The sequence below is a fragment of the Cetorhinus maximus genome, chromosome 21 (assembly GCF_964194155.1).
Source record: "Cetorhinus maximus chromosome 21, sCetMax3.hap1.1, whole genome shotgun sequence".
Classification (NCBI taxonomy): domain Eukaryota; kingdom Metazoa; phylum Chordata; class Chondrichthyes; order Lamniformes; family Cetorhinidae; genus Cetorhinus; species Cetorhinus maximus.
Window position 1 is genome coordinate 7293225 of NC_135899.1, and position 122817 is coordinate 7416041.

Genomic DNA, 122817 nt, shown 5'->3' on the forward strand with positions numbered 1-122817 from the left:
TTCTTTCTTAAATATATAGTTCATGATGCATTTTTTACTGGTTTAGCATTATTTTAACTCCACTAGGATCATTTAGTTTGGGTTTCCAAAACTGGATCTCTCCCAAACTAATTGGTTGCTCGGCAAAAATATCTATTTTGGCCACAAGAAGAACCTGACTGCGAAAATGGGTGTTCCCTGAGTAGTTATTTTTTCAGATTAACTGATTAACCGGTTTTGGTGTAAAGGAGACAGTTATGAGACAAAATAGAATGCATTTCAGTAACAGAAAAAGGAGCATCACTTAAAAACATGTTTTGTTACCACAGTTTGACACTGCCTCTGTGCATGTGCAGGAGGTGCTCCCAGAAGTGCTGCTGCACAAGTAAAATTGGGGTTTTCACCCAACTGGGTGTTCCTGCTTCTGGAATGTCCCTGACCCCATGTCCCCACTGTGATCCTGGCCGACTACAAGGATCCCCGTTGATCTCAATCTTCTTCAGTTCCCAATCCCCAGTGTTCTCCAGTCCCCTGTGTTCCCCAGTCCCCGGTGTTCCCCAGTCCCCTGTATTCCCCAGTCCCCGGTGTTCCCCAGTCCCCTGTGGTCCCCAGTCCCCTGTGTTCCCCAGTCCCCGGTGTTCTCCAGTCCCCTGTATTCCCCAGTCCCCGGTGTTCCCCAGTCCCCTGTGGTCCCCAGTCCCCTGTGTTCCCCAGTCCCCTGTGTTCCCCAGTCCCCGGTGTTCCCCAGTCCCCTGTGGTCCCCAGTCCCCTGTGTTCCCCAGTCCCCGGTGTTCCCCAGTCCCCTGTGTTCCCCAGTCCCCGGTGTTCCCCAGTCCCCTGTGGTCCCCAGTCCCCTGTGTTCTCCAGTCCCCTGTGTTCCCCAGTCCCCGGTGTTCCCCAGTCCCCTGTGTTCCCCAGTCCCCTGTTTTACGCAGTCCCCTGTGTTCCCCAGTCCCCTGTGTTCCCCAGTCTCTGGTGTTCCCCAGTCCCCTGTGTACCCCAGTCTCTGGTATTCCCCAGTCCCCGGTGTTCCCCAGTCCCCTGTGTTCCCCAGTCCCCTGTGTTCCCCAGTCCCCTGTGTTCCCCAGTCTCTGGTGTTCCCCAGTCCCCTGTGTTCCCCAGTCTCTGGTGTTTCCCAGTCCCCAGTGTTCCCCAGTCTCTGGTGTTCCCCAGTCCCCGGTGTTCCCCAGTCCCCTGTGTTCCCCAGTCCCCTGTGTTCCCCAGTTCCCGGTGTTCCCCAGTCCCCTGTGTTCCCCAGTCCCCTGTGTTCCCCAGTCTCTGGTGTTCCCCAGTCCCCTGTGTTCACCAGTCCCCTGTGTACCCCATTCTCTGGTATTCCCAAGTCTCTGGTGTTCCCCAGTCCCCTGTGTTCCCCAGTCTCTGGTATTCCCCAGTCCCCAGTGTTCCCCAGTCCCCAGTGTTCCCCAGTTTCTGGTACTCCCCAGTCTCTGGTGTTCCCCAGTCCCCTCTGTTCCCCAGTCTCTGGTATTCCCCAGTCCCCTGTGTTCCCCAGTCCCCTGTGTTCCCCAGTCCCCGGTGTTCCCCGGTTTCTGGTATTCCCCAGTCTCTGGTGTTCCCCAGTCTCTGGTGTTCCCCACTCTCTGGTGTTCACCAGTCTCTGGTGTTCCCCAGTCCCCTGAGTTCCCTAGTCTCTGGTATTCCCCAATCCCGTGTGTTCCCCAGTCCCCGGTGTTCCCCAGTCTCTGGTATTCCCCAGTCCCCTGTGTTCCCCAGTCTCTGGTCTTCCCCAGTCCCCGGTGTTCCCCAGTCCCCCGGGGTTCCCAATCTCCCACTGATCTTCAGTCCACTGTGGCTCTCTCTTCCAGCAGAGTGATTCCCAGGTCATTTAGGAATTACACAAGGAACCTGGACACAATGCAGCCTTGGAGACACAATTTCAGTCCCGGGGGCATCAGGCCAGAAAACCAATAACAACAATCATCAAGGTTGACGAGGGGAGAGGTGGAAAGGTACAGACACCGGTAGACTGAAAAAAGGGAAGATAAGCTTAAAAGACCAAAGCAAGAAAGGGAACTGCTGCAGAAGGGAAGAGAGAATCAAGAGAGTGGAGAGAAACTCAATTGAGAAAGAAACGGCTGAGGGATTGGAAACAAGTCCAGACACCAGAGAGGGAGGAAGGGAAAGAGCTGGCGCGGGGAAATGGTCAGGAAGGGGAGTAAATAAGGACTTTTATTCTAGTTAGGAGCTTTTATCCACCCCGTTCATAAAGGTGCTGTTTGACATAATCAGATCCGTTTGGCATAGAAATGAGAAATAATTCAGGGCAAAGGAATCTATCTGAGTCTTACTGGGGTTAATGGCATCGATCATTTCTCTCCACACTGTGTACTGTAAAGGGCCGGTGAATTTTTCAATCGACAGAGCGGCACCTGCATATGGCAGCACATAAACGGTGTGTTTCGTCCTGCAAATATCAAACAGTTAGTTATAAATTAACCACAATCACATTTCCCAAACCGTGTAGAATTACAGTATATTTCATGTTTTACCTCCTCTTCCGAAAGGCTTCCCCCTGAAATAAACAAAACACAAATATGAGTGGACAGGGACTGGCTGTCTATGTCCAGAGAGCAGGAATTAATAAATTCTAATAACAATAAAACTGGACCGACCACCCGGCGTCAACCTCGGCAACCGACAGGGACATGAAATCTGTTGCCCTTCAGTAGGCTGAGGTTCTGGTGACGCTCTGGCTTTACCTGCACTGCACAGACTGCAGCGGCTCAAGGAGGAGGCTCACCACCAGCTTCTCAAGAGCAACTAGGAATGGGCAATAAACACTGAGCTTGCTAAACGCTCCCAAATCCCTGAATTAATAAAACTGAGAGGGTATAGCTGTCAGCAAAGGCAGAACGGATTTGGATATTTTCTTCCAGAACAGCTAAGATTGAGAGGTGACTGGATAAAGGTTTTCCAAATTAACAGGTTTTTTTGATGGGTTAGACAGAGGGAACAGTTTCCAATTGTGGCGGAGTCCAAAGCTAGCGGCAACACGCACAGAGCAGTCACAGAGCAGTTCCCCTGCAAGCTGCTCATCATCCTGGCTTGGAAATGTTTCGCCGTTCCTTCACTGTCGCTGGGTCAAAAGTTGCGAACATACGAATTGGGAGCAGGAGTAGGCCACTTGGCCCCTAGAGCCTGCTCCGCCATTCTCCCCCCCACCTTCATTGGAGCTCCCTCTCTAACAGCATTGTGGATGTATATACACCACGTGGACTGTAGTGGTTCAAGAAGGCAGCTCATCACCACCTTCTTAGGGGTGAGTAATAAATGCTGGTCTAGCCAGCAACGCCCACATCCCATGAATCAATAAAAAAGCTAATAAATCCAATGGGAATTCAGGGAAAACTCCTTTGCTGACTGAAGAGCAAATGGAACTCTCTATGATAAGGAGCAGTTGAAGTTAGTAACACAGTGGAGTTAGAGAATATTATAATGAAGCTACATAAATCTATATTAGAGGAAGGAACAGTAGGTTATGTCAACAGGGTGGGAGACAATAAGGTGGGAGGAGAATCCTGTGGAACATAAACACCAGCATAGACTGATTGGGCTGAATGACTTGTCTCTGTGCCACAGAATTCTTCGTCATTCACAGAATCATAGAATAGTTTATCAAATATAGAGACATTCAACCTATCGCGTCTGTGTTCGTTCTTCTGAAGAGGAATCCAGTTCATCCCTTTCACCCTCTTTCCCCCATATCAGTACAACTTTTCTCCCTCAAGAATTTATCCAATTCCTGTTGGAAGGTTTCTATAGATCCTGGATCCATCACGCTTGAAGGTAGTGCATTCCAAAACCTATATACTGTTTGTATAGAATCATCGAACCATAGCAAAATGATTACAGCAGAGAATGAGGCTATTGGGCCGATCATGGCTGTGCGCACTCTCTGCAAGAGCATTTCACCCAGCGTGACTCCCTTCACCTTTTCTTCAGAGCCCTGCAAATTCTTGCTTTTCAGGTTAATGATCTAATTCCCTTTTGAAAGACATTATTGAATCTGCCTTCAGCACACTCTCAGGGAATGATTTGCAGATCCTAACCACTCGCTGCATAAATAAAGCTTTCCTCGTATCCTCATTGCTGCTTTCGGCTGTGACTTTAAATCTGTGCCCTCTGATTCTCGGCCCTTCCACCATTGGGAACAATTTCCCTCCATCCACTTTGTCCAGCCTCCTCGTGAATTTGAAAACTTCGTCCTCTCAATATTCTCATCTCCAAAGCGAACAGTCCCAGTGCCTCCAATCTATCCACATAACTGAAGTATAAAGAAGGCTTAACAAAAACAGAATTACCTGGAAAAACTCAGCAGGTCTGGCAGCATCGGTGGAGAAGAAATCAGTTAACGTTTTGAGCCTTCACGACCCTTCGGCAGAACTGAAGCATAGTTAGGAGAAAGGAGAAATATAAGCTGGTTTAAGGTTGGGGGGGTGGCGGGGGGGAGAGAGAAGTTGAGGGTGTGGTGATTGTGGAGATAAGCAAGCAGTGATAGGAGTAGATAATCAAAAGATGTCACAGACAAAAGGATCAAAGAGGTGTTGAAGGTGGTGATATTTGTCTAAGAAAAGTGCTAATTAAGAATGGAAGACAGGACACTCAAAGTACAGCTCTAGTTGGGGTGGGGTGGAAAGACTAACAAGGTTTTAGTTTTAGATTTAAAAATAATGGAAATAGGTGGGGCAAGAAGAATCTATATAAATTATTGAAAAAAAAGGGGAGGGGGGAGAAACGGGGTGGGGATGGGGGGAGGGGGAGTTTAAGATCTAAAATTGTTGAATTCAATATTCAGCCCGGAAGGCTGTAAAGTGCCTAGTTGGAAGATGAGGTGCTGTTCCTCCAGTTTGCGTTGGGCTTCACTGGAACAATGCAGCAAGCCAAGGACAGACATATGGGCAAGAGAACAGGGTGGAGTGTTAAAATGGCAAGCGACAGGGAGGTTTGGGTCTTTCTTGTGGACAGACCGCAGGTGTTCTGCAAAACGGTCGCCCAGTTTGCGTTTGGTCTCTCCAATGTAGAGGAGACCGCATTGGGAGCAATGAATGCAGTAGACTAAGTTAGGGGAAATGCAAGTGAAATGCTGCTTCACTTGAAAGGAGTGTTTGGGCCCTTGGACGGTGAGGAGAGAGGAAGTGAAGGGGCAGGTGTTGCATCTTCTGCGTGGGCATGGGGTGGTGCCATAGGTGGGGGTTGAGGAGTAGGGGGTGATGGAGGAGTGGACCAGGGTGTCCCGGAGGGAACGATCCCTACGGAATGCCATCAGGGGGGGTGAAGGGAAGATGTGTTTGGTGGTGGCATCATGCCGGAGTTGGCGGAAATGGCGGAGGATGATCCTTTGAATGCAGAGGCTGGTGGGGTGATAAGTGAGGACAAGGGGGACCCTATCATGTTTCTGGGAAGGAGGAGAAGGCGTGAGGGAGGATGCGCGGGATATGGGACGGACACGGTTGAGGGCCCTGTCAACGACCGTGGGTGGAAAACCTCGGTTAAGGAAGAAGGAGGACATGTCAGAGGAGCTGTTTTTGAAGGTGGCGTCATCAGAACAGATGCGACGGAGGCGAAGGAACTGAGAGAATGGGATGGAGTCTTTACAGGAAGCGGGGTGTGAGGAGCTGTAGTCGAGGTAGCTGTGGGAGTCGGTAGGCTTGTAATGGATATTGGTGGACAGTCTATCATCAGGAATTGAGACAGAGAGGTCAAGAAAGGGAAGAGAAGTGTCAGAGATGGACCATGTGAAAATGATGGAGGGGTGGAGATTGGAAGCAAAATTAATAAATTTTTCCAGGTCCCGACGAGAGCATGAAGCAGCACCGAAGTAATCATCGATGTACCGGAGAAAGAGTTGTGGGAGGGGGCCGGAGTAGGACTGGAACAAGGAATGTTCCACATACCCCATAAAGAGACAGGCATAGCTGGGGCCCATGCAGGTACCCATAGCCACACCTTTTATTTGGAGGAAGTGAGAGGAGTTAAAGGAGAAATTGTTCAGTGTGAGAACAAGTTCAGCCAGATGGAGGAGAGTAGTGGTGGATGGGGATTGTTGGGGCCTCTGTTCAAGGAAGAAGCTAAGGGCCCTCAGACCATCCTGGTGGGGGATGGAGGTGTAGAGGGATTGGACATCCATGGTGAAGAGGAAGCGGTTGGGGCCAGGGAACTGGAAATTGTTGATGTGACATAAGGTGTCAGAGGAATATAAAGAAGGCTTCCCTCATCGACCCTGGTTCTTTTGCCATTCATCTTAAATCTGTGCCCTCTGCTTATCGGCCCTTCAGTCAGTCCCATTGAAAAGGCTTCTCTTCATTTACTCCATCTTAACGTGTCAATATTTCAAACACCTCTGCTCTAAGGAGAATAAGCCCAGCTTCCCCAGCCTATTGATATAACAGTAACCCTTCATTCCTGAAATCACTTTAACAAGTCACTTCTGTACCGTGTCCAAAACCTTCAGCTCTCTCTTAAAATTGAGTGCGCAGAATGGGAAATAATCCTCCAGCTCTGGCCAAACTAGTATTTTATACCAGTTTAGTATAACCTCGTGGCTTTTCTACACTGTGCCTCTTTTTATAAAGACCAGAATTCCATATTCTTTATTAACTGCAATGTTAACCTGTCCTGCCCTCTTCAAAGGTATGTGCACAAACACACCCGGGTCTCTCCGTTCGTGTGTTCCCCTTTAAAATTGTCCCACTTAGCTTGTACTGTCTCTTCTTATTCTTGCTAACAAACTGCATCGTCTCACAAATTCCTGTGTTGAATTTCAGCTTCCATGTGTTCGCCTATTCCAACAACCTGTGTGTTGTCCTCTACAAGTCTGTTACTAGCTTCTCCACGGTTTAAAATTAACCTTCCAAATTTCGTGCCAGCTGCAAATTTTGAAATTGCGATGTGTACCCCCAAGTCCTTAATGTGTATCATGATATGGGTACGAGTGCCTAACCTTGGGGAACACCACTGTAGACCGAATACAAAAGGAAAGTGCCGCGGATGCTGGAAATCTGAAATAAAAACGAAAACTGCTGGAAACACTCAGCCGCTCTGACAGCATCTGTGGAGAGGAAAACAGAACTAATGATCAAGGTCACGATCTGAAACTTTAACTCTGTTCCTCGCTCCGGAGATTCTGCCAGACCTGCTGAGGATTTGCAGCATTTACTGGCTTTGTCCCACTGTAAACATCCACGGAGCCTGAAAAACAGCCATTCCACACAGCTCTGTTTTCTCTCCCTTGGTCAATGCTGTACCTTTGCTGTTACAGCCCCTATTTTATTTTACGAGCTTCAATTTTGCTAACACGCCTTAATATGATCCGCCTTTTGAAAATCCAGGTGGCAACAGCAACTGCACTTCCCTGATCCAGCCTCTCTCTTATCTCACCAAAATGCTCAAAGAAGTTAGCCAATCATTGTACAGATAGTATCTCAAAACAGGCAGCAGGTATATCAGCAGAAATATTGTAAATGCATCTGACAGAAACAGGATATAGCTGAAAAATTCGACTGGTGAATCAGGTTCGAGAAATGAGCATCAGTCCCACCCACAGGCACAGTCACCCTCACACTCAGCGTACCGGGCACACCCACACCATGTCATTGTAATCGGATTGCAATGTCAGTTTCAGAAGGATGTTAAACTTGGGCAACACAGAGAGAGAAAGAAAAGCTGCGAATGAAGATCATTCCCGGGATGTGGCAGTTATTCCCCTGGTTCTGTAGATATTGTGGGTTCAGTGATAATAATAGCTTTGCCCCGGAATAGACAACACAACCTATTTTTTTCAATCAATTCCAAGTTATTGAGAAAAGTTTCATTTATTTCAAAACCATCACCCATCGTATTGTGACTTCGTTCTTACTGAACTAAATTGAAATACAATAACCCGCCGTAAGAAATGTCACTCCGTCTTCTTGTTCCATTTGTTTCTGCAACTTTGAGAGCTTCTCCTCAATAGAATTTACATTCTCCTGAATCTCTCGAAGGTTTTTCTCCATTGGTTCCAGAACCCTCTCCTCTTCTTCCCTGAGATCTAGGATTAAACGCTGCTCTTTCTCAGTGAGAATCTGGTGCATTTTAGTGAACTCGGATGTGATGTGGGTCTGCAGACTGCTCGACTGTTCCTACCAAATGAAATGTGAAACATAATTAATGTCCCGCGATAAAAGGAACAAAACTAACAGAGATCCCAGAAAATCAGCACAGGGAGACTTTACCCTAATCTGGGAAATCTTCTGTTTCTGCTGCTGCTCCATTTCCAGAACCGCCGATTTCTTCTCTGTGAGAGAATCGAAGGAAGATTTCACCCGATCCTGGGATTTGGGAGAGAAAATCAGAAAATAAGTGATCGACCATGAAAATGTGATCAAATAATCAGGATCAAAACTGTTCCCTTTTACCTTGTACATTCCAACAGCTTCTTTAATCGGCAGGAAGCGGTGCTCTCTGTGTTCCTGCGAATCTCTACAAATCACACAGATCAATTTCTTGTCAGTTTCACAAAACAGCTTCAGTTCTTCCTCATGTTCCTCACAGTGAAGTTTACTTTCCTCCTCTTTCGGATCCAGCTTTAATTTTCGAGCTTTCTCAGCCAGATTCGCTAAGACCCGACTGCCTCTGAGGTTTCTTTCCCGAAACTTCTGTCTACATTCAGGACAGGAGTTTATCTTCTTTTCCCAACACTGGGTGATACAGGAGCGGCAGAAGTTGTGTTCACACTCCAGTGAAACCGGATCGGTGAAGGATTCAAGACAAATGAGACAAATTAAATCTTCCACGAAACTCTCGCCCGGCTGTCTGGAAGCCATATTCACAATCAGTACTTCCTGATTCAAACCGCTTTCAGTTGAACTATAACAAAAACAGAATTACCTGGAAAAACTCAGCAGGTCTGGCAGCATCGGCGGAGAAGAAAAGAGTTGACGTTTCGAGTCCAACATGACCCTTCAACAGAACAGGGTCATGTTGGACTCGAAACGTCAACTCTTTTCTTCTCCGCCGATGCTGCCAGACCTGCTGAGTTTTTCCAGGTAATTCTGTTTTTGTTTTGGATTTCCAGCATCCGCAGTAGCTTTTTGTTTTAATCAGTTGAACTATGCTTGTTTGTGGTGTCGAACACCTGCTGTTCAGCGATTTCAGATGAAGTTCGCAGTAATACTCATGGAATTCTTATATGTGTCCTTTGGATATTTAAACGGAGTGACCAAAGCGAGAGCACTGTAGAGGATAAACAGGGTTAGAGGATGGCAGGGGAACAATTGAACCCAGACAGGGAGAGTAAGTTTCCTGGACGGTTAGCGATTGCGGGGAAGAAATAGGGGCTGGAGTGATGAAGGGAGGAGGCGGAGATGGACGGGGTCGAGATCTCTCATTCGAATCTCAAATCTTGATGATCACATGGTCTAATTGAAATGCGAAGGGCCGAATGGCCTACTACTGCTCCAACGTTCCTATAAACTTACCATAGAGGAGACCATTCAACCTGTCGAGTCAGTGTTGGCTCTTGGAAGGCTCTGTTCAATTTACTCTCCACACTTCGGACTTTCCCTCATAACCCTGTCAATTATCTCCCTTCAAGTACATGCCCAATTAGCTTTTGGAAGTTCCCGAGGATCTTTTTCCACAGACAAGCAGGCGATTACAGATCACAAGATATTTTTAAAATATCTTGGAACATTTCTCTTCACTCCACCATCCCCACCCCCAACCAAACTTCACCCACCCCCCACCCCCCCCACCCCACTCCAACCTTCTGCTCTCAGCCCCAATTCCGCCAATGATATTCAATACCTGACCTTCATTTATGGGCTCATTTTACGGAGGAAAGTTTCTCGCTATTTGCTCCGTCAAAACACCTCATGATTTTCAATCCCTGTATTAGGTTCCCCTTAGCCTTCTCTGCTTTAAGGAGATCAATCCCAGCTTTTCCAATCTCTTCACATGCCTGAAATCCTCATCCCTGGCATCATCCTGGTAAACCTCCCCTGTGCCCTCTCCAAGTCCTTCCTAAAGTGTGATGGCCTCGGGTGTGTAAAATAATCTTTGCTCCAGACCCAATTTGCTGTCAGCTACGATTCCTCTGGAGAATCGTGGGTTAAAATCCAGGTCCATGGCCTGAATCGTCGTATTAATTGTAGCCGCTCACAGTAAAAGACAAAGTGCTGTAAGTACCAGGGAGCTGCCTGGAAGCTCTGATCAGCTTCAGTGGTTCCTGATTGAATCTGCTGCTGCTATGTCTCTATGGATGGATTCAGCCCCGGTTACCAGGCACAGGTCGCACCTGTTTCTGGAACCGTTGTTCACATCTGGATTAAGTAGCATTATTTTTACAAGGAGCTTTGCACCCAGCATCAGGCTGAGACGAATATGCATTATATCAAGGTTACTAAAACGGTGAGAACAAAAGGAGGTGGGTGGAGGAAGGATCATGATTGGAAATCAGCACTGCTGAGATTTTGTGTGCACCATTGCTGAGATTTTGTGCGCACCGCTGCTGAGATTTTATGTGCACCATTGTTGAGATTTTGTGTGCACCATTGCTGAGATTTTGTGTGCACCATTGCTGAGATTTTGTGTGCACCATTGCTGAGATTTTGTGTGCACCATTGCTGAGATTTTGTGTGCACTGCTGCTGAGATTTTGTGTGCATCATTGCTGAGATTTTGTGTGCACCATTGCTGAGATTTTGTGTGCACTGCTGCTGAGATTTTGTGTGCATCATTGCTGAGATTTTGTGTGCACCATTGCTGAGATTTTGTGTGCACTGCTGCTGAGATTTTGTGTGCATCATTGCTGAGATTTTGTGTGCACCATTGCTGAGATTTTGTGTGCATCATTGCTGAGATTTTGTGTGCACCATTGCTGAGATTTTGTGTGCACTGCTGCTGAGATTTTGTGTGCATCATTGCTGAGATTTTGTGTGCACCATTGCTGAGATTTTGTGTGCACCATTGTTGAGATTTTGTGTGCACCGCTGCTGAGATTTTGTGTGCACCATTGCTGAGATTTTGTGTGCATCATTGCTGAGATTTTGTGTGCATCATTGCTGAGATTTTGTGTGCACCGCTTCTGAGATTTTGTGTGCATCATTGCTGAGATTTTGTGTGCACTATTGCTAAGATTTTGTGTGCACCATTGTTGAGATTTTGTGTGCACCATTGCTGAGATTTTGTGTGCACCATTGCTGAGATTTTGTGTGCATCATTGCTGAGATTTTGTGTGCACCATTGTTGAGATTTTGTGTGCACCACTGCTGAGATTTTGTGTGCACCATTGTTGAGATTTTGTGGGCACCATTGTTGAGATTTTATGTGCACCATTGTTGAGATTTTGTTTGCACCGCTGCTGAGATTTTGTGTGCATCATTGCTGAGATTTTTTGTGCAATTCCTCGTGTAAAATGATCCTCCTCCGTCATCATAATTCACCATTGGGTAGATTTTAGTGTTTACCAAATGGTATTAGGCATCACCTGGGCGGGGAACACGAAGGAAGCAACAATGTCAGCCGTGAGTCATTTGGTCACTCTATTGGCTTCGAGACAGAAGGTTGCGACTTCAAACCACTCCAGAGTTTGAAGCACACAGGTCCCGCCAATATGGCAGTGCACTGTTGGAGGTATAGACTTTCAGATTGAACCAAGGTTCTGTCTGTCCACTTAGGGTGTAAAATATTCCATGGTCTTATTTCAGAGAAGAACTGTGCAACTATCCCTGCCCAAAACGTATCCCTCGATTAATATCACACAAAACTGACTAGCTGGTCATTGTCATAAAGTGGGAGATTTATGTGCACAAACTGGCTGCTGTTTTTTTTACATGACAACAGTGACTGCAATTAAACTGTAACTCACCCACAATAAAGCACACTGGGAAGTCCTGTGGTGACGTAAGATGATGTTTAAATGCAAGTCTCTCAATGTTTCTCTGTTTAGGGCATGGGGCATACACTATTAACAGAACTCTCAGCATTGCTATGATCCGGTTAGGGACCTTGACATTTAAAAAGAAATCTTAAAAAGAATGCTTCGTTTTAAGCTACAGAACTATGCAAAAAGATTTCACTTTTTTTTTACAAAACAAACTTTATTGTACGTAAAAGAATTTGGCTAATGTGACTGACTCTTAACTTACCTCTGAAATGGCCTAGTAAGCCCTCAGTTCCAAGGCAATTAGGATTGGGCAACAAATGCAGGTCTTGCTAGCCTCACACACATCCTATGAAAAAATAAAAACAATAAAACGAATATGATTTATGCAATGCTATAATTTATAACTACATTTTATGTAGTCAGGTTTACTTCATACTTCCCCCAAGAATATTCTTATAAGTCACATCAATCTTAAAGTTACTTATTTCTGTAAGGACCACCCATAAGTGTGCCACAGTCCTCTGGAGAATTTTCTCCAGCTCCAGCTATTTTCAGAGGGAAAACTTTCATTTACCATCTCGTGCCTGTGGATGCCTCTGTCCCTTGTTCTGGTTGCTTTTCAATACTTACAAGCTAATTCAGTTGATTACTTTCTTTCTCTGCAATAAACGCTGTGAGGACCACTGTATGTTCTTCTACTAGCTTCAAACTAGGCAATCTTCCATCTTCTGTTCCCTCACAAGATTCAGACTGAGGTTAAACCTCACCTGCATTCCACATGGTCAATGATGATGCTGGTTCTTTACTCTGCATACAGTGCAGGTCTATCGAGCTGTCATTTACATTTGTTATATTGTCTCAAAGACAAAAGGACAAAGAGGTGTTTGTGACTTCTTTTGGTTATCTCCACCTATTACTGGCTGCTTGTCCCAACAACCCCCACCCCACCCCCAACCCCCTTAAACCAGCTTATATTTCACCCCTTTCCTATTTTTTACCTAGTTCTGTTGAAGGGTCATGAGGACGCAAAACGTCAACTGTGCTCTCCTCCGCCGATGCTGCCAGACCTGCTGAGTTTTTCCAGGTATTTCTGTTTCTGTTTTATGATGGGTGAAAAGTTTGAAATAAATGCAGATGTTCCAGATGGCTCTGACCCGATTTAAATCAATTGGTTACGTTGTCTATTCCAGGGCAAAGCTGTTATTATCACTGAACTCGTCGGCCCCCAACAATTTTGAGAGAATCCCGGGAATAACTGCCACATCCCAGGAACGAGTTAGCGTGACCTCCACGCAGAGCCTTTATCTCTATGTTTCCCAAGTTGAATATCCCCCTAAAACTAACATTACAAGCCGGTTACAATTGCATGGTGCGTGTGTGTCTGGTGTGTTGAGTATGAGAGTGACTGTGTCTCTGGGTGGGGCCAATTCTGATTTCTAGAACCTGATTCACAAATCAATTTTTTTTAGTTATCTACGATCTCAGTCCAATAAGTTTACAAATTTATTTGACGAAATATCTGCTGCCTGTTTTGAAATATATTCTACATCGAATAACTAATTTGTCTGAGTGGTTTTTTTTGGAAAAATATACTTTATTCATAAAATATCTGAAAGAACATTACAAAACATTTCAAAATGGCCATCACAAAAAGTGCAATCATATTCAATTTTTCTACATAGATCATGAGGTGCGTCAATACAATCAATGAATATTACAGACATTTCAATATGGTCATTACAGGCAGTCAGTGCGATGGTATTCGAGTTATCTACCATAGATCATGTTGCACTCTGAGGTGCTTCAATACAATTATAATACAATTGGTATTCAATGCAGACATTCATTGTGAGCTGTACAGTCCAAGGGGTATACATTTCCCAGTCCCTCAGTACACTATGGCAGAAAGGTCTTAGACTGTGATCTTTCCCCACTGCACCTTTGCGGCGGCTGCCCCAAGCTTTAGTGCATCCCTCAGCACATAGTCCTGGACCTTGGAATGTGCCAGTCTGCAACACTCGGCCAGGGACAACTCTTTGTGCCGGAAGACCAACAAGTTTCGGGCAGACCAAAGAGTGTCTTTCACTGAGTTGATGATCCTCCTCCAGCAGCAGTTGATGTTTGTCTCGGTGTATGTCCCTGGGAACAGCCCGTAGAGCAGAGTCCTGTGTCACAGAACTGCTTGGGATGATCCTCGGCAGAAACCACTGCATGTCTCTCCAAACCTTCTTTACAAAGGGACATTCCACAAGTAGGTGAACAACGGTCTCTTCCCCTTCACAGCCACCTCGAGGGCTGCAATGAGGTATCAGAGGGTGCATTAGGGCAGAGCAGTTGATGGTGTCATGTGGACTTTCAAAAGGCGGATCATGTCGTGACGCATATTAATTGTGTTAGCAAAACTGAAGCTGAAAAAGAAAACGAGGTATCGCAACACAGATACAAAATTGGCTAAGGGAGAGAAACCATGGAGGTGTGTTGAACGGCTGTTTTCAGAATCAAGCAATGATTACACGTGGTATAAACTGAGAAAATGGTGGAAATCCTCAGCAGGTCTAGCAGCATCTGTGGAGAGAGAAACAGAGTTAACGTTTCAGGTCTTGACCCTGTTTCCCTCGCCACAGATGCTGCCAGACCTGCTGAGTATTTCCAGCACTTTCTGAATACTACGTCAGTCGTACTTTTTCTTTTGTATTAGCTTTGCAGTGGTACTTCCCAAGGTTTAGCACTGGAACATGATTGAAGATTTGGAGGTACAGAGCAAAATTTCAAAAGTTCCACGTGAAACAAAACATGAAGTTTACCAAACAGTGAAGAAGATAGTAATTGACGTTAAGAGGGTATAGACATGTTGGTGTAACAGGAGGACACATGGCAGACAAAATTCAATGTTGAAAATTGTGAGATGGTAAGTTTGTTAGGGAGAATGAGAAGATAGAGTGAAAGCTAAATGGGACAGTGTTAAAGGGAAAGGGAGATTTGTTTGTGCACAATCTGTGAAGATGAGAGGACAGGCTAACCAAGCAGGTAATAAAGAATAAGGGATTATAACGAGAGGTAAAATATAGAAAAGCCAGAAAATTAAACTAAACTGATACTGACATTAGTTTGACCACAGCTGTCGGAATTTTTCCCATTCTGGGCATCACATTTAGGAAAGGCGTGAATGTTTTGGACAGAGTACCGAAATGACTTATTGGAAAGGTTCCAGGGATGAAGAGTTACAGTTAAGTCGATGGGCTGGAGAAGATGGGGTTGTTCTCCTTCGAGCAGAGGAAATTTGAGAGAGTGGTTAAAATCATGATGTGTTCACATGGCGTGAATGAAGAGAAACGTCATCAATTAGAATGATTGAAGGGCTGATAACTAGAGGGAACAGATTTAAGTTCTTATGAGGAAACGCTTCTTTATACTTCCGTTACGTCGATTGAGAAAGCTGGGAATGTTCTCCCTGGAGAGGGGAAAGCTGATCAGAGATTTGATAGAGGTATGAAAATTCAGAGCAGATGGAAGGAAACTGTTCCCATTGGTGGAAGGTCAAGAACCAGAAGGCTCTGATTTAAAGTAATTGGCAAAAGAAGCAATGACGACAAGAGGAAAAACCTTTCTTTAACAGCAAGCGTGTGGTGGAGGTTGAATCAATCACCGCTTTCAAAAGAGAACTGCATCGTTAACTGAAAAAATGAAGTACTGTAGAAAAAAGGAGGCGTGTGCCCCTAGGTGAATTGTTCTTACAGAGAAACAGTGCGGACATGATGGGCTGAATGGCCTCATTCCCTGCTGTAACCATTCTATAGCGGTACACAACCAGTGGATAAGCCCTGGAATGCACTAGCTGCTCACGGGGTGGGTATAGAATCTATTGAAGCCTTCGAAAAGGAATTGCATAAATAATTGCGGGAGAAAATGCACCAAATCTGGGAAAAGGCGCTGATGGGACGAACTGGATTCATCTTCATAAGCGACAGCACGGACACGACAGGCTGAATGGCCTTCCTCTGTGCAATAGTATTCTATGATTCTGTGAATGACGCAGGAGTTTGGAGCCCAGAGACAGGTCGTTCAGCCCAACATACCTATGCTTGTGTTTATGATCCACATGGGTCTCCTCCCACTTTAATGCATGTCCGCCCAACTGAGATAATCTCCCGTCTCTTTCTCCCACTTCGGGTTATATAACTTCATTATGTTATTCACTAACTCCACTGCGTTACTAACCTCAACTATATCATAGTGAGTTCCATATTCTCTTCACTTCAGTAAAGAAGTTTCTCCTAAATTTCCATTGGATTTATTAGTGACTATCACATACTTATCTCCACCAGCTTTGGACTCTACCACAAGTGGAACCATCTTCCCTATTTCTAACCCATCAAACCCTCTTAGTAACCCATCAAACCCTCTTAGTATTGAAAGACTTTGATCAGGTCGCCTCTCAACCCGTTCTTTCCTGGGGGAAAGTGCCACAGGCTGTTCATTCATTCTTGATAATTGTGCCTTTTCAGATTTTCTTTTCATACATGGAATGTGGGTGTCACTGGAAGGACAGCATTTATTGTCGATCCCGAGTTGCTCTTGAGAAGCCACCTTTTTGAGCCGCTGCTCTCTGTGCAGAGCAGGTGAACCCAGAGTGCCGTTAAACAGGAGCTGCCGGCCTCAACCTACTGACACTAAAGGAAGGGCAATAGCTTCTATGTTCCCTCTCTGTTGCCGAAGTTGATGCCGGATGGTCCGTCCAATTTCATTGTTACTGGACTTTATTAATTTCTGCTTTCTGGATGTAAGATATAAGATTTGTTTTATTTATTTTAGGAGTAATCTTGTCGGAAAAGGAGGTAAGTCATACTATTTACTAAAATTCTGCATAGTTTCGTGAAGTAAATCAGAAAAGTGATGATGGTGAATTTATAATGAACTGTTTAATATTTGCAGGATTCGCGATGACGCTGATAAACTGATATTAGCAAGCCCGGCTCTGTCGATTGGAAAATTCACCGGCCCTTTACAGTACACAGTGTAGAGAGAAATGATCGATGTCATTAATCCCGGTAAAACTCGGATAGATTCCTTTGTCCTGAATTATATCTCATTTATATGTCAAACGGATCTGATTATATCAAACAGCACTTTTATGAACGAGGTGGATAAACGCTTCTAAATAGAATAAAAGTCTTTATTTTCTTCCCTTTCTGACCATTTCCCCGCGCCAGCTCTTTTCCTTCCTCCCTCTCTAGGGTCTCTTGTTTCCAAATCCTCGGCGGATTTTTTTCAAAGGGTAGTTTCTCTCCGCCCTTGGCTCTCTCTTCATTCTGCAGCAGTTCGCCTTTCTTTCTTTGTTCTTTTAGTCGGATTGTGTCAGGAACTTTCCCCCTCTCCCCTCGTCAATCGTGTCGCGGGTTTTCCGGACTGATGCCACCGGGACTGAAATTGTGTTTCTAATTTGCATCATGCGCCGGCTTCCATATGTAATTCCTGAATGATCCGGGGGTCAGTCATACGAATATATGAATTACATTTAGGGGAGGCCGAGTGATATTGTCACTGGGCGAGTAATCCAGAGACCCAGGGTAATGCTCTGGGGAACATTTGGCGAAATTTGAATTTAATAAAAACAAATCTGGTTCACCTATGCCCTTTGGGGAAGGAAATCTGCTGCCCTTACCTGGTCTGGCCTACATGTTACTCCAAACCCACATCAACCCCTCTGAAATGACCTCGCAAGATACCCAGTTCTTAAGGACAATAGGGGTGGGTGGTGCACCCAATGATGCCCCCATCCCATTTGGCCGCTCGAGCCTGCTCTACCATTCAATAGCATCATGGCGAATTTTATTGTGGCCTCAACTCCACATTCCTACTCCCGATAACCTTTGACTCCCTTGTTAGTCAAGAATCTATCTACCTCTGCCTTAAAAATATTCATTGACCCTGCCTATACCACTGCCTGGGGAAGAGAAATCCAAAGATTCACGACCCCCTGAGAGAAAAAAGTTTCTTCTCATCTCCATCTTAAATGGAAGGCCCCCTATTTTTAAACTGCATATTTTTTAATTAGTCTCTCCCATAAGGGGAAACATCCTTTCATAATGCCCCCTGTCAAGTCCCCACAGGGCCTTATATATTTCAGTAAGGTCATCGCTTAATCTTTTAAACTCCAATGAATACAGTCCCAGCCTGTCCAACCTTTCCTCATAAGACAGTAACCCCCATCCCAGGTATCAGCCGAGTGAACCTTCTCTGAATTGCTTCTAATGCATTTATATCCTTTCTTAAATAAGGAGACCAAAATTGTATTTAGTGCTCCAGATGTGGCCTCACCAGGCCTTGTACAACTGTAGCAAAATATCCCCACTTTTATACTCCATTGCCCTTGCAATAAACAACAACATTCCATTTGCCTTCCTAATCACTTGCTGTACCTGCATAGTAACATTTTCAGTATTCATGTACCAGGACACCCAGATCCTTCTGTATTTCAGAGTTCTGCAATCTCTCAATTTAAATAACAAGCTGCTTTTCTATTCTTCCTGTCAAAGTGGACAAGTTCATATTTTCCTGCATTATACTCCATTTACCAATTTTTTGCCCACTCAATTAACCTATCTATGTCCCTTTGCAGACTTCTTATGTCCTCTTCACAACTTACTTTCCTAACTATCTTTGTGTCATCAGCAAAGTTAGCAACCATACATTCAGTCTCTTCATCCAAGTCATTGATATAAATTGTAAATAGTTGAGGTCCAGCACTGATCCCTGTGGAATTCCACTCATCACATCTTGCCAACCTAAAAATGACTCATTTATGCCTACTCTGTTTCCTCTGTTAGCTAACCAAGCTTGTGTCCATGCAAATATGTTAACTCCTATACTATGAGCTCTTATTTTGCATGGTAAATTTTGATGTGGCACCTTATCAAATTCCTTCTGGAAACCTAAGTACAGCACATCCACAGGTCCCCCTCTATCCATGTTGTTTGTTACTTCCTCAAAGAACTCCAATAAATTAGGCAAATGTCTTTCACAAAACCATGTTGACTCTGCCCGATTGCATTCAGATTTTCTGAGTGCCCGAATATAACCTCCTTAACCATTTAAGCCAGCAATTTCCCTGCAATTGATGTTAAGCTAACTGACCCACAGTTTCTTGCTTTCTGTCTCCCTCCTTTCTTCAATAGAGGAGTCATTTTTTGCTATTTTCCAATCTTATGGGGCCTTTCCAGAATCTATGGAAATTTGGAAAACTAAAACAAATGCATCTGCTGTCTCAGCAGTCACATAAGAACATGAGAAATAGGAACAGGAGTAGACCATTTGGCCCCTTGAGCCTGCTCCGTCATTCAATAAGATTATGGCTGATCTTCTGTTTTGATTTCCACTTTCCCACCTAACCCTAATAACCTTTGATTCCCTTGCCTAACAAGAATCTATCTACCTCTGCTTTAAAAAAAAATCTTTTAAGACTCTAGTACAAAGTCCATCAGGACTTGGGGGCTTGTCAGTTTTTAGTTCTAATAATTTTCTTAGTACCCTTTTCCTGGTGATTGTAATTGTTTTTAAGTTCCTCCCTCCCTTTCACCTCTTGATTCACAATTAATTCTGGGCTGTTATTTGTATCCTCTACAATAACGACAGACATAAAATATCTGTTCAATTTATTTGCCATTTCCTTATTTTCCATGATTAATTTTCCATTCTCGGTCTCTAGAGGACCAACACTCACTTTACTTACTCGTTTCCTTTTGAAATACTGTAGAAACTCTTACTATCTGTTTTTTTTTATTTCTAGATAGCTTTCTCTCCCACTCTAATCCACCCCCACCCCCCCCCACACCCACCCCCGCCCCCTTATTAATCTTTTAGTCATTTTTGCTGTTCTTTATATTCTGTCAAAACATCTGACCTGCCACTCATCTATGTGGAATTATATGCTTTTTATTTTAATTTGATACTATCTCTAACATCCTTTGTTAGCCACGGATGATGCATCTTTCCCTTAGAGTCTTTATTTCTCACTGGAATGTATCTTTTCTGAGTGTTTTGAAATATCTCCTTAAATGTTTGTCATTATATCTCTACTGACCTATCCATTGACTAATTTTCCAGTTCACTTTAGCCAGCTCTGTCTTTGTGCCCTCATAATTGACCTCATTTAAGTTTGAAACTCTCATCTTAGGACCACTCCTCTCTCCCTCAAACGGAATGTGAAATTCAATCATCTTATGATCACTACCTAGGGATGCCTTATCTATGAGGTCATTAATTAATCTTGTCTCATTGCACATTACCAGATCTAGTATAGCCTGCTATCTGGTTGGTGTTAGAATGTGCTGCTCTCAGAAACTGTCCTGAAAATATATTATGAACACATCACCCAGGCTGCCTTTGACAATCTGAATTGTCCAATCTATATGAAGATTAAAATCACCCATGATTATTACTGTATTCTCACAAGTTACCATTATTTCTTTCTATATACCCCATCCTACAGTGTGATTGCTGTGAGGATGTTTATAAACTACTGTCACAAGTGATTTCTTATCTTTACTATTTCTCATCTCTACCTAGCTGATTCTACATCTTGATCTCCAGAACTAAGGTCATCTCTGTCTATTGTACCAGTATCATCCTTAATTAACAGAGCTACAGCTTCACATTTTCATAGCTTCCTGTCCTTCCAAAATGTCATGCACCCTTGAATATTGAAACCCCAGTCTTTGTCATCCTGCAGCCATGTGTCTGCAATGGCTATTGTGAGAATGATTTTTTATATATATTTTGGGGGCATATTGTATTATTCTGCAAGGAAGGCTGTGTGTGTGTGTTGTGTACGTGTGTGATTTAATTAATCTGGGCACAGATTGATAGGAGTCAGGTTGTCTGAGGGATCTGAAACATAAAAAAGGTAGAGGTGTTAAGTTTGAGGTACAAGTAAATACGTTAGATCTAACATTAGCATTTTTAGATAAGTTGAGAGCTTGTTTGAATATTAAAGGGGAGTCAGAGGTAAAAAGAAACATGTTTGTATCTTGCAAGTGTTCCATAGGTAAATAGTAGTGGGGTTATTATATTTTATTGACCTGAAAGCAAAGACAAGATAGAGGCATACATTATTTTATATTTGGAAGGATTTGAGTTTCAAAGAGGTGTGAGAACAATGGAACTGGAGATGAAAGAGGGGGGGAAAGGTATTTTAGAGTTACCATTGGAGAGCTTAGGTTAGAGATAGCTGGACTTGAGCTATAGCTGGAGCTCTGGGCTGGGAGAGGATGCCATTTGAACCAACCATCCAGTCAAAGCAGGAAAGTCTTGGGCTGTAACAAGCAGCTTTATTCAGAAGTGGATTCCACTACAGAGTGTAAAAGGCTAGAGATCATGTGGTATGTCTTTATTGAAGCTACAGTAGTTTGCCTTTTTAACATCTATAAGGGAGTATTGCCTGGAGGTGTTTACTTGTGGGTCTGACCAAGTAGAGCATCTTTTTGGGGAATGTTTTGTAAGACTAACCCTAATTATGTAACTGTAATCTGTGTGCTTAAGTGTTCCTTTATTCTTGTTAAGAAATTTTTAAAATCCAAAAAGTGTTACTGGACCTCATACTGCTGAGATCAGTCCATCTTCTTCTAGGTTTCAGAATACAAAGAAAGGGTGTGGCCGATAAGCCAAGTTTCCCTCTGGGATTTGGTTTGTGCAGCAATTAACACCAGCTGTGGTCATAACACTATCAAATCATACAGATTTATTTCTATCTGCGTTGTCAATTCATCTCCTTTGTTATTAATGCTATGTGCATTCAGATACAGAACCTTTAGTTCTGTCTTTTTATAACTTTTGTAACTTCTAGCCTTATCTGTGGGTGCACTCTGTCCCTCCCTGCCATGTTCTGATCATTTTTATTCCTACCTTGCTCTCTTGCCTTGTCTTCTCTAATTAATTCATCACATCTTCCCAAACTTGATCCTTTACCTCTATTTATTCAGTGTAAAGCTTCCTCTACTGCTCTCATTATATTACTCACCAGAACACTCATCTGAACATAGTTCAAGTGAAGACCATCTCGATGATACAGCTCCCACTTCCCCCAGTACTGGTGCCAGTGCCCCATCAATCAAAACCCATTTCTCCCACACCAATCTATGAGCCTCACAGTTAATCTCTGATCTGAATTACCCCATGCCAATTGTGGTTCAGGTAGTAATCCAGAGATTATTACCTTTGAGATTCCGCTTTTTAATTTAGCCCCCAGTGGCTCACTCTCATTCAGCAGATCCTCTTTCCTGGTTCTACCTATGTCATTGGTACCTACATGGGCCACAGCCACTGGATTCTCCCCCTTTCACTGTAAATTCTATTCAGCCCAGGGCTGATGGCCCAAACCCTGGCACTGGCCAGGCAACACAGCGATCTGGGCTCCTGCTCTCGACGGCAGAGAACTGTGTCTATCCCCCTGACAATACTTTCCCCACTACCACTATATTCCTATTAACACCCCTACTTGAATGGCTCCCTGTACCATGCTCAGTTTGTTAATCCATCCATACAGGCTGAGAGACCCTCAAGCCTCTTGGACAATTACAAAGGCTGAGGCTCCTCCACTTCTACCTTCTTGGTCCCCAACCCTGCTTCAATGGTTAAAGTTTCAGTGTTAAACTGGCCTTTTCACTCTATGGCTATATTTTCACTTGGTTTCTTGTTTCTTAATTTATTTCAGTAGCTAATCCAATATTACAATTGACAGTCTTCTAGTGCAATATCACATCTTTAAGTACTTATCCTTGTATAAAACGAAATCATCTCATTCTTATGATTTGAGGTTGTCCCAAGGTAACCAGTAGTTAGTGAAATCTTTGTGGAATACGCTGACAGCCCTGGAAGAGAATGTGCCAGCGGCTGCAGTGCGGCCCGAGTGCGGATCCGCAACTAATTCCAGAACCCGTCTGAGGACCGGACCAGTGTGAGACTCGGAGACAAACCGCAGCCTCTCCCTGACACCCCGGAGAGATTTGACCACTGGCTCTGTGTGCTGGGATCCGAGGGTTTCACAGCAGGGAGATATTACTGGGAGGTGGAGGTGGGGAACAAGACTGAGTGGGGTTTGGGAGTGACCCGAAAGTCTGCCGAGAGGAAAGAGGGAATTGATCTGAGACCTGAGGCCGGAAACTGGACTTTGTGGCTGCGACCCGCCCGGGGCTATGCTGCTGGAACCAGTCCACTGACCCCGAGTGTGAATCCCCGGAAGATCGGGGTTTTCCTGGACTATGAGGGTGGACAGGTGTCATTTTACAATGCGGACAACATGTCCCATCTCCACACTTTCACCCACACTTTCACTGGGAGAATCTTCCCCATCTTCCAACCGGGGCCAAAGGACGGCGGAAGAAATTCCGCACCACTGACAATCCATAGGATTAAAGGTCACTAACAGACCCATCCCATAATTTCACATCCCCTCCCTGCCTCCTGCCAGCTGTTAACTGCTCAGTTACAGGTGTTGCTGATGGTTCGAATGTTACCTGAGGTCAGGGCGGGTACAGCCGAGTGACAATGTCTTGTTGGGGATATTTGTTTTGTTTAATGGGTGCTGATGAACAAACTCATCGGAATATAGGAACAGGGGGAGGTCATGGATCCGGCAATTCCCCCTTTCTTCGGCAGACTCTACAGCCACGCCCAACCTCCAAACCAGGTTATAGTGTTATTCAATTAGAGGATGGTTGATTTGTATCTTATTTCATTCACTTGCATCTGTGTCTTTTTTGACAATGTCTTGTTGGGGATATTTGTTTTGTTTGATGGGTGCTGAGGAACAAACTCATCAGAATAAAGGAAGAGGGGGAGGCCATTCAGCCCCTCGAGGCTATTCTGCCTTTCAATCAGATCCTGTATTTTAATTCCACACATATTTTGGTTCTGTATCTCTGAATTCCCTCACCAAACCAACCTATCCATCTATGTTTAGACAGTTTCAATTGACCGGGAAAAGAGTTCCAGTTTTCCACCAGCCTTTGTGTGAAGAAATGTTTTCTCACATCCATGGAACAGCCTGGCTCTAATTTGCAGATTGTGTCCGCTGTTCTGGACTCCCCCTCCTCTCCCCCACAACACCACCACCCGCCCCCCATTAGTGGAAACAATTTCTCTTCATCTACCCTATCAAAAACTGAATAATTCTAGTCCAGCCTCTGCAAACCATCCTAATCATTTAAACCTTACAGCCACGGTATCATCCTGGCGAATTTTCACTGTACCCTCTCATCATATACTTCCAGAGATGCGGTGCCCAGACCAAATGCACTATTCCAGCTGGGTAAAGCTGGAATATAACTTCCACCTATTTGTGTTCCAGCTCTCTTGTGGTAAAGAACACACTCCATTAGGCTTTACTTATTTATTGTCTGATCAGTGTTTTGATCACTGCACTTATCTGCTCATCCACAGTTCCCAGTGTCTCTTCAATCAGAAATTATTCTGCGCTGGCTTCCTTAAATCCAAAGTGGATGACTTCACACTTCACCACATTGAACTGCATCTGCCACAGTTTTATCATCTCGCTTAACCTATCAATGTTCTTGGAACATTTTGCTCCCATCTACATTATTTACTGCACCGCTTTACTTAGTGCAGCCAGCAAACTTGGATACACGACTCTCTCCAACTTCATCCAAGCGTTTGTAAATATTGTAGAACACTGTTTCGCTGACATCTCTGGATGTGCTTAGTTCTCCTGTAATTAACCTTTCAAAAATTTTACCATTTCGAATGATGCATATCTGGAATTTTAACAACATTATAATTTCATAATTACCGTCTTCATTAACCCTGAACACGCAAGTTTACATCAGCTTTCTCCATTATAATAAAAACATCACATTTTTAAAAATCATGTATTTTCGAGTTTGTTTATCTTTACTTCAGTTTCTATATGAAAACAATCATAATGATTTGTTTCACTATCTAGGAATGTTATTTAACAGTGAGCAAGACAGAAATTTTAACATTTGATTTGCAGTCTGTAAACATGTGATGTGCTACTTCCCCTGCTTGCTACTGCTTACCAGGAGATTCCCTTGACTTGTCACCAGATTTAAACTGCTGTCAGAAAAGGGGAAATCCATGCCTCAGAGATCACTGGATCTTTGTGGACAGTATTCTGCAAAGTCAGCAGTATATACTGTTGCTTCGCCACTGACCATAAAATTAGAGCCATTGTAGTGACTGTTGGCTCGATGTTTCCATACCATTAGTCAGGCTCTTTATTCGTTTTTAAGTCTAAGATGACGTGATGTTGTTGGTTCAGCAACATATTGTTCCAGAAAACCATCTCGAACGTAATCAAGAAGCTCGCTGTCTTTGGCACTTGAGATGTTTTGCTTCTCCCAGACACCCATAATCTGTTTTTGCAACAAGTTCCCTTGATCCCATTTTACATGTTGCCCGTTACTTTATCAATGTTGCTGGAGGTCGATAAACAACTTCGATTCCTCAATACTGCCCAGAACGATCCAACTGCCTGTTCGCCCTTCCTCTTATCCCCTCTTTTGACTGCAACAGTAATGATTCTTAACAGCATGGCTACAACTTCACGAATTTCCCATATCACTGTTATTACCAAAGGCTTTATAATGTGGAGAGGATATCTCCCAGTCATGTCCAGCTTGTAAGCAGATCTCAATGATGGCCAATACTTTATATCTTTTTAGCTGAATTTGATGTCTCGGTCATTTGTTTTGTTTCTTATGCCACATGCATTTGTGATTAGAAATTTTAATTTCGCCATAGCCCACCTACTGCCTTTAAGCCCTGATATTGCTTGGCACCTGTTTCAACTAAATCGCATTCCGTGTTCATGTTTTTTTCACCGGTGATGTCTTGATCAGTTATTTTGCCATGCGCTGGAGAATGTAGCAGGAAAGCCAGTGTTGCGGGGCGGGCTGGAGAATGTAGGAGGAAAGTCAAGGTTGCAGGGCGCACTGGAGAATGTAGGTGGAAAGTCAGTACTGCAGGGAGCGCTGGAGAATGTAGGAGGAAAGTCAGTACTGCAGGGAGCGCTGGAGAATGTAGGAGGAGAGTCAGGGCTGCAGGGCGCGCTGGAGAATGCAGGAGGAAAGTCAGTGCTGCAGGGTGCGCTGGAGAATGTAGGAGGAAAGTCAGTGCTGCAGGGCGTGCTGGAGAATGTAGGAGGAAAGTCAGTGCTGCAGGGCGCGCTGGAGAATGTAGGAGGAAAGTCAGTGCTGCAGGGCGTGCTGGAGAATGTAGGAGGAAAGTCAGTGCTGCAGGGCGCGTTGGAGAATGTAGGAGGAAAGTCAGTGCTGCTGGGTGCACTGGAGAATGTAGGAGGAAAGTCAGTGCTGCAGGGCGCACTGGAGAATGTAGGAGGAAAGTCAGTGCTGCAGGGCGCACTGGAGAATGTAGGAGGAACGTCAGTGCTGCAGGGCGCGCTGGAGAATGTAGGAGGAACGTCAGTGCTGCAGGGCGTGCTGGAGAATGTAAGAGTAAAGTCAGTGCTGCAGGGCGCACTGGAGAATGTAGGAGGAAAGTCAGTGCTGCAGGGCGCACTGGAGAATGTAGGAGGAAAGTCAGTGCTGCAGGGCGCACTGGAGAATGTAAGGGTAAAGTCAGTGCTGCAGGGCGTGCTGGAAAATGTAGGAGGAAAGTCAGTGCTGCAGTGCGCGCTGGAGAATCACTGAATAACAGAATCTCACAGCGCCGTATAGGCCGTTCGGCCCATCGAGTCTGCGCTGACACGTGAGAAACATCTGGCCTACCTACCTAACCTCCTTTACCAGCACTTGGCCCATAGCCTTAAATGTTGTGATGTGCCCAGTCCCATCCAGGTACTTTTTAATGTATGTGAAGCATCCCGCCTCCACCACCCTCACCGGCAGCGCATTCGATACCATCACCACCCTCTGGGTAGAAAAGTTTTTCCTCACATCCCCCCTAAACCTCCTGCCCCTCACCTTGAACATATGCCCTCTTGTGACTGACCCTTCAACTAAGGTGAACACCTGATCCCTATCCACCCTGTCCTTGCCCCTCATAATCTTGTACACCTCGATCAGGTCACCCCTCAGTCTTCTCTGCTCCAACGAAAACAACCCAAGTCTATCCAACTTCTCTTCATAACTTAAATGTTTCATCCCAGGCAACATCCTGGTGAATCTCCTCTGCACCCCCTCCAGTGCAATCACATCCTCCCTATAATGTGGCGACCAGAACTGCACACAGTACTCCAGCTGTGGCCTTACCAAGGTTCTATACAACTCCGACATGACCTCCCTACTTTTGTAATCTGTGCCTCGATTGATAAAGACAAGTGTCCCATATGCCTTTTTCACCACCCCACTAACATGCCCCTCCGCCTTCAGAGATTTATGGACACACATGCCAAGATCCCTTTGTTCCTCAGAACTTCCTAGTGTCATGCCGTTCATTGAATATTCCCTTGTCAAATTACTCCTTCCAAAGTTTATCACCTTACACTTTTCAGCGCTAAATTCCATCTGCCATTTATCTGCCCGTTTGACCATCCCGTCTATATCTTCTTGTAGCCCAAGACAAATCAACCTCACTGTTAACCATCCAGCCAATCTTTGTGCCATCTGCAAACTTACTAATCCTATCCCCCACATAGTCATCTATGTCGTTTATATAAATGACAAATAATAGGGGACCAAGCACAGATTCCTGTGGTTCGCCACTGGACACTAGCTTCCAGTCACTAAAGCATCCTTCTGTCATCTCCCTCTGTCTCCTACAACTAAGCCAATTTTGAATCCACCTTATCAAATTACCCTGTATCTCATGTGCATTTGCCTTCTTTATAAGTCTCCCGTGTGGGACCTTGTCAAAGGCTTTGCTGAAATCCATATAAACTACATCAACTACACTACCCTCATCTACACACCTGGTAACCTCCTCAAAAAATTCAATCAAATTTGTTAGGCATGACCTCCCTCTGACAAAGCCATGCTGACTATTGCTGATCAATACTTGCCTCTCCAAGTGGAGATAGATTCTCTCCTTCAGAATTTTCTCCAATAGTTTCCCTACCACTGACGTGAGACTCACTGGCCTGTAGTTCCCTGGCTTATCTCTACAACCCTTATTAAATAGCAGAGGAAAGTCAGTTTGGCTGGTCTCTTACACATCTTGTTAGGAGAAGTGGTTTCTCAATGGCAATCTCTCTCTCTCACTTTTTAGCCCTTGGAGGAGGCCAGGAACAAGTTATAGCACTCTGCAGCCGAGAAATGGCCTCTAACTCGTATGATTTTAAAATTGATCATCTGCTTATTCAACTAAGCATTGCCAGCAGTTATTGACCTATTTATTGCTAAACTGAGACTCAGTGCTCAGCAGCTAGCTTTTAAACCCACCCTACTAGCTTCCCCTTAAAAAATACTTGAAGCACACATGGCGTGAATCGTACTCTAAAGGTGTATTATAGTGATCACACCGTATTATGGCAGTCAACTGGGTTATTAACGACATTAAATACACTATTAATTGACATTTACTTAATGCGGATGGGGTTCCAACTTTTAAGACCACTGTATTATACAAAACTGGCTTGATGATGTCGGAAACACTGCCTGATGTCATCATAAAATCACAATCAGCATCACAGAATTTTACTGACACAGAAGAAGGCCATTCGGCCCATTGTGTGTGCACTAGTTCTACGAACAAGCATTATGACCTAGTGCCATTGCCCTGCCTTTTCCCCGTATCCCTGCACATTGGTTCTATTCAAATAATCATCTAATGCCCTCTTGAATGCCTCATTTGAACCTGCCTCCACCACACTTCCAGACAGTGCATTCCAGGCCCTAAACACTCATTGTGTGAAAACGTTTTTCTCATGTCACATTTGCTTCTTTTGCAAATCACTTTAAATCTATGCCCTCTTGTTCTTGATCCTTGTACGAGTGGGAATAGCTCCCTATCTACTCTATCCAGCTCCCTCATGATTCTGAACATCTCTATCAAATCTCCTCTTAGCCTCCTTCTTCCCAAGGAGAACAGTCCCAACCTCTCCAATCTATTCTCATAGCTGAAGTCTCTCATCCATGGAACCATTCTTGTAAACCTCTTCTGCACTGTCTCCAACATCCTTCCTATAATGTGGCACCCAGAACTGTACACAATTCTGCAGCTGAGGTCTAAAGAGTGTCTTATATTAATTCAGCATAACCTCCTTGCTCTTGTACTCTATGCCCCTATTAATAAAGCCCAGGATACTATATGCTTCATTAACTGTTCTCTCCACCTCTCCTGCCACCTTCAATGGTCTATGCACATATACACACAGGTCTTTCTGCTCCTGCACCCCCTTCAAAATTTCACCCTTATTTTATGTATGTTTCCAGATGCAGGGAACGCTCCTGATTTGGGAGTGCATTATTCTGCTCCATTTTTTACATACAGAACACACTCCATGTGAGCAAAGGTCTGTATTCATTAGATTAAAAAAAGGCCCATCATGTCAGAAGTTAATTCATTGTCAGATATTTGTTGTAACCTCACTAATTTTCCAACATGGTTAGCTGCCATAATAGAAAGAGAAAATATGTTAAATTAATAAAGGTAGTGGCCATAATTATAGGTTGTCAAGTACTGTCCATAGTTAGTCAATGTTGCAATTTGACCAGAACCCAATAATTGGGCTTGCACTTATAAATGTCTGCTGTGATATTGCAGTGAAACTCAACAAGCAAGGCTCATGGATTGTCTCTCCCACGCCTGTAACCTGTTCTCCCTTACTATAAGCATCAAGAAAACATCGTTTTGGGACAGAATTTCACATTTCCATCCGCTTTAAACAACACGTCACTGGAAGCGTTTAGCAAATTGTGCTACCTTGAGTCCATGTTGAGAGACAATCTATCTCCTGATGCGGAACACAATACATGCATAAAGAAAGCAGCCACTACATTTGGCTGACTCACGAAAACTGCATGGAACAACATCAACAGCCAAGAGACCTATATTCTCAGCACCTTGTACAGCAGTGAATCATGGATGACTCACAGCTATCAAGAAAGGAAGCTCAACCATTTTCATCTTCACTGTTTGCGATGCATTTTGGGCATCTCATGAAAGGACAAAATCATAAATGCAGCAGTCCTCTCAAAGACAAATATCCCAGGTATGTAAGCGTTCATCAAGCAGAGGCAACTTCACTGGCTCTGGTACATTTGCAGGATCGAAGATGAGCACATTCTCAAGAATTTTTCATATAGTCATTTGGTAGCACAGAACTTGAGTATTGCTGAAAGAAGGCATTTTGTCAAAGCTTTTTGTCTTGCGCTCATCAGGACAATTGCAAGAATACCCATGTCAGGGAAAACAACAACTTTATGTTGTTATTTTTTCATTTGGAAAGATAGCGGGAGCTAGAAGACCAGCAGAATGCCCAAAGCACCACTTCAAGGATGCTTACAGGTGCCACATGAAGTCCCTAAACATCAATTTTCACACCTGGGAGATACCAATGACAGAGGAAAATGGCGACATCATCTGTGGCCTGGCTTGCATCACCATGACGATCAGTGTCTACAATAGCTTGGGAACAGGTGCCAACACTGAAAGAGACAACCCACAATGACACCTGATAACTGGCTCATATGTGGCCCTTGTGGCGGAACCTACCTCTGATGCATTGGTCTCTTCAACCATAAGCAAAAGTGCACCATATACATCCATTGCATCCCCAATGGATTTACTGCTTGTCCATCATCTTATGTAGATGAAAGGATGCTGACAATAAGTGACAAAGTTATTGAGAGACTGGTAACCAGTACTTGGATTTCTGGCCTTAGTGTTTTTGCTTGACAAGAATTTGTTTATTCTCATTTCCTTTATTTTAATTGTTAGATTAATGGGAGTAATAAAGATGATGGGACCACATAAACCCTGGTTAGAAGAAAATTCATTAAGAACAAAAAAAAAATGAATAAAGGTATTGTGATGGTAATGAAAACTACATGAAAATTGTGTGGCCTATTCACTGTCACTTGATTTATGCTGATGTCAATTTCACACTGTTCAGCTTGGCTACCTGGGAGCAATCTCAGTTTGAGGTGACATATCTGAGGTGCCTCTCACCAATAGTTGGATAATTGTTAATTTTGTCCTATTTTATCTTTTATAAAAGCTTTTCCATTGCTGATGTTCAACTTTCTGGCCAATAACTGTGGGGCTTATCCTTACATTCTTTTTTAGACCAAAGGTGCAACATTTGGAATTCTGCAGTCCTCTAACACCACCACTGTATCTAAAGAGGATTGGAAGATCATGGCCAATGCCTCCATAATTCCCACCCTTACTTTCATCAGCATCCTCCAATGCATCTCACCAGGTTCTGGTGGCTTATCAATTTTAAATATAGCCAGTCTATCTATTACCTCCTCTTTGTCATCTTTTTTAGCCCATCCAGTGTCTCAAATGCCTCATCTTTCACTGTAACTTTGACAATGGGTAGGAATTTCTGGCCCTACCTGCCACCAGGATCGTCCAGTCCCGCAAAAGTCAGTGGATTTTGGCTGGGCTGCACGATCTCCCATGGCAGGTCTGGCCCTAACAGGGCCAGAAAATCTCTGCCAGTATCTTCTACCTTGGTAAAGATAGAAGCAAAGTACTCATTTATTACCTCAGCCATGCCCTCTGCCTCCATGCATAAATCCCTTTTTTGATCCCTAATTGGTCCCACCCTCCTTTTATTTTTCTTCATTCATTCACGGGATGTGGGCATCGCAGACTAGGCCAGCATTTATTGCCCATCCCTAATTGCCCTTGAGAAGGTGGTGCTGAGCTGCCTTCTTGAACTGATGCCATCCATGTGTGTAGGTCCACCCACAGTGCTGTTAGGGAAGGAGTTCCAGGATTCTGATCCAGTGGCAGTGAAGGAACAGCGACATATTTCCAAGTCAGGATGGTGTGTGACTTGGAGGAGAACTTCCAGGTGGTAGTGTTCCCATGTACCAGCTGCCTTTGTCCTGCTAGATGGTAGCAGTCGTGGGTTTGGAAGGTACTGTCTAAGGAGCCTTGGTGAGTTCCTGCAGTGCATCTTGTACACACTGCTGCCACTGTGTTTCGGTGGTTGAGGGATTGAATGTTTATGGATGTGGTGCCAGCCAAGCGGGCTGCTTTGTCCTGGATGGCGTCAAGCTTCTTGAGTGTTGTGGGAGCTGCACTCATCCAGGCAAGTGGAGAGTATTCCATCACACTCCTGACCTGTGCCTTGTAGATTGTGGACAGGCTTTGGGGAGGAAGGCGAGTTACTCACCGCAGGATTCCCAGCCTCTGACCTGCTCTTGTAGCCACAGTATTTATATGGCTAGTCCAGTTCAGATCCTGGTCAATGGTAACCTCCAGGATGTTGATAGTGGTGGGGATTCAGTGATGGTAATGTCATTGAATGTTAAGGGATTATAGTTAGATTCTCTCCTGGTGGAGATGGTCATTGCCTAGAACATGTGTGGCGCAAATATTACTTACCACTTGTCAGCCCAAGCCTGGATATTGTCCAGGTATATTGACATGGACTGCTTCAGTATCTGAGGAGTTGCGAATGGTGCTGAACATTGTGCAATCATCTACGAACATCCTTACTTCTGGCCTTATGATGGAAGGAAGGTCATTGATGAGGCAGCTGAAGATTGTTGGGCCTAGGATACTACCCTGAGGAACTCCTGCAGTGATGTCCTGGAGCTGAGACAATTAGCCTCCAACAACAACAAACATTTTCCTTTGTGCTAGGTATGACTCCAACCAGTGGAGAGTTTTCCCCCTGATTCCCATTGACTTCAGTTTTGCTAGGGCTCCCTGATGACACACTCAGTCAGATGCTGCCTTGATGTAAAGGGCAGTCACTCTCACCTCATTTCGGGAGTTTAGCTCTTTTGTCCATATCTGAACCAAAGCTGAGATGAGGTCAGAAGCTGAGTGATGCTGGCGGAACCCAAGTTGATTGTCAGTAAGCAGGTTATTGTTACAGTAATAGCACTGTTGATTACACCTTCCATCACTTTACTGGTGATCCAGAGTAGACTGATGGGGCGTTAGTTGGCTGGGTTGGATTTGTCCTGCTTTTTGTGTACCTGGGCAATTTTCCATATTGGCCAGTAAATGCCAGTGTTCTAGCTGTACTGGAACAGCATGGCTAGGGGCGTGGCAAGTTCTGGAGCACAAGTCTTCAGTACTATTGCCGGAATATTGTCAGGGCCCATAGACTTTGCAGTATCCAGTACCTTCAGCTGTTTCTTGATATCACGTGGAGTGAATCGAATTGGCTGAAGACTGGCATATGTAATGCTGGGGACCTCCGGAGTAGGCCAAGATGGATCATCCACTTGGCACTTCTGGCTGAAGATTGTCACACATGCTTCAGCCTTATCTTTTGCACTGATGTGCTGAGCTCCCCCATCATTGGGGATGGGCACATTTGTCCACCACCATTTATGACTGGATGTGACATGACTGCAGAGCTTAGATCTGATCCGGTGGTTGTGGAATCTCTTAGCTTTGTCTATCACTTGCTGCTTATGCTATTAGGTGCACAAATATTCCTGTGTTGTAGGTTCACCAGGTTGACACCTCATTTTAACATATGCATGGTGCTGCTCCTGGTATGCTCTTCTGCACTTTTCATTGAACCAGGATTGATCCCCTGGCTTGGTGGCAATTGTACAGTGGGGAATATGCTGGGCCATGAGGTTACAGGTTGTGGTTGAGTGCAATTCTGCTGCTGCTGATGGCCCGCAGTTGCCTAGTCTTGATGGTGCCTAGTCTTGAGTTGCTAGATCTGTTCGAAATCTATCCCATCTAGCATGGTGGTAGAGCCACAAAACACGATGGAGGGTATCTTCTATGTGAAGAAGAGACTTCGTCTCCACAAGGACTGTGCGGTGGTCACTCCTACCAATACTGTCATGGATAGATGCCTCTGCGGCAGGCAGGTTGGCGAGGATGAGGTCAAGTATGTTTTTCCCTCTTGTTGGTTCCCTCACCATCTGCCACAGACCCAATCTCGTAGTTATGTCCTTTAGGACTTGGCCAGCTTGGTCTTTAGTGGTGCTACCGAGTCACTTTTGGTAATGGACATTGAAATCCCCCAACCAAAGGTACATTCTGCGCCCTTGCCACCTTCAGTGCTTCCTCCAAGTGGTGTTCAGCACGGACGAGTATTGATTCATCAGCTGAGCAGGGGTACAGTACGTGGTAATCAGCAGGTTTCCTTGCCCATGCTTGACCTGGTGCTATGGGACTTCCTGGGGTCCAGAGTCGATGTTGAGGACTCCAGAGGAAACTCCCTCTGTATACCACTGTGCCGCCACCTTTGCTGGATCTGTCCTGCCAGTGGGACAGGACATATCCAGGGATGGTGATGGTGGTGTCTGGGACATTATCTGTAAGGTATGATTTTGAGTGACTATGTCAGGCTGTTGATTGGCTAGTCTGTGAGACAGTGCACCCAGTTTTGGCACAAGTCCTCAGATGTTAGTAAGGAGGACTTTGCAGGGTAGGTGGGGCTGATATTGCTATTATCGCTTCCGGTGCCGGGTGGTCCTTATTGACTTGTTTTTAGCAGTTTGATACAACTGAGTGCCTTGCTAGACCATTTCAGAGGGCATTTTCACAATCAGCAGCATTGCTGTGGGTCTGGAGTCAAATGTAGGCCAGACCAGGTAAGTGCAGCAGTGAACCAGATGGGTTTTTACAACAATCAACATGGTTTCATGGTCATCTTAAGGTTTATTTTGAAGTTGTGAGCATTTATGGGGTTTTGTTGAGATTTATCTTTGCTGTTGATCAGCATTTGCTAGTTTTCTGGCTCAGCACATACAGTATTTGGGTAAAGAACTGGAACCTTTATTTGAAGGTACCCAGCATACCCACCTTGTCCTTCAGCTTTCTGAACCAATGACACCGTCAGAAAAGGTCAGTTCTAATGTTGGGGAATTTAAACAGGAGAGGAAGGCAAGCAATGTTTCATAATTATTTTAAATCATGGAAATGAACTCACTTTTCCAAGCAGCAGAAATCATTGAAAAATTTGTTATCAACTTTCTGCATGTTTACATCCCATGTGTTTGGCCCAATGGTTTCTCATGCAGAAACACGATGTGAACAGATGGTGGCGCCATTGCTTTTTTTGCCCAGATGAACTACAGCCTCAAATTTTGAGCAGATTTGATGTACTTATATTAAACAGGAAGTGTTAGTTAATGAATATTTTAGTAGTTTCATTGTCTATGGAAGAACAAAGTTGATTTCATGAATAGTGTATTTTTCCTATAAATGTCGCAACTTTTGGACACACTAATTATTTCCTGAGCACAGGTTAGAGGTAAAGACTTGCATTTATATAGCACCTTTCATGACTCAGGGTGTGCTAAAGTGCTTTACAACAAATGAAGTTCCTTTGAAGTGTGGGCACTGTTACGGCTTAGGGAAACACAGCAGCCAATTTTCACAAAGTACACAGCAAGTTCCTACAATCAGCATAATATAATGACTAGGTAATCTGTTTTAGTGATGTTGATTGAGGGACGAATAATGGCCAGGGCAACAAGGAAAGCTCCCCTGTTCTTCATTAGATTGTACAAGGGATTATTTTCCACATCCAAAGAAGAGAGCAGACAGGGGTCTCAGTTTAATATCTCATCTGAAAGGCAGCACATCTGACAGTGCAGCACTCCACTAGCATGTTAGTTCAGATCATGTGCTCAAGTCTCTGGAGTGTGACTTGAACCCATAACCTTCTGATTCAGATGTCAGATACCATCACTGACACCAGTGTTTAGTCTCACTTTTCATTTGATTTTCCATGGGCTGCTTCAGATTTATCGAGGTTTAATCAATGATTTTTAAATAGCATCGAAATTCAAATAACCATTGAATAAAAACAAAGGGAAATACTACAGATGCTGGACAAATGAAATAAAAGCACAAATGCCGTCTGACAGGATAAATGTTAAAAGAGCTGTGATGCAAGGTGAAAGAGAATGGTAATGGGATAGGTTTACGAAACAAAAGATGAACAAACTCCTTCCAAAATCAAAAGCAGAAGAAAAACGTAACAAAATGGAGTGTAGAGGTTAGGGTCTAAAATTATTGAACTCTCAATGTTGAGTCTAGTAGGTTGCAAAGTGCTTAATAGAAAGATGCAGAGGGATCTGGGTGTCTTAGTGCATGAATTGCAAAAGGCTAGTATGCAGGTACAGCAAGTAATTAGGAAAGCTAATAGAATGTTATCATTTATTGTGAGAGGAATTTAATACAAACGTAGGGGCATTATGCTTCAGTTATATAGAGCATTAGTGAGACTATATCTGCAGCGCTGTGTACAGATTGGTCACCTCATTTGAGGAAGGATGTAAATGTGTTGGAAGGGGTCTTAGCAAGGTGGATGTGGAGAGGATGTTTCCTCTTGTGGGAGAATCTAGAACTAGGGGCCACTGTTTAAAAATAAGGGGTTGCCCATTTAAAACGGAGATGAGGCAAAATTTTTTCACTCAGGGGGTCATGAGTCTTTGGAACTCTCTTCCTGAAAAGGCGGCAGAAGCTGAGTCTTGAATACTTTTAAGGCAGAGGTGGATAGGTTCTTGGGAAGCAAGGGGGTGATAGGTTATCGGGGATTGGCGGGTTGCAGATTTGAGGTTACTATCAGATCAGCCATGATCTTATTAAATGGCGGAGCAGGCTCGAGGAGTCGAATGGCCTACTCCTGCTCCTTGTTTGTATGTTCATATGAGATGCTGTTCCTTGAACTTGCGATGAGCTTCATTGAAACATTGTAGGAGGCCTAGGATGAGAGGTCAGAAAGAGTAAGGTGGGGAATTAAAATGACAAGCACTTGGAAACTTGAGGTCATGCTTGCGACTGAATGGAGGTGTTCTACAAAGTGAGCACCCAGTCTGCATTTGGTCTCCCCAGGGATCAAATTTGGGAAGATGTGGTAAACCAAAGAGTAGAGACAAGGCAAGAGAGACAGCTATTAATATGGGAAATGATAAACAGCACATGACAGGAAGGGACAGAGAGTACAATTCTAAGAGTAAATCAGCAGACAAGGTTAGATACTACAAAAATAATAAAAGGGCAAAACTAAAGGCTCTGTATCTAAACAGACGTGGCATTCAAAACAAAACAGATGAACTGATAGTGAAGATAGAAATAAATAAGTATGATCTGATAGCCATTACAGAGACATGGCTACAGGATGACATAGATTGGGACCTGAATATTTAAAGGTATGTGACATTTAGGAAGGAGAGGAAGTTAGGGAAAGTTGGAGGGGTGGCTCTGTTAATTAATGATGGTATCAGCACATTAGGGAGGGATGACTTAAATTCAGGAAACCAGGATGTAGAAGTGGTTGGTGCTGTGATGAGGAATGATAAAGACAAGAAATCACTTGTAGGAGTGGTGGACAAGCCTCCTAATTGTAAGTACACAGTAGGACAGAGAATAAAAGAAGAGATAATGGGAGCTTGCCAGAAAACTACAGCAATAGTCATAGGGAAGTTTAATCCACATATAGACTGGAAAAATCAGTTGAACAAAGGTAGCGTAGATGAGGAGTTCATAGAATGTTTTCGGGATAGTTTCTGAGAACAACACGTTCTGGAGCCAACCAGAGAGCAGGCTATACTAGACCTGGTATTTAGCAACGAGATAGGATTAATTGATAACCTCATAGTGAAGGCACCCCTAGGTAGCAGTGACACAATATGATTAAATTTTACATTCATTTTGAGGGAGAAACAGTGCGTCCAAGACTAGTATTTTAAACTTCAATAAGGACAATTATGAGGGCATGAAAGCAGAGTTAGCTAAAGTGAAGTGGCAAATGAGGTTAAGGGGTAGGTCAATAGAGGTTCAGAGACAGACATTTAAAGGGATAGTTCAGAATACACAGAATATATACATTCCAATGAGAAAGAAAAATTTAAACGGGAGGGCCCACCATCCGTGGTTAACTAAAAAAGTTAAAGACAGTATCAAACTTAAAGGGAAAGCATATAATTATGCAAGGACGGGTGGCAGGACAGAAGATTGGAAAGAATGACAAAAGAATGAATAAGGAGGAAAAAATAGAGTATGAGGGAAAGCTAGCTAGTAATATAAAGATGGATAGTAAGATTTTCTATAGATATTTAAATAAGAAAAGTGTTAACAAAGTGAGTGTTGGTCCTGTAGAGAGTGCGTATGGGGAATTGATAATGGAAAATAAGGAGATGGCAGACAAATTAAACAGGTATTTTGCTTGGTCTTCACTATACAGGACACAAGTAACATCCCAGAAATAGCTGTAAATCAGGGAATGGAAGGGAGGGAGGAACTCGGGAAAACTACAATCACCAGGGAAGTGGTATTGAGCAAACTTTTGGGGCTGTGGGCTGACAAATCCCCAGGTCTGGATGGACTTCACCCTGAGGTCTTGAAAGAAGTGATTAGTGAGATAGTTATGCACTGGTTTTAATCTTCCATAATTCCCTTGATTCAAGGAAGGTTCCATTAGATTGCAATAAAGCAAATATAACCCCTTTATTCAAAAAGGGAGGAAAACAGAAATCAGGAAACCACAGGCCAATTAGTCTAACATCTGTCATAGGGGAAATGTTAGAAGCTATTATTAAAGGTGTTATAGCAGGGCACTTAGAAAAAATTCAAGGTAATCAGGCAGAGTCAACACGCTGGGGACCAGGAACATGCTCAGTCAGTGGCTGATGATGTGCCTCTGGGGTCGTCCCTAAGGTCGCAGATGCTGGAAGTCCAGCAGGGTGTACGAGAGGACCTGGCGGAGATATGTGAGGGAATACGTGCCATGGCCTCCATTGTGGAGGAGTCCATGCAGACCATGAGCAATGCAATGACCCTCATGGCCGAGCGCACTGCCTCCCCCATGGAGAGAGTGGCGACTCTCATGGAGAGGCTCCTCCAGGAGCTCAATCAGGGGTTCCTGAGAATGCACTCGGACCTGCAAGCCCTCACACCAGTAATGACCTCAGGTGGTCACTGTCAGTGTGGGAGATGGATTGGGCACCCAGTATCCCAGCTAGGTGCCCATCCATCAATGGTGAGCAGGGAGGTCCAAAGTGACCTGATGTTGGCGCTCGAACTGCTTGTCATCTCTGCGGGCTCATCTCAGGGCACTCCGGATGTTGGCAGCAGCTCCTCCGCCCCTCTGCCAGTGACTGTGGCATCCAATGAGGCTGCGGCGACTGGGAGATGCCAGCCGTGGCACTGGCCGCTCCCTCCCAGGCGGGGCCATCACAGGCTCCACAGGCCAGAGGACGCCCGCCAAGATCACCAAGGCCAACAGGACAGCAGAATGAGCAGGCTGTCTCCAATGTCAGTGCCAGTGAGGGGGGAGCACCTAAACATAGCACCCGTAAATGAAAACTTAACACACCTTAAGCACAACATGGGCTTATCACTGGTGATATTTTTTTCCCCCGCTTTATGTTAATTATTAGTAGGTGTGATGGATAACACCTTTCCATTTAATTTGTTTTACGTATGCCAGGCACCACACCATTAAATGTGTTTGTGTTCAACAAGCCTCAGGGTGCTTCATTAGTTCTGCAGGTGCAGGGTAACCCATGATGTTATGAGCGACTTGTTTGTCATTGAACTTTATTGAAATGATACATAGTGAATGTTGCGCATCAAGCAAATGTTCCTGTCATGGAGTATGGAGCCTGCAGCCCTGGCATGTGGTGGTGGTTCATCTTTGGTGGCTAGCTGAAGGAGCGCTGGATCAAAGCCTCCCAGGTGTCCCTGCCTCCCTGGAAGTTGCCCAGGTCAGCGTCTATCCCCTCAGCATTCTCCTGACCGTGCTCGTCCTTGGTCTCATTGTCTGCTGCCAGATCAGCTGCGTGAACATCTTCTTCCTCTACTGCCCTTTCCAGTGCCAGATTGTGGAGATCACAGCATGCGACCACTATCAGAGAGACGCGATCTGGAGGGTATTGGAGTGCGCCCCCTAGCATCAGAAGCGCATCTTGAGAAGACAAATGGTTCTCTCTACCACCGCCCTTGGGAGGCATGGCTCCTATTGTACCATTGCTCGGCCTCTGTTCCTGGATGGCGGAGAGGTGTCATGAGCCACCTTTTGAGGGGATAGCCCTTGTCACCCAGCAGCCATCCATCTAGCCGGGCTGGATCACTGAAGAGCCCCGGCACCTAGGATTGTCTGAGGATGTAGGCGTCGTGGGAGCTGCCTGGGTACCTTGCACAGACTTGCAGAATCTGCATCCTATGGTCACACACTATCTGCACATTCATGGAGTGGAAGCCCTTCCTGTTGACGAAGGCACCGAGCTCACCTGCTGGCACCTTGATGGCCACATTTGTGCAGTTGATTGCACCCTGGACACGGGGGGGAGCCAGCAATGGCCGCAAAGCCTCTGGCTCAATGTGTCTGGCTGGCCTCGTCTGTGCGGTAGTGGATGAAAGTCAATGCACACCTGAACAGAGTGTCTGTCACCAGCTTGACACAACTGTGGACAGCTGATTGGGAGACTCCACAAAGATCACCCATCAGCATCACTGGCATGGGGTGTCCACCCACACTGTTAGAGCTAATCTCAGGGCCAATCATGTGACTGATGGAGGTCACCATCTCCCTTGAGAGGCGGCGCCTTCTTCGGCATTGCACCTCGGACATATTGAGGTAGCTCAATATCGCCGCCTGTAAACCCTGGCACCAGAATTCTGCCCATGGTGTAGGGGTAACATATTGGCATTGATAGAAGATTGGTTAGTTATTAGGAAGCAGAATAGTGCCACCTTCTGCAGCCCCTTCTGCCTTGGACTTCCTGTTGGCCCTGTGCCCCTTGTGCCTGTACCTGGCCTCCCAAAGGTGGCTCCCCTTGAGGCTGAATAGGGACAGCTGGCCTCCTCCCCCTTCTGGCCTTCTCTTCCTCAGAGGAGGAGGTGCCTCCAGCAGAGACCACAATCCCCATTCCCAGGGTAAGGGAAGGTTGTTTGATACCTGGAAGGCCCAGGCCTGAACTGAAGCCTGTTATTTCTGTCAAAGCAGCTCTGAAGCGAAATGAAGTTGCCCTGTTCACATAAGCATGCAGCAGAAACTTACAAGCTAAAGTACTAACAACTCGCATTAGCGAGCCCGCTCACCCCTCTTATCCCACCCTTGGATGAGGTTTTTAAAAATGTGGCCTGCCCGTTGTGCCCATGTGACGCCCTGAAAATCGTACGGGCTGCGAAAAATCAAAAACAATTGGCGTCTCAAGGGCCTTAACTGGCCCGTTAATTAATGGCGGGCAAACTCCGTCCTCATCACCCGCCCGCCTAGCGAAATATCACAACGGTGCGCAATGACTTCAGGACACACGCCCGACATCATTGCGCGTCATTTTACGTTCCAGCGTGTTGGGCCTGCGCCCACACGCCGAATGTAAAGTTCTGCCCATGGTGTAGGGGTAACATATTGGCATTGATAGAAGATTGGTTAGTTATCAGGAAGCAGAGAGTTAGCATAAATGGGTCTTTTTCTGGTTGGCAGGATGTGACAAGTGGTGTGCCACAGGGATCAGTGCTGGGGCCTCAACTTTTTACAATTTATATAAATGACTTGGATGGAGGGACTGAAGGAATGGTGGCTAAATTTGCTGATGACACAAAGATAGGTAGGAAAGTAAATTATGAAGATTAGGATTCTACAAAGTGACATAGATAGGTTAAGTGAGTGGGCAAAGAACTGGCAAATGGACTATAATGTGGGCAAATGTGAAATCGTTCACTTTGGCAGGAACAATAAAAAAGAAGCTTATTATCTAAATGGTGAGAGATTGCAGAGCTCTGAGATTCAGAGGGATCTAGTGCATGAATCACAAAAGATTAGTATGCAGGTCCAGCAGGTAATTCAGAAAGCTAATAGAATGTTATCATTTATTGTGAGGGGAATTGAATACAAAAGTAGGGAGGTTATGCTTCAACTGTACAGGGCATTGGTGAGACCACATCTGGTGTATTGTGAACAGTGCAGATCTCCTTATTTAAGGAAGGGTATAAATGTGTTAGAAGCAGCTCAGAGAAGGTTTACCAGACTAATACCAGGAATGGGCTCATTGTCTTATGAGGAAAGGTTGGACAGGCTGGGCTTGTATCCACTGGAATTTAGAAGAGTAAGAGGCTGCTTAATTGAAACTTTTAAGATCCTGAGGGGTCTTGACAGGATGGATGTGGAGAGGATGTTTACTCCTGTGGGAGAATCTAGAACTAGGGGTCACTGTTTAAAAATAAAGGGTTGCTCATTTAAGACAGAGATGAGGAGAACATTTTTCCCACAGAGGGTTGTGAGTCTTCAGAACTGTCTTCCTGAAAAGGTGGTAGAAGCAGAGTCTTTGAGTATTTTTAAGGCAGAGCTAGATAGATTCTTGATTAACAAGGGGGCAAAAGGTTTTCGGGGATAGGCAGGAATGTGGGGTTGAGGTTACATTCAGATCAGCCATGATCTTATTGAATGGTGGAGCAGACTCGCGGGGCCGATGGCCTACTCCTGCTCCTAATTCATATGTTCGAATGTGTAGGGGGGACAACATTGTGAGCAGCAAATACAGTGTACTAAATTAAAAGAAGTGCAAATAAATCACTGGAAGGGGTGTTTGTGGCCTTGGACAGTGAGGTAAAAGAGCAGGTTCTACATCTCCCCATGCATGGAAAGGTGCCGTAAGAAAGGGGAGTGGGTATTGAGGAGTGGACCAGAATGTCATGGAGGAAATGGTCACTTCAGAATGCTGAAAGGGAAGGAGAGGATATGTTTGGAACCACACTGGAGCTGGTGAAAATAGTGGAGGATGATCCATTGAATATGGAGGCTTGTGGGTTGGAAGGTGAGGACATTGGGAACCCTATCATGGTTTTGGGAGGGAGTGAAAGGGGCGAGAATTGGAAATTGGACAGTAATGGTCCAGGGCCCTGTAATCCATGGTGGGGCGGAGTCCTTGGTTGAGGAAGAAGGAAGACCTATCAGATGTGCTGGTATGGAAGGTTTCATCATCAGGTCAGATGCAATAGAAGTGGAGAGACTGGAGAATGGAATACAGTCCTTATAGGAAGCAGAATGTGAAGAATTGTAGTTGAGGTAGCTGTGAGTGGACTTATAGTGAGGTCAAGGAAGGGAAAGGAACAGTCGGAGATAGACCATGTGAAGGTGAGAGAAGGGTGAAAGTGAAAAGTAAATTCAATGAAATTTTTCAGCTCAGGGCAAGAGCAGGAAGTGGCATTAATAGTCGTCGACGTCCTCAAAAAAGAGGTGAGGGAGGAGACAAAGAGCTTTCTACATATCCTTCAAAAATGCAGGCATAGCTAGGACCCATGCAGGAACTCATAGCAACTCCTTTTATTTGGAGGAATTGAGTCATGTTGAAGGTGTAAGTTGTTCAATGTGCGCCTCTGTTCAAGGAAGAAATGGAGAGATCTTAGATTGTACTGGTGGGGGATAGAGTATAGAGGGATTGGGCATCCATAGTGAAAAGGAGATGGTTAGGGTCAGGAAACTGGCAACTGCTAAAGTGACAGAGGGCATCTGAAGAGTCATGGATGTAGGTGGGGAGAGATTGGACAAAGGGTGAAAAAAAAAATTTGAAATAGCAAGAAATCAGTTTAGTGGGGCAAGAACTGACAGAAACCATTGAATAAAGTTCATTATCAACTATTTTATACAATACATGTCAGCCATAGCCAAAACCAAGAGCGTGATTACACATCCCAGACAGAATGCTGTGGGAGTGGCATCCAATCGCACCATCCACTCCCCTGCATTTTCTGTACACCTGTACAACTAGCGGACATATTGCCAACAAAGGTGGCCTCATAGAAAAGTGAATGCAGGAACCAGTTTACGGGTATTACCTTCTTGGAACCGACACAACAGAAATGCTGAATGCAGTCTTTGGGGGCAAAAATGCATCTTCAGCAAAAACGCAAAATAACTGACTGAAAATCAGGAGCCTGATTTACACCCTGCCTGATTTTATTTCCTGCTGAAGTCAACAAAAAATAAAAATTGGGAATAATGCAAAATAGGTTTGCATTTGTTATTACCCATTTTCTTTATTCACCTCATTAGAATTTCACAGTGCTGAAGGAAGTTATTCAGGCCCAATACGCTGTGCCTTCTCTGAAAGAACTCTCAATATTCAAACCCCCATACCTTTTCCTATACACTTTTACATTTCTCTCTTTTATAAATATTTGTCCACCTTCATTTACAAATTTATTCTGGATTCTGCTTCCATCACAGTTTTTGGGTGGATGTTCCATGTCTGAATGCATGCACATGGATAAGGGTAGTCGACATCCCTCCACCTCTCTAAGATGATGGACATCCAGCAAATCAAATCCATTGGGGACGGGGTAGCTGCATATGGAGAGTATTTGCTGACGGAATCCATGAGAGGCAGGTTCTACAACAATTGCCGCACTGAAGCGGTTGGTGCCTGTTGCCAAGCACTGTAGCCACTAATTGTCTAGATGGAGCATGCCAGCCCACAGGTGATGTGGCCATTCTCCTCTGTCACCAGCTGGTTTTTCCCGGGTGTGAAATCAATGTTTAGGGCCTTCATGTCCTCCTTGCAAGCATCTATGAAGCAGAGCTCTGTGCATCCTACTGGCCATCTAGCTCCAGCTACCTCACCATACAGAAAATCCTTGGGTGTTGTTATGACACAGCAGTTGGTAAAGGCTAAGGTGTTGAACAACTGTCATAACCTAATTTATCAATTGGTATGTTTGAGATGGAGCTCTGAATTCAGGAATAAAACCACGAAGCTTCAAGAGATTTTTTATATAAAACTAAATTAAACATTTATTAATTTAACAACAAATTTAAACACATACACATGCCTACAAATTGCTATCATAATAACTTTTAAACAAATCCCCAAATTAATCACTCCCTGGTAAATCTTCACCAAGACAACAGTAACCCATAGACTTTAAACAGTCACCAGGCAAAGCATATTTGACCTTATGAATTCAAAATAAGGTTCCTTTCAATTTGTTTTCTTTGCAGACACAGTCCTAGGCTTACAGGCTGGTTAGATCTTAAATGCCTCTGACCTGCAGACACAAAACTCCTTTCTGTTTATACCTAGCTTCTTCTATGAATGTAAATTTTCCATCGTATTACTAGGTTTTTTAAAAATTTTACCTCTCCTAACAATAATCATTTCATTCCACCAATGTTATTAGTAATATAAACACATTGCTTGGCATCTCCCAGCTAGGTGCAAGACTTTACCCATTCTTTTGAATGGCTTATTCAACAAATGCAAATTGCACTTTATCTTTCAACTTATGTTTATCTAATTAACATCTCAAACCATGATACATCAAAGCACCCACACTATCTGCCTTTAATCCAATTAAGACATACACATAGACACTACTACAAGTCCAATTTAAAAATAATTTCAAATAACATTATACACATTAATATCTCTTCATGACAGTGTGCGACCATCTTCCATCCTGTGAACATGCCCAAGCCAGTGAAGTTGCCTGTGCTTGATGGGTGTCAACATACTTGAGAGCTTTGCCTTTGAGGAAGCTGCGTTCGTGAGTTTGTCTTTCCATGAGCTACCCAGGATATGCTGCAAACAGCAAATATGATAATTACATGGATAAGAGTGTTAACATATTGTAAGTTTCATTTCGTTTTGTGATTCAATTTCTGTATTAGTTGAAGTTCTGATGAAGAGTCATACGGACTCGAAACGTTAACTCCGTCTTCCTCTCCACAGATGCAGTCAGACCTGCTGAGCTATTCCAGCTATTTTTGTTTTTGTTTCTGTACTGGTTGTGCCCGTTCGATAGAATTTTGAGTTTCCTTTCTGCTTTAAAAGAGCAGGAGCTTGGCGTGAAAGGAACCCATTCTCCACCCCTCAGTAGGCGGTCATACGACGTAATAATCCGGCCCCAGCACCAGTGTGGGGTGGAGCGAGTGACGGAATCGCAGCAACTTAAAGACGGTCGACTCTGAGTGACCTGTGATCGGTTCATGGGCTCGGAGGAACCGTGACAGGGCAGCCGAGGGAAAGGAGGAGGCTGACGATGGCCCCGCCGGCTTCCTCTTGCTTCCACAGGGACAGCTCGGCGCCGAAAGCGGCCGGCGCCCTGCAACTGCTGCTCACTGGCCTGTTCTTCTTTCTCTTGATCCTGCTACGCGGCACTGCGCTACCGGCTCAGGTAAACCCACACTTATCCTGGGCTGGGGTATAATGATCTGGGAGACTGGGACTGAGGGATAGGGCCTTATGTGACGGGGCTTGAATTTAGGGGAGGTGGTCACGCCCTGAGGGCTTGGGGTACAGGATCTGTGGTGTCTGACCCACAGAGAGGTCTCAGGGACTGGGGAAATCTGGGACTGAGGGGAGGCTGTGGATAGGGACTGGAGGACAGGGATGGCGGGGATTGTTCTGGGGACAGAAACTGTAGGGGTTGAACTGGGGACAGGAATTAGGAGCCTGGGGACTCAGAGTCTGGGGGAGGGCAGTGGTTGAGAAAATTGGACACTGGAGCTGGGGGATAGGGTCTGGGGCTTGGGAACATTAGATGACTGACTTGCCTGTGGAGGTTTCCCAGTTTGAATTGGCTGAAAACTTGAGCAGTGCTAAGGCTGTATCCAGAGTGTTTACCATTACTGCTAGATGAAAAATGTGGCATTAATGGCTTATGCCTTTTGTGAACCTGGACATCCTAATATTACTGAGGTTTGTGCACTGCTGCAGAAACCTGTGACGAAACGTTCAGTGCCTCATGATCATTGGTCCACCAGACCCGTTAAAATCAATGGCGAGATGTAGTTTGCTGAATTGACACCTCTGTGTCTGCAATAGGGCATTGATGAGACCACATCTGGAGGACTGTGTATATTTTTGGTCTCCTTTATTTAAGAAAGGATATAAATGTGTTAGAAGCAGTTCAGGGAAGGTTTGCTTGACTGACAACCTTCCCCACATTCCAGGTATCTTATGAGCAAAGGTTGAACAGGCTGGGCCTGTATCCATTGGAGTTTAGAAGAATGAGAGGTTATCTAATTGAAACATATAAGATCCTGAGAGGACTTGACAGGGTAGATGCTGGAAGGATGTTTTCCCTTGGGGAGAGACTGGAACTAGGAGTGACTGTTTAAAAATAAGGGGTCTCCCCTTTTAAGACTGAGATGAGGAGAGATTTTTCTGAGGGTCGTTGGTCTTCGGAACTCTCTTCCCCAAAGAGTGGTGGAGGCAGGGTCATTGAATATTTTTAAGGCAGAGATAGATTCTTGACTAACAAGGGAGTCAAAGGATATCAGGGGGTAGGTGGGTATATGGAGTTGAGGTCACAATCAGATCATCCATGAACTTATTGAATGGCGCATCAGACTCAAGGGGCTGATGGTCTGCTCCTGCTTCGTATGTATGTTCGTACAACCACTTAGTGCAGAATGGCTCTGGAGGGCTTTGAATCAGGGAAGTATTCAATTGCCAAAACGAGTTACACGTGGGTTGGACTTATTCTAGCAACTTCATTTCAACCTTAAACCTCATTTGTACAGACACCCACCAAAGTTGCTGGGAAAATATTTACAAATTAAAGGCTCACACCGTTTTCAGTGTGTAAGCACAAACAACAATTTGTGGCGAGGGCAAGACTTGCTGATCGATGCAAATTGGCATGTTACTCAACAATTTGCATGACTCCACCTTTAGCTTCATGAGCACCAGAACTCACTGTTGACCTCCCCAGAGTTTCAGGATATTGTTGCATTTGCAATATGAATTAAACATGCCGCAGAAAGTTATATTTAGTAGTTAATTATGTGAGGACACTTAATGACAGGATTTATGTACTTGCATTTGCACTAGTTGGACACCCAGAAAAGGGAACAATTGAAACTGCAGTCTCATTTCTGCAGGTAGTAAATTGGTCCTGGGGGCTATTAAATTTAAAATGTTTCAATTCTTTTTCTGTCTCTCCTCTCTCCTTTATCCAATTTTTTGTTTCCTCTTTTTATTTCACTCTGTACCTACTTTGGCTCTAATTCAGCTGACTCCCTTCTCTGTCATTCATTCTATTTCTTCCGTCTTTAAGTTTAACTGTTTTAAGGAGATAGACGGTTGTCTCTCTGTTCACTGGGGTCCCAGGTGTCCTGTTGCCCTCGTCATGCTGCAATTGGCTCATACTTCAGCAAGAGTAAATTCCCTACTCCAGCAAGATCTGAGCCATTACTGACCTGGATTTTGCAGTCAGCATCAAGCAAAGGTGCTCGCCGCTGACTTCGAAGAAAGCTTCCTTGAGAGATCTAGTGATCTTTGTCATGAAAACTTTACCTCTCGACATGTAATTGATTATAGCGATGTTTAATAGGGATTTCCAGCATTTAGTTGCATTGATGTTATTCAGCAGCGAAAGACATTAAAGAATTCTCATAGACAACCAACCAGGAATGAAAAGACTTAATAATCAAGTCACTTTTTAAAAATTTTACAGAGCAAAATAAAGATTGCAACATACACGTGGGGTTAAGGTAGAAGCTGGAATATCACAAAAACTTACCAGATTTTTATTTTTTTTAAATCAAAAGGGAAATGTTTAACAACATTCCACAAGTATTTTTCCCAATGCTTGATCGGCTGTTCAGCACTAGCTACTCAGATCACTGTTTAAAAACCCAGTATCCCTCATTGAACAAGGTTTTGCTTTTCCTGAGGTTTCTAACAGTGATATGAGAGTGGAAAACGCTGTGAATTTATTACAAATTCTGGTGTGTATTATGAAAACAACTGCTGATAGAACTTGTCTGTGCTGTTTTCAGTGAGTGGGCTGGAGAGGTTGGGGTGAGGTCTATAGCACAGCCTGTGACAGAGCAGTGAGTGTCAGCCTCCAGGAGTTTCACTTCAAGCTGTGCTTATGCTAAATCCTAATGCTGCCGCCAGATTCAGAGGGGTAATGATGGCAATCGTTGACAGTTTGCCATCAACAACCTCAAATTTTAGGCAATGTGTTTTCAGCTCATCATAAGTGTGGATTGCAACATGTAATGAAATATAGCTAGAGACCATAGAGTTCCTGAGGGTCTCCTCTTAATGCTTATTTATGTATTTTAAACTAATGGAAGATCTTAGAAATACTGAAATGTTACAAATGGGAGAAAATGGATTTTCCAGGAAATCTGATGGATTCATACAAACTCATCAATCATTCTGTCTATGCAATGTGACCTGTCCACCACACATTATCAGATTTAGTCAGGAGCCATTGCTCCTAACATCTCCCTGTTAAGCAACCTGTTGTTTCATTACAAAAATCTGATACTATTTTAACCAGATTAAAACCTCTCCTCTTATCAATAATGCTGATTGAAGCTCCTGTAGAAATGGGAGTTAGGCAGGGCTGTAGGTACAGCTATGAGCCAGAATGAACATAGAGGGGACCTGGGTATAATGTCTTATCTGAAAGGCGCACCACTGCCAGTGCAGCACTCCCTCAGGGAGTCTCAGCCTAGATTATGTACTCAAGTTTCTGGTGTGTGTCTTGAACCAACAACTTCTGAGTCAGAGGCTACAGAAGTGTGACACTAAGCCAAAGTATGGCTTGTAACTTGCTCAGTGCAGCATATTTTTGGGGAGGGGGAAATATGGGGTTTTTAAATTTCATGAAACCTCTTGGAATTATCCCTGTGCTCATTTAAACACAGAGTCCATACCCCTGACATATTAACTCCTCTGTTATTACCACAGGTGCTGCCTGACTTGCTGAGTGTTTCTGGTATTGTCTGTTTTTTTTGTTATTGGTTTCTTTGTACCTTCGCTAACACTGGAGAGAATCTGTGGGACTATAAAATGGTCTCAGACTGTAAAACCACTGTGTACTTCTGCAAGAGTTATGATCCGTTGTTATAGAATCTACCCTGAAGCATTAATAGGAAATAGTCCACATTACTGGGAGATTCTGGTAGTTTGCAATGCTGCACGCTAAAGCATTTGTAACCAGTTAGACAAGTAGAATAATTTTTTGTAAGGTGCGACACTTTTTTAAATGTTGATATTCAGAAAGACTTGTCTGTACTTATACAAGAAACATAGAAAGTTAGCATGAAATTAGGAAGGCACATAGCATTTTGGCTTTAATTGCAAAGAGATTGGTGTACAAAAATAAGAAAGTCTTGCTACAGTTGCTGACCTTTGCTGAGACTAAACCTGGAATACTGTGTGCAGTTTTGGCCTCCGTGTCTAAGGAATGATATACTTGCCTTGGAGGCGGTACAGCGAAGGTTCACTAGATTGATGTCTGGGATGAAATGGTTGTCCTATGATGAGGGGCTGAGTAAATTGGGCCTATGCTCTCTGGAGTTTAAAAAATGAGAAGTCATCTCTTTGAAACACACAGATTCTAAAGGGTTTTGGTGGGGTAGACAGAGGTTGTTTCCCCCTGGGTGGGGAATATAGAATACAGCCTTGGGAGAAGGGGATAATTATTTAGGACTGAGATGAGGAAAAATTTCTTCACTCAAAGGGTTATGAATCTTTGGAATTGTCTGTTCACTCCAGAGGTTTGTGGATGCTCCATCATTGAGTATATTCAAGACTGAAATCAAAAATCTAGGGATATGGGGAGCAGGCAGGCAAGTGGAGTTGAGGTACAAGATGATCAGCCACCATATCAAATGGCAGAGCAGGTTCAAGGGGTGAATGGTCTGCTGCTGCTATTTCTTATGTCCTTATATCGTTACTAACATCTGCTTTTTGCATTTTGAGTTTAAAACTCAGTAAAACAGGGGTAATAATTCTGCTGGTGAAGTACCCTGGAATAGCTGTGTGATATCCAGTTGGTTAAGCACATCCCAGTCAAAAAAAGCCTCAATTTTAAAATTCTCGTGTTCAAATCCATGCATGGCCTCGCCCCTTCTCTCTCTAATCTTCTCCAGCCCCACAACCCTCTGAAATCCCTGCATTCCTCCAATTTTGACCTGTTGTGCATCCTACATTTCCTTCACCCCACCATTGGTGGCTACACCTTCAGCTGATTAGCCCTTAAGCTCTGGAATTTCTACAAAAGCCTCTTGTACCTCCCCCCTTTTTAAGTGCTATTCAAACCAAATATATCACTGTTCCTTCGCTGTCGCTGGGTCAAAATCCTGGAACTTGCTCCCTAACAGCACTGCGGGTGTACCTACACCACATGGACTGCAGTGGTGAAGAAGGTAGCTCACCAGCACCTTCTCAAGGGCGGTTAGGTATGGGCAATAAATGCTGGACAAGCAAGCGACACCCATATTCCATGAATGAATAAAAAAAAGCTTAAAAGTTTGCTTCTTTGGCTCATGTCAATTTTTTTTGTCTGATTACACCCCAGTGAAGGGTCTTGTAGGTGTTTTAGAAACCATATAAATGCAAGTTGCTATCATTTTGACAGGATCAAGTTTGGTTTCAAAGTACAGTGGCAATAGGAGCTTCTCTCTAGTTCTCCAATTACCACATCCTAGCAGGAAATTAGCTAAGTGTTGAGCATTGGAGAATGTTAAGGACACACACACAGCCTCCTTACCAGGACAAGCAGGACACCACAGGCAGGTTATATACCACTACTGTAAATATTTTTTTCTTCTGACATTTCACCACAGTTACAGATAGAGTTGACTGAGGTAATCTTACAAAAAGCTCCCAGGACCCCAAGAGCTATAATAATTGGAAATTTACAAAGGGAGCCTAGCAATTCCCTTCACTCTTGTACAATTATCCCTGCTGAGAAGTTTCTCATAGAATGATGATTTTAACAACATACTCTTCCTTGGGGAAGCAGTTCAATTTGGTTACATTAATAGAGTTGTGACTTTCAGCTTACTAATGAGTCAGATGTGATATAGATACAGCCAATTTCCACAGATCTATCTCCCCTTCAAATTCGTATTTGTCTGCTTATTTCACACAATTTGTAATTATATCTTCTTTTCTAGTTTGGGTTGGCGCATGTTTTGTTCACCAACTTGCAGCTAGGATCCATCAGTGTCCTTTTTTTAACATGGGTAATGATGTTCTGGGATTTAGCTGAGATAGTTAATCTCCTCCATCTGTCTCCTCATTTGGCTTAGATAGATAGTAAAAACTGTGTGATACTATTTGAAGTGCAGAGAGTTGCCCCAGTGTTCCAGACAACATTACTTCAATGTTGACTTTGATGTGCAAAATGGTTTTTGTATTTGTCGGTGAGGGAATTACTGAATTTTAAAATAATGGCACTTTAAAATGCTTTGAGACATTTGAAAGACGTATCTAGGTGTAATACAAAATCTTGATTTTTTTTTTGAGCATAAATCACTTCTAAGCTGAGGAAGAGAAACAGTTTCTTTTTTAAGTTGTTTCTGATAGCAGAATCTCTAGAAAATATTTGTTCCCCTTTCATTTTGTTGCTGTATGGCTATAAAAAGTAGTTTAATTACAGCCAAAGAAAACATAAATAGGACTTGGAGTGGACTATTTGGCCCTCAAGCCTACTCTGCCATTCAACAAGATCATGGCTGATCTTTAACCTCAACTTCACCTTCCTGCACTATTTCCATGCCCTTAATTCCTCAAAAACCCGAAAATCTATCAACCTCTATCTTAAATCTACTTAATGACTAAACATCCATAGCTCTGTGGGGTAGAAAATTCTAAAACAAAAAATGCTGGAAAAACTCAGCAGGTCTGACAATGCTGTGGAGAAAAAGACAGTTAACGTTTAGAGTCCGTATGACTCATCTTCAGAGCTAAGAGAAGTAAAAATGTGGTGAAATTTATACCGTTTAAGGGGGGGAGGTGGAGCAGGTGAAGCTGGTTAGAAGGCCAGCGATAGGTGGAGGCAAAGGAGAGATTGCTAAAGATGTCATGGACAAAAGGTCAAAGGGGTGTTGATGGTGATGGTACTGGCTAAAGGAGGTGCTAATGGTGACATTATGGGTAGAAAGTAGAATGTAATAATAGCCAGACAAGGGTAAGCACTCTGGGAAGAACAACATGAGGAAGTGACAGATGGCCCTAGTGGGGAGAGGGGACAGTGGTGGGAAAAAAGTTTGAAAATAGGGTAAAAGGTGGGGATAAAACAATGAATGAAAATGAGTTTTTAAAAAATAAAAAAAAAGTGGGAAAAAATTCTTTAATTAAAAAAAACAATATTGAGAAAAGGGTATTTTTAAAAAAGGGTGAGGATGGAGGAGAGAGTTCATGGTCTGAAGTTGTTGAACTCAATGTTAAGTCCGGAAGGGTGTAAAGTGCCTAGTTGGAAGATGAGGTGCTGTTCCTCCAGTTTGCATTGATTTTCACTGGAGCATTGCAGCGGGCCAAGGACGGACATGTGGGCATGAGAGCAGGATGGTGTGTTGAAATGGCAAGTGACAGGAAGGCCTGGGTCATGCTTGCAGACAGACCAAAGGTGTTCTGCAAAGCAGTCACCCAGTCTGCGTTTGATGTCTCCGATGTAGAGGAGACCACTTTGGGAGCAGCGAATGCAGTAGCGCTGCTTCACTTGAAAGGAATGTTTGGGCACCTGGACGGTGAGGAGGGGGAAGGTAAAGTGGCTGTATCTATATCATATCTGACTCATTAGTAAGCTGAAAGTCACAACCTTATTAATGTAACCAAATTGAACTGCTTCCCCACGGAAGTGACAGTTGTTAAATCATAATTCTTAAAGGAACTTCTCAGCGATAACTGTGGTGAAATATCAGAAGAAAAAAAAATATTTACAGCAGTGGTGCACAACCTGCCAGTGGTGTCCTGCTTGTCCTGGTAAGAAAGCATGAGGCCTTGTGTCCTTAACATTCTCCAGTGCTCAACACTAACATCCTAGCTAATTTCCTGCTAGGATGTGGTAAATGGAGAAGTAGAGAGAAGCTCCTACTGCCACTGTACTTCGAAACCAAACTTGCTCCTATCAAAATGCACTACTGGACAACACAATAGCAACTTGCATTTATATGGTAAAAGCAAAATACTGCGGATGCTGGAAATCTGAAACAAAAACAAAAATTGCTGGAAAAATTCAGCAGGTCTGACAGCATCTACGGAGAGAAAGAGTTACCGTTTCAAGTCCAGATGTTGAGTCATCTGGACTCAAAACGTTAACTCTTTCTCCCCATAGATGCTGTCAGACCTGCTGAGTTTTTCCAGCAATTTTTGTTTTTGTTGCATTTCTATGGTGTCTAAAACATCCACAAGACCCTTCACTGGGGGTGTAACCAGACAAATCTTTTTCCCCACCTCTGTCCCTCCCCACCCCACCCCCCAGTAGGGCCATTGTCACTTGTTGTTCTTTCCAGAGTGCTTACCCTTGTCCTGCTGTTATCACATCATGTATTCTTACCCTTAATGTCACCATTAGCACCTCCTTTAGCCAGTACTACCACCATCAACACCCCTTTGACCTTTTGTCCATGACATCTTTCGCAATCTCTCCTTTGCCTCCACCTATCGCTGGCCTTCTATCCAGCTTCACCTGCTCCACCCCCCCTTAACAGTATAAATTTCACCTCATTTTTGCTTAGCTCTGAAGAAGAGTCATATGGACTTGAAATGTAAACTCTGACCTTCTCTCCACAGATGCTGTCAGATCTGCTGAGTTTTTTCCAGCATTTTTTGTTTTTGTTTCAGATTTCCAGCCCCCGCAGTATTTTGCTTTTATTAAAGAAAATTCAAAAGATTCATAACTGAATAAAGAAATTTCCTCATCTTAGTCCTAAATGGGCAGCTCCTTTTATTCGGAGAACGTGACCCTACGTTTAAATCTTTTTTTTTGGCATCCATCCCATCAAACCCCTGTCAATGTATGACAATGCAAGATCTCTCAAAGAGTGATGGGATAATTTGTTTCTAGCAATGATGGTTAAGGCTTTAAATATTGGTCAGGACACTGTGGAATATATCCCTGCTGTTTTTCAAAATAGTGCTATGGGATCTTTTATATCCAGCTGAAAGGGTAGACATGACCCTAGCTTAACATCTCATCTCATCCAAAAAAGGGTGCCTCAGACAGTGCAGCAATTCCATCAGTTCTACACTGACATAGGTGATGATAATTGTGTATGGAGAAATGAATGCATGCAATGTGCGTTGGGTGGAGAAAAAGGGGTTACCTGATTTTTAGACAAAATCCAACATTTGTTTAGTTAATGCATGAAAACTACCTGAAATTCACTTAGAAGTATTGATTATTACCTTATAATTGATCATTAACTTATAATTCTTTTTTTTAAAAATTAACACAAATTTCTCTCCTCCTATTTTGAATATGACAAATCTTTCTGGATTTCAGTTTCACAATTACCAGCTCTCCTTTCGATACCTACTCAAGCAATCATTACCCCTGTGCTTACTACATTTGCTGCCATTCAGTTAACACCGTGATTTTAAAAAAAATCATCCTTGTTTTCAAATCTCTCGATGGTCTCACCTCTCCCAAACTCTGCAATCAGCTCCAGCCCTGCAATAACTATCGGAGCTCATCTCTGCTCTGATGCTGATCTCATCATAGAAAAGTTTGGTTCCAATCTTGTGGGATTAACAATTGAAGCATTGAGAAATATTTGTTGCCAGGTAGATCACATCGACAGATGTAAGATTCAATCACAGTGGAGCAGCATTTGCCAGTAAATCCATGCACCACATAACTCATTATAGATAAGGATCTGTGCAAGTAATTGCGTCATTGCCAACCTATGGCAATTAACCCAACACATGACTTGAGATAATCTTCAAAACATGAGTCTTTTGAGAAATCAAATGATGATCATCTTTACAGTATCTGATTCTTGATCGATAATATCTTTGTTCTACTCTGATGACTCTTGGAGGTAGATCATGTTGACTAACCTTCACGTTAGAGGTAAAACTGCTTTTGTCAATTTTGTAAAATGCCATGAGCAAGATTGGTTGAAATAACGAGGAATTTTTTTTGCCCAGCCGTCCACCTTGGGATCCAAGTACAATAATGGTTTCACGCTCTGCCAAATTTTATTGTTCATTAATGTTCACTGAGTATTTTTGGATGGGAGTATAAAACCAGCATTGCGCCTGATCCCATGGGATTTCTATCTGGCAAGTTAAGTTAAAATTACCCACCCGTTGGACCGAAATGCTGGCTGTTTTCATGTTATGCAAGTAGAAAATGCTGTAAATGTTCAGCAGGTCAGGGAGCATCTGAGAAACAGATTTAAGGTATCAGCAGTGTGTACATCCAAATCAGATGTAGTACATGTTAAATGACGAATGAAAGTCCCTGGACTCAGTCTCTGTCTTATGTCTTATCCCAACTCTCTGATAAAGAACCATCTCAGGATGATGTTTTCTGGTCCCACCTCCACCACCATTGTAAGATCAAAATAGAGTTACAATCAAAATAGAGTTTTAACAATTTTTGGTCATGTCTGCCCATGTACCTTTTTGAACTGATTTCATTGGGAAATATTGTTTCTTAGATACAAAGTTTTTTTTAAAATTCTTATCCAGATTGGAACAGGAATTTGTCATTCAGCCCATAGAGACTGTTCTGCCATTCCATTAAATCATGGTTTATCTGTATCTAAACTCCTTTTTCCTTGCCTTGATTCTGTATCACTTGCTACGCTTGCCAAACAAAAATCTATTAAACTGCATTTTGAAATTTACAATTGACTCCCAGCCTCAACAACTTTTTGGGACAGAGAGTTTCCAGATTTCCAGGACCCTTTTTGAAAAGAAATGCTTCTTATTCTGGATTCTCCCACAAGTGGAAATAGCGTGTCTCAATCTACCCTATCAAATCCTTCAATCAGCTTAAACACCTCAGTGAGATCACCCCTTAATCTTCTATACTCAAGGGAATAAAAGCCCAGTCTGTGCAACATGTCCTCACAATTTAACCATTAGGCTTGGCCCATTGAAGGAGGTCATGCGGATGATTGAAAACTAGCACTTTGTATAATACATTCCATCATTTTCTTCTCTTTCCAGATCAAGCCGTTAGTTGTAAGTGAACAGTTGCTGTGGATAAGTGGCATCGTTGGCCATGTTGACACCTTCAGGATCCCCCTCATTGCAGTCACCCCCCACAATAACCTCATTGCTGTGGCAGAGGCCAGAAAGCATTCACCGGAGGATATTGGTGCTAAGTTCATTGCTGTCCGCACGTCTAGTGATAAAGGTGATTGATTAACTTTAGCTTCAGTAAAGAATTAGTCTTGGATTTCTGACAACAAGGGAGCTCCTCAATTATGCTTCACAATTCCATGGTCAGTTTTTTGTTCTGACAGTTGAACTATTCAAACGCTGAAGAAAATTGGCATAAAATTATATTTAAAGCCGGAGATGTGGTTGACTCAACAAACTGGGTGAAATTTTCAGTCCTGTACCTTACAGAATTATTTCCCACAGTAGCACAAACAAATGCTCTTGCCTTTTGAGAACAGGCCACTCATAAAGCAACTGTTGTCTGATCTGAAACAAAAACAGAATTACCTGGAAAAACTCAGCAGGTCTGGCAGCATCGGTGGAGAAGAAAAGAGTCGACGTTTCGAGTCCACATGACCCTTCAACAGAACAGTTCTGTTGAAGGGTCATGTGGACTCGAAGCTTCGACTCTTTTCTTCTCCACCGATGCTGCCATACCTGCTGAGTTTTTCCAGGTAATTCTGTTTTTGTTTTGGATTTCCAGCATCCGCAGTAGCTTTTTGTTTTTATCTCTGTTGTCTGATCTGATCCTGGTTTACAGTCAAACTATTGGGTTTGTGCTCAGGGAATACAAAAGGGATTCAAAACTCTGGATCACAAACTCCCCAGTGAATCTGAATTTTTAAGTGATGTGGTATTGAAGCAAGTTGCTGATCAAGGCACTTCAAACCAGAGCATAGTAGGGGCAATAGAACAAACTGTGAAAATCCAACCTTTGCACTGACCAAGGGTTGTACTATTGTAAATACTGGCTGCTGTAAGCTCTCCTATCTTGTGTGGGGGAAGGGATAAGTTTGTTTTTTCTCCCCCAATTTGCTTAAACAGCAGGTAAACTGCCAATTAAAAAATAGTGCAGATTGAGCCTTGATACCCTGCAAAGGTAAAAGTGCATTTTCACTTAAACAGATTCCAGTTGTAGAGCTAAATGTGGCCATATTAATCTATCTTCTCCTTTCCCTACAAGGCCTACATGATATTCATTAGGTTTACAATTTGTGCACTCACTTTGTTCACATAAAGATGTTTGGATGTGGTTCATATATGCTGATTATGAACAAACCTGTTGGTGCTCTCTGGGTTATATATAGGAGATATGCAGTGCTCTGGTGTGAGATGCCAAATTATTGTTTTTTTAAACTCATGAGGGTTAAACTCTTCAAGTTTCCACAACTTTCCATGATTCATAATCTCAAGTCTTTTCTGGTGCCTACTTTAAAGAAAGAATGACCCTGCATTTACCTGGTGCCTTTCACAAACTCAGGATGTCCTAAGTGCTTTACAGCCAAAAAAGTATTTTTGAAGTGTAATCACTGTGTTGTCATATAGGAAATGTGGCAACCAATTTGCACACAGAAAGCTCCCACAAACAGTAGCGATGTTTAGTTGAGGTGTAAATATGGGCAAGGACACCAGGAAGGACTTCCTGACTCCTCTTAAATAGTGTCACGGAATCTTCTATGTCCACGTGAGAGGACAGATGTCTCAAAAAAGCTACAGAATCGGCAAACAACAATTACGTATGTACCTCACTGCTTGCATGCAATAGAATGTCTTTCCTAACTTTACAAATTGTTTCTTCCTCTGGCTGTGCTGAACATAATTCTACAGTCACCATTCGTGACTGTAATCTGGTTAATACCACAGTTTAGATCTCTTCTCTGGTAACCAATTGTCTTTGATAAAGTCAGATGCTCTTAAATCAATTTAGCACCATAGAAAGAATCAGTAACTTAATTGACACGGGCTTCCAGTGCTCAATTGCTAAACGGTTCAGTGTGGAACTGAGCCAAGCAGACTAGGACGATCCCAAGTTCAGACAGCACCCCAATTCCCAGCACCCCCCCCCCTGCCAATTGTGCTGCAACAGCAGTGGCTAAGGACTGTTTGTTGCCAATCACCAGACTTTGACCTCACACTCCCGACACTACTCCTTTGCAAGAATCTTCATGTTAGGATGGTTATGGATTAAGGTTTCCTCTGCTGTGCTTTGTAAAGCAAAGTCAAAGACCGGTTTGCAAATTAATTGCAAATAGTGTCCTGAGGGAATCTCCTTCATCCCGTGCACACCACCACCCCTGCCAACCACTTTTTAAAAATTCTTTCACGGGATGTGAGCATCACTGGATAAGCCTGTATTGCCCGTCCCTAATTCCCCTTGAGAAGATGGTGGTGAGTCATCTCCTTGAACCACTGCAGGCCACGTGCTGTAGATACACCCATAGTGCTATTAGGAAGGGAGTTCCAGGATTTTGACCCAGCATCTGTTGCCCTTTTCCTAGGTGATAGAGGTTCATCTTGTATATGATACACACTGCAGCCACTGTGCATTGATGATGGAGGGAGTGAATGTTGAAGGTGATGGATGGGGTGCCAATCAAGTGGGCTGCCTTGTCCTTGATGGTGTCAAGCTTCTTGTGTGTTGTTGGGGCTGCACTCATCCAGGCAAGTGGGGAGTATTCTATCACACTCCTGACTTGAGAGTTGTAGATAGTGGACAGGGTTTGGAGTGTCAGGAGATGTTACTCACTGCAGAATTCCCAGCCTCTGACCTGCTCATTTATTAATTGTTGAAACTTGGTGATTCATTAACCTTTGAAGTCCCTAAATTCCTTTGCTGACTTGTAGTCTGTGCCCACCTAATTCCACATTTTGAATAATTTACTAATTTAACCAGAATCACTTGCAGTAGAGCATGCATCCTGCATCTCCAATGATTTTCCCTTCTTTCAGGATTCCGAACAGACGAGGATGGAAACCAAGGTCTTGTCGGGCAATCATAGAATCATGCAACACAGAATGATGCCATTTGGCCCATCATACCAGTGTCAGCACGTTATAAGAATTACCAAATTATTCCCATCCCTCCTACTTTTTCTACTTGGCCCTGCAAAACTTTCTCTGTTAATATTTATCTAATTCCTTTTTGAAAGGTATTATTGAATCTGCTTCCACTGTTCTTTCAAACAGTCCATGCCAGATATGGCTTACAGACGAGAATCTTTGTTTCTAAGTCATGGGGTGTTCAATTGGACAAGCTTAATCAAAATCATCTGTTCAGATGTAGCTCTTCAAACTATTTTAATTTCCCATATTTGTGAATAAACATACTGCAGCATGTAATGGGTGATGAGAAAATAATGAGTAAACATTCCACAATCTTTAAAGTCACCTTGGTCGAGTGGTATTTCGATTCATGATGAGGCAGTGAGTTTTCTCATCCATCTACTGGGTTAGTTCAGCAGGTGAGATACCATACATGGTTATAGCCAGTGACTGGACAATTGAAAAGTAAAATTAACTGTTGTAAATAAATGTGATCAAGAGCCTGAAGTTGAACTCCGCAGTTATTAATGAGGCCTGCTGTGACTGTCTTGGGACCTCAGTGGGTACAGGCTTATTACACACAATTCCCACACCACAGCATAAGTGACCAGTTCATGCAAGTACCTAGTAACAGTTGCTAATGTGGAGAGTGGAAATGTCACCTTGGTGCAGAAGAAGGCCCAAGGTTAAGGTATTGTATTAAAGTCAAGTCCATGGCTTGGGAATAGAAAATGTGATGCCGTATGCTTGGAGTGAGTGTATTTCAATCCCTAACACCAACATTTACCAGCTTGCTTCATAATTGTCATCTTTCAGGTGAAACCTGGAGCCCCACCACCTTCATTGAGAATGATGGTTCAAAGATTGATGGCCTGAATTTGGGGGTAATATTGGTCGATGAAGAGAAGGATCTGATTTTTATCATGTACACAACATGTGCCCATCACTATCATTGTAATGTTTCCAGCACGCTCCTGATTGAGAGCCAGGATGACGGAAGGACCTGGAGCCAACCGAGAAACCTGTCCAAAATGACTGGTACCAAGATGTTCGCACCTGGCCCTGGATCTGGAATCCAGGTGAGAGAAATAGGAGGAGGAGAAATGTAGAGCCTTCAAATACTTTGAATCAGAACGAGAATCAGTAGACCTTGGATAAGCACATGAAGTAAAAATTTCACTGAGCTCAATCATGAAATTCACACTGACAATACAGTTGAAATTGCACTAGTTAAGTTACATTTCAAACCTCAACTAAAATGTATTTGCATAATCACAAAAGTAAAATCTTCCATGAGCCAATGCAACCTGGCAGTGTAATAAAATGTAATCTCTAATTTTCTTTCTGTTAAATTCCTAATGCACTTAAGAGTGGTAACCTAGTGTAGTTTTATTGATGCAGCTAAAAATGGGGTTTAGCAGTAAAAATAAGCATTTTTCTTTACAGAGACATCCAGTCCTCCACCTGTGAGCAACTTGATTTTAAAATCACTGAAAACGTTATTAAAAAGCTATACTGAACCATTCATTAGTTCAATGCTTACTGGTCAGTTTGTTAGTTAATTAAATTTTTCTGAGATGAGAGAGCTTTTAAAATATGCCCAAATGCCTAAGCAATGAGTGCAATTTGAAGAGATGTCACCTAAGAGGTTATTAGAGCTCACAGGATTGGGGTAATATATCAGCAATAATTGAGAATTGGTTAAAGGATAGTAAACAGATTTGGAATAAACAGGTCTTTTTCAGGTTGGCAGGCTCCAATTAGTGGGGTACTGCAAAGCTAAGTGCTTAAGACTTAGCTATTTATAATCTGTGTTAATCTATATGGGATATTAATTGGAGTGAGTGTATTTCAATCCCTAATACTATTAATTTATAATCAATATTGATGGTTTAGATTTGGAGACAGACTGTAATATATCTAAGTTTGCAGATGACAGAAAGTTAGGAAAATAAAGTGTGAGGAGGACACACAGATGCTGAAAAGGGGTATGGATTGATTGAGTGGGTAGGAACATGATGGATGGAATATAATAAGGAAATGTTAAATTTGGAAGAAAAAAACATTTTTTTTCAATGGTGAGAGACTAGGAAATGTTGGTATTCCTTGTGCATGAATCACAAAGTTAACATGTAGGTACAGCAAGCAATTAAGCAAACGGTTTGTTGGCCTTTTAAGAGTTTGGAGTATAAGAGGGAAGAAGACTTATTGAAGTTTTTTAGGGCCTCGGTAAGACCACACCTGGTCTACTGTGCATAATTTTGGATTCCTTACCTAAGGAAGGATATTCCTGCCTTGGAGTGCAACAAAAGCATACTATACTGATTCATGGGATGAGGGGTTTTATCTTATGAAGAGAGATTGAGTGGATTCTATTCACTGGAATTTGGAAAAATTATAGGTGATTTAATTGAAATGTCTAAAATTTTTAAGGGGCTTGATGGGATAGATGCTGGGTGGATTATTCCTCTGCCAGAGGAATCAAGAATTAAGGATCACAGCTTAGAATTTAGGACTGAGATAAGAAATGTCTTCACTCAATGTTGTGGATCTCTGATACCCCAGAGATCTGTAGGTACTCAAGTCATTGAGTTATAATCATGACAGAGATTGACAGGTTTTTGGATACTAAGAGAATTGAGGAATATGGGGATAGTGGAGTTGAGGAGAAGGTCACCATCTCACATTGAATAATAGATATGTTCAAAGAGCCGAATGGCCTATGCCTGCTGTTATGCCTTGTATTACTTCCTGAACCAGCGCAATTGGTGGAATTGTGCAATTTTTGACCTGATGCCCAGTTTTGTGGGCAAATTGAATCTTGAACTAGTGTCAAACATTGCAAAAAACATGAGTGCAAGTGGTTTTGGGTGTAACTTGCTCAATGGTTAAAATTTGTCAAAGCCTTTGCACTGGTTCAGTCAATCCTGTCCTGGTTGGTCTCTGATATAACTAGCAGGGATAAGCGGAAACTCAGCCAGACTTTCCTTTAATCTTAACTCTATTAGAATCTGATGCTGAATGTCTGCTAACTGTAAAGATACTAAATAATTGAACCCAAATCTTAATAGGTACACTTCTGTGCAAATTGGCAATAAATTAACGATTTACACCCAAGATTAGTAAGGGGTCTAGTACTGGAAATGAAAACTTTCATTTAACTGCTCACCCATGTGAACATTAGATAAGAGCAGAGAGAATTGTTTAGGCCCATAACGTGCCAAACTTTGAAAGGTGGTCCTTTGCACACTACTCACATCCCTCAACTAATGAACACAAAAATTCATCAATGAAAAGAAATTCTCAAAAATGCTGCAGTACTCACTGTGAAAAGCGTAACGATCTGATCAAACAATCACCTGGAAGATGAGTTAAGGTGCAACTACAGCGTAGAAATAATAAAACACCTCAGTGATGATAGTAGACAAAGAAACATCCAAATGAATTGTGTTCATTTACCAATATTCCCAGCAGCAATTGCTAGACTGTGCTAAAACTTGTGGGCTAGAAGTTCATCTTGGGGTGGGGGGGGGCGGGGGTGGCTAGTCAGGTGATATGGTATCAACTAACAGTTTGCAAGCTGCTTGACATTTGGTTTCATTACAGCCTTTTCATAGAATTCCATGCCTTTTGTGCTATTGCCCAGGACTGATTTCTATCCCAGTAAGCAAAGCTTGCATATCCCTAAAGTTCTGGTAACTTTCCATAGAAAAAGTACAATCCAAAGAAAGGCCGTTTGATTGCCTGTGGGCATGGGACGATTGAGGAAGATGGGATATTCTGTCTTTTCAGCGACGACCACGGCAAGACCTGGAGGAATGGAGGGAGTCTGAAAGGAATTCCGTACAGTCAACCAAAAAAATTCTTTGACTTCAATCCAGATGAAAACCAGGTAATAACCTTCTTTCAGTTGGTCTGAGGGTTTCTCATAAAGATAGAGTGGGAAATACTGAGAGTGAGGGAAGGGATCAATGCATGTGGCCTTCCCTGGAAAATACAACATTAAAATATTGAGCTGAGAGTAAAGCAGAATCTAGAACTAGAGGGCTTTTTCAGAATAAGGGGTCACCCATTTAAGATGGAGACGAGGCGGAATTTCTTCTCTCAGAAGTTCATTAACCTTTGGAATTCTCTATCCCAGAGAGCAGGGGCATCATTGAGTATATTCAAGGCTGAATTCAACAAATTTTTGATCTACAAGAGAATCAGGGGTTATGGGGGGCAGGCAGGTAAAATGGAGTTGAAGCCAAGATCAGATTAGCCATAACTGTATTGAATTACAGAGCAGGCACAAGGGTTGCACAGACTACTGTTCATATTTCTTCTGATTGACAATTACTCAGTTTCTCAACATAGGGTTAATTGGATACTGCTCTCCTTCCAATGGTGATCCTTTGTTTTTTTTTTACTTTAATCAAATATCATGTGCATGTGCTCTTTTTAAAGCCCTATGAATTGTCGGATGGTTCTGTGGTGATTAACGCAAGGAATCAGAATTTCTACCACTGTCGCTGCAGGATAATAGTTAAGAGCTATGATGCATGTGAGTCCCTGCCAATAGAAAACGTGACCTTTGACGAGACTCTGATAGACCCAGCTGTAGCCGCAGGAGCTTTAGCCAAAGACAACATTGTTTTCTTCAGTAATCCTGCAAACCCATCCAAACGTGAGTTCCATACTTCTGACACTGGGGATATTGATGTTGTGGATGCAGTTCCATTTGTATGTTCTCATGGGGATAAGTGCATCCTACTATACATGGAAAGCACACAGATCCAGCCCAGATGAATGGGATAAAGGATCCCATATTGATTGAAATTAAACTGAATGATCTTTCTCTTGTGATATACATGTTTCTTGCTTGTGTCCCTGTGCAATTCTCCAACCTTCTGAAAGTGGATCAAGGAAACATCTGTCAAAGTGAAGCCACATGTGAATCATTGAGCTGCTCCAATTCATAGCGTGAACTTAAGAGCCACAGTTGCAATTAGATTCACTTAATCCAATCGGTACAACTTATCATGTAACCATACAAAATAATGAACGTCTTGCTTCCCTACATCAATGCAAAGGAAAGAACTTGCATTTCTAGAGCGTCTTTTATGATTTCAGGACATCCCAAAGCACCTTACAACCAATGATGCACTGTTGAAAAAGAATCACTGCTGTAATGTAGGAAGCACAGTAGCCAATTTGCACACAGCGAGGTCCAACAGACAATGAGAATCTATTTTTAGTGATGCTGGTTGAGGGGGAACTAATCTTAAATAGTGGAGTATCATTCCTCTAGATGGTGAATTGTTGACTTTTTTTTAGTTTAAAGTGAGTTTCTTGCCCCACTTTTCTATCTCCCTTCTCTCACATTGTCAATCCAACCTTTCCTTTTTTTGTACTTGATTTAACTCTAATTTACACTATTTCCTCTGTTTGTTTCTCTTTATCTTTTAAGTCTAATTTGTATGGAGATAGTCTGTTGGTCCCATCGTTCAACAAGGTTCCCATGCCTTCGCTTCACCATTAGTCACTCACACTTCCAGCAATTTACAAAGAAAATATTTTTTGAGAAAAGATTCACCAAAGCATGCTGTTCCAGCAAAATCTGGGAAATAGTCACCAATATTGTACCTCAGTTGTAATTATAGAATGCACAACTTTTGAATTCATTTTACATTTCCCCCCGTCTTTTAATTCCTAGGTATAGATCTGACATTTAGATGGAGTTATGATGATGGAAAATCATGGGTAAAGGACAAAATGATGATCTGGCATGGCCCGAGTGGTTATTCCTCCATGACTATCTCCAACAACACAAACAACGAACAATACATCTACTTGGTTTATGAGAAGGGGCGTATAGCCATAACAGAATCCATATCGTTTGTGAAGATTCGTATCAAATAAGAGCCTGATTCCGTTTCTCATTGCCTTAAAACATCCATGAATAATGGGTGTGTGATCCAACCAAGTCTTAGTGAAACACAGGCTCCAATGTATTGGGAAAAAGAAACACTTTTTTATGACACTACACAATTTCATTGTTTTCCATTACTTAAAATATTTTAAGTTGAAATTAACATGTTAAAACTCCAAATTTCTTTACCATCCTCTCACTGTGCAACAAGTATTTATTCCTCAACTTAGTGGTGAGCATGAGACGTAGACTTGTCACCGTCTGCAATGGATTTGCAGCATGAAATGTTTGCACTTGTGGCCAGCCCTAATCTCTATCAGGTTTCGAAAACCTGCCCTTTTTTGTACATCATCATGTGGACTGTATTGAAGCTGCTGCTAAACCTGCACTTTTTAAAATATTTTTAAAAGTAAAATTTGTAAGAATTTGTTCAGTTGAGCTGGGTGAACATGTCAGTATGTCGAAATCTGAGGCGAGAGAGAGAGAACCATTGTGGCCTCTGACTTAATGAGAATGAGGTTCCCTACTTGGTGTTTGGTCTTTTCTACTGAAGGTGAGGCCAGGTTGAGTCATGAGTGAAAGCCCAGTAGGAGAGCTCTTTTAGGAAGAACATGTTTGGATCATCTGGTCTCAAGACAATCCTTTTGAGTTATGTAGGAGAAAGATCAAAGTGGAAGGTTACATTTTACAGCTTAAATAACAGCTGGTTGGATCAGGTGACTTTTTCTCATTTCCCAATTGTTGTGGTCTACAGACATGAGGCTGGGCTCCTTAGGTGAAGGTCTGCTGAGCAGGCTGACTCTTCAGAATAAATATTTGTATATTTTAAATCTCCGACTCTGGCTAGTGCCTGTCCTCTTAGCTCTATGTGGGGAGGGGTATTTGGCAGAGAGTTGGGGTGTATTTTTGCACATACAGTACTGTATATATGATGGAGAAAATACTTGAACAAAATGAGCTTCAGGGCAATGGTTAGAGGTTCTGGGCTGCAGTGCGTCCAGGCTAGCAAGAGATACAAATTATCAGCCATGGTTTCTGCTCCTAACTGTAGGCCGATTAGTTCTTGCCTAGATGTGTACAGCGGCCAAATGATAGCGCGGTGAGTTTCAGGCTGCATTTACCTCCATTTTGTATATCTTCTGACATTGCTGTCTCAGCTTGCATGTGGTGAGTACCCATTTTGGTATCAGGATGTTGCCAGTGCCTGAAGTACCATACACCCCCCCCCCCCCCCGCCCCCCAATGTCGATGCATTCAGCAAAAATCTGTCTCAGGGCAAGAGGGGAGAAAGAAAACATAACCCATAAGGAAAAGTGACATTTTATTTGACTAGGCTGTTCAGATTTTTATAATTAATCAGAGGGCAATATTTTTAACATGTCCACTGAAAAAATTTATATTATTGTTCCAGATATATTGTTCAAATGGGGATAATATCCTTATCAATATTGGGATAGGGAATGGGTCCCACTTAAAAGATAGAGGATCCTGTCCAAATCTAAGCTCAGATACCCTCTTCAATGATGCAAATATAAATGAGTTTCAATACACATTTTACTTCTGCGTTCTGTTTACTGTAGCCAGCAATTGTTCTTGGTTATCTCAGTGCAATCAATGTCGAAACTGTAAATAAAGAACTAAAACTGGACAAATGCGAATTAATGTTTTTGGACTTTTACCGTTTGCCAAGCAATCCAATTATCTGTACAATAAAATTTCATAACTTTCCTATACTGTGTCCTGTCCTTGCTTGTAGTCTGTGCTCTAACAGTTTTTTCATTTTCTTAGTGATAATGTTGCTAAGCATACCGAAAGGTACAGCTGTACTTTGACTGAGCTTCTGCTCTCCTGTCCTAATAACCAATTAGGTGGTTCCATGTCCCATTTCTGTTGAAGCACCTTGAGAGTTTGTTACATTGAAGGAGCTATATAAATGCTGAGTTGTTGTTAAAATCCATCTCTTGGACTAAATCCAACTGGGAATAGGCAATAAGTGCCAGCTTTGCTAGGCATGCCCAACTCCAGGAATATGATATTAAAGATAGTTACAGATACGAAATGGGAAGTTGCACAAGGCTGCGAAAGTTATAATGTGCGCTGCCATATTGCAGCTATGATCCAGTTTGTATCTCAATAAAATACCTGTTTAGAAACAGGAGAGAAGGCAAGGGAATGGCACTTGGTACATTGTTCATTCAGAGAGCTGGTGCAGATATGATGGGCCAAATGGCTGCCTGTGGTGTAGCAGTTCTGTGATTATTGTTATGACACAGAAGTTGCTAAAGGCTGAGTTGCTTAAATCACAGAGGGAAACTTGAACAACTGTCACAACCTATATTTTCAATTGATATGTTTGAGATGCAGCTCTGAAGTCAGGAATAATACTACCAAACCTCGAGGTTTTTTAATATAAAACTAAATTAAACATTTATTAATTTAACAACAAATTAAACACATACATATGCCTACAAATTACTACCATAATAACTTTTAAACAAATCCCCAAATTAATCACTCCCAGGTAAATCTTCACCCAGGCAACAATAACCTATAGACTTTAAACACACCAGGCAAAGCAAATTTGACATGACAAATTTAAAATGAGGCTCTTTGCACTTTGGTTTCTTTGCAGACACTGTTCTAGGCTTACAGGCTGGTTAGAATTTAAATGCCTCTGATACACACACAAACTCTTTTCTGTTTATACCTTGGTTTCCCATTGTATCCTAGGCTTTTAATGTTACCTCTCCTAACAATAATATCCTTTCCACCAATTTGATTACTAATATAAACATGTTGCTTGGCGTCTCCCAGCTAGGTGCAAGATTTTATCCATTCTTTTGAATGGTTTATTCAACAAATGTAATTTGCGCTTTACCTTCTACTCCTTACGTTTATCTAATTAACATCTCAAACTACTATACATCAAAGCACTCCCAGACTAGCTGGCTTTAATCCAACTAAGCCACACATAGACAAACACAGACCCCGCTACAATTTCAATTTAAAAATAATTTCCAATAACATTATAGACATTAATATCTCTTCATGACATTATAGAAACAATGTAACTCATACCTAAATGATTACCACAATATGAAATACAAGAATGAACGGTAATTGCCATTGTATAATATGCATTTTATTTCTTTCTGGGGTATTTTAAAGGGTCCTAAATTGATTTTATGGTTTCTAAATGGCAGATTATGCCTAACTCATTTAATTAAAATCTTGAGGAAATGAAGGTACGTAGATAAAAGGAACAGAATAGACGTACATATGGATTTTTAGGGACTGGTGGATTAACCCAACCAAATATGGGGTCTTGGGATCTGATGGTCTCCTTGAACAGTGCTGAGAGAGGGAAGCAAAATACTGGAAATAAGAAACCCAGGGCCAAGAAGGGGAAACAAAACCTAGAAAATCCCTTTCATTCAGGTATTAGAAAGCAGCCGGAAATTCTATTGACCATGCTTATGTTAACTGTTAAATCACTACACTTTATAAGATGTGATCTCTTCCTCAGCCTAGTTCCCTTTTGAAGGTATGCAGAGAGTCAGCATGATGCACAAGTTAGCCATGTATTCCAGTAGAATATAGAAATAGCAGGAGGCTATTCAGTCCCTCAAGTTTGGTCCACCATTCAATAAAATCATGGCTGATCTATATATTAACCCCATTTACCCTCCTTGGTTTCGAAGCCCTCAATATCTTTAGCTCACAAAAATCTATCAATTTCAGCATTGAAATTTATAGTTGACCCCCAGCACCAACAGCTTTTTGGAAGAGAGTTTCAAATCTCCATTGTCCTTTGCATGAAGAAGTGGTTCCTGACATCACTTATAAAGAACCTTTCTCTATTAAGATTTATCACTTTGTTTTGGACTCTCACATGCACACTTCCTACCCACCAGAAAAAGCAGGGATTTTACAGTCCTGCTGAGTCAATGGACTTTTGAATGGCTTGCTGCATTTTACAGCCCCGCTTCACCGCCATGATGGGGCTGTAAAATTACCTCCACAGTTTCTCTCTAGCTACCCTATCAAATCCTTTAATCACCTTGAACAGTTCAATTAGCTCTGACAATCCTTTTACAAAGGAATATACAACTACTAATTTGGCAAACTGGATCCATAATTGGCTGGTTGGCAGGAAGCAGAGGGTGATGGTCGAGGGGTGTTTTTGTGACTGGATGCCTGTGTTCAGTGGGGTTGCACAGGGATCAGTGTTGGGTCCCTTGCTGTTTGTGGTATATATAAACGATTTAGACTTGAATGTAGGAGGATTGATCAGAAAGTTCACGGATGACATGAAATTGGTGGGGTGGTAAATAGTGGGGAGGATAGCCTTAGATTACAGGAGGATATAGGCAGGCTGGTTAGATGGGCTGATCAGTGGCAAATGGAATTTAATCCGGATAAGTGTGAGGTGATGCACTTGGGTAGGATAAACAAGGCACGATGAATGGTAGGACCGTGGGAAGTACCAAGGATGAGAGGGACCTTGGTGTGCATGTCCACCGGTCCCTTAAGATAGCGGGACAGGTAGATAAGGTGGTTAAGAAGACATATGGGATGCTTGCCTTTATTAGCCGAGGCATAGAATATAAGAGCAGGGAGGTCATGATGGAACTGTACAAAACGCTGGTTAGGCCACAGCTATAGTATTGCGTGCAGTTCTGGAATCCGCATTATAGGAAGGATGTGATTGCACGAGAGAGAGAGCAGAGGAGATTTACCAGGATGTTGCCTGAGCTGGAGAGTTTTAGTTATGAGGAGAGATTGGATAGACTGGGGTTATTTTTCCTGGAGCAGAGGAGATTGAGGGGGGACATGATTGAGGTGTGTAAAGTTATGAGGGGCATAGATAGGGTAGACAGGAAGGAACTTTTCCCCTTGGTGGAGGGATCAATAACCAGGGGGCATAGATTTAAGGTAAGGGGCAGGAGGTTTAGAGGAGGATTTTTTTCACCCAGAGGACGGTGGGTATCTGGAACTCACTGCCTGAAAGGGTGGTCAAGGCAGAAACCCTCATAACATTTAAGAATGTGCACTTGCGATGCCATGGCATGCAAAGCTATGGGCCTAGTGCTGGAAAATGGGATTAGAATAGTTCGGTACTTGTTCGACCGGCACAGACTTGATGGGCTGAAAGGCCTTTTTCTGTGCTGTGGACCTCTAATGACTATATGACTCTACATTGTTAGATTGATTAAATGGTGACATCAAAGTTATTAATATTCCATTGCATACTACAGTACTACAGCCTTAAGTGTCTAATCAGCTTTTCACTGGGAAAAACAGCATATGGTCTGCCTTTTGAAATCTGTGGCAATCAAACTGGCTTGCAAGCACTAGGACCCCACGGAATCTTTCCTTCAACCTCATCTGGTACCTGATCTAGAAGGAGAGGCTGAGAGCAGAGAGAAAATAAAATGGCCAGCCAGTCACAAGGAATACAGCAGCTTCTCCATGCTGAGAAACGAGCTGCAGAGAAGGTTGCTGAGGCCAGGAAACGTAAGATCTTTTTGATTATTCTATCTAGTTCTTTGAGGTACAAGACAATTTTAAAATGGCACCTGTTTTGTGTTTTCCTAATGGCTTCTTAAGGTCTTATCCAAGGATGTCTGCTCCTATCTCTCATCACACCATGAAAGACTAATATTTAGGGTTTTTTAGCATTTGGCATAAGTCGGATTAATAATTCAAACAAGATTAAAAGTTAAATTGATTTAATTTTCCATATGAAATAATATGAATTTATTGAAGCTGACCAGCTTATATTTCTCAGATACAGTATCCTCTAGCACATAAGCCAGGATTTATGAAGTATATTTTACGGATGAAAATGAACCCTAGAAAACTGTGCAATCTGTCCCTTAATGATATCATGATATGATATTTTCAGTGTCAAGCTTCCATCCAGAAAATAAAAAGATTAAAAGATTTACGCTCTTCCAGAGATCTGCCAGAAATGTGAACTGATATACTGTCAAGATAACATGAGAAGATGTTGAACTTGCTTTGTTTTTTTTAACTTATCTACCATATATATATATATATACACAGATAGATATATTTAATTTGTTATTTCTTCCCATTGCTTTAGATTTCCTCAACCCTACATGTATATAGAGGCCAAAGTGGCAGGCAGGCAGGCAGGCAAACCTCTTGGCCTATATTACTCTGTAATTAGCAAGCAGACCGTGTCCATAGGCTTTGAGTCCACTTGGAATTCCTTCTGAGAAAAATAACTGCTCCAGCCTTTGTCATCCTTCCTGAGTTTGTGACCTTTGCCTATCATTCCAACATTCCCAAATTACAACAGTACTTAGTTGAGCGTAAAGCACTTTGGTTCATCCTGAGGACATGAAAATGTATAAATGCAAGTCTTAATTTCTTTTAATGCTAATGTTCAACGAAGAGCACAGGAGTTATCACCAATGTCTTATCCCAATATTTAACCAGCTATTAATATCACAAATGACAGATAATCTGGGTAATTACTACGCTGCTTATAGGAGCTTGCTGTGCACAAATTGACTGCTGCATTTCCTACAATACAACCATGACCACTTCAAAAGTATTTAGTTGGCTGTAGAGCACTTTGAGACACCTAGTGGTCATGAAAAGCACTATGCAAAAAAAATCTTTCTTCTTATTACAAGATATATATTACTCATTTTTGATATGAACTAATCAGAAATGTTATTCTGCACATCTGGCTTCCCGATTCACCACACTTGATATAGTTGTCAACATTGTTATGGTGCTGCCTCAGTTGCTCAGACCACACCCTCCAATGAAATAGGTGCGTTCAACTGACACCTGATATTTACAACCCATGGTTTGGTGGCTCTGTACCGTGAGGTTCTGTACAGCCAACAGAATTTTGTTAAAATAATCCGTCTTGGCAAATCTACGTGGAGCAACTGAGAGGCTCAAAAAGCTGGGACTGTATTCACTGGAGTGCACTTGCATTGGGGAACTAAAAGAACGCTCTAATTTTTGAGAGTGAGCGGTTTCCACTGGTCAATAGGTCAGTAAAAAAGAGGTATAACAACATAGTATTTGTACTAGAGGCATATAGAAAGAGACTTTTCAAGCAACGGATCAGTGTGCTGGCACACGAGCAGGGAAGAGACCTCATCCTGAGTGAGACACAGCCAGAGTGAGTGTGGGTATTGGCAATTTGGTGTACAGTGGGAATTCGGTGCAGAAGGGAAGAGATGCTCTTTGCATTTTTTCTTTGCTATCCAACTTCTTAAATCTTCAGAGAGTGGCCTTGCCCTGCTGCAGCAGTAGAGGCTACAAGGAAGAGAAATGACTGGTAATTAGTGGGTAAGGTCGGGTAAGTACCTGGATGAGCACTTGGCACGTCATAACATTCAAGGCTATGGGCCAAGTGCTGGTAAATGGGATTAGGTAGGTAAGTCAGGTGTTTCTCAGACTCTGTGGGATTTTGTGAACGGGTTATTAGAATAATAAATACATTATGTAACTGCAAATGGCTCCTATACTCATGTCAATCATGATATGTAAGAGTAGAGGTATTAGAGTATTAAAGAGTAGAGTATTAAAAGGTAGAGGTAAAAAGTGGAGAAATTGAATTAGAACCAAGTAAGTGAGAAGTTTAGCTGCATTCCCGAAAAATGAACCCTAGTGACTACTTGTGGAGCAGTGTGTAGCATCCCTGTCCCTGAAGCTCCAGGTTTCAGTCCCACCTCAGGACTTGGTAGCCAAGGAAGGTGCATCCAAAACGGGATCAAACGTGTTGAGTATCAATCTGCAAATCCCTCCAACATGCCAATGCAGGCGGTAAGAGCGGGAGGGATTCCTGGTCAGCCATATGATAGAAAGAACGTTGGAGCCTCTACCATCATTATTCATAGTTCAGCCTACAACATAGATGTAAAAACTACCGCAACTCAAACTCCCTGAATGAACTGTAACACACCACCACAGTGGTTACTGAAGTCTAGAATCAGATAAAGGAGAAATCACTTTTTCCAAGAATTAGACCATTTCATAAGTTACTGTATAGAGAATAAAGTAAATGGCAGGTTACTATACTCAGTCCACTGCAAATAAGAGGTTACTGCCTTTGAATATCAGTTGAATAACAGCTTGCACATTTAAAACTTATGTGAATGAGAGATTACTGCATTTCAGATTCATGTAAATGAAAGGTTAGTGAGATTTAAACCAGTGAGCAGCTACTATTCTTGTTTTAGGGAAGGCCCGGAGGCTGAGGCAAGCTAAGGAGGAAGCGCAGGGTGAGATTGAACAGTACCGTCTGGAGAGAGAAAAGGACTTCAGACATAAGCAAGAAGCGGTAAGTGATGTGAAAAAAATGCCTGGTAATCCACAGAAGGTATGCTCTAATTCCACCATGGTAGTTTGACAAATTGAATTCAGTTTTATGAAAATCTTGAGCTAAAATGCTGGTGCCTGCAAAAATGATCATGAAGCTTTCAGATTATTCGAAAAACCCATCTGGCCCATGAATGTCCTTACAGAGGGAAATCTGACATTCTTACTCGGTCTGGCCTATCTGACTCCAGACCCACATGGCCAAGCAAGCCACTCAGCTGTATAAAACCAGTACACACACAGTCATTAAGAAGGTGGTCCATCACCTGCTCAGGGCAACAGAGTAATGAAGGTAGCCATGCCCAGATATCCAGAATGATTAAAAGAAAGACACACCTATTGTCACAATGCATACTGAAGCATGAATGCGTTGCACTTGACCGCACAGGTTTAAGTGAAATGATTCAAGCAGCCCTGGAGTTCAATGAGTTCATTGAGTAAGTGACTTATGCACCGGCTTTATCCCCAGTTTGTGCGAAGTTACCAGCTCTCACCTAGAACTGCAATAAAGATACTGCAATTGACTGGAGTGTCCTTGGGTTAAGGAGGCAGCTGTTATCTTCTTCTCCTTGATCACAGTTCAGTGATGCTGTTGGAACTACCCTCGTGAATGTCAGGTGACAAAAGGTTTGGTAAGAAACAAAACAAAAACCAAAAATGCTGAAAACAAACATTTGGTCAGTCTGCATCTGTGGAGAGAACAGACAAGTTAACACTCTGGGCGTAACTCTTGAAAGGAAACAACTTTATTCTCAGTTCTGACAAAGGGTTACACTTGAAACTTGCCTCTTCTTTCCACATTTGTGATTGACTCAAGGAGGCAATTGATTTTCATTGTGATGCCTCACCAGCCAAATAGCCTGCCATACTGAGTTGCAAGACTCATACATGAGTAATGACCTCTCGGTTGTGGTATTTGAGAGCACTTGGAAGTGCACAAGGCAGGAAGGCAATACCTCCAATTAAGAAGGGCATAAAATTAGCATGAATTATTTTTGTAATGAGGCAGATTTGAAGTTTGAGCATTTGAAAGCACCAAGAAAATTGAACTTTTGATAATTTGAACTTCAACTACCCTTCAGGAATCCCACCCCAGATCCGGTCCTAATTGTTCCTTTTCCCTTTTATTTTGACAAAGGTTATGGGGTCCCAAGGTAACTTGGCAACGGAAGTCGAGCAACAGACACGTCAGAAGATCCAGGCAATGCAGGCCAACCATCATCGCAACAAAGAGAAGGTTCTTCGCCAACTGTTGATGCTAGTGTGTGACATCAAGCCTGAAATTCACCACAATTATCGTATTAAGATGTAGGCGAGCATCTAACGTGACAACCACCACTGCACCATCACCAGGACCTCACCAATAACAGCTACCCGCTCATCAAATAAATCAAACTCCTTCTGGGCTAAGTCGTGGTCAACGTGAGCATTACTTCCCCTCATTTATCCTGTATCCCTTGTATGTTATAAATCATTGTGTCCCTTCCAGTTTCCCATGGTAACAATTAGAATATATAAAGTTATGTAAAATGTGCTGCATGTTCAGAGCCAGAAAAACATTTGTCACCACTGTTAGATCCAACATTATGTAAGTTCATTCAGTTTCTTATGTCCAATTTTTGAGAATTATGGAAGATTGTTGCTAAATTGCGGAATTTTCCCCTCATATCTTGCAGAGAAATTGCAGATACCGATCCTCCAGCACCAAATAACATTATTACATTATTTTTAAATCGCTTATTATCACCCTCTTCTCAATTTACAGAGCTATTCCTCATTCTCTCACCCGCATATCACACTGTCACTCTTAAAGTCATAGAGACCATTTGGCCCATTGAGTCCATGCCTAGGTCCTGCTGGTACCATTCTTCCCTGTCCCAGTTCATAGTGGCACATTTCCCACAATCCCATCTGGTTTATATTGCAACTTTTCTCTTTGATCGATGACCTGAAGCCTACCTTCAGACTTTCCCTTCTCTCCCGAGGCACCGCTGAGGTTAATAACTCAGCATGTGAAGTATTGCAGCTGCAATAACGTTCTGTGGTGCAGTTCCATACAGCTACGCAGTACAAACCTGTTCTAATAATTCGACTATTTGATGATTTTAAACCATGAATATGATTTCATATTAGACTCCATAAATACCAATATAACTGCAGGTGGCCAAGATCATTCAATTTTGCCTCACCACAAAATCCAATCAACTTACTATATATACTTACAAACCCAAAACTAACAAGAAATCTCCACATTTGTTATAATTAATTCCTTACATTCATGATTAATATACTTACAAGATAATTTTTCCCACCAACTTGAGCCTCTATATTTAGTTTGAGTTGGCCACCTAGGATGTCAGTAATAAGCAATGGTCAACTTGTGATATGCAAAGGCTGTCAGGAAAGTATATTAAAAGGAATATTATCAGCATGTGGTGTATGCAAGAACAAGTATTACACTTTTGTGAAATATAAGAAAATAAAATACTTTGTATATAATGCATTTGAAAGGAAGGAGATGGTATGATATATGAACAGTAAAACCTTGATTATTACATATTTAATCAGTAGTTCCATTAGTAACACAAAGAATAGCAAATGATTTGGCAACACATTCAAGGTTGTAACAAGGTTGACAATATCAGAAACTGCAAGAACTAAATATCTTTTAAATTCCCAAGGGAGCAAGAGGGTCATGTTTTATTCCTAAATGAATTAATCTTCTATTGCTTTCCACTAATAAACATTCATTTTTGGCACTGACATCATAGTTTCCATTACTAATTTCCCTTGCCACTATCAACTGCTGCAGTTTTAGTTCTCAACTTTTGCAGTATGACTTAAGACATTTTGGCAGGAAGAACATTTTTTTAAAAATATCAAGGTATATTTTGTTCGCCAAACAAAAATAATAAAGCTCTCTTTCATCGTGTTTCTTGTAAGTAATGGCATGTTACTTCTTTTACAATTAGTGTTACTTTGTGAAATTTATAATGTTACAACAATGTTTTACATATAAGATGCTCTTTAAGCGGTTCTTTCGCCAGTGTAGATGCAGTTGTAGTCATTTTTGTGTACAGTGTGTTAATATGGAGAGTATTGTATTTGGTTAATTCCTCAACTAATCTTCCAGTCTCTTGATACGCCAATTACTGTGAATAAACATAAATGAATGCCAACTATTCGAGTGGTTTCTGAATGCAAAGCAGCTTTGGAATACTTTATGTAAGGTGATTTTACTGTATGTTTCTGTTTGTCTCTCTTTTGAGAAGCGACCTCCTTGCACTTCTCTGCCCCAGGGTGGCATGTGCTGGGACCCACCGCACGTTCCCAAGCCTTGGCTGGGTGCCATGTACAGAGTGGGAAATGGTCAATATTTTCATGAGGTTCTCTGAACTGGAGAATCAACAAGTACGGCTGAATACAAGTAGCCATACTGCTACTTCAATAGTCATAAGGAGGCCCTAGGTCAGTGCTGTCCAATAGGATTTCGATGCTCACCAAACTTGTGGTGATTCGGTCACCACGTTGCAGGGTATATGCAACAAATGGGATGAATCTTACCACAATCTAAAAGAGATGAGCTTAGACTGTGGGACAGGACTAAAGGTGAACAATAGTGCAATGATAGCAGCTGTATCAAAAAATATTTTTAGTAACATCAGCTAGTCATGACAGAAGGTACAGTTTTGGCATAGCAACCAAAATATTTCAACATACTTTCAATTCCTTCAATGAGTGTCTCTTTATCACATACTTTCATAGAGCTAGGCGACAGTTTTTTCTTGTTCAGAACTGTTCTTTTCTTGCAGGATTTTCTATTTATTGCTGACATGGATTAAATCATACAGAGCCTGGAACCATGGGCTCAGTTGAATAGGCTGCTGTAGGGACTGAATGTCCAACTGATTAAAATCTCATAGGTGATGAAAAGCCTGAATTTGCCCGATGTGGTTACTGGCGAGTGCACTGGACCCGAGGTTGGGCAGGTGCAGTGAACGGAATGGGAGTTTTCTCATGTATCCATATTAATACCTGTGACTACACCAATTATAGCTCCGCTCTCAGCCATAGCACATCGCGTCTCCATTATTCAAATAAACATCCAACTGTGCTGGAACCATTCTGTGATTTTATGATCCTCCCTCTGACCCCGAAAATCAGACCCTCCATCTTCAATCACTCATGTAAAATAAAATATAATGGCCATATTGAATCAATTATAGAATGCTCAGCTCATTCTTATTCAAGCTCTGATGAAAGCCCATCAGTCTGTGACATTAGTCCTGTTTCTCTCTCCCCAAATGCTACCTATTGCCAACATTTTCTGCTCAATTTTCTCTCCCTTTTCGTCGAGTCTCGAGTAAAAACCGTTGATTGCGGCCGGCAGCCCCGCCTCTCCACCTTGACTGACATCTCTCTCAGCCAAACGGATGCCGAGGTGAGCTGTCAGTCACGCATGGTGTCCCACCCTCAGCAAATCCGCGACCGTCTCCCCGCTCCCGCCCCCGCCGCCGCAGCTGCGGCCCCTCTGATCTGGCTCCGACTCAACCCCTCCCCCTCCACTTCGCCTCGGCCGCCACAGCCACACCCACTCCGTCCGCTCCCTCTCACCCGAACCCATCTTGCAATACTTGATTGACGTGACGATCGACCAATCGGACGCACGAATGGCCCGTCAATCCATTCGAGCACCGCCCTAACCTGGGGCGGGCGCACCAATGGCGTGCGTTTGTAGCGGAGGGGAGGCGGGCACTGTCATTGTGTTGGGATTGCGACTCTCAGCTGTTTCGGACTGAAGGAAATAGGGAGGCTTTGAGCAAAATGGTCTGGTGAAATGGGGGTAAGTGTTCATTTAAAGTCGGTTATATCGATGGAGAGAGAGGGGAACATTCTTTAGGTGGAAGGTGCAACCTGCACTGCAGTTCATAACCGTTAGCTGCGTGCTTACACATCCTGGACACCGCAGGATGATACTGTTTAAAGCAGCCAACAATTATAGCACGGTTCAGGGTTACAACAGTGTGATGCCTTCTCTGTAAGAAAGAAAATGCCTTTACAGAGTACCTTACGTGACCCCAAAGCATTTTCACAGCCAATATAGGGACAATCACTTTGCACCAAAGAGGATCCCGCAGATAGCAATGTGAACATGACTAGAAAGCCTTAAACCAACATCATTGGGAAAAGTTTAATTATTAAATATTAAGGCCGAGGCGGGGAGGGGAATATTCCCTATTCTCTAAAACAGTACTGCGGGATCTTTTACGCTGATCTGAGAGGTTTAAAGCCTCTAAATCGCTAAAGCCTGCACCTCACAGTGGAGACTCCCTCAGTATCGAGGATGGCTTGCTTCCACTCTAGTTTGATGGGTTCTGAGATGGCTGATAAGTCCATTGATAAAAACAAAAAGCTAAAAGCTACTGCGGATGCTGGAAATCCAAAACAAAAACAGAATTACCTGGAAAAACTCAGCAGGTCCGGCAGCATCGGCGGAGAAGAAATCAGTTAACGTTTCGAGCCTTCATGGCCCTTCGGCAGAAGTCCATTGTATGAATACAAGCTCTGCCACATGTGGGTGCTCGGCGGGTCAGTTGTTGGGATGTTTGTGTACTCTCTCTGACACCTTGACTTTGCCTCTGTTCCCGACGAAATTTCTCCATGTGCTTGGTGCCTTCCTGAATGAACCTTCTCCGTTTCGGTCAGTCACAAGCCAGAGTCTCCCATGAGTCAGCGGGGATGATTGACCTCCTAATGAAGCTTTCATGACACCCCTAAAGCATTTCTGCTGTCCTCTTGGGAGTCTCCAATCATGCCTGAGTTTTGAGCAGTTGCTCCGGGAGTCTGGCGTCAGACATACGAACGACATGTCCTTCCCAGCATAGTTGGTTTTGAGTGATTAGTGCCTCAGTGCTAGGCATGTTGGCTTTGGAGAGGACATGCTTTTGGATTGCATTTCTTGACACCGGATGTGAAGGATCTTGCGAAGACATCACAAGTAGTACTTTGCCAGCGCTTTGAGGTACCTGCTGTAGGTTATCCAAGTCTCAGAAGCATATAGGTCGCAATATGTAGGGTAGTTATAGTAATGGATTCTGCAGAACTTTCAAAAGAGAATTGGATTAGTCCTTGAAAGAGAGCCTTTGGAGAAGAGCAGGGGTAATGGGATAGTTCTTTCAAAGAGCTGGCACAGTTTTGATGGGCCAAATGACCAATTTCTGTACTCTATGATTTTTGATTTTGATTTTTTGATTCTGTGGTACCTGCAGCTGGCCAGACCCAGAAACATGGCCCAATGGTGAATTCACTGAAAGATCCAAGTAGGAGAAGAATAAAGTTGTTTGGCTGTATGTAAGTGTCAAGAGAATTCTTTCAGACATGGAAGTCAAAGGCTCATTAATCCATGGTTGCTATCTAGGCCATAGTGTTTTTTTCCCCAGTTTAGGGCACACTAATTTTAAGATACACCAAGCTTTGTTTGGTTAATTAGGTAATTCACCAACAACAGTTTCAGTGAGTTGTGTATGCCATCCCTCCAGTGTATTAAAGTACATAGACTAGTAGTGCTGTTAACCTATCTTTTGTCTTGGGTTGGTAAATGAGAATGTACAAAGTGTAGTCGCTGTTATAATAAAGGAATCAGAATGATACACCACAGAAGGTGACCATTTGGCCCATCATTCCTATGCTGACTCAAAAGAAATATCCAATTAGTCTCACTCTTCTTCTCAATAGCCCTGCCGAAGGAAATAATTTTTTAAAATCCACTTTCAAGTTCTGACAAATACGTGAATGAGTGAATGGAATAATGAATGGGATGTTTCTGCAGAGGGGCTTCATCAGTTTTTGTTAGTAATACAAATAGAGAACTCCGTTCTCACCAAAGTTTCCTTTGGCAGGTGAACTGTGGAGCTGGTGAGTTTCAGGGACAGTCGTGGTCATTTTGCCAGGCCACTATGAATGCAACAGAAGGGCAGTCTGAGCGCTAAGTCTCAGTAGGTTTTCAACACAACATAACTGGCTGCCTGAATTGCTACTGAAATTTTAAAATTCTCATCTTTATGTTCAAATCACTCCCGAAGGGAACAGCATCATAGTGGTAATTTCACAGGACTACAGATCCAGAGGCCTGGACTAATGCTCCGGAGACATTATTTCAAATCCCACAGTGTCAGCTGGAGGAATTTAAATTCAATCAATTACTAAAGCTGGAATAAAATGCTAGACTCATTTCTAATGATCATGAAACTGCCAGGCTGTTGTTAAAAAACCCATCTGGTTCACTAATGTCCTTCAGAGGAAGAAATCTGCTGTCCTTACCTGGTGTGGCCTACACGTGACTCCAGACGCACTGCAGGGTGGTTCACTCTTAATGACCTTGTAAACCACCCAGTTGTAGGCGGCTCATCACCACCTGCTCGAGCAATTAGTGATGGGCAATAAATGCTGGCCTTGCCAGCGATGCTCTCATCCCTTGAAATAATTGTTTAAAACCTTCCTATCCTATCTCATCTCTTCTAGGCCCACAAACTTGTGCTCTTTTAATTCAGGCCGCTTGCCCATCCCCATTTTTCATCGCTCTCCCATTGGTGGCTGTGCCTTGAACTGCTGATGCCCTAAGCCAGGGGTGGGAAATCTTTTCCTTATCAAGGATCACACACACATAGACAGAATCAGTCGTGAGCCACATGCCCATAAAAACCAACTTAATTTACTTTTTTAAAGAGAGAATACAGAAAAGTTCGACTCACCCACTGCTTTAATGCGATGCCTGAGTCTGCTTTTCCTTAATGAGCCTTGTTATTGTAGAGGCATGAACGCTGTTGGCGGTGACCGCTGCTGGTGGTGACCTTTAAATGGTAGAGTTTGGCTCACCTTCTCGAAGGCAATTAGAGGTGCGGCAATAAATGCTGGCCTAGCCGGTGACTCCCGCATCCCACGATAATAAAAAGATGGCACAGTCTGAACTTGCCTCCCTTGCTAAATTCGGTTAGGTTCTGGGACTAGATTCTGTTATGGGGTGGTCCTCCGATATGCCCTGGCATCCTTGTTTTCTCATCCTCCAGGGAGAGTATGGTCCTGAGGCCAATCTCCACGACGTTACAAGAGAGTGGCAGCAAACAGTAATGGACAGGGTCCCTTTGACAGAGCTGAACCGGATCTGCGATGAACGCCAACTGACAAGGTAATAAAATGAGCGCACTGATTAACAGCGGGGCTCTAACAGGATGCCCCCATCAGGCAAAGTGTAACCATGAACTGGTTAAAAAAACTCTCAATCAGATAAACGGCTCAGGGATTCATTAGGAGCCACTGAGTTCTGGATTTGCAACTTAGAACCAGAAACACTGAGAGTGTTAATGGCAGAACAGGACAGAGACCCTGTCTTTATCATATTTGAATAAAATATTAACCACATAGCAGAGGCCATGTTAACACAGAGGGGGAGCGAGTGAAGGTACAATCTTATTCTACCCTGGGGGAGATTTTGGCAAGGACTAATATTCAATGATCCCAAATAGTACTTAATCGCTGTGAGGTAACTTCTAACCATTCTTGGAGGTCACTCTTTGTTTCTGATGTGAGCAGCTTTGCTTTAAGATTGACTGACTTAACTGCAATAGTTACTTCCTTTAACTCCTGAAAGAAATTTGCATCTCACAGATGTGTTGCTCTCTGAGTGTAGAGATATTCAGAAGCTTGATGTAGGCATTTTCAATAACACTGGGATAGCACAGAGAGCTGTAACGAACTGAAGCACATCCTGATGCAAGCGGAAATTTTAACACCGTGTTTCTATTAAGATTCCAACAATTCTCTGAGAATATTCAAAGCATCACTGACACTCCCAGCTGATTTTTGGTCAGTCTATCCGCCACTGATTCCTCACCCCAGTCACTGCTGTAAGTGTTAGAAAACATCATGTGAAATATTAGAAACTGGGACAGGAAAAATCTGTTAAAGGAAACATATAATACATAAAAATAAGGGCCTTTGAATGTGGCTCTGATCATTAATCCCTTCCTTTATGGTTCTATTCTTGTCCTTATCCTTTACGGTAGCTTCCTGAACTCTGGGCAGGGGGGTCATTTGCACTGTCATTTCATTTCCCGTGATGCCAGCATGGACTGAAATATTAAACAGAATTTTTTTTTAATACTAATCGGAATATTTAAATAGTCTAGGAATTGTTTTCTCTGATATATTTTTTGAAATCTCACCGTGGGCCGGATGAAAAAGTGCATCCGGCACCTGGGCTGGAGGTTCCCCACCCCTGCCCTAAGCTCTGAAATTCTCTCCCTAAACCTGTCCAATCTCTCTACCTCTCTTACCTCCTTTAAGACCCTCCTCAAAATCTACCTGTTTGGCCAAGCTTTTGGTCACCTGTCCTAATATTTATAATATGTGACTAAATGTCAATTTTTGTTTGATAATGTTCCTGTAAAGCGCATTGGGGTGTTTTCTTACATTAAGGGTGCTAGAAGTTGTTGTTGAAATACCTAACTAACTAAGCAAAGCTCAGGTGTATCTCAAATGTGCCCTTAAACTGGAAACAAAAATGCTATTTTCTAAATAACACCAGGAATTAATTTGCTTTATCAAAAGGACAGCAGTGAGGTAATGGGACAGTGGTTTTCTAATTCCTTCCACTTCTCATAGGAACTGGAAGCCAGAAATCGAGTCCAGCAGTTTTGTGCTTGCATTATTTCCAGAGTGTGTGCACAAAGCTTACTGAGGCCCAAGCATATTCATTGTGCAAATTGGCCAACAGTGGCTGGATTACGTTTTGAATTTTACCATGCAGAAACAGGCCATTTACCCCGGCTGGTGTGTACAATTGGTCTTTACACTTCACACACATCTCCTCCCACCTCACTACATCTCACCCTGTCCGCATATCCTTCTAAAGAACTTCATAAGCGGACTTTTATATAGGGCCTTTCACATCCTTAGAATGTCCCAAAGTGTCTTACAGCAACATGGATAAAGGGGAACCTGTGGATATGCTGTACTTCGATTTCCAGAAGGCATTTGACAAGGTGCCACATCAAAGGTTACTACGCAAAATAAGAGCACATGGTATAGGAGGTAACTTATTAGCATGGATAGAGGATTGGCTGGCTAACAGGAAGCAGAGAATAAGGATAACGGATCTCTTTCGGGTTGGCAAGGTGTGACAAGTGGAGTGCCACAGGGATCAGTGCTGAGGCCTCAACTATTTACAATTTAAATCAGTGATGTGATGAAGGGACCAAATGTATGGTTGCTAAATTTGCTAATGACACAAAGATAGGTAGGAAAGTAAGTGTGAAGAGGGCATAAGGAACCTGCAAAGGGACATAGATTGGTTAGGTGAGTGGGCAAAAGTTTGGCAGATGGTGTATAATGTGGTAAAACGTGGATTTGTCCACTTTGGCAGGAAGAATAGAAAAGCAGCGTGTTATTTAAATGGAGAGAGATTGCAGAATTCTTGAGGCACAGAGGTACATGAATCAGGAAAAATTACTTTGCAGGTACAGCAAGTGATTAGAAAGGCAAATGGAATGGTGTTGTTTATTGCAAGGGGAATGGAATGTAAAAGTAGGGATGTTTTGCTATTATGTACAGGGCATTGGTGAGTACTGTGTACAGTTTTGGTCTCCCTATTTAAAAAAGGATATAAATGCATTAGAAGCAGCTTAGCGAAGGTTCACTCAACCGATACCTGGGATGGGGGGTTATCTTACGAGGAAAGGTTGGACAGATCCTGAGGGGATTTGGCAGGGTGGATGCTGAAAGGATGTTTCCTCTTGTGGGAGAGACTAGAACTAGGGGACACAGTTTGAAAATAAGGGGTCTCCCATTAAGACATAGATGTGAAGGAATTTTTCTCTCAGCGGGTCGTGAATCTTTGGAATTTTCTTCCCCAGTGAGCAATGGAGGCAGAGGCAGATAGATTCTTAACTAACAAGGAGGTCAAAGGTTATTGGGGATAGGCAGAATGTGGAGTTGAGGCCACAATCAGATCAGCCATGCCATTATTGAATGGCAGAGCAGACTCAAAGGACCAAATGGTCTACTCTAGTTCCTTGTTCTTATGTTAACAGCATGGTTTCAAAGTGCTACTGTTTTGTATATATTATTAAAAATCTTATACGGAACACACTGAAATTGAACATTGGTTGGGGAGTCAAGCAACCCACCCCATATTCAGTTCCATTAACTTCAATGAAACCAAGTATTGGGCATGAGATATCAGGGATAACAAATGCAATTCTGACTGTTTTGCACCCCGCCCTGTCCAACGTCCAATTTTACTCTGCTTTCATGTCCGCAATCTTTACTTCCTGTTGTCGCAATTAACAGAAGAGTCGAGAACCAGAAGACACTGATTTGAGGTAATTAGCGAAAGAGGCAATGATGGCATGAGGAAAAATCTGTGTTATGCAGCAAGTGGTTAAAATCTGGACTGCACTGTGTGAGAGTATGACGGAGGCAGGTTCAATCCAGGCTTTCAAAAAAGAATTGGATAATTTATTTGAACAGAAAAATAATTGCAGGGTATGAGGGAAAGGCGAGGGACTGCGGCTCGGTGAATTTTACTTGCAGAGATCTGGCACGAACACAACAGGTCAAATGGCCTCCTTCAGTGCTGTAATAATTCTGTGATTCTCATTCGTCGGTCATACTTTTTCTGTTTGGCGCTGCTGTTGTAAATTGCGACTTTGACATTTCCCGCTCCTCTTGTTGTGAACAAATCTGGCAACTGAGTAGGTCCTGCTGTGTGAGTGCTGAAGTCTCCCCAACTCTGTTGGCGTATCGTATGGAAAAAAACAGACATGTATATTTAAAACAAATGTAATCAGCAACCCATTGTGGCAGTGCCACTGGCATTTTGTTAGTCAACAGAACAAGGCTTGTCATGGGAGTTGCAATTTGTAGGAATTTGGCTCACAAATGTAATTATTATGAGCCTTTGTGGAAGTGCTGCCTTTAATACAGGTTACCCCACAGGGTGAGCAGCACTAGGCAACAACTTTATATTGTTCAGCCTGAACTATGATCCTATGGGAAGAACAATAAAAGAAGTGCAATCTTTGAATGAACTACTTCTCTAAATCTATTCTAAGCTAATGTTACTCTCTTACATGTGATTAGATTATTCTTCCTGTGTGATTAACCCCAAGCACAGACTTCCACTTTCTCAATTACTGTAGTGGATCAGAGAAGTAACTAAAATTTATTAAATCAAAAGAAAAGGATGACTTGTATTTCTGCAAAGCTTTTTACGACCCTGGTGTTTTACAACCAATGAAATACTTCATTTGAAATCTAGTCACTGTTATGATGTAGGAAACACAGCAGCCCATTTGCACACAGTAAGATCCCACAGACAGCAATGTTTTAATGCTGGGACCCTTGGTTATATCTGCATGGAAAAATAGCACCATTGACGGTACAGAACTCCCTTATTATTGTACTGAAAGTGTCGGCCCAGATTTTGTTCTCAAGCCTCTGGAGTGGGAATATCAAAGATTGAGGGGTGATTGGATTGTGATTGTTAGGATTTTGATTGGGGTAGATAGAGAGAAACTTTTTCCACTATTCAGGAATCTACAGCAAGAGAACACAACCTTAAAATCAGAGCCAGGCCATTCAGGAAAGAAATTAGAAAAATGCTTCTTCACACACATGGCGGTAGAAGTGTGGGACTGTCCCCACAAACAAGTAGTGGATGCTTGTTTATAATGAATAACTTTAAATCTGAAATGGATTGTTTTTTGCAAGCCAAGGATATTAAGGGATATAAAGCCAAGACAGGGGGGATGGGGTATATGAAGTTAGGATACAAATTACCCATCTCATTGAATAACAGAAAAGGCTCGAGGGGTTAAATGGCCTTCTCCTGTTACAATGTTAGCACACATCCTCTGACTTACAAAATGAGGCACTACTATATTTAAATTAGCTGTAAACTTGCTTTTGATCTACATAGGAAACCAGAATATACTTGCATTTCAAGATCTGATTCACAAGCACAGGCCTGTAAGTCCACTGCAAAAAAAATGCTGTCTTTGCACTTTTTAAATTCAATATCTTTACACTTACAGAATGTGTGAACATGGAAAAGTCCAGCTGAAAAAAGTTTTTTTTTTTCATTTATCTTTATTTAGAACGGATACACTCTTGGAAATCCTTTACTCCTTCTTGCTCTGCTAAAGATGGCAAGTCATCAAGTCTCCCTTATAGACCGTACCCAAGTGGTCATGCTGGATTAAGTGTAGCTGCATTTTGCCCAACGTAACCTGGGGACATTGAGGCTGTTTGGTTGCAACTCTGGTTAGATGTATTCCTGGAGATTTCATCACTTAAGCCTCGCCCAGTCAAACAGCCTTTTTTTTAATCACATCATCAATATTTTTCTAACTAATGAACAAAAGTGTTCAAAAAAAATGAGAGAGATCCACAATTCTCTGAATGCGCTGTTGATTTTTTTATCATGCCTGCAACAGCATCCTTTAATTCTTGGAGACTCTGTGGCAATCCTGGAGAGTTAGCAATCCTGGGGAGGTGGTAGAGGAGAGGCTGGTACAGGCATCAGGGGAGTTGCAAAGAGAGATTAGTTGCAAACAAAAGTGCAGTCAGTCTGAAAGGATTGAGCAGCTCAGTTTCCTGTAAGTCATGAGATCTGTACCACCATAAGTGACCCAGGAGGCAAGTTTATCACCAACCACTGCATGGGGGAAGACAGAAACTTGAGATCACAGCCTATGGCAAAACAAAGTGTCAGTGGCATGTTTGTGGCAATCTCAAGCAAGTGGAAAATAACTGAAAGCACAAACAAGACGCTGGCAGGTGATTGAAAGCCAAAAGTGGTGTGTCATTAAGTTTTACTTCTCGTGTATTTTGCAGGCTCGCTTGTGCTTTCGCTTATGAGAAGTGGTTAGGTTTAGTAAGATGTTAACTGGGAGCTGTTACAGCACTTACTGCAAGTGAGATGTCAGTTTTTACATTTGAAGCTTGTTGCTGATTGACTCAGTAATATTTGTGGTTGTGATGTTTACGGGTAGTCAGCAGAGGGGAAGTAGGATGGCAGGAGCATGTTGGTGTGGGAGAGGGATTACTCTTTATCCCAAAAGCCTTATTGTATGTGTTTCTTTCACAATTGTTGTCTGAACAGATAGAGTAAATCAGTAAATTTTCAGTAGCAAATTCAAACATAATTAAAGCTGTTCCATTGACTAATTGTCTTGAAATCACTTTTGTCAAGAGATTTCAGAATATTTAATAATTCTGAAATTCCTATCAGTAAACACCTGCCCATTTGGAATGCTAGTGTTAATCCCACTTGACAAAATGAGATTTAAAAAACAACTCCATATTTCATTGCTGCTGTTGCACCAACATTTTCAGCAGCAAGTGGCTTCTTGTAGATGGCAATCATTGTAGACTGGCTAGATTTTTCAGCTGCAGAGTGGAGAAGCTGTACGTCAAAATTAATAATGTTATCACTGCTTTTAGCCACTATCATTTATCATTGGCAAAGTTGTAACCTCCCTCAAGACTAGTGAAAGTGGTCGATCATAGGTTTTCATTGAGTTGCATCTTTCATGTGCTTTGGCCTCATAGGGATGTCATAGTCTGGTTTCTTAAAGGGGAAGTGTGTTGTGTTGAGTTGCAGCATTATTCTTTCTTTGTCTGTTTTACATTTGTACCAGAAGACTTAAAAAAGAAAACTACATTTTTTTAAGAATATGAGAGCAAATTTTCCCAAAACAGTATGTAAAAGGATGCTGTTAGTACAGCACATGAGTCTCTGAAAGGAAGAACGCAATGAAAACTCAGGTCAACAAGACGGAATCATTCATTGTTATGTCGATTTAAGCCCATCGCCTGACATTTTCATAATGTCAACAACTATTTGCATACATCAAAAACTTGCATTTATAGTGCCTTTAACATAGTAAGCACTTCATTGGAGAGTTATCAGGCAAAGTTTCACACCGAACCACGTTAAATTGTTATAACAGCTGCCAAATTGTCATCAAAACCCCAACTGACTAGTGTTCTTGGGATGTGGGCAACATAGGCAAGTGGGTATTTAGTGCCCATCCTTAGTTACTCTCACTAATCAATGGTGTGGAACTGGAGTCACGTGTATGCCAGACTCTGGAAGATATTAGTGAACCAATTAGCTTTTTATTGCCCTCGGACAGCATTCAGTAACAACTCCCATTTATATAGCACCTTGGACATTTTGGAATGTCCCAAGCTACTCCAGTGGAGTCCGCCAGACAAAAAATTGACAACGACTGAAAAGGAGACATTGAGTCAAGGCTATGGGCCAAGTGCTGGTAAATGGGATTAGGTAGGTAGGTCAGATGTTTGTCAGGTGTCAGTGCAGACTCGATGGGCCGAAGGGCCTCTTCTGCACTGTATGATTCTGTGAGACAGACGACCAAAGGGTGTTTTTAGGGGTGTCTTGCAGGAAGAAAAAGAACTGGTTTTGGAGTGAGTGGAAGGAGGAATTTTAGAGCTGAGGACCTAGATGGCTAAAGGCAAGGCTCCTAACAGCAAGGTGAAGAGATTGGCAGTTGAATATTTCCCTGCTGCTGGCCCACAGACTTCCAGATTTACTGAATTCAATTTGATCTCCTCTCAGTGTGGGATTTGAACTCTGGGCCTCTGGGCTGCTGGCCCAGTATGATAATTGCTGGGCTACCTCTAAAGCAGCCTGGCAAACCACTCAATTGCAAAGAACAATTGCCAAACAGCAGCCCACTAACACCTTTTCAGGATGACTGGAGAAGGGTAACAAAAGGCAACTTTGTCATTGTTGCCCAAGCCCTGAGAACAAATGAGGGGAAAAAAGTTCTGACTGAAGAGGGTATGAGCTGAGTATGAGACTCAAGTCCTTTTAAAACTATGTGAAGACACAATTAGGCTTAATGAGTCAGATAGCCTATTGACACTAAAGGCTTACACATGAAGAATGAACCACTCGTGGAACTGTAGCTCCAGTGAAGGGAGTTGTTGCCTATTGAGAAGAGGAAAAGAGGAAGCAGTCAAAGTGGGATGGTGTAGTGGGAGGGAGACTAACGTCGTAGTCTCCCCACTGTATTCATTTGAATATATATCTAGAGTGGGGTGAAAATGTGGAGTGGTTGAGGCGATTGCATTTTGGGGGAAACTAGATTTACAGAAGGGAGAATTGAATAAAAGGCTTTGCTGATTGGGTGAGATGACAAGGGACTCGAGGAGCCTTGTGTGAAGCATAAACACCATAAATCTGGTGGGCCAAATGGCCTGTTCATGGGCTGTATATGCAATGTAACATGCTTTGCAGTTGGGAACAGTTTCATTGTGTTCTTTTTTAATTGACAGCTCATTGTCTGGACGATAACCATGAAATTGATCTGCGACAACATCAACGAGGAATGATGAACACTTGAGTGTTTTGATCAACTCCAGAATTTGCTTTGTACGAAATGCATCAGGAGTGGTGTGTGACCAGGTAGTAACATGCCTGGGGATCCAAATGGTGTTGACTAGGGAGCGGGAGGCCCAAATTTTCTACTGGTGCACTGAGGGGGAAATATGTATCCAATTTCGCACTTGCCCAGTCTGTGACTTTTCCACCCATTAAAATTAACGGCCAGAAAATTGCTATCTGGGTGCATGATTTCTCAATAGGGATTCCTGACATGAGCCAGGAGCTACTGAAATGGAAAATCCTAGACAGTATATTCAACCGTGCAACAGTAGCGTCTAAACCATTTTGCAGCACAGATAGAAGATCGGAGAGATTTTTAACCCCAAAGTGCTGTGTCATGAAGTGATGGGCAGATTTGTGTTCATTGTCCCCACGTATTGAACTCTTTATTCATATCCATGTCTTCGAGGGAGACGCAACCAGGGACTTCTGCCCCGGCAGAGTGAGCTGCGTATGAGAGTTTCCAACCTCTGGCTCACTTCTTTATATTGGCCAAGATCAGAGGGGGAAAAGGTGGGCTGCAACAGACTGAAGAAGAGGATAAAGCCATAAACAGCAGGAATTCTGGACCCTGGGAAGTGATGGGGACAGTAAGCTGAAACAATTGGCAAGATTTTAGCTGTAAAGACAAACCTGCCATGTAATTAGAAATTGTGAGATCATCCTCCACATATTATGTAGCTGGGCCTCATTGCCACGTCCCAGAGTTAGGGTGAGTTGGAGTTGAATGGGAGGAGGCTCATGTGGAATATAAGCACAGGCACAGATCAGATGGGCTGAATATTCTGTTTCAATACTGTTAAGTTCTGGGGATGGGCAATAACTGCTGGCCCAACCAGCGAAGCCCACATCCTGTGAATGAATAAAAAAAATAAGAATCTATGTAAACTTAACTCTTTGACTATGGTCTTCTGCTCATCTGCCCTAAATTCTCCTTGTGTGATTTGGTGTCATATTTTATTATTTAAAGGTGCCTCTGTGGAGCACCTTGGGAGATTTTATTATGCTGAAAGTACTGTATAAATTCAAGTTCTTGTTGTAATCCCCTTCATTTTGCAATATTGTGATCTCATTTTGGTTCTTGATTTTAGATTGCAGGTGGTCATGCCTAATTTGCATCACCATTGACTTGGCACCTTAATTGTTGCTGATCAGATCTAGCTCTACAGTGTCTATATATGTGGTACAAAGCCGTTTCAGAACTCGTGTTATGTACCATACAGAAACCAAGAAATATCTTGCTGTGCCACATCAGTTCATAGTCCCCTATCACAATGGCGTGTAATGACAATGGCTACAAGATATCACCAGCACGAGCCTCCTTGACATCATTTGAAGCAGTAGAGGAAGCAGATGTGATTCACTGGATAAATGGTATGAAACGCACGTTACTAAACAATTAAATGATTATATGACTGAGTGCAAGAGCAACAAAGAGTTGCATTTCTGTAACACCTTTTAAGACCTCAGGATACCCAGAATGCTTCACATCCAAATGTAGTCACTCTTGTAAGAAGCACAGTCACCAATTTGTGTACAACAAGCTCCCACAAATGTGGTAGTGACCAGCTAATCTGTTTCAGCAATGTTGGTTGAGGGATAAATATTGGCCAAGACACCGGAAAGATCTCCCCTTCTGTTCAGGTAGTGCCATGGAATCGTTTACAAACTCTCCTCTCTGCAATTCTATCCTCTCCAACACCCTCCTCACTATAGCACACTGTAATATTTCGGGGTTCGGAGCCACAGATACCTAAATAGACTAGTCATAAGTAATTTTAAGATGGTTTACTAAGAAACAACAGTTTAGATATGATACATTAACTAATTAGACAGAAAAAAAGTATACGACCCCTAACTGTTCAGACCAGTTTACTGATCCTAGAGGGCGGACAAACAGTTGGCACAAAGTGTGTTGATCTCATCTTCCTCCTCCTCTTTGCCCATTCTGAAGAATGCAGCTAACGACAACTACTGCACCTCACCAGGACCTCTCACCAAGACCTCACCAGTATACTGAACCACCAGGACCTGGCCCCTGTTCCTGAGCACTTGTTAATACATCCTTTTTCCAGGGGCTAGTAGCCTACCCAGTGTCAATCACCTATTCAAACTATTCTGACCAATGGACACAGGACAGGTACTCAAAATGTTAGGGTGCTTACCACCCCTCTTGTGCGTCACCCTGCTTGAGGTCAGCTTTTTAGTTTACATCATGCGTAGGAACATATACTGGCCCTTTCTAAACACTTACATAGATAAGGGGGTGCACAAGGCACCATCCGAACAGCTTAGGAATGTCAACTTGGCAGCCTGAAAAGACTGTTTTGAGGTCAGTGTTTAGAAATCCTTTCTCCAGAGAGAGAATCAATGCTGTTTAGAAAATCCTATAAAGGCTCTATATTAAACAGAAAATACCTGTTTATTCAAGTCCCCAATTTCTTACAACACTTGTCACTGACATGGTTAACACCTCATCGAAAAGACAGCACTCTGTCAGTGCATCACTGTCTCAATAATGTGCTGGGAGTGTTAGCCTAGGTTTTGTACTCAAGTCTCAGGAATGGGACTTGAACACACGATCTTCTGGACCAGAATGGAGAGTGTTACCAACAGAACCACAGCTGATACCTGACAAGAGGCACAGCGGAGTCATTTACTAAAAGGCCATGTCACATTTGGCCTGTAATTTCAGCAGGAGGAAATAAAACAGGGTGGGATCTAGCATAATCGCACCATGCTCCAATTTCCAACTCTACCATCTTGTTAGTGCAACTGGAGATGTGATCTCAGGAAACTAGAGCTGGGACTTGCAGAAGTGCTAATGAGTCAGCCCAAAATAAAAGACAGGCATCCCTTGGTTGCAGCGTTCATTAGGGGTGTACATGTGAGAATGGAGTTGTACCACATATCTGCCCATGAATGGCCTGAAATTTCAACAGGTGGGTTGGGGGGGTGGGGTGGAATAAAGGGCAAGGAGCTGACCTCCATGTTCACACTAAGCTGCGTGGCTGCACAATAGCTAAAGATACCCAACAGCACTGTGGGTGTACCTACACCACATAGACTGCAGCAGTTCAAGAAGGCAGCTCATCACCACCTTCTCAAGGGCATTTAGGGATGGGCAATAAATGCTGGCCTAGCCAGCAAAGCACACTTCCCCTGAATGAATAAAGAAAAAAGAGGTACCACACAAGTCTTATTCCATTACTAATAAATAATATGTTCAGGGTTGTGCAAAAAAATTTAAAGGACCTTGAAAATGGGCGATGCGCAATAACTAAATTTTAAAGGGAACATTGCCTGGCGTTATCAGATTCTCCCTTAATTTCCATGTCCACCCACACTGAATACAGAAAGGTGAAGGAAATTGGCATCTCACGTTACAAATGGTCACTACAACACTAGGTACCAGGGATGGCTCTTTGTGTCTCTGGCACCCAGCATTATGAAGGGTGTCAAAGGCTGCTATACTGCTAACAGCTATGTATTTTCCCACTGTTTATAGAATCTTCTGGCTAACTAAAAGTGTTTTTGTCATTAGACCATTTCTCCAGGCTGAGCCACTAATTTCTGCTGATATCGCCCCCATACCCCACACCCAGTTGCACTGATCCTGGAAATTCTGTTGAGGTTGAAGGTCACACCAATCTCAGTGGCAGGTATTCTTTCCTGCCAGGGCATAGAAAATGGAAACCAAGATTGGTATAGTGGGTGCTTTTCAGAGGTTGGTGTTGAGATACATTGCTGGGCATACTGAAAGGAAGTTTGGAGAACTTTGCCCCAAAAAATGTATAAAAATGTTTTCTGGCAAGCATTCCATTTTATCTATACTTTAACATCAGATTGTTGAAGCTCTACTTCCAGATAATACTTTACTCAGAGTGCCATATCGTTATCCAACAATTGACATTACATCCTCTGTGGGCTTGTTTTTCATCAAGCACTCTAAATCCTGCATTGACCTAGAATAGGCATGCCATCTGGAGTAATTTGTGGGAAGTACATCAGCAGTACAACAGTGAACCTCCCCAATCAGCTTCCCAGGTGTAAAAAATATAAATGCTTATATTAGTTTTCAAATTGCAATATGTTTAATTTAATGATTTCATTAATTTAATTTAATTAATTTAAGGCAAACCAGGGCCTTTGATAAGAAAGAGGATAGATATGGAGTAACTGTAAAACAGAGTACTTCAGATTTGCCTGATATTTCCGTCCACTCAATTCTCATTTATCGGTCCTTTTTGTTAACAACTGATGTCTCTGATTCTCATTTTCTTTGCTTGTTGAGGAAGCTAAAAGGAAATTAGATGAAAAGTTTTGATAGAATAAATAAGGAGAAAGTATTTCCCATGGCAGAAGGGTTGTAAACAGAGGACACAGATTTAAGGTGATTGCCAAGAGAACCTGGGGTGACAGGAGGAAACTCTTCATTTCACACACAGTTGTGATCTGGAATGCCCTGCCTGAAATGAGGTGAAAGGAGGTTCAATAACAGTATTCTGAAGAGAATTGAACCATACTTCAAGGGGTAAAAAATGTACAGGGCTATAGCAAAAGAGCACGTCAGTGGAAGTAATTGGATAGCTCCTTCAAAGAACCAGCAACAGACATGAATGGTCTCCTGTGCTGTATCATTCTATGTTTCATCTGTCTTTTTCTTTCTTTCTCCTCTCTTTACCCTCTCTGTTTCTCCCTATCCCCGCCACACCACTTTTATGTTTTCTCTCTCTCTCTCGCTCAGCCCACCCCAGACTTGCCGTCCATTCCCCTGACCAGGATTTCCCTCCAAGAGCACTTAGCCTCTGCTGACGACTGTTCCCTGGGTCCGTGGCAGTGGCTTCCTATGGCTCTATTTTAACAGCCACTAGCAGTCACTTCCCACCAACTTCCTGACCAATTTTCAATGGCAGTCGGCTCATTGATGGCAGGCAGGTTTAGCCTGGCCTCACTGCTCCCCGACAGTCCTGCCCCTTTTTTCGCCATATTCCTGCACAGCATTTACCCCCATGTCCCAGTGTGCGTCCCGAACCTTCAAGCTCCATTTGGCTTAGTGACTCATGCTGTGCAATCTCAATGTGTCTGCTTCATATCCCCTTCCTATAAATTACAGCAGCTGAAGAAATGATTTTTGTGATTTTTCAGATCCGAATGGACCAGGCACCCGTAGTCGAAGCAATAGCATAAATGGTTCAGAGCTGCACAGCAGCCCATCTGAGAGACCAGGTAAGTCCTGAAACATATATTGGCCTTTTGAGAGCAAATTGATGGCACTGTTCCTTGAGGCTGTTTAACTTGGGAGCAGTAGAAATAGTTGAGAACTTGTGAAGTTTATTCCACGCGTAGCGTCATCATCTGAAGCAAAAGCCAACATCTACTTCTCTGTCTTTCAGTTGATCTCAGCAGGTGACTGTAAGAGCACTGCATTTGGTCTCTTGCACCCTGGGTGCAATGTGGGGTTGGGAGTAGAGAAATCCACATAGGTTCCTGCTGGACGAGAGCATGAATTATGACCGCATTAGCCTTGGGGCTGTGACTCTTGTCCAAACCTATTATTATTGAAGAATGGCTACTTGGTCAAGGTACCTTAGAGCTGATAACCAGCAAAGAATCAATGACATCGCAGAGTAATAAAGGGGGAACAATTGGAGAGAAGGAAGCGGAGCACCAGAAATGAAATACTACAATGATGATCTGCCCCTTGGAAAACGGAATGAGGCTGGCGTGATGTTGGTTTTACAGCCCGCCTGATTTCTCCCCCTGTTGAGGTCAATGTGTAGAACTGGTCACGTGGGTTGGGTTAAGCTTACTTCCATCGGATTTTTATTTTAAAAAAATGAAGGTGGTAGAGAGAGCGTCTTGGGAGTGTGTCCTAAGGTGAGAAAACAAACAATGACTCCTGAGAATTCGACCTTGTTCCAAGTGCTTGATCTTGAATTTACCACCTTACAGTGTGGAGTGGACGTTGGGTGCTTTCCCAGTAAGTGACAGGTAATGGAACCGTGAATTATACTTGTGCACTTGTCATACACTTTCCACAAACGGTTAACAGCACAAGCATTGGGGGAAGTAACAAGCCCACGTGTGATCTCCGGAGATGTGTCATGGAAACCAAAAAAGTAACATGGAGAAAACAAAAGCTTCTTGTAGCAGGTTGCTGCTGATGCAAGAAGCTTGTTTGAAAAATCTTCTCACCAGCAAACCATTGTCACACGCAAAATTGCTTCTGTCTACAGCACACTCCTTGCTTGTGTGATGGCTCAAAAGACCAAAATCTCCACCATTTGCATTGCAGAGTTGTACAATGGCCGGATGCTACTGGACCTTACTTCCAGTGGCTTCTGGTGGTCTCAGGGATTCGATCTGGAGTCATGCGAGGAAAGTCTTGCAAGATTTGGAGTTCAGGTAACACAAACACAAGCTCATAAATTATTAGTTCCTCCTTTTTAGTAGTCCAAATTATTGTCTAATTTTTGTTTTCATTTTTATTTTGGCTGCCACATATTATTATGTGGTTGGGAGGACAGGATGTGCTTTACAAGCTCCATAATGTTGAATGCAGATTAACCCCAGTCACAAACTACTAGAAATGTGCTGTCGTGGTGTCAGCGATGATGAAGGATAATCTGAATTCTCCTATTTCAAGTAAATTTTTGCAGCATTGTCCACAATCAGTTGATGAAAAAAGTATTTTTGAATATCCCCCTCTCTCTCTATACATATATAAGATAGCAATAGAGACAATTCACAAAAAAGAATCATTTCCACAGTGCACAGCTGGTGCCTGCAGCTGTATCATTACAAGTTACAGTTTACATACAGGGTTTCCTATCTAAATGTTTCTATAGGCAGATTCAATGTTAAATGTTGACAAAAAGCATGACCAAAAATTACAACAACAGCAAGTGCATGAATATGCAAAGTTTTTAACAATACATGCACATATGATAAGATGGGATAAAACAAGCATGATCCAAAACATTTGGTTGAACAAAGTAGATCATCTCTCAAAAACTTGCATTTATTTATTGCAATTCATAACCACAGGACATCAAGTCAGTGAAGTGTAGTAATGTAGAAAATGTGACAGCAATTTGTGCACAGCAAGCTCCAACAAACAGCAATGTGATAATGACCAGATCATTTGTTTTTGCTATGTTGCTTGAGGGATTATTATGGGCCAGAACACTGGGGATAAATTCACTGCTCCTCTTCAAAATGGTGTCATGGGATCTTTTACATCAATCTAGGAGGTCTAATGGGGGCTGCGTTTAGCATCTCATACAAAAACAGCACTTCTCCTTCAGGGCAGGAGGTGGAATAGTGGTATTCTCACTGAACTGGTATTTTAGAGACAAAAACAGAAAATGCTGGAAAAATTCAACAGGTCTAACAGCATCTGTGGAGAGAAAAACAGAGTTAACGTTTCGAGTCCCTATGACTCTTTAAGAGACTGGAAACGTTAACTCTGAAGAAGAATCATAGGGACCCGAAACTTTAACTCTGTTTTTCTCTCCACAGATGCTGTTAGACCTGCTGAGCTTTTCCAGCATTTTCTGTTTTTGTTTCAGATTTCCAGCATCCACAGTATTTTGCTTTTATCTTGGTATTTCAGAGATCCGGGTTCATATCCCAACACGACAGATGGTGAAATTTGAACTTAATAAAAGTCTGGTATTAACTTGTCGATTGTCGTAAAAAACCCATTTGGTTCACTAATATCCTTTAGGGAAGCAAATCTGCTGACCTTGTGTCATACATGTGACTCCAAATCCACTGCAATGTGGTTGACTCTTAAATGCTCTCTGAGGGATGCTGAGCCAGCGACTCCCACATCCCATGAGCGAATAAAAAGAAAGTACTGCATTAACCTGAAGCGGCTGAGGTGTTGTTCTGAAGCCTCTGGAGTGAGGCTTGAACAAACAGCCATCAGGTGTCTTATAGAACAAGTGAGTATTTCTTTAGACAGAAGGTCCCAGTTAACAAGTCTAAATTGTAGGTGTGTTTTGAAGTGTTTTTTTTATTTAATTAAAAACATGAAACTCTCAGCAGTCTCTCAGATAGTAGAATCCAATTCCTCCAGTAAACAAATTACAGATTTCCACCACAATTTTTTTTTTCGGATGAATCAAGGGGCAGAGATGGCTAGATGCCTCTCCAGAAAGCTTGACTGGATAGATGGAATGTGAATGTTTCACGTGGCTAAGGAGTCAAGAACTAAGGGTCACATCCTCAGAATAAGGGCCATTTTTGGACTGAAATATGAAATTTCTTCACTCGAATAGTTGTGAGTCTTTGGAATGCTGTATCCCAGAGTGCTGTGGGCTGCTAGGTCATTGAGTATTTTCAAGACAAGGGGAGATTCTTGGATACAAAGGGAATCAAGGAATTATGGGGATCAAGCGGGAAAGCGTAATTGAGGTAGAAGATAAACCATGACTTGAATGGTGAAGCAGGCTTGAAGGACTCAATGACCTACTCCCCCTATTTCTTATGTACAGAGAGTGAGAGGGAATGAAGTAAACCAGAATTACTAGGGAAGTGATGGCTAGACGTCCTTGATTGAAAAAGTGGTTGATGGCGTTCTAACTACAGCATGGCATGTGACATGGATAGAGGAATAGATATAACAAAAATACAAGGAAGCTTTTAACATTCGCCCAGTTCTTTATTAAGTGTTGCTCTGCAAAGCCAACATTGATTCCAAATATAACCTTATTCCTCAGTTTGTTTATTCCACAAGAGAAATCGCAGTTCATTGGTCCATGAAGTGTTTTGTAACAGCATGAGTTCAGCTTCTAACATGTGACTTGTGATGAATGTTTTTCTTCCCTTCTCGTTTTTATTTATCTTGTTGGAACTTAAACAGCAGTAATTTACATTTATGTAAAATATCCCAAGGTGTTTCACAGGAGCATCATCAAACAAAAAATGACACTGAGCCACATGAGATGTTAGAACAGCTTAGTCAGAGATTTAAGGAGTGTCTTAAAGGATTGAGGTTGAGAAGTGGAGAGGTGTACAGAGGGGATGCCAGAGCTTTGGGCCTAGGCAGCTGAAGGCACATCCACTGTTGGTGGTGCACTAGGGGCCAGAATTAGAGGAGTGCAGATATTTCAAATGATTTTGGGGCTGGAGTAAGAGGGGCGAGGCCATTGGGGAATTTGAAAACAAGGATGAGATTGCTGGACTGGACATCAAAGTAGGTCAGTGAGCATGTGGGTGATGGGTAAACAGGGCTTTGTGTGAGTTAGGTAAGTCAAAGATGGAAAAAGGACATTGAAGATAGAATCTCTCTCTCTCACTCTAGCATTATTGTTTGCTCCATAGGTGCCACCAGAAGATTACGAGCTGCCCATTCAAGTATCCTTAATGAACACAGAAGTAAGACGCTACATGTACTTCAGTTCCACTGGCTTCACGATGCTTCTTGCCCCAGTAAGTGATCCTGCCGTTTTCCAGTTGAGCTTGAACTACCCTGAAACAGGATACCTCTAACAGTGCAAAGCATTTCGCCCTCGTGTTTATTGTTTTTTAAATGCATTCTCAGTTACGAATGAATTGTAAAGTGAGCAGGGTTCCCAGAGCGTGGCAAGCATTGCTTTGGATTGCATAAGAGTGATGTGGTTCAATTCTCTCAATCCCTTTCTTCTTTTACCCTCGGTGGAAGCCTTGCAAAATGTAATTAATGGGGGAGCCTATGACAAGGGGGACATAATCTTCCAATCAGAGTCAAGCCATTCAGGAAAGAAGTTAGGAAACACTTTTCCATGCTAAGAATAGTAGAAGTGTGGAACTCTCTCCCACAAGCTCAATTAATAATTTAAAAAATATGGAGCCAAGGCAAGTAGATGGAATTGAGGTACAGATCAGCTGCCATCTTATTGAATGGTGGAACAGGCTCTACTGGTTCCGTTACATTTTTAGAGCTAAGGTACAACTCGTGAAGTTGAAGGGGAGATGGGGTGAACCCACATTCCACAGTGTCTGCACACTAACATCTGTGTCACAAGCCAACCGGTGTCTTGGCCATTTTGCTCATCCTGTTTCCAATTTTCATCCCTAATCTCTCTTGTCCTGTGACAACAATGATTTATGCTTTGTATAGTTCCACAAGTAGTAATAGATCTCTCTGGAACCATAAGCTTTGTGAGCGACTGTCGCGACTGAACTCCGAGGATAGCCTTGATTCCATTGGCACCTCATATGCTGCACATACATGACCAGGAGAAGTCAATGGGTAACAGTCCAAGCACAGGACTAGTTGACTTTACCCTGCCTAGGCTGGAGACACTACTGAGGCTAATTATTGTGCTTGAGTTGAGATCAAGAATGGGAGGTTCCTGGTCTGTAACCATTTGTGCTACACCATGATCCAGATTTTGCAGTGGCAGTGATGACAAACTCTCAGCATCCGACTTCATTGCTCTAAAATTGATAGTTTAATGCTTAAAATCACTGCCGTCAGTGATTCTATGCCGCCCCATAGAAAGTGCTGTTGAGATTTACAATCAATTAGAAATCACTGAACTAATGAAAGCTTCCACTTTCACGCTATTAGTCTCATTGTTAAAAACCCTTGAAAAAGTTGCATCTTGTTGAATGAAGTACAACTGGTTTTTAATGGCTTGCTAATTTAATAATTATTGTGGAGCAGCCTCACTGGCCCTGCAAACTAATTTTATACTTGTACCATCTACAAGATATATTGCAGGAGTTCACCAAGGCTCCTTAGACAGCACCTTCCAAACCCACATCCACTACCATCTAGAAGGACAAGGGCAGCAGATAGATGGGAACATCATCACCTGGAAGTTCCCCTCCAAGTCACTCACTACCCTAACTTGGAAATATATCACCGTTCCTTCACTGTCACTGGGTCAAAATCCTGGAACTCCCTCCCTAACAGCACTTGGGTGTGCCTACATCACATGGACTGCAGCAGTTCAAGAAGGCAGCTCACCACCACCTTCTCAAGGGTAATTAGGGATGGGCAATAAATGCTGACCCAGCCGGAGAAGCCCACACCCCATGAATGAATTTTAAAAATATTACGTTTCTCAATTATTTTAAAACCCATATTTAATAACTTTTTTTTAGCAGTTTTTGATATTTTGGTTTCTAATATGATGTGTGTGTTCCAATCAATTATTTTGCTCTTTGAAAATTTTTTAATTAAAAATGAACCTACACCACAGGGACTGCAGCAGTTCAAGAAGGCAGCTCACCACCACCTTCTCAAGGGCAATTAGGGATGGGCAATAAATGCTGGCCTAGCCAGCAATGCCCACATCCCATAAATGAATTTTAAAAATGTACTTTTTTTTTACTTCCTGGTTTGCTGTCTGTGAGAATACTTCAATATGACTTGTTGCTTACTCTGCTTGAAGTTGCTGGATACCTGAGATCTCATTGATTCGGCACCAGATTCAAACTGATGGCAGGAAAGGGGAAATCCATGCCCCAGAGATTGCTATATCTCTGACACTGAAATTCAGATTTCTAAATAGATTTACCCCTTGTGTTTTGTTGAGATTGTTCTACTCTATTTTTCTCCAACTCTCCAAAAGATTGTGCAGTATAGTCTGAAACTGAGCTATCAAATACTCAAATTTTAAATGCTTCTTGAACTGAATGCTGTAAAATAACAGAGATAAAAACAAAAAACTACTGCGGATGCTGGAAATCCAAAACAAAAACAGAATTACCTGGAAAAGCAGGTCTGGCAGCATCGGCGGAGAAGACAAGAGTTGACGTTTCGAGTCCTCATGACCCTTCGGCAGAACTGAGTAAAGTTAGGAGAGGGGTGAAATATAAGCTGGTTTAAGGTTGGGTGGGGGGGTGGGGTAGGGTGGGGGGAGAGAGTTGGGTGGGGGGAGAGAAGTTGGGTGGGGGGAGAGAAGTTGGGTGGGGGGGTGGTTGTAGGGACAAGCAAGCAGTGATAGGAGCAGATAATCAAAAGATGTCACAGACAAAAGGAACAAAGGGGTGTTAAAGGTGGTGATATTATCTAAGAAAATGTGCTAATTAAGAATGGATGGCAGGACACTCAAGGTACAGCTCTAGTGGGGGTGGGGTGGAAAGACTGACGACAGGGTATTACAGGTATAGATTTAAAAATAATGGAAATAAGTGGGAAAAGAAAAATCTATATAAATTATTGGAAAAAACAAAAGGGAGGGGGAAGAAACGGGAAGGGGGTGGGGATGGGGGAGGGAGTTTAAGATCTAAAGTTGTTGAATTCAATATACAGCTGAATTCAACAACTTTAGATCTTAAACTCCCTCCCCCATCCCCACCCCCTTCCCGTTTCTCTCCCCCTCCCTTTTGTTTTTTCCAATAATTTATATAGATTTTTCTTTTCCCACTTATTTCCATTATTTTTAAATCTATAACTGTAATACCCTGTCGTCAGTCTTTCCACCCCACCCCCACTAGAGCTGTACCTTGAGTGTCCTGCCATCCATTCTTAATTAGCACATTTTCTTAGATAATATCACCACCTTTAACACCCCTTTGTTCCTTTTGTCTGTGGCATCTTTTCTGCTCCTATCACTGCTTGCTTGTCCCTACAACCACCCCCCCACCCAACTTCTCCCCCCCAACCCCACACCCCCCCACCCTCAACCTTAAACCAGCTTATATTTCACCCCTCTCCTAACTTTACTCAGTTCTGCCGAAGGGTCATGAGGACTCGAAACGTCAACTCTTCTCTTCTCCGCCGATGCTGCCAGACCTGCTGAGTTTTTCCAGGTAATTCTGTTTTTGTTGCTGTAAAATAATATCTATTTCTGATTAGAAATAAATTTGGGGATAATTATAACCTGACTGTCTGGGCAGGAATTCCATAGGATTGGTTGGAACACTAGTTTTTCACCCCACTCAATGTCATTTTCCATTGACTTCAGTAGAAAGCAAAATTCGGTGGAGTGTAAAACCTCATTACATCTGATTCCTAAGTTTCCCAACAGGCAAGTGAGGTTAAAATTGCTCCCATAAGTATATTTGTCTGGGAACAGCTGAGATGTTAACTTAGTGAGAATACAAAAATGTTATAGAGCAGCAAAACAAGTCATTTTCCATGAATAGTATTGCAAATTTGTTTTATGGATCCATTTTTTTTAAATTGAGAAACTAGGAAAAAAGCCATTGTCCATAGTCGTGGTCATCAATTTAGGGTTTTTACAGATGGCTGGATTATCACCTAAACCCCCTTTTTAAAAAAATATATATATATCCTCAGTCATTTATAATAAAAATTGCATTTGATATTCAGATTTTAGGACAAGATAAGTTTTAAGGAGACTCTATATAAGAGGGAGAAGCAGAGAGATTTGGGGAGGAAATTCCAGAGTTTGGGACCTAAACAGCTGAAGGCATAAACAGTAATAATGGGGTGAAGCAAAGCGGGGAATACTCAAGACGCTGGAATTGGTGGAATGCAGAGATCTTGGAGATTCTTGTTCTGTTTTAGTAGTTTTGATATCTAGCCTCAGGCAGGGTGACAGAATAGGAACACTGCCTGTATAATGGCGTTTGTTGATCCTTTAGGTATTTTGTTTGGCGGCTTGGTGTTGCCTCTTCTCGACCTTTCACCTCTACCTGGGCCAGTATGTGAAGAGCTTCTATTGGGCTTTCTGCCTGCTAATCAGTGTCGTCGCTGTATTGCTGACCACAGTCCTGCTGCTCCTAATGCACCGACATCATCAAAAGGTATGAAGGAGACCTGAGTACCTGTGACTTTGTGGTTTCTTGTAAAACCAGTGAAGCATTTGATTCTTTTGACATTATCTGTATGGGCTTTCATAGTTTGACATCTGCAAATGCAATGTTATTTTTATTTTACTTTCTCTCTAGTGCTGTATGCAGTACAGACAGATTAAATGTAGAGTAATGACATGTCAGGTGTGGAGTTGTTATACATTTCATTTTGAGGTGAGGGATGTCAGTGCTGAGGATTGGAATAAATTTCCCATTTGAACACCTAGTTGCCAAGTCAGGATTAAAGCATGACTGAAAAAATGGCAAAATGCCCTTGACAGTAGGGTGAGGTCTTTTTCCCTGGTGCTGTGTGTGATTTATGAACAATTTGTGATTTTGTTGCACTTTGGTACACAGGGGAAATTAATCAACCATGTTCTTCAACCACAACTACACAGTACAGGGGAGGCCAATCCTGCCTCCATTTCATGAGAACAATAGGAACCAGAGCCCAGCAAAAGATGGAAGCCTTATTTTCCCTTTTCTATAAACTAGGCACTTCAAATCCTCCCCAAAAGATTGTGATTGATGATGGGATTGAAGGGAAGCAGTGACATGGTGGTGTTGTCACTGGACTAGTATTCCAGAGATCCAGGGTAATGTTCTTGGTGAAACTTGAATCCAATAAAAATCTGGATTCAAAAGTCTGATAATGACCATGAAGCCATTGCCGATTGTTGTAAAAAAAACCCATCTGCATCACTAATGTCCTTTAGGGAAGGAAATCTGCCGTCCTTACCTAGTGTGGCTTACATGCGACTCCCCACAGCAATGTGTTTGACTCTTAAATGCAAGGGCAATTAGGGATGGGCAATAAATGCTGGCCTAGCCAGCAATGCTCACAATCCCATGAACAAGTTAAAAAAATGCAACCGACAACATATAGTTCACTCACCAGATAGCACCTAATGCACAAAAGCTATGCTGATGATAGGGCCAGGGTGCAGAACAAGCATCTGCTACAACATTGAGATCTGCTTGTATTAACTCAGCTGGTTCCTAGTTTTATATTGTCTTCTCGTAACTTATCTGTCCTCTCTTTTTTCATCTACTGATTACAGTTAATGTAATTTATCATGGGCTGAATGTGACTGCAGGGGATGTGGTGTTGCTGGCCAGGCCAGCATTTATTGCCCACCCCTAATTGCCCTTGAGAAGGTGGTAGTGAGCCACCTTTTTGAACTGCTGCAGTCCATGTGTTGTAGGTACAGTCACAGTGCTGTTAGGGACAGAGTTCAAGGATTTTGACCTGGCAACAATGAAGGAACGGCAATATATTTGCCAGTCAGGATGGTGCGTAGCTTGGAGGGGAACTTGAAGGTGGTGGTGTTCCCATGTGTATGATGCCGTTGTCCTTCTAGATGGTAGCGGTCGTGGGTTTGGAAGGTGTTATCGAGGAACCTTGGCGAGTTGCTGCAGTGCATCTTATAGATGGTACACACTGCTGCCACTGTGTGTCAGTGGTAGAGGGAGTGAATGTTTAAGGTGGGGGATAAAGTGCTGATCAAGTGGACTGCTTTGTCCTGATTGGGATAGGGCTTTTTGAATGTTGTTGGAGCTGCACTCATCCAAGCGAGTGGAGAGTATTCCATCACACTCCTGACTTGTGCCTTGTAGATGGTGGACAGGTTTTGGGAGTCAGGAGGTGAGTTACTCACTGCAATATTTACATTCTCTGCCTTCATCATTATTTATGTGACTAGTCTAGTTAAGTTTCTAGTCAATGGTAGCCCCGGGATGTTGATGGTTGGGGATTCAGCAATGGTAATGCCATTGAATGGCAAGGGGAGATGGTTAGATTCTCTTGTTGGAGATGATCATTGTCTGTTATTTGTGTGGTGCGGTATTACTGTAATGAAACAAAGTTACATTTGTAATGCTGACCATTCAGTGATTAGGGCAGCAGATTTGTGCTGACAAGCCTCCACGTACGGGGCTTCTGATCTTGTATATGCCTAGATTTATCCCTGTAGGTAAGGTAGGCATAGAAAGCAAATCGAAAAGAACTTGAAATTCGTAGAAGCACCGCTTGAAGCAAGTTAACCGCCTGCCTTCACAGCAAGGGATGCAGAGACTAAGAGAAAAGAACTTGCATTTGTACGGAACCTTTCACAACCTCTGAACATTCCAAAGTGCTTTACAACCAATGAAGTACTTTTTAAAGCACTGTCACTGTTACACAGTGCTTGCACAGCAAGCTCCCACAAATAGCAATGTGATAATGACTAGATGATTCTTCAGTGATGCTGATCGAGGGATAAATATTGACCAGGCCATCAGAGGATAACTCCGCGTTCTTCTTCAAATTGCTGGCTGTGGAATCTTTCACACCCACCTGAGAAGGCTGATGAGGCATCGATTTAATATCTCATCTGAAAAACAGCATCTCTGACAGTGCATCACCAGCCTAGATTATGCACCCCGAGTCTCTCGAGTGGGACTTGAACCTTTGACCTCCTGACTCTGGGTCATGAGTGGAACACACTGATCCATGGCCAACACTAAACACAGCAGGGAATTAACCACCAATAGTAATTTCTACCTCCTTTTAATTATTGAACAGATTGCCCGAACATTTTGGTTTTCACAGGGTTGAACCCTTAGTTCCCAAACTCATGTAAATACAAGAAATATTTAGCAGAAAGCATAGTTGATGTTGGACTAGAGTGTGAAATGCTGGCTGAAGTGTTGTTCTCTTTTGAAAATGTAACTAAATCTATTTTACAGATTAATGTAAACACAGATATGCGTCTTATCTGGGCCAATGAGAACCTCATGAAGCACAACATTTTGGTTGGAGTATTGGATGCTACAAAGTATTGCATGAGTATGCTTCATGTATCCTTCTCAGAAATTAGAATGGCTTTGTTATTTAATCCTGTAATGGCTGAGTGGAGAAAATTTGAGACACTTAACAACGGGACAGTGGTACCGGGGAGGGTCTTCAGTTACATGGAAAGATGAGAGCAGCTGGGATTATTCTCAGTTCAGAGAAAGTTATGAGAGATTTGATAGAGTTATCCACAATCATGTGGGGTTTTGATAGAGTATATAAGAGAAATCCCTTTCCAGTAGCAGAAGACACAGATTTAAGGTAATTAGCAAAAGAAGCTGAGATGAGATGTGGAGACTTTATTTTTAACATATCAAATTATGATAATGTGGAATGCATTGCCTGAAAGGAAGCAAATTCAATAATAACTTTAAGAAGGGAACTGGGCATATAAATTATAAAGTAAAGGTTTGCAGGGCTATGATGAAAGAGTGGTCAAGTTAGACGAATTGGGTAGACGTTAGAGCTGATGCAGGCATAATAGGCTGAAAGGCCTCATTCTGTGTTGTATCATTCAATGATTTCACGGGTGTCCCTGCCTTGGATGTGACAGAGTTGCCACTTTCAAGTGAATGCTACAGAGCTGTGATAAGCCACTGACAGAGTTAGTAAACTGGGAAGAGTAAATTAAATGAGCTGAACCACATCCTTCTTCAGTTGATTTTGTATGTTGGTGGATAATCCATATTGATACAGGTGAAACAAGTAGCAGCTTTTATTCCTTGACAAACAATCAGCTCTGCTTCATGTATTTTGATGTTAAGGAGTGTGAGAGGAGACTCACTTCCCTCCTGGAAGAAAGACATCAGACACGTTCTGGACTTCAGGTAGTGATTGGTTTATTTTTCCTCTTGCAAATGAAGACAACTTTTTTTTTACCTTGGGAATGATAAAAGAGCATCCATCTCCATCCTGTTGTTTTATGCCTGCTTCAGGCTGTTGACTGATTTATTTCACACCTCTCTGTCCAGCCTTTTTTGTTCTTTTTCTGTCGCTGCTTGTTCAGCAAGTCGGTCCAGCCGAGCAGCTGAATCAGCATTTAGTGGGCTTGCCAGAGAATCTGTGCCAACATTCAATTACAGCACACTTTTAACATTCCATTTGGCACTTTGCTTTGAACAGCTTTTTTTATATTATTGACGCTTTTGAAGCGCAACATTGAATTTGAAGGCGAGAAAGGCAGAGAGTGAAGAAAATTGTGTTAGAAGAGTTACTCAAGTGTAAATGAGTATAGAAGGCTACCGATTGATCTCACTGAGGTGTTTTAGATGATTAAAGGATCGATAGGGTTGATAGGGAGAAACTATTTCCTCTGGTGAGACAAGTCCAGAACAATGGCACATTTTAAGTCAGAATATTCTGGGGTGATGTCACGAAGAGCTTCTTCACACAATGTAGTGAAAATCTAGAACTCTCTTCCCCCAAAAGCTGTGGATGTAAGGGTTAATTGGATCTTTCAAAGTTGAGTGGATAGATTTTTGTTGGGTAAGGAGCTAAGCCATGTAAATGGAGTTGATGTACAGATCAACCATGATCTAATCAAATGGCAGAACAGATTCGAAAGGCCTGTTCCTGTTTTATATAAGGTAACCAAATAAGGAACACCTTATCCTTCATGTACTGTGTCCATTTAACTGTTAGTGTTTTTCATCAACAGTGCCTTTTGAATCAGAAGCTGGGCCACCTCTGCATCGTTATTGAAACAAATCAAGTCAGTCCCCTGAACAACATGCAGGCACAGTCTGAAGAGACTCCATTATTATCAGGCAACAATGAGGACTCTCGCAGCAATGGCAATCAACAAACACAGCATGTCTTCAACACATTGACATGCCTGGTGCCTAAAGGCACAGCTCAGGTATTGTATTTACATTAATGCATTACCAACTATAGTGTTTTGATCTCTTATACATCCTCAATTTCCTGTGCCCCAGCTGCGCCTTCAACTGCCTAGGCCCAAGTCTGGAGTTCCCTCTGTAAACCTCTCCACCTCTCTACATCTCTTGCCTTCTTTAAATCGCTTCAGAAAACCAATCTCTAACCAAGCTTTTAGTCAGCTGTCCTAATTCTACTTATGTGGCTTGGTGTCAAATTTTGATGGGTAACGTTCTTGAAATGTTTATCTACGTTAAAGGTGCCACATAAATGCAAGTTATTGCGTTGCGGTAAAGTACCAATTTTCAAATCGCTGCACAAAAGTAGTGCTGATCCACAATAATTGCAACGCCATCCTTCCTTACTGTGTAATGCTTAAGGTTTCCGAGTACTTCTCATGCATCCTGGCTGGTCTCCCACATTCTACCCTCCAAAAACTTGAGGTCATCCAAAACTCTGCTGCCTGTGCCTTAACTTCTACCAAGATGCTCCTTAAAACCTACCCCTTTGATTGAGCTCCAAATTATCTGACCTAATATCACCTTATGTGGCTCGGTGTCATATTTTGTTTTATAATGCTCCTGTGAAGCCCCTTAGGATGTTTCATTACATTAAAAGAAAATATATAAATATAAGTTGTTGGCCAGCATCACTGAGGCCTGAATATTTCGGATCGCGGAGTTTCCCTTCCCGCCATCCGAAGAGTCACATCCCCGGAACATATTCCCAGAACATATCCCCGCCAACTCTGACTGCCCCACAGCCATTTCACGCTCGAATAAGCATTGACTGGCTGCAGACGGGACTTCTGCCCTTCACTCTGGAGGAAGTCCCGCCTTAGGGAGCTGCCGGTCAATCTGATTGGCTGTCAGCTCTCTAGTCCCTGCAGCGACAGGAGCTGCCGTGGACAGAAGAGGAAGTGCTTCAGCATGCCAGATCCTAAGTCCCAGGACCGGACGGCAAGGTAAGTTTTGGGGCTTCCAGTGTGACGGGGGCAGGGAAGGCCTGGGGTGGGGTGGAAAGTTTTTGAGATTTTGGGGGAGAGACCGGAGGGGAGGGACATCCAGTGGCCACTAGACCTTAAGCGGCTGGGGTGGGGGTGCCCAAAGGCAGAAGGGGGGCATCTGATGGAGGCTCTCTACCCTCGCCCACCCGAGGGGAACTTCCAGGTGATGATGTTCCTCCACGCCAGGTAAATCCTCCCGCCTGCCTAAAAATTTAGGCTGGGCAGGAAACGGAATTGGCCACTTAAGGGTCTCATTTTGGGCAAGAGCGGGTGGCCTGTCAGAGGCCTTGCCGGCCCCAGCGTAACATCACTGCAAGGTCAAGCAGGCGGGAAGCCAAAGGGTTCCCCTCCCCCCCAACCTAAAAACCCATCGGTGGGCGAGTGTGAAATTCAAGCCTAAGAAACAGATTATCTGGCCATTATCATATTGCTGTTTGTAGGGTGTTTGCTGTGTGGAAAACTAGCTGCCACATTTGCTACATTACAAAAGTGACTATACCAAAAGTACTTTGTTGTCTGTGCAACACATTGAGAAATCTTGGGAGTGTTGCCACTGAGCCTAGGCTAGTGATCAATAATATTTTTACTTTGATTCATTTCATTTTTATATGATTTTTATTACAAGTTCTGTTATTTTTCTTTATTACAGGAAATGGCTTATCAATTGCTGGTCACCTACAGTGGACTTTATGTGAAATTACTTGCAACACAGCAGCTTCCTTGCATCAGGTCTTCCATTCACGCAAAAGATGCAAATGTTCCCTGTCTTTGTCAGTACATAGAGACTTCAATTCTAAACCTGTCAAGCCGTGAACTGAAGTAATCATCTTCAAATCTGAACTTTGAGAAATTGAGCAATTGTGATCCTTTCTGCAGTAGCAACATTGGACCTTGAGCACTGATTTAAATTTGTGAACAAGCTGTTTTTTTAACTTTTAAGAGCTTTATGAAAATAATCTGTTGAACAGCTGCCTATATACTAAGGGCCAATGAGCTTTCTGTTCCATGGCAGCAGTTGGCTTGTTCAAAAAAAAGCACAGGCAAGACTTACTCAGCAATTGCACTTTTATCTGTTTATTCCAAAGCATCCAGTGGGAAGATCATTCCCAACCTTCCTCCCCTCTTCTCCCACTTCTGTGTGCCATCATGGGACTTCACAAAGGGGATGACTAACCAAAGATTCATGGGTGCGTTGCTTGAAGTTTATTTTATCCCTTGATATTAATAGGTGGAAAATTGCAGTCAAAATTGAGGCATTTTGACAGAATAAATGGGGAGAGACCATTTTCAGTGAAGGGAGGGCTTGGTAGTCAGAGCACAGCAATTTAAGACAATTGGCAAGATCCAAAGGAGGTGAGAATTTTTTTTTAAACGCAGCAAGTTATGATCTGGAATGCACAGCCAGAAAGGGCAATCGAAGCAGAAACTTTGAAAAAGGAATTGGTAAATATTTGAAGGGGAGAAAGAGCAGGAAGGAGTCGATCTAATTAGATAGCTCTTTCAAAGAGGCACAATTGCCTGATTGGACTCCTCCTGTGCTGAATGGAAAATCACAAGCTTACCAAATCAGTCAACCACCCCGTTGCATGTGAGGCCTTTGTGTCTGGTACAGGGTTTCAGAAAATTTGGATATAGAGAGATGATCCTCTTTTTGCTAGGTTTATTTGAAATGTGTGAACAAATGCTTTGCCACACCTTAAGATTTCATAGTGAAAAATAACTTTTTTTACGTGTAAATATTTTTAAATATTTAAGAAGTGATACAAGTTTTAGTTTTGTCAGAGATTATTTAATTGCATGAGAAATGCAATTTAGCATTTTATTAGTAAGATCAAAGGAGAGTTGGTGTACTTCTGGCAAAGTAGACCCTGGACAGCTCCCCTTGTACTTTAGTCTTAAATAAAAAGCTATTCTTACCAACAACATTCCTTCGTATGATTGTGCTAAAAGATTTTGAGTGGTGCCTGTTAATTTGTTTAAAATTATGCCATGGCTTGGTGTGTGCATGATTCACCAAATACACTGTGCAAATGCCAATCATTTTGTCAAATTGGTCCCAATCCGTCACAAGATCTTGGTTTGGATAACAAGGTCGACTTGTTTGATCTCATCCTTCCAGTTAGCATCCAGCTGTTTCTCAAGGTGAGTCATCCCATTTCCCACGTAACGCATGGGACAGACACCCTATCCCCATGTCATTAATACTTGATGCTGGACAGCTTCATGTTCCTTAGGCCCTATCAATTAGTATCATTTCTGAAAAACAATGCTCTTATCAGACAGCATGAAATCTGTTTCAATATGTAAGGATAGAGTTTCCAACATGTAGGCGTGTAACAAATGCAGGATGATTGGCGGAGAGACACTTATTTTGCTTAAAAAAAAACATCTCTCTTGTAAAGCTCCTTTCATAACCTCAGGACATCCCAAAACACTGTACAGCCATTGAAGTACCTTTTATTTTTGGAAGTCTAGTCATTCTTGTATGAAACAAAGCCTATTTGTACACAGCCCAACCTCCCACAAACAGCAGCGTGCTAATGACCAAGCAATCTGTTTTGATGATGTTGGTGGAGGGATAAACGTAAAGAGAGAATTCCTGGAAGAGCTCCCTGCTCCTCTTCCAATAGTTTTGTATCTCCCTGATAGGGGTACAGGGGGCCACAGTTTAACAGCTTATTAAAAAAAGGTATCTCTGACAGTGCAGCACTCCCTCAGTCTGCATTGAAAGTATCAGCCTGGATTTAGTACTGAAGTCTCTGCAAGTGCACTTGAATCCATGGCCTTCTGGCTCAAATGCTACCAATTGGGCCACAGCTGGCACCATTTACTACGACATCTAGAACTCTCAAGTTCAAACCATTTCAGTCAAAGGTACTCACCAGTTTTAGGTCCCTCACATGCTAACTCCAGCGTCAACTGACAGACAACCTACAGTTTCTCTGACTTCCTTTGCCCCAGCCATAATTTGAACTGCGTAGCTCTGAAATTCCTTCCCTAAACTTCTCCACCTCTAAGACACTCCTTAAAACCTACCGCTGACTAAACCTTCGGTCACCCGTCCTAAAATCTTATGTGGCTCGGTGTTATATTTTATTTGGTAATGGGCTCCTGTGAAACACCTTGGATGTTTTACTATGTTAAAGGTGCAGTATAAATGCAAGTCGTTTTAACTCGTGTGTTTGTACATTGAAGACAAGCTCTCTGTCATTGAGCACAAATTGTTTTTAATTGGATAGCTTTGAAACACAGCAGGTATTTTCAGAAATGCTCATCTCGCCAGTCAGCGAGTTGCTAAGCATATCTTCATTCATTGCTATTATATTTATTATGGTAGACTGCATTACCAGGAAGTGGCCATAATGCACCGGTCTGGACTGCCAACAGCTAGCCCGGTGCAATCGTTAGCCTCAGGATCCACATTCCTGAATCATCGGCCCTGATTTTTGAAGGGTCTTTGGCAACAGGACATAATCCGCTGACGAGTTTATCTGATCATACTTTTCATCTGCAGAGAGAGAAATGGGCAAATAAAGTTAAGTTCCCTGCATAACAGCAGCGACTGTACTATAACAGTGATCCATTAGGGATTTCTCAAAGTGCTGGATAAACAATATCACTAAAGCAGAATATAAATACAAGTTTTTTTTCCCCTTCATGATCATTTCCTTCTAACAAGATTTTTCAAACTAATATAGTCACTTAAATGTGTATCTCATTCAGACTTAGTGCTCAAGTGAATATTTCTTCTGTCATTACTGTCCTGTCCCCAGAACTCTCGACCCAGTTCCTTCTGACTAGCCACCTTCCTTGCATTTCGAAAAAATAACCCAAATTCTCTTCCTCAGCCATATAATCCAGTTTCCCTATCCTCACCTCTGCTTTCTCCCACTCTTGCTCAGTGTTCATTTCATTTGTTTGTATGAAAAGTTTGATAACAATGCAAGTAGCTGTTGTATTGATCTGTTGTTGCTCAATCATGCAGACTGTGCAAACTGGGAATGACATTTTTTCCTGTTTAATAAATCATTCACTGGACCATGGCGACCACTGGAGCAGTCACCCTAAACCAAGCTGCTGCAAACTTCACTCTTGATTTGAAGTGGATTGTGAAAATGTAACAGCCAACTGCGGTTCAAGCATTTTTTTTTTTCATTCATTCATGGGATGGGGGTGTCACTAGCTGGGCCAGCATTTATTGCCCTTGCTAGGCCATTTCAGAGGGCATTTTAAGAGTCACATAGGCCAGACCAGGTAAGGATGGCAGTTTTACTTCCCTAAAGGGAAGTTAGTGAACCAGATGGGTTTTTACAACAATCAACAAATGGTTTCATAGTCATCATTAGACTTTTAATTCCAGATTCCTATTTTCTACTGAATTGAAATTCTACCATCTGCCAAGGTGGGATTTGAACACAGATCCCCAGAGCATTACCCTGGGTCTCTGGATTACTAGTCCGGTGATAATGCCACTACATCACTGCCTCCCCATATATGGCCTAATTTACAAGGAGCCACACTGGCACTGCAGGCCATTATCTTGGATTGAAGATAACGGACGTACATGCAAGTTATAAGTAAGGAGATCCTGAGCTTAGACCGCCTGGAGATAAGCATCAGGGAGGGAGTTAAAAAACACCTAAAGTAATGTCAGCCCAAGGGAAGGAGCTGTTAGTAAGTTTTATTTCTCCAGATGAGGGACAAGTCAATTTTATTTCTAGTAAATTTTGATATTAGTCTAATAAAGAGAGGTATGACAAGACACCTCAGCCCCATCAAATGTGCATCCTATGTCATGTGGGAACTCCTGTGGGAACATGTGTGGAAGTGTCATCAGAATGGAAGAGCTCAAGCTCTGGGTTTCGGTGCTTGAGCAGCTGCTGGTAGCACTACAGTGTATCACGCGCATCAAGGGAGATGGATAAGTTTTAAGAGGTGTCTTAAAGGAGGAAAGAGAGGTGGCAGGCTCCACACTTTAGGAAGGATGTCAAAGTCTTTAAGAGGGTGCAGAAGAGATTTACTAGAATGGTACGAGGGATGAATGACTTCAGTTATGTGGAGAGACTGTGGAAGTGGGAGTGTTCTCCAACTACTTCATTAGCTGGGAAACAATATAGGAAGTCCCAAGATCATGAAGGACACTTTATAAAACCAGGATTTTTTTTTTGTTTTTGCAGAATAGAGAAAATCATGGGGAGATTGTGAGGTTTTCAAAATCAGAGTAAATGAAGAGAAGAGCGTCCTGAACCAGAGCACATTTCTTTTGCCAATTTTATTGAAACTAAGGGACATAAGGAGAATGTCTTTTTACCTTATGAGTTATTAATTGAAATGCACTGGCTGAAATGGTGATGTGATGGAAGCAGATTTAATAGTACCTTTCAAAAATGAATTGGATATATACTTGAAATGTAAAAATTTGCAGGGCTATGAAGAAAGACAGGGGAGCAAGACTAGTTGAATAGTTTGTTGTGAGAGCCAGCGTAGGCCAATGACCACCTTCTGCATTGTACGATTCAATGTGTAAACTAAAGTATTCAAGCCTTGATTTTGCAATTGGCAATAATCAGTTCAAAATGAATGGAATAATGACCGTTTTTTATGTAGGAGTTATCACATCTAAATCCAATTCTGTCAACACTTTGCAGATATACAAATTAGGAGTGCTAACTCAGTACAGCAGTTGGATTAGCACTATCCATACAGTTAACAGCTAACACAGCATTGTGTACGAAAGTACGAAACCCACCTAGCGAATGACGAGATACTAACCTTTGACCTGGCTACCTGGTGCCTTGGATTGGTCAGCAGAGGGTGGACTTTCCTTCCAGCTGAAAACGCTGCCAACCTTGTTCAGCACGTAGCGGCAGGCTTTAAAAGATAAAATTCAGAATATATTATAATTTCATTAATGGCTTGAATTTACATAGCATCTTTGATGTGGTAAAACATCCTAAGGAGCTTCACAGAAGGATTACCAAAATCATCTGAACAAAATTTGACACTGATGCACAGTGCCAGGACAAAGGAATGGCGATATACTTCCAAGTCAGGATGGGGTGTGACTTGGAGTGGAACTCAAAGGTGGAGGCATTCCTACACATCTGCTTCCCTTGTTCTTCTAGGGAGAACATTCCATCACACTTGTGCCTGTGGCATGAAGGCTTTGAGGAGTGAGGAGGGTTTGTAGGGGTGGAGAAAGTTACAGAGATAGGGAGGATTGTGTGAGGCTATGGGTCTATTTAAAACCGAGGTGTTAATGGACAAGGAGCCAATGTAGATCAGCGAGCACAAGGCAAATAGGACTTAGGATATGGGCAGCAGAGCTTTGGATGAGCTTCAGTTTAAGTTTATGGAGTGATGACTATGAATACACACGCTTATACGAATTTGGATCAATGACTAGGTCGTTAAGAGTGAAGACTTTAGTTCTTGAAATTGTTGCCAATTAAAAAGAAATAACAACTAAGGGAATAGGTTGTCTGTGAATTATAACTTAGGGAATCTTTGCCCTTCTGTTCCAGCCTAAGAGTTGTTACACAATCAGTCGATCTGCCAAGGCGTTACAAAATGGAAACAATATTGAAACTAATGCCTCAACAAATGCCGCCTCTCACTTGCCTCGGAGAAGTTATGCATAAACAGCCCCATAAAAATGTACTGCCAAGACAACCCAATACGTTTCCATGTCCTTAGTGCATATTTAAAAGTTAAATGTAAAGCATCTTAAACGCAATTAATTTCAGTCCAGTTTCTAAGCTAGGACATAAAATGTTTCATTTCAAACATGATACAGCAGAAATATTCACTTTCCATTGAACTATTTTAAATTACTTCCTGGTGCATGCCAAACACTGATTTCAAGAGAGCCTGGCATCTTTAAGAAAATAGAATTCCCTTTTGAGTAACCATGAATCCCTCCATAATAAAACATTTGAGTGTACAAGATCTGAACTTTAACCAGCGGAATACCAGTGGCCAACACCCTAACACATATAAGTAATTCCACGGCTAATTTATCGTGATTATTTATTTTCCAAAGCAAAAACACTCTTACTCACCATTAATGATTAGTCAGACCATATTTCTTTTCTTAATAATTTTAGTGCCTTTTATCCCCAAGAATGTACACTAAGTAGCACAAAGTGAAACTCTTATGTATCCTGCCGTACTTCACCGGGCGCCACTTATGCTGGGAGTTGTAGTCTTTTTCCCTTACAACATTAAGACCGAGCGCTGGAGGAACTACAACTACTGTACGCCTGCGCATCCACCCGACATGCGTCACTCGCGGCTCTGGTTGCCAATTGGTTGCGATGTTGGCCCCCGCCCACTGTAGTTTTGGCCCCGCCTCCCTGCAATGCGAATTGATGCAATTGCACGAACAACCAGATTAAAGTAATAAAAAACAAAAACAGAATTACCTGGAAAAACTCAGCAGGTCTGGCAGCATCGGCGGAGAAGAAATGAGCTGACGTTTCGAGTCCTCATGACCCTTCGCTGCAGATACTGGCAAATCTGAAACTCATCAAGATAAAGCAATCAGCAAATCAGTTTGCATCTGTAGTAAGAAAGAACGAAATACTTGCAAACTGCATTTTAATTGCCCACCATGCTCTTTCCTCGGTCTCCTACACTGTTCTAATGAAGCTGTGCACAAGCTTGAGGAACACCTAATTTTTTCAATGAGTTCCACAATTTAAGACTGTAATCTTTGGCCCCATTTTGTTTCCTTTCTCACTGTTGGTTTTGTTACACTTGTTTTTCTCTTGTTTTTGCCTTGGCGTGGCAGCTGTTCGTGATTCTGCCATTCACACCTCCTTTAGACACAAATAAAAACAGGAAATATTGGAAACAGGGTAATTGGGCACAGAAGGAGGCCATTCAGCCCATAGAATCCATGCTAGCTCTCTGTAGAGCAATCCAGTCAGTTCCATTTCCCCGCTGTCTTGCCGTAGCCCTGCAAGTGTATTTCCCTGAAATGGCTATCCAATTACCTTTTGAAATCATTGATCGTCTCCACTTCCACCACCCTCATAGACATTGAGTTCCAGGCCATCACCACTCTGCCTAAAAAAGTTCTTCCTCACATTCCCCCGCATCCTTTGCCCAAAACTTAAATCTGTGCCACCTAGTCCTTGCACCATAAACTAACATCAGTTTTTATTTTGTCAGTGTCTATCCTGTTAAGTCTCTAAAGAATCTTATATGTTTCACTGAGATTACTTCGCATTCTTCAAAACTCCAAAGAATATAGGACCAACTTACTCAAGGACCCATCATAAGACAACTCTCTAGTCCCAGGAACCAATCCACACTGTACTGAAAGGTTGATTGCTTTATTAGTTTTTTTATCTTTATTTCTAAAATACTTTTCAGTGTTATTTGCATCATAAGTCATGAATCGGACATATTAAATGCCACCACTTCATTTATTTTTTATTTGAAGTCTGTATGAATAATATTTACATTTTGTTGGCATTCAGCTGGTGTGCACACTTAATGAGGATTTTACATGTTGAATGAGAAAAAAGGAAAAGGTCTATGTACCAGGATTGAGAAGGTCTATTACATGTCTTCTCACTCTATACTGGGTAGGTCTTTTAACTGCTCCCAGAGACAGACTTAATTCTGCTATGTTTGGTTGATAATCTTCATTTGTTATACAAATAAGAAATATTCAACAGAAAATAAAACAAACCATTCAATATGCCATTTTATAATGATGCTCAGTTATTTTTGGAGACCACATCATACCTCTGCCCCTCAGACATACTCTCCTTTGTCCACTCGGCAGGTCTGGCAGCATCTGTGGAGGGAGTTTTAGATCTGTAACCTTTTGTCAGAACAATCAGTCTTCAGAATCAGACAGTGCAGAAGAGGCCCTTTGGCTCATCTTATAGATACACCTTGTGCATTCCCAAGTATAATTATTCCACCATTAGTGGGCGTGTATTCAGTTGCCTAGACGCCAAGCTCTGAATTCTCTACCAATACCTCTCCATCACTCTACCTTGCTTTCCTCCTTGAAGACACTACATAAAATCTACATCTTTGATTAACTTTTGGTTATCTGACCTCATACCTCCTTATGTTCAGTGTCATAGTTTGTATTATAATGTTCCTGTGAAGTGCCTTGGGGCATTACATTGAGGGAAAAATAGAAATATAAATTGTTGAAGCTTTGTTTCTTGACTTGTCCCATTACTTTTCTCATTGACATTACACCACCAAATACCTTGTCATTTAAACTCTCCCATCTTCCACCCTATTCCAGACTTGTTCATTTTCCCATTCCCTCCCCATATCAACCCACCCGCTTTCAGTTGCTTAGAACTGATTACATTTCTAACTTTTTCCAGTTCTGGGAAAGAGCGTCGACCTGAAATGTTAGTTTTGTTTCTCTCTCCTCAGATGCCTGTAATCTGCTGAGTATTTCCTGCATTGCCTATTTTTATTTCAGATTTCCAGCATCTGTAGTATTTTGCTTTTGCAGTTATATAACTCCTTTCACAACCTTACAATGTCCCAAATGCTTCACAGGAACTGAGATACTTTGGAAGTGTAATTGCTGTTGTGATATAGGAAACGTGGTAGCCAATTTACATGCAGCTCCCACCAACTGCAATTATGACCAGAAAGCCTGTTTTTAATGATAAAACAAAAACAGAATTACCCGGAAAAACTCAGCAGGTCTGGCAGCATCGGTGGAGAAGAAATCAGTTAACGTTTCGAGTCCTCATGACCCTTCGGCAGAACTTCTGCCGAAGGGTCATGAGGACTCGAAACGTTAACTGATTTCTTCTCCACCGATGCTGCCAGACCTGCTGAGTTTTTCCAGGTAATTCTGTTTTTGTTTTGGATTTCCAGCATCCGCAGTAGCTTTTAGCTTTTTGTTTTTATCTCTGTTTTTAATGATGTTGGCTGAGGAATAAAGGCTGTGTTTGTTGCCAATGCTGTGCATGTGCAGTTCTAGTGTTTTACTCCATGACATCATTGTGAGTGATGAAGTAGGCAGCAGCTAAGAGCAGAGGTGCTTATCAAACAGTTTGTATATCGGTGGTCATTTTGCACAGCCACCTTGCGTTGGCAGGAGACACTGTGAGGAATAAGTATTGGCCAGAACACCAGGGAGAACTCCCCTGCTCTTCTTTGAAATTGTGCCACGGGATCTTTAATATTCACCTGAGTGAGCAGATGGGGCTTTGGTTCAACATTTCATCTGAAAAACGCCAACTCCAATAGCTCAGCAATCCCTCAGTAATGAACTGGAAAATATTACAGATGATCAACATTTAAAAAGGGACAACTTGCATTTACATAGCATCTTGAATGTAGTAAAACATACCAAGACAAAATATGACACCGACTCTCTTAAGGAGATATGAGGAGAGTGACTGAAAAGCTTGGTCAAAGAGATAGGTTTTAAGGAATGTCTTAAAGGAGGAAAGTGAGGCAGTGAGGCAGAGAGGTGTAGGGAGAGAATTCCAGAGTTTGGAGCCTAGGCCATTGAATTCACAGCATATTAGAAGATGAAAGAGGAGTCCTGAGGCAGAGGTGTTTTGGAAGGGAATTATAGAGCTTTTAAGTCCTAAGTAGCTGAAGGTATAGCTGAAGTGATGGAGTTAAGAAAATCAGGGATGCATAAGATGTCAGGGTTGGAGGAGCGAGTGGATCTTGGTGTGCTATAGACTGGAAGAGGTTATAGTGATAAGGTGGAGTTAGGCTGTGGAAGGATTTGAAATCAAGGATGATAATTTTAAATTTGAAAACTGAAAGCCAAGGGAAAACAACAACCCTGCAGCTACCCTGCAACTCACTGCCTACGAGGAGGCGAAGATGATCAATCATTTCAACAAGAAATTGGATGGGCACTTGAGGGAAAAAAAAACTTACAAGGCTATGAGGATAGAGTGTGAGAATGGGGCTGACCGAATTGCTCTACAGAGAGCCAGCCTGGACTTGATGACCTGAATGGCCTCCTTCTTTCCTGTGATGATGCTGTGATGCTATGAGGTATCTGCGCTCCTCCGATTCTAGCCTGCTGAACATTCCCAAATTTAATCACAAGGCCCTAAACTCTGGAATTGGAAATTGGGATTCAAAAGTGAATCAAGGAATACGGTGATAGTGTGGGAAGGTGTAGCAGAGATAGAAGATCAGCCATGATCTTATTGAATGGCAAGGCAGGCTCCTAGGGTCAAATGGCCTACTCCTGCTTCTATTTCTTTTGCTTCCTTCATAAACCTCTCAAATGAAATTTTGCTTGATAACACTCCTGTGAAGGGTCTTGAGATAAAGGCAAAATACAGTGGATGCTGGAAACCTGAAACAAAAACAAAAAATGCTGGAAAAACTCAGCAGGTCTGACAGCATCTGTGGAGAGAAAGACAGAGTTAACATTTCGAGTCCATATGACTCAGCTCTGAAGAAGAGTCATAAGGACTCGAAACGTTAACTCTGTCTTTCTCTCTACAGAAGGGTCTTGAGATGTTTGACTACATTAAAGGTGCTATATAAATGCCAGTTATTGTTGTGAGGAAGCAGAATGATTGTAAAGCGAAACGCAGGAGAGGGTTAAATATTGGATTGATGCTTGAGGTGGCAGTCTCTATTGGAACATTGTGTAGGTAGAGCAGTCTGCACTGGCTATCTGTCATGACCTGGTTCACTGGAGCCTGCTCCACTTTACCGGCTTTCCCTGTTTGGGTTGACTGCTAGTCTGAGTTTCAATTAGCATCAAAGTTTGTGTTTGGTGCAGCGAGGTGCCACCTTACCACAGAGAGATCATGACTGTCTTCCATCCAGCACTCCTGGCACCTTTTTTGAAGTGGGTAGATCCTTCTGAGGTACAGTCCCATGGACAGCTGTGGACTCTCCTGTACCTCACCTAAGTGTTTTTTTAAATTAATTATCAGGACGTGGATACAGCTGTCAAAACCATAATTCATTGCCCTGAGAAGATAGTAGTGGGCCTGCTCGATAGGTTGCTTCAGTTAAGAGTCAACCACATTGGTGGTGTGGCAGATTTCCTTCTCTACTGAATATTAATGAGCCAGAGGGTCTTTTACAAAAATCTGGCAGTATAGTGGTCACATTTATTGATGCCAGCATTTATTATTTCTAGATCTTTTTAAACCAAATTTAAATGTGCAATTCTTCATATGCAAGAATAGAATGTAATAATCGGCAGGGTATTCAGCCATGGAGCCACCTTTGTTAAGCTAAACCTTACTTGGCCCTCACCCCAAGACTGTTTTTTAAGTCATTCATGAGGTGTGGCTGTCGCTGGCAAGGCCAGTATTTATAAACTCGTCCCTAGCTCTCCTTGAGAAGGTGGTGATGAGCTGTCTCCTTGATCGACTGAGCCTGATAGATCATGGGTTCGAGCACCACTCCTGAGAATGAAGCACCAAGAATTTAGTGCAGCCCTGAGGCACTGTTGCAAGTGCCATCTTTTGAATGAGACATTAATTGAAGGCTCTCTCTACTTTCTGAGGTCAACATACAATAGCCCATGGCCACTCTTTCAGACAAAAGCAGGGATGTTCTCCCAAGTGTCTTAATATTTATCCCTCAATCAACATCACAAAAATAGGCTCTCTGATCATAATCATATTGCTGTTAGTGGGGCCTTGCAGTGTACAAACTGACTGCCACATTTCTCACATTATAACCATAAATAAAGCACAAAAATTA

At 42.5% G+C, this 122817-nt stretch overlaps 4 protein-coding genes and 1 long non-coding RNA gene across 8 annotated transcripts in view; 3 read left to right on the forward strand and 2 right to left on the reverse strand.

Annotated features, from left to right (window-relative positions):
* The window catches only part of LOC144695636 (zinc-binding protein A33-like), a 9864-nt gene extending 1043 nt beyond the window's left edge, over nucleotides 1-8821 (reverse strand). The window contains exons 1-5 of the mRNA XM_078566547.1: nucleotides 8394-8821; nucleotides 8211-8306; nucleotides 7899-8117; nucleotides 6536-6552; nucleotides 2289-2404 (exon numbers count right to left, since the gene is read on the reverse strand). Coding sequence (XP_078422673.1) covers nucleotides 2289-2404; nucleotides 6536-6552; nucleotides 7899-8117; nucleotides 8211-8306; nucleotides 8394-8801 — 856 coding nt within the window. The 5' untranslated portion in view covers nucleotides 8802-8821. The remainder of the gene's footprint in view (nucleotides 1-2288; nucleotides 2405-6535; nucleotides 6553-7898; nucleotides 8118-8210; nucleotides 8307-8393) is intronic.
* A 36910-nt stretch (nucleotides 8822-45731) lies between these two features.
* On the forward strand, nucleotides 45732-67521 carry neu1 (neuraminidase 1). Its single transcript, XM_078566553.1, has 6 exons — nucleotides 45732-46083; nucleotides 56844-57033; nucleotides 60699-60961; nucleotides 63592-63774; nucleotides 64329-64548; nucleotides 65578-67521. Exons 1-6 carry the CDS (start codon nucleotides 45949-45951, stop codon nucleotides 65781-65783), a joined length of 1197 nt encoding a protein of 398 aa, XP_078422679.1. The 5' UTR covers nucleotides 45732-45948; the 3' UTR covers nucleotides 65784-67521.
* Nucleotides 67522-71184: 3663 nt separating this feature from the next.
* On the forward strand, nucleotides 71185-76468 carry LOC144695641 (V-type proton ATPase subunit G 2-like). The gene is made up of 3 exons (XM_078566556.1): nucleotides 71185-71310; nucleotides 74028-74128; nucleotides 75305-76468. Exons 1-3 carry the CDS (start codon nucleotides 71229-71231, stop codon nucleotides 75476-75478), a joined length of 357 nt encoding a protein of 118 aa, XP_078422682.1. The 5' UTR covers nucleotides 71185-71228; the 3' UTR covers nucleotides 75479-76468.
* Nucleotides 76469-78916: 2448 nt separating this feature from the next.
* tmem268 (transmembrane protein 268) lies at nucleotides 78917-112041 on the forward strand. Of its 4 annotated transcripts, XM_078566548.1 has the most exons (13): nucleotides 79751-80210; nucleotides 80247-80517; nucleotides 82233-82351; nucleotides 90532-90661; nucleotides 91732-92014; nucleotides 95789-95869; nucleotides 96939-97048; nucleotides 99974-100081; nucleotides 104195-104356; nucleotides 107132-107242; nucleotides 107975-108064; nucleotides 108895-109095; nucleotides 110768-112041. In XM_078566548.1, the coding sequence occupies exons 5-13, from the start codon at nucleotides 91915-91917 to the stop codon at nucleotides 110939-110941; spliced, it is 1137 nt and encodes a 378-aa protein (XP_078422674.1). In that variant the 5' UTR covers nucleotides 79751-80210; nucleotides 80247-80517; nucleotides 82233-82351; nucleotides 90532-90661; nucleotides 91732-91914; the 3' UTR covers nucleotides 110942-112041. The 4 variants fall into 4 exon arrangements, with proteins under 4 accessions (XP_078422678.1, XP_078422677.1, XP_078422674.1 ...); XM_078566552.1 differs by lacking the exons at nucleotides 79751-80210; nucleotides 80247-80517 and adding an exon at nucleotides 78917-79009; XM_078566551.1 differs by lacking the exons at nucleotides 79751-80210; nucleotides 80247-80517; nucleotides 82233-82351 and adding an exon at nucleotides 78996-79015.
* A 1287-nt stretch (nucleotides 112042-113328) lies between these two features.
* On the reverse strand, nucleotides 113329-117416 carry LOC144695643 (uncharacterized). Its single transcript, XR_013579981.1, has 3 exons — nucleotides 117180-117416; nucleotides 115891-115989; nucleotides 113329-113626 (listed from the first exon to the last, which is right to left on the reverse strand). It is a non-coding gene; the product is annotated as an uncharacterized LOC144695643 (long non-coding RNA).
* Between the last annotated feature and the right edge of the window lie 5401 nt (nucleotides 117417-122817).

Bases quoted from the DNA above. Each gene is read 5' to 3' on its own strand.
- neu1 (XM_078566553.1), top strand. From the start codon at position 45,949: ATGGCCCCGCCGGCTTCCTCTTGCTTCCACAGGGACAGCTCGGCGCCG. The intron at 57,034-60,698 runs GTGATTGATTAA...GTCATCTTTCAG, and splicing joins CCGCACGTCTAGTGATAAAG to GTGAAACCTGGAGCCCCACC. The intron at 60,962-63,591 runs GTGAGAGAAATA...AACTTTCCATAG, and splicing joins GCCCTGGATCTGGAATCCAG to AAAAAGTACAATCCAAAGAA.
- LOC144695641 (XM_078566556.1), top strand. From the start codon at position 71,229: ATGGCCAGCCAGTCACAAGGAATACAGCAGCTTCTCCATGCTGAGAAA. The intron at 71,311-74,027 runs GTAAGATCTTTT...TTCTTGTTTTAG, and splicing joins GGTTGCTGAGGCCAGGAAAC to GGAAGGCCCGGAGGCTGAGG. The intron at 74,129-75,304 runs GTAAGTGATGTG...ATTTTGACAAAG, and splicing joins TCAGACATAAGCAAGAAGCG to GTTATGGGGTCCCAAGGTAA.
- tmem268 (XM_078566552.1), top strand. From the start codon at position 91,915: ATGGCGTGTAATGACAATGGCTACAAGATATCACCAGCACGAGCCTCC. The intron at 95,870-96,938 runs GTAAGTCCTGAA...TTTGCATTGCAG, and splicing joins CAGCCCATCTGAGAGACCAG to AGTTGTACAATGGCCGGATG. The intron at 97,049-99,973 runs GTAACACAAACA...TTTGCTCCATAG, and splicing joins TTGCAAGATTTGGAGTTCAG to GTGCCACCAGAAGATTACGA.